At 40.6% G+C, this 115,357-nt stretch overlaps 7 protein-coding genes across 10 annotated transcripts; 6 read left to right on the plus strand and 1 right to left on the minus strand.

Annotated features, from left to right (window-relative positions):
• The first annotated feature begins 4,288 nt into the window (after nucleotides 1-4,288).
• On the plus strand, nucleotides 4,289-5,461 carry LOC139339256 (apolipoprotein D-like). Its single transcript, XM_070974790.1, has 4 exons — nucleotides 4,289-4,411; nucleotides 4,604-4,725; nucleotides 5,006-5,094; nucleotides 5,220-5,461. The coding sequence occupies exons 1-4, from the start codon at nucleotides 4,292-4,294 to the stop codon at nucleotides 5,459-5,461; spliced, it is 573 nt and encodes a 190-aa protein (XP_070830891.1). The 5' UTR covers nucleotides 4,289-4,291.
• Nucleotides 5,462-7,210: 1,749 nt separating this feature from the next.
• apoda.2 (apolipoprotein Da, duplicate 2) lies at nucleotides 7,211-8,452 on the minus strand. The gene is made up of 4 exons (XM_070974803.1): nucleotides 8,333-8,452; nucleotides 8,057-8,178; nucleotides 7,560-7,645; nucleotides 7,211-7,452 (listed from the first exon to the last, which is right to left on the minus strand). The coding sequence occupies exons 1-4, from the start codon at nucleotides 8,450-8,452 to the stop codon at nucleotides 7,211-7,213; spliced, it is 570 nt and encodes a 189-aa protein (XP_070830904.1).
• A 6,811-nt stretch (nucleotides 8,453-15,263) lies between these two features.
• On the plus strand, nucleotides 15,264-17,214 carry apoda.1 (apolipoprotein Da, duplicate 1). 2 transcript variants are annotated; one of them, XM_070974699.1, is made up of 5 exons: nucleotides 15,264-15,304; nucleotides 15,526-15,664; nucleotides 16,174-16,295; nucleotides 16,407-16,492; nucleotides 16,677-17,214. In XM_070974699.1, exons 2-5 carry the CDS (start codon nucleotides 15,548-15,550, stop codon nucleotides 16,910-16,912), a joined length of 561 nt encoding a protein of 186 aa, XP_070830800.1. In that variant the 5' UTR covers nucleotides 15,264-15,304; nucleotides 15,526-15,547; the 3' UTR covers nucleotides 16,913-17,214. The 2 variants fall into 2 exon arrangements, with proteins under 2 accessions (XP_070830800.1, XP_070830801.1); XM_070974700.1 differs by having other exon boundaries at nucleotides 15,273-15,320.
• Nucleotides 17,215-17,836: 622 nt separating this feature from the next.
• LOC139338990 (COP9 signalosome complex subunit 9) lies at nucleotides 17,837-23,799 on the plus strand. The gene is made up of 3 exons (XM_070974387.1): nucleotides 17,837-18,044; nucleotides 19,575-19,647; nucleotides 23,113-23,799. The coding sequence occupies exons 1-3, from the start codon at nucleotides 17,949-17,951 to the stop codon at nucleotides 23,148-23,150; spliced, it is 207 nt and encodes a 68-aa protein (XP_070830488.1). The 5' UTR covers nucleotides 17,837-17,948; the 3' UTR covers nucleotides 23,151-23,799.
• Nucleotides 23,800-28,424: 4,625 nt separating this feature from the next.
• and2 (actinodin2) lies at nucleotides 28,425-35,133 on the plus strand. The gene is made up of 6 exons (XM_070974692.1): nucleotides 28,425-29,168; nucleotides 29,737-29,828; nucleotides 31,174-31,215; nucleotides 32,649-32,812; nucleotides 33,264-34,160; nucleotides 34,355-35,133. The coding sequence occupies exons 2-6, from the start codon at nucleotides 29,756-29,758 to the stop codon at nucleotides 34,754-34,756; spliced, it is 1,578 nt and encodes a 525-aa protein (XP_070830793.1). The 5' UTR covers nucleotides 28,425-29,168; nucleotides 29,737-29,755; the 3' UTR covers nucleotides 34,757-35,133.
• Nucleotides 35,134-56,396: 21,263 nt separating this feature from the next.
• LOC139339437 (RNA-binding Raly-like protein) lies at nucleotides 56,397-96,713 on the plus strand. 3 transcript variants are annotated; one of them, XM_070975056.1, is made up of 10 exons: nucleotides 56,614-56,707; nucleotides 57,057-57,146; nucleotides 69,125-69,402; nucleotides 88,643-88,718; nucleotides 89,530-89,577; nucleotides 90,356-90,546; nucleotides 92,329-92,442; nucleotides 92,688-92,845; nucleotides 95,139-95,176; nucleotides 95,932-96,713. In XM_070975056.1, the coding sequence occupies exons 3-9, from the start codon at nucleotides 69,147-69,149 to the stop codon at nucleotides 95,169-95,171; spliced, it is 876 nt and encodes a 291-aa protein (XP_070831157.1). In that variant the 5' UTR covers nucleotides 56,614-56,707; nucleotides 57,057-57,146; nucleotides 69,125-69,146; the 3' UTR covers nucleotides 95,172-95,176; nucleotides 95,932-96,713. The 3 variants fall into 3 exon arrangements, with proteins under 3 accessions (XP_070831155.1, XP_070831156.1, XP_070831157.1); XM_070975054.1 differs by lacking the exon at nucleotides 57,057-57,146 and having other exon boundaries at nucleotides 56,397-56,707; nucleotides 69,128-69,402; XM_070975055.1 differs by lacking the exon at nucleotides 57,057-57,146 and having other exon boundaries at nucleotides 56,441-56,707.
• Nucleotides 96,714-100,618: 3,905 nt separating this feature from the next.
• lrrcc1 (leucine rich repeat and coiled-coil centrosomal protein 1) lies at nucleotides 100,619-114,959 on the plus strand. Its single transcript, XM_070974258.1, has 19 exons — nucleotides 100,619-101,044; nucleotides 101,191-101,396; nucleotides 101,564-101,629; nucleotides 101,720-101,887; nucleotides 104,015-104,181; nucleotides 104,969-105,184; nucleotides 105,678-105,877; nucleotides 106,682-106,856; nucleotides 107,568-107,716; nucleotides 109,099-109,303; nucleotides 109,573-109,712; nucleotides 110,797-110,998; nucleotides 111,605-111,790; nucleotides 112,085-112,259; nucleotides 112,749-112,912; nucleotides 113,129-113,337; nucleotides 113,569-113,706; nucleotides 114,050-114,185; nucleotides 114,688-114,959. The coding sequence occupies exons 1-19, from the start codon at nucleotides 101,001-101,003 to the stop codon at nucleotides 114,796-114,798; spliced, it is 3,057 nt and encodes a 1,018-aa protein (XP_070830359.1). The 5' UTR covers nucleotides 100,619-101,000; the 3' UTR covers nucleotides 114,799-114,959.
• The last annotated feature ends 398 nt before the right edge of the window (nucleotides 114,960-115,357 follow it).

The following is a 115,357-nucleotide window of genomic DNA, read 5'->3' on the forward strand; positions in this document are numbered from 1 at the left end:
TAGGTACAGTTGGGAAGTACTGCATAAGCCCTGCTTTACCGCCATAACAGCCAGAATTAAGTGAAGGTCATGAGTCTCAGTTCCCGCAACGCAGCAGCTCCCTCTTATTATCTTATTTTAAACGTTCATATATTCAGCCTGTTTATCCAGTTAACAGTTACATCAAGGTTGCACTTATTGTGAGATGAATGTAAGCCCCAAACAGTTTGCTAAACCCCCCAAATTCCTTAAAGAAACACAGAGGATATGACCTCAGTATCCCAAGAATAACTGGCAGGCATATGGATGATTCATCTGTCTATCGCTGGTTATCACAGACTAACTTCAACCAATCAGATCAATGAACCACATGACGCAGTAAGACTGTTGCCGAAGCCAATCGGGAGAAGACAGAAAACATCTTTTTCCAGGAGATTCTTTGTTCTTCTTTCAAGGGAGAAATACTCTCTGGTTCTGATGGAACTGTTGCTAAAACAGCTGCTACATCATTCACCTTGTCAGGAGCCGCCATTGTTCTTTTCAAGCGAACAGTTGCTTTGCTCGCAGTTGGCTCACCTAAACCCCGCCCATGGCTGCCGGCAGTTCCTCATTGGATGCTGATTGGTGTGAACCACTGTCAACTAAATGTGCATAACTTGAAGCCTGGCAAAGTGGTTTCTTAGTTTGCGTGAACTCATGTGATCTCGCGATCCAGCTGCCTTGCAATGTATCTAAATGGTAGCTACCCCCCCCTATTGAACTTCTTTAATTCAGGTAACATTATTGTGTGTATGTATTTATATGTGTATGTAATCCAGTACATACACAGTATATTCACACATATATGACCTGGTTAACTTATTTTCAGAGTTTTTTTGCAAAGCAATTTTCAATATCTGTTTTTGGTAAGTGCTAATGTGTGTCCTAATGTATGTTTAAATGCGCAAAGTATGCATTATCTAATGAAATATGTTCTTAAGCGTGGAAATGCCATGAAGAGAAATCTGAACATTCAATAAAGCCACGTAAAAATATCTGTAAAACTAATTCCTATCAGTTTTTCCTAGGAAATGTTAGAATGCTAACAGGCTAAACTAAGATGGTAAACATTATACCAGCTTAGCATCAACATCTTATTGTAGTTATTATGGGCATTTTCGCATGCTGATATTAGCATTTCGCTTAAGGAACCACTGGGCTTAATTATGGCCTCACAGTGCAGCTAGCATGGCTATAAATTGTTTTGTTGTGTGTGCCAATGTGTGTTTTTACATCAGCTGGGTAGACTTTTGCAATATTTTGGTTAATTTTGAGCTGAATTGCTAGTTTCACCTCATACTAAAAGGTGCCATGTTGCATCGAGGTCCGGAGGCTGTGCAGGCCACTGAAGGAAACTTAAGTCACTGCCCTGTTCCCACAAATTATTATCTGATGATGAGTATGCAACTCATTATCCTGCAACTATCTCTTTGACAAAATTGCAGACATGAAGTGGTGCATCTGGTCATCAACAAAGCTTGGGTACACTATGACATTGAGGGGTCTAATGTGTGCCAGGAAATCACTAACCACACCATTACAGTACATTACTTTACACATTACACCAATATGCCTTTTAATGTGGGACAAGATGGATCCATCACACCACGTTCAGGCTTTATCCTGGACATAATGCAGCATGAATACACAGAAACAAAAATGTGCTGGTGTGGTTGAAGGAGGTTTTTCCACTCTTCAGTCATCCAGATGTGCTGATCAGGTGCTTCATCCTCCTGTTCTGAGCAGCAGCATGACTTCTATTGAAATACTAGTTCTGAACCTCCAAAACTTTTCTGTCTGTTTAATTCATATACTGAGTTATAGTCACATCATGATTTGGGAATATATTTAGCATTTCTATACTACATTTTCTTACTTACCAGCTGACATATTTGCACAGCCATACATTAATATATTATTATATGTTATTAATATCGCTGAGATTGATGTTAGTGGTTGTAGAAGCTCTATAGTCATGGTGAGAGTAATAGTAACAGGGACAGAGATGGAAGCTGTAGTAGGATGTAGTGGTAACAGTGATTCTAACCACAGTGGCAGAAAGAGTACACAGCTGTAAAAATCTAAGAAATACAAACAGTATAATTACAATATTGGATGTAATAGGCGTATCAGCTCACTTTAAGTTTTATTAGCCTATAAAACATTAACAGGGGAGACATTTTGTCAGATGACAGCTGTGTGTTTGTTTTTCCGGAGACAAAGTAGGTTGATCATTTTTACTGAAAAGAGACTAATAAAGGACTTAGGAATTAAGAGGACAGAGCATTAGGACATCTAAACCACTAATTTAAGAGTCTCCTAGGTGTAAGCTTTTTATAAGGGATTTCTGTCCATCTTGTTTGCACTCAGCATTATAGAGTCACAGTGAGGCGAAGGGATCAGAGCAGGTTTAACCTCAAGAAACAGGCCCGGCTATAAATTCACTGAGACGGTAACAGACACCATCCATCTAACTAGAAACACTAACAATCTGTTGTCCGTATCAACGCCATTTCTGGGATTTTCTCCGCTGAATGACAACTGTACCAAAGCTGTAATCCCTCAGAGGTGGAAGCATTATACTTTTACGCTTGGTGGAAATCTTGTTTAGGTCTTGATTACTGTGAGATCCCAGGTAGTAGGATTCTTCAGGATCAAGAACCCCTGAAATAACTAGAAAATCCTTAGATCCTAGTTGTGTTACATTCAGGAAATACCCACACACACGGTAAATGGATTTGCTCAATACACTGTAAAAATGTCCAGCTTTTCACAACTGCTAAATGCATAGAAGGCATCATTCTGCTTCTGATTGAAGGTAAGGGATCATAAAAACAATTCCAGGTTTACATTAGTTTTCTTATCAAAAGAATAAACCTTATTTTGGTGAGATACTTGAGCTATAGTGTCTCCAGGCAGGCAATCTTTTCTTCACTCTGCTGAAGTAGCACTTGACATGTCTGCATCAATAAAAGAAGAAAACCTTGTGCTGCTGACGGTCTCAGTCTCAATTGAGCTGATCAAACGCATGATTTGAGGCAAAGAGAATCCCTGATGCAAAATGTATTACGAAGTGCTTTAAAGAAAATGACAAAAGAAAGCTGAAATGTGAAATGATTAGCAGGGTGTTTGGTACAATACCTGTGGCTGTTAAATATAAATCACTGGAGATGGTGTCACCTGTATCATTGGATTAAATTCATATTTGGACTGAAATGGTACCTTAATTAATGAGACAGAGTCTACCGCCTCGCTAGTGCATGGCTCTGAGAGGCTGTAGCCTACATAAGCACAACAGTGCCTTCAGCTAAATGCTAATGTCAGCTAACATGCTCACATGCGTAGCAGGTTATGTTTTCCATGTCCACCACCTTAGTTTAGCATGTTAGTATGCTGACATACTCACATAGAAAATGTAAAAATGCTGACATTAAGCAGGTATTGGCCTAATGTTTACCATGTTCACCACCTTCGTTTAGCATGTTAGCACGCTAACATTAGCTAATTAACGCTGAACTCAAAGTATAGCTGAGGCTTGTGGAAAGCTTGTTATTTTTGCAAATATTTGGTCATAAACTAAAGAACTGGACAAAAAAAAGTAAAGAAAATCAATCACTACAGGCTACATTTCATCCTGAAGGGAACATGAATGTCTGCACCGAATATTATGACAATCCATGCAATAGATGATTAGATTTATCACTCAAAAACACAACTGTCCTCATAGTACTGTAAGCGGAAATGTCATCAAATCAGCAGGGTCATTAGGATTCATCCTCTGGGCAACATTAAATGTTTTTATTTATTTATCTATCTGATAGTTAAGATATTTTAATCTGGACCAAAATGGTGTACTGAACAAAAATTACACAAGAAAATATCATAACATGAACGAATGTTACTCCCCTAAATATTTGCTTGAATTCTAGGAACAGCAGCCAAGTTCAAGGTCGGCAGTGATCCAAGTTTTACACTAACCTGTCAATCATCTCTTTTTCTGTCAGAGGCCTCTGTAAACACAAAATATCAACGTTGAACAGGTGCCAATTCTCACATAATTTTCTCAAAATAGTGTCACATGCAAACAGCAAGGAGGGGCTGCAGAGCGCACGACCCTGGTCTATAAAAACACCATCAAGACTCAGAGCTTCACTGCTACCCGGTAACACAGGTAAGCAGGTGGCAGGTGTGATTCGTGTTTAAATTAATTGACTTAAAATCTGAATAAGTGAATCAGTGTTTTTTTTTCTTCTGTACAGGTTGTGGAGAGAAGATGAATGCCATCCAGGTGATTTCCCTCACTCTGCTGTCCGTTCTGGCAGCCAACGCTCAGGTCATCATGCCAGGAAGATGCCCGAAACCTGCTGTTCAGGAGAACTTTGATGCTGCCAGGGTGAACACCAAACTTTCTCTTTACTTTAATATACGGTGCTTTTCTTGATTTTAACTACTGGAAGAAAACAAATGAGGCCTACCAGAGAGACCATTTGTCCCAAAAAATAACAACCACATAACGCCTGACAATTCTGTATCTTCTGCTCAACAATAACTGATTTCATGGTGTTATTGTATGCTTCCTCTGCAGTATCTTGGTACCTGGTATGACATACAGAAACTGCCACATGCCTTCCAGAAGGGTGAGTGCAGCACTGCCACCTACAGCCTGAAGAGCCCTGGAGTTGTTGGTGTCCTCAACAGGGAGCTGCTGTGAGTACTCCACCTACGTCTCTCATGGATTTAAGAGTATCTTTGTCACCTGGTCATCAAAATGTATGTTTTATGAAGAGTTTGACCACTTAAAGTAATGTTCAGTCTGTTTAAGCTGTTAAGAAGTCTAATTCAGTAATAAATTCCTTCCAGTAAATGACTGTAAATTTACTGTCTCAGCTCTTTAAAAACCTAAGCTTGAATGAGATCAAGTGGTTTATTTTCTGCTGTTTCTGTCACTGTTTCTAACTGTGTCTTTTGATGTCTCTGTTTCTTTTAGTGCCGATGGGACCATTAACTCCATCAGCGGCTCTGCCATGGCTAAGGACCCTTCTGAGCCCGCCAAGCTGGTGGTTTCCTTCTTTGAGAGTAAGGACCCCTAATTTATTACAAACCCTGTCTGGGACACTGATTCTATGACAGCACTTTAATTTGCAGCACTGTCTTAAACAGAAATTAGTTTACTTGACTGTCCTGTCCCTTCACACCTCCAGACTCTCCTCCTGCCCCTTACTGGGTGCTGTCCACCGACTACGACAGCTACTCCCTGGTCTACAGCTGCACTGACCTCGGTGTGCTGCATGTCGATTTTGCCTGGATCATGAGCAGGAAGCCCACCATGCCTGAGGAGACCATTGAGGAGCTGCACAGCACCCTGGCCTCCATCGGAGTCAGAGTGGACAAGCTGCTCCCCACTGAACAGGATGCAGCTTACTGCAGCGCCATGAATCGGTAAACAGACCGAGGTAGCCCTGATTCAACCTTCAGACCAACAGACTGCATTGTGGTGCTTGTGTACTCTCACGGGTTTAAATCTCATTGTATGCCTCATGCAAAGTTAATACAATAAACTTATTTAAACAGCAGCACAGGTTTTGGTGTGTTTTCTGTGGCCTTCGTGGTGGTCTGATGGAGTTCAATATTGATAATCGATTAGCTATTCATTACAGTGCCTTTACTGTTATGTTTTCCTTACTGAAATCTCCCTTTTGTTAATGGGTTTTGGCTCTGATAGGCAGAATGTTTTACACCCATAGTTTCACACTACATTTCACACCATCATTACTAACTTGTCTAAAAATTAACAGCCAATCTGACATGCAATTAAAGGTGCAACACTGTCTGTTTCCTCTTAGCTGGAAAAGCTGGATCATCATCAAAGAAATCTGTGCCTATATGCAGCCTCATATTCTTATTAACATGCTCTTGCTGATGCTCTTTGATTCTAAGCGGTTTACAAGTAGTATACAAACTTTAGATTTCTCGTTTCTAACAGATTATAACACGTAGTTAAGTGAGCAGATATCAATTTCAATTTATGCATTTGTCAACAATTATAACTGATATACAAGCAGGTCAAGTAGTAAAACGCAATCATGATAATATAAAATATGTCCACCGCAGCTGCTGAAAAATAGTGTACATTAATTAACAATTCAAATGTCCTTATATATTACGTTTACAACCACACTACAATACAATTTATTTATAATATATAACACCTGTTGCTCTGCTTCAGTGCATTTGCTTCCTATAAGGACATAAAACATCAGTGTGGAACTTCTTTTTAACGTTTGGGCTCACTTTGGCACGATAATTAATCTTACCATCATCTGCGTACTTATACTGTACTAAGTTAGTACCTTTGAAAACAAATCTTACAAAGAGCTACTAACACCTAATTTGACTGCAATTTTCCAAATGTGAGATGAAAATCTACATTTTCATTGTATTATATTGTAACACATATGGGTATTTATTACTTGTCATTTCAGTTTGTCGGGTTGCTGCCTTTCATTGACTCACAGCACTGTTTAAATATGTATTACACTGCATGAGAAACTACTCCTCTTTACATGATGGAGAGCAAACTGGAGCTCAAAGCTTTGTACTTTTCAAAGTGTTGTGATTCCTCTGGAGTGGTGCAAGAAATACTCGGAGACCACAGTGTATAAATACTCTTAATAAGCAACAAAATATGCATAAAGTACAAAAAGTAAAAGCCCTCATTGTGAAGAATGATCTATTTCAGAACAATATATCAGATTAAATTATAATTATTGATGCACGAATATGTATGTGAAATCTTATCTTTGTCCATAATGTTATAATTTGGTGATTACATTTTGTTTTAGTAACTGGTAACTCAAGGTATCAAAAATAAATGTAGTGGAGTAAAATATACAATATTTTCTTCTGAATCCTTGTAAAGTAAAAGTATGCACTTATTGTACTGAAGTACAGTGCTTGAGCAAATTAACTTTGGTATTGAAATTGCAGTACATATTAGTGTTTGTAGTTCAGAATCAGCCCTATAGGTCTCAAGACAAAACACCCCACATCATGCATTTCTTTCCACAGGTTTATTGCACTGACTTTCAACGACAGGATGAGACAGAGAAGAGAACACACTGCACGCAGTCGTGTATCAAATCCAAGTCGGCCTGTGTCACAGTCCTATGGGCTGAAACAGGAGTATCTCTGTTTACTCGTTCATGGGGCTGCAGTAAGTCTCATCCTGGTTGGTGAGGACCATCTTGTTCACATTGACTCCAGCAGAGGTCAGGATGCTGTGCAGCTGCTCTAGGGTCTCCTCATTCAGAGTGGGCTCTCTGCTCAGGATCCAGGACAGCTCCATGTGGAACAGGCCGAAGTCGGTGCAGCCGTAGACCAGAGAGTGACCCTCATAGTCGGTGGAAAGCACCCAGTAGGGACCAGGGGGAGATGCTGCAGGAGATACCAGTATGAGAGTCAAAGCTTCAGAACACAAGTAACTACTTATAAAGACTGAAATGAATGTTAGAATATATTTGTAATGAATTAGACTTCTTTACAGTCAAAGGAGACCTCAAGCTTGGCAGGCTCAGAGGGGTTCTTGGTCTTGGCAGAGCCGACAATAAAGTTAATGGTTCCATCATCACTAAAAAAGAGAGTTAAAACATGAAACACTGGTAATAAAAATGTAAGTTTAGTTAGTTGTGTGTTTCTGTTCAGTCTAAGTTTGAAGTTGCACTGTATCACATATTCTCCCTTTTTCATGAAATGCTTTCCTTTCATAAATTTGAAATGTGTTTTAAGGGACATTCAATGCTCCAGGTGCATTAAGGTAAAAAATGTGCACAATGTGGCTTTAAAATCAATAGACGGTCCTGCGTGGAAACATTTCCATCACTAGGCTGTTTTTTTTGGTGTAACTAATTTAAAAGATAAAGTACTTTTCATTTGCTCCTGACCTAAAACATAATGAGTTTAAGCATTCATTTTTTAAAGAACAGGAGTATATTAAAAACCTCAAATCGAAAATGTAGACATTTAGGTGGTGTGAACTCACAGCAGCTCCCTGTTGAGGACACCGAGAACTCCGGGGCTCTTCAGGCTGTAGGTGGCAGTGCCGCACTCGCCTCTCTGGAAGGCTGTTGGCAGCTTCTTGATCTCATACCACTTACCAATGTACTGCAGAGGAAAGAGGATTTCACACAGTTAGAAAACTGGAGTGGCACTGAACATGAAATTGTTGCACAAGAGGCAAAACTGGTTGAAGTTTAACAGTATTGTACACCTCATGTTATACTATTAATTAGCAGCAAAGCAAAAGTTTAGGATTCACCCTGGTAGGATCAAAGTTGGCCTGAACAGCGGGTTTGGGACATTTGCCAAACTTCAAAACCTGAGCGCTGGCTGCGAGAACAGACAGCAGAGTCAAGAAAATCACTTGTGTGGTCTTCATCTTGTTCCACAATCTGCAGGAAACAAAAACAGACAGCACAAATATTAGAACATTCAGCTTTATGGCCTTAACTCAGTGAACAAAATGCCAATTTTGAGGGTCAACTACAGAATGAAAGAGCAGGAGACGTGCACGGAAATGAAGAGGAAACATCATGGTTGCCGTCCACTCACCTGTATGTAACCGGTGGTCCAACCTGTGTGCAGGACATTCAGTTTTGAGGGCCTTTTATAGATCTAAGGAGCCGTAGTTTCATCACTGATCACATTCTTTCGCCTCGCCTCCTCTGTGTTTACATGTAAAGGTGTGTGATGACGAGGTGGAGTGAGTGTGAGAGTTGGCACCTGTTCAAACGACAACACTGTTCAAACAGGCCTCACGCCTTCTTATCTTTGCAGAAGTAAATCTATCTCATTCATTCTTCTCTGTCCATTCATCTCAAAGATACTAACTTCTTTATTAGCATCACCATTTTCTAAAGGAATCTTGGCCAAAACTGGCAAAACACATCAATGAAAAAAACAAAGAAGATCCAAAAATCAAATAAAAGTTCAGAAATATCTAAATTTATTGGAGTCCTCCAATGGACAGTAAACAGGTGTAAAAGCAGCCAGGTCATTCGGCCATGCTGATATTCTGTGAACTAAAGGAATATATTTTTTTGTGGACTGAAGAGGTCACATTTCCTCTCTGAGGAGTTTAAAACCAGCAGCTGCTTATTTGCATAGCTTAAATATTTAAAATTGTCTCCTCCAAAAAAACAATTTATATGCCTTTCTGGTACATGCTGATATTAGTTAGAGAGAGCAAGCTGTATGGTCTCCCAAACTTTTAACCTCTATTTCATTATCAAAGAAAAAGTTATGTGCTTATTCACGTACAGTATTTCTTACAGTTAATGTTAGATGTGAAGATCAGTGCCACTGGGCAAAGCAGTTCTTTTCAGTGTACTGAATCATCAGAATGAGTTCATTAAAAAGATTCGTTCACCGGATCGTTCGGTGTTTGATCAGAGCTCTTTCTGCGTCGTTCCACTCACTGAACTGAAACAGGGCCCAACGTTCAGTTCAGTGAATTCAGGACAAGCCAGTGAGCTGAGAATTTAGCTGGATAAAGATATTGTTTGCAAACTCAGGAACAAAGTCCTATGCTGTTATGTATAGCACGTGCATTTTCAATATCTAAGAAATCAAATGTTTGATACTTTATCTGACTTCAAGAGTTCAAGATGAGAGGGAGGGAGATGAAGAGGGGTGGGCTTCAATGACTCATTAGCTTATGCACATTTAGAAATATCGCATTCAAATAGCTTGATGGAAACAGCAAAATTAAAAAAAAAAAAATCCTCATTTTCGCAAAAAAAGTTTTTTAAAAGTAGGTGCATCTGCCTTTTCTTTAATGTGCTAAAAGGGAGATGGAAACATCTCCGTCAAACAAGTTCTGACCCAACGTAACTCATATGACTAATCAGCTGTTTCTGCTATAAAACCCTGAGTGGAAGAAGAAGAAGCTGTCTTCATCTTCATAATCCTCATCTCTGGACAACAGGAAACATGGTCAATAGTGGCTAACATGAAAGATCAATTACAACTTGCCAAAAAGAGCAAATTCCAGCAGAAATCAAACATGTTTGTTCAAAAAATGTACAAAAAATTAGCAGACACTCCAGGAAGCTGCTAACGTTAACTGCTAAGAAGCATAACATACAACCACAAACCGATATTTTGGGTATTGTATGAATTAAGCAAACCAGATGTCAAGTGCTAATTCTGTCAACTAGCAACTCTAAAACTTGCTGGTTGACAGAATTTGTTGCATTTGGACCAAGTTAAGCTAGAAGTTTCCTCCCGCTCCCAGTTTTCAAGGTAAGCTAAGCTAACTGCTTGCTAACTGTAGCTTCATATTTAGCAGACAAACATGAGAAGTCTCAACAAGAAAGTGAGTAAGATTATTTCCCAGCTGCTTTCAATAGAATATCTTTCATCTTCCTATTTTTCTGGGTATTTGTGGGACATAACAGCCATACTTAAAAGGTAAATGGATCAGCTGTGAGGACGAGCTGCTAATTTCAAAAAGCAGAGTCTTGATTGCAGTGGAGTTTTTTCTTCCTTTAACAGAGGAGAAAAGGAGGCAATCTGGTTCTTATCAACAACAACAACAACAAACAACATACAAATTCCATTCCAGTGTTACCAGTATCAGTCTTTCAATCTTCAAACATAAGTGCAGTCTCAGGTGAACATTTACTGCATCCTCCTGCTTTTACAGACCTCAGGTTTCCCTCTCAGAGTTTTCTAAAGCACACACAGGTGTAAAGAAAGATTAATTGGGCACAGGTGCATCTGGTTTTCTTGATGCAGCGCTCCCACAGCAGCTCTCTCTGCCTTTGGATTCACTTTTAATCCCTGCCTTGCTATTACAGCCTTGGAAACCACTTGCACTGGAAACAGGTTGGAGCCGAAGCGGTCTTCGGTGGTTTAGAAGAGATGGAGAGAACAAAATCAGACAAAAGAACTGCAGCACTCAAAATGCTCATGAAAAACATTCAACATTTAGATACAGCAGGAAATGTGTAGTTGAAATTACAGCCAGAACTGCAGTATATTGTGATGAACAACTGCTGCAGGTGTTGAATTTTAATCTGTTAATTATTAGGCCCGCACTCAGTGCATTGGCCAATACATCCTCACTTTTGTAAGGCTCAGTCTGGTAATGTATTAGAGAATAAAACTGTTCTCCCATATTAATCTAAGTTGGTTTTCATAAAGTTTTCACAGCAAAAATTATGTTCACCTCCTTAGAGGGAAAGTCCAAAACATTCACAGGCAGATGTGTCCTGTGATTCAGTCAGTGTTTTCAGACATAGAAAGATCAATCAAGTAAAAAAAAAAGTCTTTCAGTGGTCGAATCGATCCTCAGTGGATCATGTTGTACTCATGACAAAGTAAGTTTGTACCTGAGAAATGACCTCTGAACCTCCAATGTGACACATTCTCAGGCATGTTTGACCAAAACCATGAAAATAAAGGCAATGGGACTCTTATCTTTGTTGAAGGATAACCACCTACAGTATCAGCTTAACCAAACATTCACCTACTGTCAAAAGCTAATGGACAATGAACAACTTATTATTTAACTTAAATAAATGTAACATGGTGCTCCCCTACTCTGATCTTCCTTTAGAATCTTATATATTCTAAGGAGCATGGTATGCTTAAAGCAGCACTATAAACTTCTAGAAAAACATTTTTAATATGCTTACAACTTGCTGATTTTTTTACATAATGTACCAAGTTTGTTATTTTATGAGTCATAATTAGCCTCCTCGGGAAGTGGCTGCTCTTCAGTATTCAGTATTTCAATCTAATATATATGTGTGTGTATGTTCCAAATAGTTGAGTTTGAGAAATCTGCAGTCTGCTTAATGTCAAAAAGACTGAAAAAAAAGCATCTATTTGACCTCGCTCTGCTGTTTTTGTACATTTTCATGAACAAGAAAATCCTTAGAAGAGAGTTTTTGTCCCTTCTTTTGGACATTACGCAGATTGCTTGGTTGTTTCTGTGGATCTTTTTCTTGCCGCCATTGTTTCTCACCCCCCTTCCATATTAAACTCTAACCCTACTCCAAGCTTTAAGGAAGGCAGATGTTTTAATTTGAATGTCATCATAGTGTCCATTAAAGCCACAGTACTGTCTGAAAAAACAACATATTTTAACTATTTTTTAAAGTGGTTTCAGACCTGCTTTAATTTCTTTGCACCGTAACTTGTGTTACACTTTACTAAATTACCTTTTGTATGGTATAAAACAATCCTTTTGACTAACACTGACCAGTTCTGTGAAAAGCTGTCAGTTTCCATTCAGGTGAAAGGTCACAGGTGGTGTTGTGAATGCTGCTCGCCCTCAGCAACAGGAATTATTCGCAAACTTTGTGTGTGTTATGTCATGTGCTGCGGCAGGGCGGGTACATCTTTCGAAGCCCCCCCTCCGATCACCTGAGAAGCTTATTATGCATAATTCGGGGCATGCAGGGGGCTCACTGGAGGGGTCAACAATAATAACAGGGTGGCCTTAGCCTCCTGCCCCCCTTTGGTGGCGGCCTTGGCAATGCTGAGTTAGTGAACACATATATCACACTAACCTCTGTGTTGAGTGGAACTACTTCTCCTCAGTGAGGCGTCTGATGTCAGATTGCAGTGATGATGATGATGATGATGATGATGATGATGATGATGATGCTACTTACACCATGGAAACATGGAGGTGTTTTCTCAAAGATGGGAAGGTGTGTCCACAGAAAAAGTTTTGTGAGCAGGCTTTCCCACCAAAGTGGTTGTTGCTGGCTGGATAAATTTAAGAACAGGCCACATGAGTAGTGACTGCAATCATGGCTGAAAAGGCAGAGAAAAGAGCGCCATCTACAGACACATCACAGTACTGGGCACACTGCTGACTGAACTCCAGAAGTGAAGTGCAAAAATGACACTGCAATGCCTGAAAGAGACAAAAACAAAAGCTTGGTTGATGACCACTGAATCTGCCCTCCATGTGATGAAAAACTAAATTTCAAGCATGTGATCAAAACAAGTGTGAGCCTTTTTTTTCACTGCTCCAGGCAAACTGTCTGCATTTTCATCTGCTTCTTTAATATTCTTTCCCCTTCTGATATTTTTTTCTTCATCTGCGAGCACGTATCCCAGCGTGGTTGGTTCTGTCCTTGATCATCTACTGACCAGTCAGGCTCGTTGCCTCTATCCAGGGAAAAACCTGGCGCTTCTGCTTTAACCAGGCTTTGATGTTTCCGGGTGCCGCTAACAAGTCATTCCTCTCAGAAGTGTATTAGCTGGAAATTGAGCCTTTTGATCTTTCTCTTCTTTAATTTAACCTTGTTTGTAGCCGTGGGGTTTTGTCTGAAAGCAGTCAGCATTTAATGGTATTTCCATTTAATTGACAGGTTTTGCATGTATTTTGCTGCATAACCATGCATGACCACGTTTCTTCTACTATTCATAAATACAGAAGCTCTGCGAAATTTTCACATTTTGAATGAATTGATTAGGCTGGCACATGTCGAGCTCTCACTGATTGTGTACCAACTTATAGTCTTTGACTATATGAGCATGTAAGCAATGATTTTAACAAAAATCATGACAAAAACAAGATCAATAACAACAGCAAGGGGCAGAGGCGTTATAGTTTCAAACCTATTCTTTATGAATTGGTTCTTCTTTTTCTGAGCATCTGCCTCCTGTTCAGACTATTCTCATCAAACCTGTGTGGTAACATTTGACGCATAAAGATTACACACTTTACACACTTATCCTGCAACATTATGCCAGTAAACACAAATCAAAGCTAATTCAAAACTTTAGCGTGTTTCATTTCAATGGGTAAAAAAACCCAGCATCCTCTCCAGAAACACGACACTAACAAATCAACACTTCTGTGAAAACCATGCTCCTCGACGAGGTTTCGCAATGTGCTCCAAGTGGACCCGGCCCCAGTCTTCTGTTTCCAGCAGATTTTCCAGCATGATGGCTGACAGGATGAGAGTCACCAGTCAGACTGGCTGAAAACCAACACAGAGCAACAGAGAGGAGGGATTGTGCTCACAGAACACTGAGAAGAAATGTCAGAAAAGGGGTGAAATATGTGGAAATAGGAGACCGTTGTGTGTTATTATGAAACAGTAAACAATGCAGATAGATGAACCTTTACTAGTCAAATTGATTTGTTTAACCTTTATTGTTTTAGGTAGTTTCACTGAGCCCTGGCCACTCTCACACTCTTACACATTCACATTCTGAAGCTGTCCAGTGCAAACACAGTCTCATCTGGTGACCGCTGAGCAACTCCCATGTTTTGTACTCTGCCCAAGTGATGGTGATAACGGAGGGGAAGGGCTGCTTTTTCACTTTCCCCTGCCAGATTAATCCTGTGTGGATCGAACTGGCAACCTTCTGGTGAATGAATTTTCCTAGAGGGATAAATAAAGTATACCTTCTTCTTCTGATCCATCCAATAGCTGTTGAGACATTTCACTCTGAACCAGAGACTTCAGATGGTCACAGAAGCTTCAACATTTCATCCTCTGGGGAACATGAATGTCTGTACCACATTTCATGGGTACAGACTGTTGACAGATTTCGCTTCAAACCACAAATGTGAAACATGTCACAAATGGTGGCATGAGAAGCAGGGATCACATCAACTCAAAGATTCATTGCCTGTTTAGGGCAATCTATTTAATAGCGGATGAGATATTTCAGCCTGGACCAAAGTGGTGGACCAACAAGCTGGCATTCCATCTTTAGAGCCAAGTTACAAAGGTTAAAGTCCTTAGTTATCAAATGTATAAGTAAGCTACTGTGATATGAACGTGACAAACAATATTGAATTAGGTCAGATGTAATTCATTTTGTGAATCGCTTTGTGTAACCAGGACTAAGTGGTTTCCTTTCTTAGGTTTGAGAATAATGAACTATTTGCAGCTGTGTGTGTAAAGACATTGTGTATCTCTGCAAACTGAGGTCAGGAAAACACACGCACACACACATGCACACACACACACACACACACACACACACACACACACACACACACACACACACACTCCTGCCCATCTAAGGCAAGAGAACATCTAGATTGTGTTAGAAAATTTCTACTGGTATGTCCCCCATGACTCCACTTAGCTAATAGTTTACTTCATGTCTGAAATAAAGATGGCTCTACACAAAGACAGCTATTGATGACACAGAGACTGCAAAATCTCGCAGAGAGCAACGTCTCTAATTCAAATACCAGAATTTGTCTTAGGGAGAGAGCACATATCTGCACCACCAGGCAACAGCGGTAAGAAATATATTTGGTACTGTATATAGATCATGATAAACAGTTCACTTACTGATTACTTTTAAGACTTTTTGTGAGAAAAAATGTTATTCAGCATCTTAAATTAATTTCGGATTCTTATTTTTTTAATGATTTCTTTTACTTGTATCCTTCTCTGCACATAATTCAAATTTAGTTTGTCAGTGACTCATTTGTATGTTTTGGTTGAAAAACATTTGCAGGTAACAAAGGACGGTCGAGACAATGAAGTTATCTTTAGTTCTGGTTTTTGCATTCATCCTGCCGCTCATCAGGGCTCAGGTGCCCCACTGGGGACCATGTCCAGAACCAGCCGTTCAACCAGCCTTCAACCTCAGACAGGTAAGAGCTTCTTTGTCCAGAATATGATAAATTAAACTGGCAGACCAATGCTCAGTGCTAGTGATGATGATGGTGAGGGGGTGACGTGATGTGTTGGAACCAAAACAGCTCTTCTTTTCCTCTTGTGGCATTTAAAAAGGAAAAAAAAGAAGAAAAGATTACATACTGTAGATTAATAATCATGTAAAAAGCCCTTATATCTGCTTACTTCGTGAGGGTTAAAGTAAACTGGCATAAGTAGTATTTTACTGTTGTAGCTGCCAAGGTGGAGCTAATTTTAAAAAAAACTTTTAAACTGGAATCTAAGATGGAAATACGTACTCAAATAAAGTCAAAATTGTACTTGAGTAAGCGTGCTTAGTTACTTTGCCCCACTGGTAGAGACAAGGTTTGATCGGACACCTGCTGTACATTTTAATGAATCTACTAAAGTATGTAGATTTATTCATACTCTCTACTGACGGTGCTCTGAATTGTCTTTGAACTCGTGTGTGTTTTTGCCCTCACAGTTCATGGGGAGATGGTTTGAAATTGCCAAACTGCCGGCCCAGTTTGAGAAGGGACGGTGCATCGAAACCAATTTCACTTTTAGGACAGACAACTCCATTCGAGTGGTCAGCTCTGAAATACTGTGAGTCCTATCTGCAATTTCACTGTGCAAATGTGGAGTCAGGAGGTAATATTTGCATGGTTTGTATTTCCCTTAATCCAACATGAAATTTAACTGTCTGTTATAAAACAGAAAAGGAGAGCTGAGGAAAATTGAAGGGACTGGAGTCATAGAGGATATGAAGAATCCCGCCAAGCTGGGAATAAGTTATTCCTATGGTGAGCGAGATGTCTGATACATCTTTGGGAATAACTGCTATGTGTTGTTTTGTCAGTAAAGTTGGTGAGCCTCCACTTTTATCAACCTCATATGAGACAGTTTACTTTCTCTTCCTGTCAGATCAATAGAAAATATTGGTGGTGGTCTGGTTTTGATCTTCTTTTGTGCTCCCTTACGCCACAGTCCTGCCATACTCCCCTTACTGGATCCTGTCCACTGACTACGTGAACTCGGCCCTGGTGTATTCCTGCACAGACATACTGAGGCTCTTCCATGTTGACTTCGCCTGGATCCTGAGCCGAACACGAACCCTGCCGGACTCCACCGTCGAGAAAGCCAGGGAGATCTTTGCCAACAACAACATCGATGTGAGCAGGATGATTCCCAGCAGGCAGCAAGGCTGTGACAAATCCCTCTGAGCATCAGAAGAAATGCAACACAAGATGGTGCTGTTGTTGACGGGAGGGAGAACGTGATTCATCATGTGAAAAAATATTTGACTAATATTTTATGCTGATTGTTACCAGGAGGTTATATTCAACTCAGTCACTGTTTATTTGTGGAATAGTTTCCCTGCCTTTTAAAGCCAATAAAAATGTTTACAGCACAAATTAACTGCATGCCTGTATTGATAGTAAGTGGTTGGATGTAAGTATAGCAGTGTAAGTGAATGCTAAATCATAGTTTAAACCTGATGTTTATAACATGAAATGGAGACATAAAGTACCTAGAGTCAATAAACGTCAATGAAACTTACTGTTATGTGATCTTCTTTGATTCTGTAGCTGCATCCTTTTAATGAAACTAACTGTATGAACATCAGTGCACAGTTCAGACCTTGGATGGACACACGCATAGAGTCAGAAACAAAAACTGATTTGAAAAGATCTACATGAAAGGTGTTTTAATTCATCCGAAAAATAATTTAAACTACAGACTACTAATTAATGTACTCAAAGGCTTTACACTGCAAGGCATGTTGTAGTGGTATAATGTTGTATGAAACACGTATGGGAGTGGTCACTTTTATGAAGAAAGAAACAAACTTCGTATTAAAGGTGTAAAGTATATAAATTGTAAGGGATATAGATAATAAACAATGCGTAGACCTGTTATGTTTTTTCTTATGGCAGCATTTTCCAACAGGTCAAATCAAAAGCAAATAATGAAAATACTTACTATTAATGTTGACTGCCTCTCGACTTGATTAATATTAATACGTTTAATGTAATAATATTCATGTAATGGGTGTCATATGACTGAGGGCACAATTTCATGCGTGACTGCTTTCCTCATAACGAACTCGCTGCGGAACCTTTGTCTCTTGCCTTTGCCTTGACGTCGGATTTATTTTGTCGTAGCACAACAATAGCCTCGCTGTGTAGTTTACTGTGTAGCATCTCTAGCTAAAAAATTGACGATAATCTGGTTTTGTCTTCGTGGTTTTGTCCACCCATGCCACTGAAGGATCAGTCAAACTCGACCGTCATGAAACCAGCAGTGGATGAGATGTTTCCGGAGGGCGCGGGACCATACGTTGATCTGGATGAGGTTTGTTAGCTAACTAACAAGTTAGCCGGCTAACGCATTAGCTTAGTTACGTACATAAACAGTCATCAAACTTTAGCTAGACGTTACTTAATATCCTTATTTATTACCCTGTTTACAGTCTAATACCGTCATAGTTAAGTTTAACGTTAACTGGCAAAAGTAACAAATATAATTAAACTATATTTTCATTCACATGCTAATGTTAATGTAACTGTTTGAGCAGGTAGCTTCGATTTCGCTAGCTTACTGCGTTACGTTATTATCGCTTGTTTACTTGTTAGTGACCCAGATAAGGTACTGCCTGTAAGACGTATCCATTGGTGGGAGAAATATGTAGATCATTAACTTCGAAGAGAAAAAATAGTACTACCACACTGAGAAAATACTGCAAGTAGTAGTCTTGCGTCCAAAACTTTACTTCAGTAACGCTAAAACTACGTATTATCAGTAGAACTGGCCATTAGCAGAAGTACCCATTATGCAGGAAATGCTCCCTGTCAGTGCTGTGCTCGTAAAGATGATTTTTTTGTGGGGGATTATACTTCTAGTGTATAACACAGAAATGTGTACTTTGGATTTTAGTGCTGTAGTTACTTAAAGTTGAGCTAATTTAAACTACCTCATATATACTTGGGCAGTTAAATCTGCAGCATTGCATCATAATCTGTACGATCATCGTGTTTGTGAGAAGCGTGTCGTTATCTCTCTTTTCATGAGCCCTGTTTCAGCTTTTTATGATGCATTTTCCAGCTAATCCAAGAGGATCTAAAATAGTTAATTATTTTATGAATATTTAATCTTTGTCAGAATAATTCACCTAATTTAGAGATATGTAGTTTTGACTGGACAGGAAAGGTATGAAAAACTGCAGCCTGAAAAGTAACTTGTAATTAAAACTATCACTTAAATGACAAATGTAGCACAGTAAAGAATACAATATTTACCCCTGAGATGTAGTCGAGTTTAAGTATGAAGTTGCATAAAATGGAAATACTTTAGTAAAGTACAGGTACCTTGAAATAGCACGTATAGCAAGTACAGTACTTGAGTACCCACCATAGGATGTATCCCAATCTCTCTCTATATATATATATGTGTGTGTGTGTGTGTGTGTATATATGTTAAATGGATTGTGATATCTACATGATGTATTTCATTTTACAAAGTAGCAAAATAACTCAAATATTCACGTGAGGCCTAATAAAATTGATAATACACTAAAAAAAGTTCAATTAAAGATGCCTTTTGGGTTGACAAACTGTCTGCTGGTGGGGATGAAAAGAGGAAGCAGAAAAATGAAAAACTAATGATTCAAAAATAGGGGTGTAGCATTTTCTAGTTTGTAGATCATCACATAAGAGTACAAAATATACCGTCTTTGTAGACCAACTAAAATTAACATGACAAATTTATCTAAACAGAGTGTTAGTAACAGGCTAGTTTTCTGCGTGGTTGTCCTGCAGGCAGGCAGCTGGCGGTCTCTCTTGGGTTAAATTTGTGCCTCTGAGCTGCATGTTTGTTCTCTGGCAGGCTGGGGGAAGCACAGGACTGCTGATGGACCTGGCTGCCAATGAAAAGGCAGTTCACTCGGACTTCTTCAATGGTAAAGATTTCGTCATGTATTGTACACACAGCTTGCCATGACTCACTTTTCCATCTGAGAAGCTAAGATTGTCAGCAACAGATTTACTGTGTGTCAGATACTTCAACACACACACATATACATTATGTGTATAGATGCTCCATTATTCAATTGAAAAAGATACATAGTGATAAAAATCTGATACACAACAGTTCAAAGCTAATTTGAGTTATTGAGTATTTAAAGTATTGCGAGCCAAATGCCTAAAATCTACTGCCACACCACTAATACTAAATGATGAGTGCCTATACACAGGGAAACATGTGGGGCAGCCCCTAAAGATACATTTTTCACTGAAATGCTGTTGACTGGGTGTGTGTCCAGCATTTCAATCATGGTTCATGTGCCTGAAGATGAAACAGCTTATTACTGCAGTTATTGTCTTCATCTGGAAGGAGTTAAGGGCCAGTCACAGCTCATGTTAAAGCTGTTGTTTGCTTGCCTTGTTTTAACTAGTACTTGCAGTCAGATTTACTGTTAGTGCTCTAGTCTTGTCAAATAAGCATTAAGATTCATCATGACACTGATTGTTTCATAGCACCATTGAATGTTCTAGATCCTAGAATTTCTCTGTCGAGTGGTCCTTTTTCGTCCACAATATTGACCACACAAACCTCCATATATAAACAAAAGACCACAGAGACTAGTTAGTTAGATGGCTGTTTGTCTGACCTTTGTATTGACTTGCCAATTAATCTTTCCACCTCTAGACGGAGCCTTACACCTGCTTTTGGCTGTAATGATCCTCTTAGAGGATTTTACAAATAGATGTATCAAGGCAAAGTAATTTAGCCTCTCAGGTAATCTGAATTGAACTGAGGAGGAGTCACTCATCTTCAAATAGGAAAATTGTCAGTGAGGCCAGATTGAATCTATTAGCACATGATGTTATTTCACCTCTGGGCGTCAAAGCGCTGTTTCTTCCACAGCAGGAACTGTCTTTACTGGACCCCAAAACATTCCTTTTGCCCCTGCCCCCCTTTTACAAACTGTGTTTTATAATGTAGTGTGATCTCTGTCCCGAGGCGCAGCTACATCAAACAGCCACAACGTCTCGCCATATGCGACACAGATTCCACGCAGGCTTCTCAGCAGGAGCTCTGTGGATGTGCTTTGTATGGGGCTCATTTGGGGCGGCAGGCTTTATTCCCTTCCGATAGAGATACGTACCACTTAACTGTCTCTAGGCTTATTGAAAGCAGCTCCCAATCCCCTGGCCTACATTTTTAAAGGGATTTTAAATGTTCATTCCTGTGAACAATCAGTGACATTCGGCTCAATTCTTTCACAGTCACAAAAGTGAAACTGCTGTGTTAATTTGTGTCATTTCACACTGCACACTAATATTCAGGTTGCAGCAGACCTGTGGAAACATAACTTCAGTGGATTGTACTTGTTTGGATCTATTTCTAATGTTTTTTAAGTTATATCACAAAGTTTTTGCGAAATCGGCCGACATGCAACTCCAGTATGCATCTCATTGGAGATGTTTGTGTATTGTCAGTTGTAGGTGTATTTAAAATACAGTATGACCTCTGCAGGCTCACACTCTCACCACCGTCAACTTGTCCACATGGTGTATTCCATAGTTATGTACGTTAATGTATTTTTGCATTGACGCTTGTGTTTATTCATCAGTCCTGTTCAGTTAACCGAGCAAGTTGGACAAATCTAAAGTATTAATGTGGGTTCACAGTGTGCAAAAAAACCCAGACTGGACATTTAGTGTTATATATTCTCATGCTATGGTCCCCTACTTCCAATTAAGGGACATCTAAATACTCTAATGCACACAGTGACATTTTAGACAAGAGGATGCTTCCAACTTTGTGGAAAGAGTTTGAGAAAGACCTTTTCCTGTGCAGTGTGACAACATGCACAAACCATTCATAAGGCCTGAGCTCAACCCCCTCCGTATAGTGACACCGTATAGTGTGTTGGCAGGAAGTTCACTTTTCCACTGTAAAATGTCCCTCTCAGTACACGTGTCATGGTCACAATTCTTCTTCTTCTTCAAAAAAAAAAAATTTAAGGGATCTTTGTTGAACATGATTGATTATGACATTTGTTGTTGTTTATAAAACACTGGCCAACATATGAAATTCTTAGATATTGATACTGTTATCCACCTGAGAAATCCAGCATCAGCCAGGCTAAAGCTGTTATAGCAGCATATTAATGCCAAGGGTGTTGGAATGAGATGCTCAGCAATCACGTCCACATATTTCTGGCCATATGGCCAGCAGTTACAACATGACAGGAGGAATTTTGTCACCTGGGCGTACCTGTCTTTCATTGTGGGCAATGTGTCTTTTTTTGTGTGAAGGCTTTAATTACGACCAAAATGTTGTTTTTCTGTCATGTGCTGTCTGATTTCTATGCTCTGCGCCTTTGATGACACCTTTTAAAACAGCAGTCTGTGCACAAGGACGACTTGTGGATAACAAACAAAAATGTGTAAATTCTTGTCTACTGTCTGCACACAGCACGCTGTATGTGGACTTGTAGTGAGCAAACTTTATTTCATGCACACACACCTGGCTGGTAGCACTCCAGGTAGCCATTCCTTCCTTTCCTTTCTTTTTTTGTATTGGTATTTATTTTTGATAAATGATTTTTAGCCTAAATCACTTTTAAAGCAGAAATTTCAAAAGAGAAAAGATTTGCTGCTTTTTTTGTCTTATCTGATCATAAAGTATATGTATTTGATATTTTGGACTGCTGATCATGAGACGTGTCGATATCACCTTGGGCTTCAGGAGTTTTTAATGATTATTTTTTCATTTTTAAACAATCAGTTTGAAAAAGATCAATTAATACCGGAAGTAATCAGGAGTTGCAGACCTAGCGTTTATTGTACCAGGATGACCCTCTGCTGCAAGTAATGATCATTTTCATTAACGATTAATGTGCTGATTAGTTCCTCAATCAGTTGATTCATTATTGTGCCTGGAAAATGTCAGAAAATAATGTCACAGCCCAAGACAACAGCTCAAATGATAAATCGAATGTAAAAAGAGTCGTAGTTGCAGCAAACATACAGCACAAACATACAGTATCCCCTCATATAGCACATGTCAGGGAATGGCTGTAGAGGTGATGCAATACTGACTGAATGGTTAAACATACACTAAAAAATGCATGCAGAAACCGAGGATGTGGCACATATTCCCATGCATGTTCCTACGGTTCTCCTGCTGACCTCTGACCTCACAAACTGTCAGACCCACAGGAAAGGCACTCAGCAGACTTCTCAGATCCTTTTACTTTTTTATCACCCCGCACCCCTCTAACCCTCCAACCTATAACGCTGCTTTATGAGAAAATGTCTGGCTGGCAGAAGCATTTGAAATACAACCACTGCTTCATTGTCCTGCTGTTATGTAACTGTAGCGTAATAATTATGTTTTTGTTTTCCTTCCACAGATTTTGAGGATCTGTTTGATGATGATGACATCCAGTGACAGAGACTAATGTGTCCTCAGAGCATTGATGGATGACATTCACACCACTCTGCGCATTTTCCTCAACTTTTTTTTTTTTTTTTTTTGTGGAAAGCAAACCAACCATTTACCGTCTAATGACATACAATTTCCTTTCATAGTTGTCCTAGTTTCAGGCTTTTTAAAACATCCTTAAAAAGTCGTCACTGGCTCCAGATGTTGTGAAATTCTTAAGATCCCAAGGATTCCTTCATATACGGTCGGTCAAAATTATGAGCTTGTATTGTGCTCATGTCTCCGACCGCTTCTAAACTGGATTGCAGGTTTCAGTGTGCCGGAGAACACCTGTTAGGAGCGTAATTATACATATGATGGGCAGAGCCTCCATATGCTGTCACTCTTAAACATACTGCAGATGGCATTTGATAAATGATGCTCTGCTGAAATGGCTCACATTATTTGTATGACAGTGTGTGATAGTCATATACATTATGTGTGCTTTATATCTGCAGTCTGTCATGTTACGTCATAAATTTGTACATATGTGTACAGAAGTTATGTATCCACAGTTGTATTTTTTGTGATGGATTGTACATGTGACACCGGTGACACTGAAAGCAAATTGTACAAAGTTAAAGCTGAGTGATAAATAGTATCTTCCATCAGTTAACGAGTGTGTTTTCATGTGCCTTAGTATCTGAATTGTGATTGTGTTTTTGTGCATGTAAACATCTTATCCTGTTTCAGAAGCCTGGATGTGCCACCTGGAGTATTCTGATAAAATCAGGAAACTGTGGCTTGCAAACACCTTATCCTGGTTTCTGATCATTCTTTACTGGTGCAGAACAAGGTGTTGAATCAAGTTAGAATCGTGTATACACGTACACATGTAAATGCACTCCATGAGACATGAACAAAATTAGTGATTAAATGAGTTCTTGAGAAAACAGTCTCACAAGTTTGTATTGTACATGTACAATTTTAAACTTTCTGGTCCATCTATAAATGGATCTAATAGTTGTTAACAATTGCTGGTTGGTCGATACTTTGAAAGAAAATTAATAATTATTTTGATACCTGATTAATCATTTTTATTCCATTAATTATCAGATAACATTACTTTAGTCCAGTTTCTCTAATCTGAAGGTCCTCTGCTTATCTCTGATCTATGAGACCGGAAACAAATATCTTCTGGGTTGTTCACTGTTGGTCAAAAGAAGGACAGTTTCTAAAACTGGAAGGGACAGTTCTCCCTCTGTTGACATTGTATAGACCAAACAATAAACTGATTAATCAAAATTAAGGAAATAATCTGCAGTTGAATTGATAATAAAAAAAATAATTGCCACTTGAGGCCCTTGTTAAAAGCAACAAGAAAATGATGTTTAAACCTTAGATTTAATGTGATTTAGTCCACTTGCCATATCATCATATGGTAAAATCCTTTATATTGTGATACTTATTTCAGCCACACTGCCCAGCCCTTTATCAAGGTGATAATAAGATTCGTTATAAGATTATTGTCCCATCATTGCCAAATCCTAAAACTACGGGATGTATTGCAGTTTATTCCAGGAGTAAGTGCAGAATGTAGAGGCTAGATAGGATAAGCCAGCACTCAGAGCGAGCGTGATCAACTCCAATACTGCAGCCAATAAGCAAAATAAGATAGAGCAACTTTTGGAAAAGAGCCTCATAAACAGAAACCAATACTTACCTCGAATATGAAAGAGTCAGGACAGTTTTTGTAATATAATGTTATGAGTGCAGTTGGCATCTGCAGCTATGAGCCTAAAGGTAAACAGCACACAGACTGCTGTCAAAAGAAACCCGCTTCAAAATCTTGCCTATAGAACATGTGAGAGACCCGTGTGGTATTTGCATGGCAACATATAGTGTTTTTCAGTCTCTGCTTGTCAATAAGCGATGTAGGTTTTATCATTTCTGAAGTATCAACTGTGCTGATATTGAGATTCCCTCAATAGCAGCACCAATAAGAATGCTGATCTGAAGGTCAATAATATTTCCCGGTTTGGGAAACAGTACATTGGGTTTTATTACTATTCAGCACAAGTTGCAGACTGATAAGAGGCTTCTGAAGAGCACGAAATGCAAACTGCAGGTTTTTAACAGCTCACAGTACAGAATCAGCAAAACAGAGAATTGTACCGTCAGCACAGACATACACAGTTGTGTACAAGACAATGGCATTAATTACACTCAAAAACCAGCAGTACACACAAAGTACTATCTGATTGGGATTTACAAAATGAACCACTGGCTGCAGGATCAAGGGCAATTAACAAAAGTGTCTGTAATAGTAGGAAATTATCAACTTTATTAAAAGGGTTTTAGAGAGTCAAGCCCGTCCAGACATGGTAAAATATAACCTTCAGTTTGTAAAGGAACAGAATTAATATCCTCTGCAGAATTAAATACCAATTGTGAAAAAGACGATTATTTGTTAGGAATCCCAAATTCTGGGTGTGCAGGACAATGCAGACATTTGACAAGATTTAACAAAACTAGGAGCCTACAGCTATGCTAGAGGCTCTGTGAGGCTGCATGTAGGCACAGATGCTTCCAGCTAAATGTTAACTTTGCGTGCTAACACGCACACAATGACAATGCTGACATGGTATCATGTTTACCATGTTCACCATGCTAGTTTAGTGTCTTAGCATGCTAACGACTGCTAATTGGTGCTAAATGCAAAAATGTCAACCTCATGGTAGCAATAGAGGAAAAGTCACAGAAACACCAAAGTCATGAGGATTCATCATTTGTTTGTACAAAATTTCAATCCATTCCATAGTTCTTGAGATATTTCAGAACCAACCAACACTGGCATCCAGACAGCCGTGCTGCTAGCACAGCTACAATGTCCCCAACAAAGACACATTATCTGTTACTTGGGCAGTCTCAATAAACATTCAGTCAAAGCGACAAAACCATAGAAGTCTTCAGTCTGTGATTTCATTCAACCCTGTTTTTGTTGACAATGAATGGAAAACCTGAAATGCTTTGGAACTATGTACGTGAGCTTCGTTTGATGTCAGCACTGATAGATTGGAGCCAGAAAATGATGCCGAGTATCTTGGCTACTGTCACAACAGTTTGGCTTTTTTCTTGCCCTGGAATGCCAATTAAAGGAAGTTTTCTTGTTAGATTTTTTTTTTTTACTTGTCTAATTTAACAACATAACTTTTAATTATTCATAATCACAGACTGATCTGTTGCAGATTTATTTGCTGAACCACTTGAACCACAGCTAAAGTGTTTACATAAAAGCATTTGCCTGGCATGGTCATTTCTACAAGGGTCTGTGTTTTTAATGAGCGTTTCTTTCACAAGTAGCATGAAACATTCTTAGCACAATTTCTTGTTAAATTGCCGTAAATTTTCCATGCACAGGAGAGACAGGCACCTCTCTTGATGGCTGTTCTGCTTTAAGCTGAAGAAGACAACCATTTGTCTCCTTTTGTGACAACCGTGGTTATTCTGAAATGTGTAAATTGCAGGGATCATAGTCAAGGCTGAGACACCATCAGTCATGCAACGGTACATTGTCCAAGGGGACTGACTGAAAAAAAAGCACCAAAAGCAGCATTTAGGAACTGAATGGAAGATGATGCTAAAGCAGAATAATCTGATTTGGTTTTGTTTTGATTAATAGCAATCAAAATATGTTGTTATCTAACTGGCTGACGCTGCTCTGCCATTCATACATTTTAATGTATGACACTAGTGATTTTGGGGTACTTCTGCCCCAGAGGGTACTCCTGCACTTACCAGGAGGTATTGTCAAAGACTGTAATGTACCTGAAAAAAATGTATTATTTCATTAAAAACACATATATCCATGTATAAAATCAGCTGTAGCACCGAATCACGAGTTACGATTGAGAGTGTGAAAACTAGCAAGAGAGCACTAAGCTACAGTTAGCTAAAATGGTTGAAATAGCTGAAAACAATGAATAAATAGTTCAAATGGTAGCTGAAAGTATCTGATAAGGGGCTGAAATAGTTAAAAGTAATGAATATATAGTTGAAATAGTTAGTTGCATATTATCGCTAGATTTTTGAAATAGATAAGTATGGTTGAAATAGCGAGTGCCTAACGGATAAATGGTTGAAACAGCTAACGTTAGCTAAAAGTTACTAATAAATGCTTGAAAAAGTTGATGTTCATTAAAAGTTCCTGATAAATAGTTGAAAATGGTAGCTAAAAATTTAAAATAAATAGTTGAAATAGTTAACGCTAGCTTATGGTTGAAATAACTAAAACTTACGGATAATGGTTGAAATATTCAGCTAAAGGTTATGTATAAATAGGTTAATGTCAGCGACAGGTTCCTGATAAGTGGTTGAAATACTCAGCCAAAATTTATGGATAAATGGTTGAAACCTAGAGCTGCGAAACTAACCAATTGCATGAAAAATTATTGTAACAGTATCCACTTTTATATAGTTAGTAGTGTTAAGTAACATCCAATTTAAGATAATTAAAAACAACACATTTGGAACATGGCGGTGTTAGTGGACAGCTGAGTTCATCTGACCTGGCTTTGGGTTTACACCTGAAAAAAAAAAAAGGTTGTGAACCCTACAAAGATGTATACTTTACTACACTGAATGTATATTTCTATCTATATGTTTGTGTCGGAAATATACCTTCAGAGATTACTTGTTGTGTTGTTTGATGTTTTTTCCAGCTAATGTTTTGTTGTTTTCATGGCTCCCTGTACACAGTATACATAGATATTCCGGGAGGCTGCACAGGCTACGTGGCACAATTCAGGCATCAGGAATCTGTACTAAACACACAGCAGTGCTGGCATGCTGATCCTAATGACTCTGCACTCTTACAGCAGCAGCAGCTTCATTAGTGGCCCACCGTGTGAGGCCTACCTCCAGCTTCCAGATTCCAGCTACCTCCATGTTATTAAATAAAGACATTGAATAAAAAACATGCAAGCTTTTTTAAGGTGGGCAAAAGTATATTTATTTTCTCACTGACACTTTTCTTTAATTGTTAAGTTCTCTTTTTTCTGTTAAAGTTTACTGGTGTGCTTATTCAGAATGAAAAACCTCTAATCAGACTTACAAACAACAACACCTGTAATAATGTTTCCTCTTCAACTCCTATACAAAACATCTGAGTAGCCGAACTGCATTCAAAGAAAATGAAAATGGCTGCAGACTTCTGACATTAAAGGCAGACAGCATGTTCAGAAACCTTTTGAAAAAGGCTGCTGCATCTGTTTCAGTCCATTTCTACAGAGAGACTGTAGTGCTTCATCTCATGGAGGCGGAATAAAACCAGCAGTTCCTGACTGATTTCTTTAGTTTCCTCTCAGTCGTAGAGACGGTTATTGTTATTTTACTGTTGGTTATTTACAACTAGATTCTGTTTTATCTAACGTTTTTCTTGCGCATCATCAGGAGCGAAACATGAGCATCAGGACTACCTCTTGCTCTACGGTTTCCTCTGAAAATTATGAGCCACCTCTGCGATGGCCAGAGGCACTTCTTTATAAATCTGCTCTCCTGTAACAGAGGCCTCAAGCTGTGTGGATTTAACAGCTTACAGTTTTCAAGTTCACACCCACTGAGCTGTTTAAATTTCAAATCTCAAAATCAACTAGTGGCTCAGATACGATGTCACCTTGCACGTTGACCCTGAATTCCAAACCTGTGTGGAAAGAAACCCCACGTTAAGTGGCACCTTGTTAATGTTTCTTCACTCAGAGCAGCCGTGCTGCTCACCTCTTCTAATTACAGGATTCTTATTGGTCAGACGGATGGCAGTGCAGGAGCCAATCCCGGAGCGCCTACCAGCACGCCGGAGCTGTATGACATGCCTTTTTGTTTTTAATGATCAAGCGAGCTCCTTAAAAATGTTTGCCTGCCTGTCCATCCCATACAGGGGAGCAGAGAGGCAGAGGGTTCAGACATCCACAGTTCACCCCCATCAAGAAGCTCGATCCAGAGAGCCGCTCCTGATCACAGGAGGCCAGAACATCAGCACCTTTGCAGGTAAGGACTGATGTGAGTGCTGCATGTACTAGTCTTCAGTTCACAGAGCCACTGCAACTGCTTGAAACTCCAACGTCATTCTCTTTGCATGAAAATTGAGAAAATGCTCAGATTTATTCATAAATGTAAAACTGTAGAAACCAAACTCTCATTCTGAGCACAGCAGCTGTAATTCAACAGCCACCGTGCAGGAACGGAGAGGAACAATTCAAGCTTTTGGCTGTGTGATTGTTCAGTTCAGTTGCTTTATTTGATATTCTGATATTCATAACTGAAGTCTTATTTTTCTCAGTAATCCAGGCTCTATTACAGCATGTCCCCAATCCTCTCCATTGTCTTGGCTTCAGCCAGTTAAATTAAAGCTCTGTCTTTGTTCTGAGTGCATTGTCTTCTCGTTTCCATATCTAACAGTTTGCTAAAACATTCTCCACAAAAAACAAGACACAGTCATCAATCCAAGTCTAGCTGCATTGTAATACAGTATAATGCCAGAGGTTCAGACTGTGTTAACAATCTTCAAATATGGTTCTGTTACGTCAGTGAATATCGCTTCTGTCTTTTACCTCAGGAAACACGTAAAACAGAAAATGGCACGTGTTGGACGACCATCACTTTCCCTGATCCACACAGGACTCCTGTTAGCTATTGTTTTATTACCAGGTGAGACTTGATTTACATATTTCTGATTTAACCTTTATCTATGACTTTATGTCATCTTTGGCACTACCATTTATTTGGCAGACACGTGGAAACCAACTCTAATGTAGAGGTAGCTGTTTGTGTTGGTTCATAAGACATTCTACTGAAGAAAATGTCATCTTTATGAGAGTTTGGGGGATTTAATGACCTGAGGACGAGTTCACGCTCTACAGTTACACACAGGTGATACAGAAGTATCTCTAAAATGAACTGTTTCAGGGTCAAATCAAATAAGATGGCAATAAATTTGTTGACAATTTTGAAATGCTGTTTAGAACACAAGTCAGTGTCTACTTCGTCACAGGTTCGTCACAGGTTATGTCTTTCATTTCATAGTCTAAAGTGAGATGTTTCCTTCTAACGTCATTCCATCAAAAGGAATTTTAGAGTCTTGAGGAGATAAAAGTAGCCAGTATTTCACAAAAAACATGAAAAAATAGAAAAATTAAGATAATTTTAATTTTATTTTCTTTGTTGTCCATTTAATCATCTCTGTTTTTGGCAGTGGTGGAATGTATCTAAGTACATTTACTCAAGTATTATACTAAAACACTTTACTTCAGTGCTTCCACATTCTGTCACTTTCTACTTCCACTCCAATTCAGAAGAAAATGTGCTTTTTCCTCCACTGCGTTCCTCTGATATAGTTAGTAGTTACTCTGCTGATTTAGCTTTTGTCTATGGCACATTATTATGGAGACAAAATCACCTTTTTATCACTATCACTAAAAAACCTTGACATGTTAAAGTGCAGGGCAACCTGTAAGTACTTCAAAGCTTCAGAGTCCTTAGAAGATACCTATGAAGGCTCCTCTGGAAGATTTTCCACATTAATGAATGAGATGGACCCCAAGTTTCTGCTATAATCAGCTGACCTGGCTGTTTTCTCCTGGTTGTAAACTTCTGAAGAAAACCCCTGGTGGAGCAGAAGACACTCCACAGACATGTCCCCTCCCAACCACCTTCCACTTTTACAGTGTATTGGTAATTGGTTTGTGTGAGCCCACTCTTTGTAGTTTTACAGGTTAAGGAGGCCCCCAGTAGTTGCACAAACTCCACCGGTCTGGTTCAAAGCCTGACTGAGCGTGCTTGGGGCTGGGTGGGGGTCTGGGGGAGGAGGGAGGGGTATTTAATCGGCAGGATGCTGTCTTTGCCGGGCGCCAGAGCCCCAGCACCTGCCGGGTTTCACCCAGGAGCTTATTAGCAGTTCAGCGTTTTCCCTGATGTTCAGGGAAAGCTCAACATCTGGTCCTCGTCAGCTAACGACCCTGCTGTTGCTAATGTGGCTGCTGCTTGTGTTTTACAGAGTTTCTGGGGGCTGTTCCAGTGGAGCAGCACAAGGAGGAAGGTGAGGACCTGAGACGTGGTGGTGCTGGCTTTTCAGTCACCAAGGTCAAAAATAAATCGGAGAATGGACTTTAAAAACTGAAATAAAGACGTTTACAAGGGAGCATTCAACTATTCTTCCTTTCTGCTATTCAGCCTTATCAGGAATTTCATTCTCACAGCTGGTGGCCACAAAAACACATTCTTACAATCTGGTAAAATCCAATCTAGGCCTGAAATGAAATGAAAATTAATTTGCCACAATTGGCATGATGGATTCATTGTTTAGGTTTTTTTTTTTTCTGGGAAAATGGCCCAAATTTGTTTGTCTTATATGATACTAAACCTCTTGGTTAGGAACTGTGGTTCGTACAAAACAAGCATTTTAAATTAGTCATCTTTGGCATCTGGGAACCTGTGTTGTGCATTTTTACTATTTACTGTATACTGAAATTTAATAATCCAAGTCTAATCAAAAGCATTCAGCTGATAAACTGATCATGAGAATAATTGCTAGTTGCAGCCCTAATCCGAATCCAAATGGCTGCTAGAAGCACCTTGTGAGAGTTTTGATTTTTGTTGGCAGTGTCTCAGAGAGGAGTTGATTGAACTCAAGCGAAGTTCTTCCTAGGGAGATAAAAGAGGAGGAGCACCAAACAATATGATGCAAACCATTCATTTAAATCAAATATCACAGAACATCTTGCACACCAACAACTTTTCTAAACACAAACAAGCTCAGCTCATTTATTTTCTACATCTGAAAGGAGTAATTAGATGTTTTGGGTAAGAAAAATATTTGTTTTCTTGTCAAGAGTTAGATGAAAGATCGATACCACTCATGTCTGTGTGCTGCAGCCAAGTAGCTTAGCATTAAGACTGCAACAAGCTATAACAGCATCACCTCCCATAAAACAGTTAATTTATGTTACATGTTTGCTAACCTTAGCTTTTTGTTACCTTTGGATAGAGCCCGGCTAGCTGTTTCCCCCTGTTTACTGTCTTTGTGCTGAGCTAAGCTAACCAGCTGCTGATTCCAGCTACATATTGAGGGTGCAGAGTTGAGAGTGGTATCGATCTTCTTGTCTAACTGCAGGCAGGAATGCAAACAAGCATTTTTCTTAAAAATTTGAGAAACTTGTTTAATAACTTGATAAATATTTACTATTTGTAGGATGTTGCAACTTATTTCCTATATATTTTCAGTTCATTTTCACAGTGAGCGAGTTATTTCATCGACTTAAATGTAACAGTATTAACACACAAAGAAATAAAATTACCAACAACATCGTCATATTTCAATATTTTTAGGCAGGTATGCAACATAACTAAGACGCTCTTGTCTGTGCCTCATTGTTGTGAGGACATAAAAATACACATCTTCCATACTCTTTTGTACATTCTGGCACCAGCACACTTAATTTAGTTCACTTTCTCCCTCTGTGCTCCCCTCAGTGCCTGCAGTGTCTGATGATGTGAAAGCCGAAGCTATGGAGAGCTTGACGAAGCTGGTTCGCAACAGAAGGAACGTCCCCGTCTTGGCTGTGCCCCAGTTCAAACGCCTGCCGGACTTCTGGGGATGGTACAAGCACTTCATGGACAGCCACAACCAGGAGGGAGTGAGTGGAGTTTCACATTAATAATTCAGTTTCTCCTTGTCAAGATTATGAAACAGTGCTTGTTTTACTTTTAAAAATTAGTTTTTGAATGGATTTGAGTTTTTCCTCATGTTTTTATGTAGTTTATCCTTAACAGCAATAAATTCTTTATTGCTCAGGCCATGGGTACATAAAAGTATTAATATGCAATTGCCCTCTTAATATGCTAAGCTACTTTTTAATGCAAGTCATGTTCCAGCATGTAAGAGCTTGGTGTTTTAAGAGTCAGGCTGTATGGTTTGAGTAACAAGACAGTGAGCTGATAAAAGTACATGCATTCCTCTCAGAGGATTTGAGCGAAACTGCTCATCCATCAAAGGCTTCGTTTAAATTCTTTAAGTTTGCCTGTGGCATCTAAATCATGTGGGATCAGATTATGTTAATTTTATTTCCTTTCCACTTGATATCTTAGGTTGAGGATCTGGATCGTCTGTACATGGCCTACCTGCAGAACAAGCACAGGTCAGAGGAGGGCCCAACCTTCAACCACTACCTCAAGCACCTCAGTGAAATCTATAAGAGCTGTGCTGATTCTGATGATCCAGAGTGCATCGCAGAGTCCACCAGCAAGCCAAAGGCTGCAGTGGTGATGCCCACCGCAATCAAGTCTGCTGCCGTCAGGCTGTGCAACCCTTACCTCGACCCCTACTGCATCTTCCCCCTTGCCCCCAAGGTTGCTGCCCCAGAGCCAGCTCCAGCTCCTGTCAAGGTGCCGGCCCCTATCCTCACCCCCATGCTGCCCATGCCCCTGAAGAGCCCCACTGGCTTCTACTACTACGCCCCTGTACTGGAGCCCTTCCTGACTGCTGAACAGAGGAGTGAGCTGCTGAGGATCTGCAACCCTGAAGATGTGGATTGTCTGCAGTATCACCTGAGGGCAGCTTATGGCTACCGCCCGGCCCCTGGCCCTGCTCCATCCTACGCCGCCCTGAAGTGTGACCCCAAGGACCCCTACTGCATGCCCCCCCTGGTCCACAAAGCCCCCACTGGCTTCTACCACCTGCTCTACCCTAGCTGTGACCCAGCAATCGATCCTCTGTGTGTGACCAGTGTCGCTGCTCCTGCTCCCGTCTCTGCAGAGGAGGCCCCTAAAGAGCAACACTGCAACCCTCTGTTTGACGCCGGCTGCAACCCCCTGACTGCCACCAAGCTGTCCGGCCTCACCAAGCCTGTGCTGGAGTACGCCCCCAAGGACGAGCCTGCGCCTCCTGCTGCTCCTCTGACCTGCGACCCTCGCTATGACCCATTCTGCATACTGGCAGCCGCTGCTGCCCTGCGCAAGCCCGCTCCCCAGATGCCCGAGCACCAGGTCTGAATTTGAAGTCCTGCTACTAGGATTGAATAGTTCAATGTTTTGACTAATCTAGTGTAGTCTTGCTTGTTGAATGGTTCTATTAATCTTTTATTCCCTTTCATTTGGTTTATTAAATGATGTGGCTGAAATGGGTGTTGCATAATGCTTTCACTTGCTATCCTCGAAACACAAATCAATCAATCAACCAGGTCCGCTACAAGCTCGGTGTCCGCGGCAAGACCAAGGAGGGCTACGACTGTTATGTGCACTATGACAAAGACTGCACCCCAGTGAAGTCTGGCCCAGAGGCCAAGGCCGACCTCAAGGCTCCAGCCAAGCCCTTCTGCCATCCATTCGACCCCAACTGCGGCAAGTTTGCTTCACCCCCCGGCGCTGAGGCCCTGAAGCCCGGCAAGGATGGCATAATCCTGCCCGACCCCAACTGCGACCCTGAATACGACTACAACTGCCGCCTGCGTCGCGCTGAGCCCGCCCCTGTTGCTGATGAGCCCGTCGCTGCTGAGGAGGAATCTGCTGATGAGCCCCCCAAGGAGGCCGCCGTCCCTCGCTTTGAAGACTTCCTCAGAAGCGTTGTGAGTCAGTATAAGTAGATTTCAGAAATAAGAATCAACACCAGATAGATAATCTACCTGGCAGACATGGAGCTCACTCTGCAGTCTAATCTTTATGGACTTCATGGACACAACCTTCCACAATTTCATCAAGTCCATACAAAAACTATAAAATCAATCAGCTTTTAAATAGTCAATCGGATTTTCCCAGATAATCTGAAGGTCTGATTTTAAAAAGGGTAAACAATTCGAGAGGGCCAAGCAACATAGAACAGTATGTGAAACTTGTGGATTAAACACTTCATGTGTGTATGTTTGTAGAAAAGAGTCGTATGTATAGATGTGTGATAGATTAGGAGTAGTTTGAATTTGCGTCAGCAGGCAATAATTTCTCTCTGTTGTACATTCTCTGTTTCCATTTGTTACCCTGAGTGTATTTAATGTTGTTTTTCACATTTTTCTGTAACTCTGAACCTTGCAATGCTTAATCTGTTTAGTTTTTATGAAGTTCTAAATAAAAAAGATTTGAAAAGAAGAAGAACAAGAAATCCCTTTATTAGTCACATTTTACACACAACATGCGAAGTTAGGGGGGGGAAACTGCACACGCCATGCATATGTGAAATTTATTCTCCGCCTTTAACACATCCTTGGATCGTCCTTCCTCCGCGGCGAGCCGACTGGCGCCCGGGAACCAGTTCCTATTGTCACCATTGGTCAGGTGGTGATCTTCTTGCATGTTTTTAGTTGGGGTACATTTTATGGAGGATACCCCAGGTGAACACAGGGAGAACATGCAAACTCCACACAGATAGGCTCCCTTTTTCCTCGAGCAGCAGGCACCGAAGGCATGGTGGAGGACACGTCACCAGTGCCCACAGCGGGATTCGAACCGGGACCTTCTAGCTGTGAGGCGACAGTGTTACCACCTGTCCCACCGTGCCACCATGAAACTCCTTCTTTCACTAGAGGTTAAACCATCACAGTCACATGTGCTTGACAGCTAAAGACAGAAGCATAAAACCCCATGATGATAGCAACAAAACATCACTATTTAAGCTTTCAGTATCCAGAAACATTTTCAGTGTTTTTAATGATGCTAGAGGGAGCCTACTCTGTAAACGCACACAGCTTCTCAGCACATCAGTCCCCAGCTGTTGCAGCTAACGTGCAGCACGTACTTGATCCTCAGTGTGGCAGCTGGCATGCTTCGTGCACCAGTTCATCCTCCACCATTATGAAAATAGCTTATTATTGCTACATCTGCATATTTTATATTCACACATAATCACTCAAAGTATGTGTTTTGCATGATAGTACATTGCACTGCAAGACCCCTAATGAATGAGACACGGATTACTATAGGAGGCAAAAACCAATATTCAATATTTTTGCTTTTATTTGAAGGATTGGTGGTGGTAGTAGTAGAGATACAGACAGGAAACACAGGGAGAGACAGCAGATTGACACTCAACAAGGGTCTCCAGCATCAAGGCATGAAGCCACAGGCACTGCAGTTATATGTCTTAACCACTTGGCTACCAGTTGCATCCAGTGGTCTTCTACTCAATAGTTTATCAAGGATTAACGGCAATTTTAAGGGTAAACACATCCAAATCACAGAACCCTACTGCCATGCAGACAGTGTCAGAAAACAGGATTTCACCTCTTTGATGCCAATACATAAATAAATGGTGGTGGATGGAACTGTGGTGCTTCTAAAAATCTAAGGCACACATGTGTTCGTGCTAACGTTTGGATTCTAATATGTTCATAATGGCAATGCTAACTTGCAGCTGTTTGGGCAGCACAGTGTTAACAGCATTCACCATCTTATTTCAGTGTGTTAGCATGCTAACATTTGCTAATTAGTGCTTAATGGGAATGTCATTAGTCCTGCAGGCATTTGATCATAAACCTGGAAAAATGACTGATTGACCAATCAACATTGCTATCCCTAGAGTCACATTGCTGGCACGTCCACATTTGTCTTAGTTACTACCAATAAGAAGAGGGATTCTGGACACACTCAGGCTGCACCTCACCTCCCATCCTGACCCATTCCATTGCATACACACATAATCACGCACACTTGAAGCTGGAGGATGTTGTATTGACTCACATCGACCTTGAATAACAACCAAGTGTTATCCCTGAAATAAACTGTGATCCAGATTTGTTCCTACAATGTTACTGTGTGAACAGGTATTCGTCTCCAAGATACAGTTTCAAACACACTAATGCACAAAACTAGAGAAGTTGATGGTTTGTGTGGTCATGTATCAGCAGGATCATTAATATTTGCATGTCACACATCAGTGTAACAACAGATACAGCTTGGGCACATGGAGCATATGTCCCTGTTAGCAAATTCATTCGATGAATAAAGGTATTCTCACAATCTGAACCACCTGTATTCAAGAAATACTGAACGATGAACTGTGGTGTATTCTCTCCCAAAGCTGAAACATTATATTTTAGAAATGAACTGCAGCTGTGGGCTACAAGTACTGCAGTCTGCTTTTCAACAACCAACTCTTCAGCAGCTCCGGCGCACAGCAGTCGCCTCAAGGAGATGAACACTGCTGCTGCCGCTGACAGTTTTAAAGGCAGATAACACGCAGCCGGGCCCGGTAATGACTACCTGAACACAACATGCACTCAAGAAAGCCTCATGGAAGTATGCTCCTAATTGTAGCTGTTGTCCTGTAAAGTTTGGACTTGTGCTGAGTTCTCCTGTCATACTGGAATTAAAATTGTCTGAAGCAAGACAAACTAAGACTTTCATTCTGGCTCAGTCAGTATGGTCAGCTGTGTTCTGTGCTCTGTGTTCCTCCTTTAGCAGAGCAGTTTAAAGGAGTCTTGAAAACAAACTGATTGGTCTATCATGCCATCAATCACCATATAAGTAGCCCTGGTCCCGATGAACAAAATTATCACACTTGGTTGAAACGCTTCTTTTGCGTGTGATTCAAGCGACATTTGAGCGTCTCTCTTGGTTGTGTTCCATTCTTCCTAATGGGAATCGATGCTGTAAAGAGTTTGCTAAACAGCTGCATGTGTTATACATTGATGCTTGATGTATTCACATCCTAGGTGCTGACCCTTGACCCCTAGGAAGTCAGAATGATTAGTGACATGATTTGATTTGAGTACAATGTGAGCAAAAGGTTACTAATAAAATTTTGGCCAGTTTTAATTATTTGGTTATGAGGCTGTTGTGAGTTAGTGTCAGTTTCTCCAAAAACCTCACTAGTTGCACTGGTTAGTTGTATAATAATCACATCAAATATATATATTTGGCGCATACCTGGAAGTAACTGTTTTTGTTTTGGAGCTGAGACCAAAAGCATTAATTTCCTTTAGGGTCTTAAATCCTTTTTATCTCGAAGCAAATGAAATAACACCTGCCATTTGAAAGGGACAATTTCAAAATATATTCCATGTTTAAAGGAAACTTTCCTCGCAAGTCTCATATTTTTAATTTGCTTCACTCAGCCTTCATCCAATGAATGTTCCTCTTGAGAATGCCTTTAACCAAATAAAAATCCACTGGAAATAATATGAAGTCCATCATTTCAGAGGTGTCTTCACTTTATTTTGGAGCGTGAGCCTTCATGTTTACACGTAGTGTCACCAGGTGGCGCTGATCTCCCAGCGCTAGGCTGTCAGTGCTCAAGTTGGTGCAGGTCTGCCATCTGTGCTGTCACAACTGTCTCTGTAAATGAATCTCTGTCTCCATCAGCATCTGATATCTGTTTTAATAAATGACAGAGAGTTAATAGAAGAGTCGTTCGAAGACAAAACAGTTTAGCAAGTAAAACCCACAAAATATTCATTAATTAATCTTAATTACGCCATCGATCCAGCCTTGATTGTGTCAGTTGGGCTACCTCCTCTCTGATACAAGTACAAACATTTTTTAATCCAAACTGTACAGAACAATTTATCTAACATGAAAGCCGAATATTTTTAGGTGAGATATGTAAAAGCCACATAAAGTGTCGTTGTTCAAAATTGAATTTCATCAAAGGTCGTCTCGGGGGAGCAGAGATCAAACAGTGTGAGGACGAGAAAAAGAAAATGTTTGGAATCAATTTCACGCCTCTGTGAAGAATAATTGCTGTGGATTTTAAACATTATGATATTAAGATAAGCACTTTTTCAGCTTGTCACAGCGGAACGCATTTAGTCTACTGGTTTATCACGGATGCCTTTTTTGTGTTAATTACTAAATAACTGATGAACTTATGTGCTGTGAAAAACCTTTTTTCCCCCCTGCTCCTCTCTGTGACTGCTACATAGATAGATAGATAGATAGATAGATAGATAGATAGATAGATAGATAGATAGATAGATAGATAGATAGATAGATAGATAGATAGATAGATAGATAGATAGACAGGGTTTTAGCTTCACATCTTACTTTACTAGCTCTACCAAATGCATGTATTCCCCTGACCTTTTTCCCTAAATTATTCACATCAGGACATTCATATCTGTGTGCGACAGACCTACATGTATACATTATGCATGGAGAGCCATAGTCAGCTTCTGCTTTTTGGGACATCGGTTTAATAAAAAAAAAAAAACTCCAGCAGAGGTTTTTCTTGTCATAAACAAGCACTGAGCTCGTCCGGAGTCCCAGCCATTTATATCCTGACTCCATCCTTTATATAGAGGCAGGCTGAAGAAACTAATGGGCGCAACATGTATTAATAACGCACTGGGAAATACACTTTTCACTTGACCAGAATTGAGGTGGTGCAGGAATGGATCCCGGAGCCGACGCTGACGTGGTTTAAGCTGCCAGCTGGTTCAGGTTGGTGGCCTTTAGAGTCGAGTTAAAACTTGTCACTCTCCACTAGTGGACTGACTGAGTCTAAAGGAGCAATATAATAATATTTCATTTTCTTGTCCTCGGTATTACTTTTTATAAGAGTGAGGCAATACCGTGAAAAGGTACACTAAAGCCATAAATTGGCAGGGGCTTGTATATCTGACAGCCTGTAGGGACCCCCTGCACTTGTGCTACAGATGATAATTATGTTTTGTGGGCCAGTCTCTGCTCTCCATATTATTTTGCTGTTTCAAAGAGATGATGGAAAATGCAAATGATTAGCAGAGTGGGAGACTACAAGTTGTGTGAGAAAGTGAGTGTGACAGGCAGACAGAGTGAGTCATTTGAAAGGTCAGCTCTGTATGAGCTCTCAGTGTGTTTTTGAATTAAGTAATCTAATGAACATTTGCATATACATGTGTTTCCAGCTCAGCCAGAGGTGGCTTGAGGGTTCTTCAGTTTCTGCTGCTTTTGGTTTGTATGAGAAAATTGCTCTAACTCTTAAGAATGGCCTAGTTTCCTTAAATTATGAGATTTGCAATTTATTATGGTTAAATTACGCAGTTTATGCTTTTAATTGATCATTTTAGGTGGCAGATATGGTGGTCTTAAGCTGCAGTGCTGTTAATGAATAACGAAGCAATAGCTGCTGAACCTCTGTTATCACCTTGTTGTCCTATCAACATTCATTGTGTTTCAAGTCAGCGGTAGGTCACAGCATGACCTCAAACATGGAGAGAAACCCCACAGAGATTCTCAGCTGTTGAACAGAGCTGCTTCTGTTCCTAAAATCTATTTTCCTGCATAAACATCCCCCCTAATAAATCTAGCCTTCTATATTTTTAACCAGAAAAATAAGCCTGCAGCTTTGTAGGGGAGTAATTGCACCAAGACATTTTAAGAGCTTCTTTCCCTGCCAAGGCTGTGTGAGCCTGTTTTATTTTCTAAATTATAAAAGGGAGGTAATTTGGTTGTTTCATCAGATTAATTTAAGTTTATTACTCTTTATGGGGTTGCTGCTTTGGTTTGCCATGAGGTACCAGAGGGAGATGTTCAGAGAGGTAAACAAAAGAGACAGTTTTCAGCTGCTGTACCATGTTTTGACAGATTTATGATCAACTACCTACATCTGAAATTTAATTGGCCAAAGTCTACAGCACACTTTGGCCTATTGATGTGAGACTATATATGTAACTTACGAAAGAAGAAAATCTCCTGCTTACAAATGAAATGTTGAACTCATTGGCAATAAAATGCATTGTTGCTCCATTCAGCACACACACAGTGGGTTTACTGCTACAGCCTTACTTGCCAAGCATTCTGATGCTGTTGTATTTTCATTCAATATATGACCCAATTATTAGATTTTATTCTTATTCTTTTTTAATGACACATTTCCCATTAAGGCTCACTGTTTCCTCTTTAAAATTCCATGCAGGGCTAGCTGGCAACTGCTAACATTCTAATGCTAGCTAGCCACAATAGCTCGCTAAGCTAGCTAGCTGGCTATTTGTCACTGACAGGTCAATCAAAAACCTCTGACCTTATGTTTGTTGGATGATAAAAGGCAACACTGTGTGACTGTGATTGTGAAAGCTCAATTTCGCATACAAATAAGTCCAAAAGATGGAAAGATTTCAGTTGTTTCTGTTGTTTTTACTTTCACTTCTTACTACCTCAGTCGCCACTGGCTAATTAAACCTCTTTAAATCTCTGTTTATATCAGTAATAAACGATTATCTTGACTTTATACCAAAGTGTAAACAGCAATAGTTAGCTGATAGCTTGACAAATTCTCAATATAGAGTTAAGGAAGAAGTTGAGGTAGAAAGATTAAGAAACAAGCTTAGCTTAGTAGCTTTTTATTTGTCAAGGTCTTCAATGAACCCTCAAGTTCTATGTTTCTTGGCTGTGGTGCTGATTGCCATTAAATAAATAAACAGGGAGCCAGAGCAGCAGAATTGCAGATTGGGCACTGGTTACATCTCTCAACAATCACTCTTTCCTCCCATAAACCTCCATAAAAAAGGAACATATTGATGGCTGTCAGCTGATCTGATCAATGTTGGCTGGCCACTTTTTTAATTCATTAACTGCATGGCGCATGGTCTTTCAGATGCAATCTAGCCTTGAATAACAGTGAGTGGCCCTGACAGGCTTTGTCATCGATCTGTCGCAGCTTGGCGGCTCTGCCAGCAGAGATCAGACCCACGGGTAAACCTGGAGATGCCTGCCATTCATCAGTGTTGACTCACACCAAGATGAACGAGGATGCAGGCGGAGGGCGATGGAGACGGAGTGGGAATGGCGGAGAGCTGTGGTTTATGCTGGATATTTGCAGGGAGATACAGTGGGCAGAGAGAGTGGAGACCAGAGAAGGAGAAACAGAGACAGATAAACACACATGGACAGATGGAGACTTAGAGAGAGACTGACAGGGCGAGTGAAAGAGAAAATGAGGGAAGGAAATTGACAGATGTACAGACAAACAAACTGTGGGAGTTGGGGGTGATGGAGTCAGAGACAGCCCTGGGGTGTTGGTGGAAAGCAGTGATCAAAAAAACACCAGACTCCATTATTGTTATTCAGCTGGCATTCCTCCGGGTCTTGTGGACAACGATTTTAGCTGACTTGCTACAAAGGCAGCTCCTTGCTAAGTCTTGGCCTCGGAGGCTGCGAGGGAGACCCGTGCACTGTGGGAGTTTTCTCCGCTGCTTGAGTCAGCACGGGTGAGGTTTGTGCTGACTGGCTCAGCGAGGCCCCTGCACCCTGCACCTCCAGAGAGCTGGAGAATATCATTACCTCCAATCAAACCTACAGTCTATGAATGGCAATGAGGGAAGAAAAACCGAGCCGGTGAATAAGCTAACTGAAATTAGCTCCTCCGTACAGTCATTACACCCTGGTCGCAGCAGTGCCACAGCGTTGCACTGCCTGAATCTATACGGCACATTCTGGATTCAGCACACGGAGGGTGTCTGCGGTCTGTTCATCAAAAGTTTAAAATGAAAAGCTTCAGTGAGAACGCAGCCGTTTCAAAGTAAAGTTTTCAAATACTCAGTGTCTGAGCGAAACTTAGAGAACTGGCTACGTTTTACACTGTTTATATGAGGATCCCAAAAGATAAAATCAGCAAATATGAAGTAAAGACATTCACCGAAGACAGCAAACACAGTCTTTGCATTGTATTACTGTTGCATTTGATGTGCTGCTCGAGAGCCACAGTCAACAACAGAGAGCTTGTTTGCTGGCAGACTTGTAGTGGAAAAGTAGATGTACTGGAGCTTGTAAATTCACAAAGTTGCTCTTATCGCATGCAACTAAATTCACGTAATTTAGAGTGCAACAAGGAGCTCGGCGAGTCAGAAATGTTTCTAGCCTCGGGAGGGATGTTGTCAAGAATTTTCTTGGGTTGTCCTTTTGGAAATATTCCCTCAGCAGCACAAAGACATCAAACCGGGCCTTCAAAATGTAAAACAAAGTAAAGAGAAATATCAGATGGCATCTTTAAAATATTTAATGAAAATATGGCACACTTCTTTCAAGTGTGCAGACCTTTTTTTTTTCCTCCCATCCTTTGGATACAAATGTTTTTTGTGTTCAAAGGCAGTGATGTAGTCAAAGTGCTTCTCTGCCTCAGGGTTTATTCATAATTTACAATTTTCCTACTTTTTTGTCAAAGAATGGGACTGGGCCTCACCGCAACCATTTCAGTGCTACTTTCTCTCTCTTTTTTTAAATTCACAGGCCCAAAAACTCATAGAGGGTATTAGCTTTCAATAAAAACATCATTTGACGTGGACTGCAGGAAATAATCTGCAAATTTTCAAATGTATCTCACTCATGCACTGACCGGGATGGTGAAAGTGAGCATCGAGATTTTGGGAGCACAGCAGAGAAAGCTATCTGACCTGTTTAACTGACAGGTAGGGAGGAAGGCTAAAAGCCATCATTTCTGACAGCACTCATCCCCTCTGCTCTGAATTTCAGATTTTGCCTTCTGGCTCTTGATTCAGATTCCCCGATGTTAAGAGTAACAGGTACAAGCACTCCTCTACCCCACAGCCATTCCTCCTCTGAATGTAGGCCCGGTGAAGAGTGAGTGAGGCCGGAAGGCTGCTCGCTTGGCTGAGTGTGTGTTGTGCTTGCAATGATATGATGATGTGGTCGTGGTGATGACGATGAGGATTATGATGCCATTAATGATGATGATTGGTGTTATGATGGCAGAGATCCTGATTGTGTAATCATATCTGATCATATGTAATCATTACGCACTTTACCCTTGTTGTGTGTTCATATGGTCATATTCTGATGCTGCTTATCAAAGACCCCCTCCAAAGCTCCACCGAAACCAAGTTTTAACTTTGCTATCATCCCCATATGGTGTTTTTTATATGAGAATATAAAATGCCATGCATGAGTGTTTCCACCTTGGATCTGAAGTGGGCCAATGGCAGTGTCACAAGCATGGGTTCAGACAGCCAGAGCCAATCCTGTCAAGTTATGGGGTGGGGCTACGGTGAAAGGAGGGGTAAACCAGGTGTAGCTACTTAGCAATATTTTGCTGAAATATTTTGCTGAGTATTTTAATTGTTTTCAACTGAGAAGCTGCAAAAGGAGAAATGGTGAGCCTTGTATTACCAAAGGAAAATCCAAGAGCCAAACTGTAGCCATTTTCCAGAGCACTGTTTTTTAAAAAAATTACACAACAACAACAGAAGGATTCTGCCTCAAAGCTGAGATCAAAGCCAGACGCTGATCCATCCATTTATCCTGGGGACAGAGCGAGTACAAACCGACATGTTGGTGAGTTTATTTTTCTTGAGTTTTATCTGCTGACTGTGTCCAAACATACGTGGAGTGTGTTGGAAAATGTTAGCCAACGTTAGCCTGACAAGTTACATGATGATTCATGTCAGATGCTGACAGGATGTTTTATATGGCTCAGGGCTGTGAATAGAGAAAGTTACCCCAAATGTTACTGAAAACAGTTTGTTAGATGATGGATATATTCATTACAATAATTCTGACAGAAAACTTCTATACTCCTATATCACCTCTTGCCGTTGTGTAGCTTACAGCAGCTTGCAACACAAAAAACAAGCAGAGGTTTGTGTGTTTGGTGAGTGGGTGCGCTCCAGCTGCAGGGGGGGGGGGGCAGAGGCGGGAACTATTTTAAACCATGCATGCTAACTGAAGGCAAAGGTGTAGAGTTACATCCATGCCATTTTAAAGCATGAAGGGATTTTTTTTTCCATGGGACAAACGTCTAAATATGAAAGCTTTATGAACAGAGATGAGTTTTTAGGGGTTTAATCGATGCCTGGAGAGGAGCTTTCATTTAAGTAGTAGTTTTTAGATCTTGCTGTGGCTTGTATATGTGAAGCTTGGATGCCAGTGACTACTACTGGACTTCTTGATCACTGTATTCAGGGCACCTTCCCTCCCCCTTCCTGTACTGCATGCCTGCCTTCTTTTATGTATTGTACTGCGCCTTGCTGTAAAAGCACCTGCCCTGTGGGGACAGAAATAGAGTTGAAAGTTGAAGTTGAAAGTCAGATTTGGGGGTGAATGTGAGTTTTTTTGAGCTTTTTAAAGCTTGTTTTAAGGCGACTTCCTCCATTTCCTTTTTGTGCGTGAAGCATTTTTAAAAGCATGCGAGGATCCCTCTGAGCCCCGTGGAGTTCAGTGGTATTGACCACATTATGGATGGAAAAGTACTCTCTCACACACACGCGCGCACACACACACACGCTGAGCCTTTTCTTTGAAGCATCTGCTGCACAGAATATTCCTCTCAGTATGAATTTCTCATAGTTGCTACATCTTTAACTCTTGTGCTCTTGATGTTGGATGGAAGCAGACTTCACAGGTCAGACAGTCGACAACTCTTTGACCCAAATACTCCCAGATTGCTGTCAAACATGCCACACATTTATGCTGAACACAGACTTGTGTCGTGAAACCATCTTCCGGTGCTTTCAACTGGAATCAGCAAACCTCTCATAATCCCCGGCATACCTGACTGCTGCTGTATGTGCAGAGAGAAAGACAGACATTGGTAGCGTTTGCTTTGGGTATTGCTTTTGTATAAGAAAATCAGAAAACAGAACGAGAAGTCAGGAGGGAAATAATGTTTCCACTGCAGGATAAAGGCCAGGACAAGCAGAAAGTACATGACTTACATTCTATAGTCCTATGTTCCTCTCTTTTGTCTTTTGAAGTTCACAACACATTTACTGAAGGTCAACAGTTTGCTGCAGCGGAGAGACGAGAAAGGAGCGCAGAGGCAGGAGGACACATCCTTTGTCTGTGAAAGCAACACACCATCGTCTTTGTGAGACAAGGATAACTGGCAAAGCCATCTTGTTTTGCCATCTTCTCTGACAACCTTGTAAGAATAGATTCCCAGTGGGTTTTTTCTGTGGTTCACTCACAGCTGGATGACTTATTCAATGTGCCCAAGGTACCTCCTTATCATGTATCTTGCTTTTTATTCTTCAGTAATGAATGGTTCCACTATAACACCAATACAGCCTTCAATAATATATACTGTTCACAAATGCAGGATTAGCTTTTTCCCCTTGTGAGACTTATATATTTCAGGCGTGAGGAAGAAGATAAAACTACAAACAGTTTTTAGTTCACGGTGAGTGTGTTTGGGCCTTAAAGGGATAGTTCAACATCGTGGGAGATACGAATATTTGCTCTCTTGACGAGATTTGAATAAGAAGGTTGATCATTTTCTTATACTTGTCAGTTAAATATGAGACGATAGCCAGCAGCCGGTTAGCTTAGCATACCATTAAAATGTGTATAGATGGCTGTGTCAGGCACAAATGGATGTTTTTACACTTTTTGTACCAATACAAGTACCATATAATATTACTAATTGTTTGTTAATAGGCTTTGTTTTTAGAAGCTTTGCTGCAGTTGTATTTTGTCACCTTTGGACAGAGCCAGGCTAGCTGTTTCCCCCTGTTTCCTGTCTTTATGCTAAGCTAACAGGCTATTGGCTGGAGGTTTATGATGAACAAATAGGTAACAGGTAACTAATATTTAACAAGCCAATGAGAGTATTTCCCAAAATGTCAAAGTACTGCTTTGATAATCCTGAATCAGCACAGAAGATGACATGAATATTAACCCTTTACTTTTACTCGCCATCACTCTCTCTCACAGAGAAACACTCTGACAGCCTTCCTAATCTACTCTGTGCTGCCAGTTACACGCTTTCTTCTCTCTCACACTCACTTTTATCAATTTCTTGGTTGCTTTATTATGTACTTTTAAAAAAATCGATGCACTGCGGCGTCTTGGGGTACACAGCAATGTGAAAAACCTTGGAAAATCACAGAGCTGATCATTATCACGGAAGTTGGGCTTTTTATCTTTGAGTTTATGTGCTTTTAATTTGGTCTGTCTCTGAAGCGCAGAGCTGACCGGTCTGCAGCTCGGAGGTGGGTGTAACGAAACAGATGCTTGGCAGATGTCAAGGTTAAAATGTGCTTGGAGGAATTCACTTTCTGTTTAACAGGCTGTTGAGAACATGCCTTTTAGCTGTAGCCTATGGAAATGGAAAACTGGTGTGTGTTAGGCATCTATGGTATGTGTGTTTTTGGGGTAGCTTTCGAGAGTGCACACCTACGAAGGCGCATGACACTGTAACCTTTCTATGTATGTGTTCGCAATCAAAGCTCTGCGTTTTTTCTTTGGGTTTTGAGGCTGGATAAAAAGAGAAACACCAAGATCTCAAGGGAACGATGATAAAATACAGAGTCATAAAATGAGATGACACTCGTGGGTTTTTCGCGTTTAGACTGAAGGTAGCTGCCAGCCAAGACGATCATTTTCAAGATTCAACTTAAGATGGAGCCCTGCTCCCCTTTGAAACTTATAAAGGACCAGCATTTCGCGTGTGGGAGAAAAGCGCCAAGTGGGAATGAAGAAAAGGCAGATTTTGTGTCTGAAACTGTCAGAGCTTCATGAAAACCACGCAGGTTTATCTCAGGGAAGTTGAACTCCTCCTGCTGCTCCAAAATCTTGACACACCTTGAACATCTTCACATACATTACTGATTTTTGAGAGAGGTACAGTAAAAGGCCAGTGAGCAATATTCTGTGTAATCGCATGGAAACAATCTCATCTCTTTGGAGGATGCTGTGAGTGACATTTTGAGATTTGCGGGGCAGTAGAGACAGAGGGGCGGCTTCAGCCACTGTTTAATCTTTGACAGTAACAACTTCTCAGCGGAGCAGCCCTCCCATTAGCTCAAGGGCTACCATCACCTCTCAGCCATCCTTTACGTGCACAAACTGGTCTTGGGAGCTCATTTAGAGGAGAGTGAGCGCTGTGGACTCGCATTTCTGTTCCCAGCTCGTGTCTTTATGTGCCTTTATTTATTTTTTGCTTCTTTTGTTATTGTCTCGCTTAACACTGATACGTGCATAAATACAAACCAAGTTTGTGAAAATTAACAAGGCTGCGTCTTTGTTATGGAAAGGCAGGAGTGGGCATGATACTGCGAAATTACCCACCTGATGCTCGCAGTACACGCCGCACACACAGGGCATTGCTTTGCTCTTATTTGATAATCAGCTGCAGGAACAATCAGAATGGGAAATGAGCACCCATAGAAATGTGTGCCCCTTGAGCACACAATGCATGCAATAAATACACCTGCAAATCACTTTCAGTTCTTATCCTCGCCTAACCCTGCTCTGCTACTGGTTGCAACTGATGACTTATTAATATGTTAATACCGTCCAATCACGCACTGTATCGTATGACCCGCAGGGAGAAAGATTCAGTCACACTCTGTCCACCTCTCATACTGTTCCACTGCTCCAGGTCACCATCAGGTTAGTCCAACAGAATCTGTTCAATAATTCAAGCACTGGACTGGAGCGCTGGGACCCACATGTCACACACAATGAGGAAGCGCACGACACTAAAGTCCAGCCAGGCACTCACTGCTCATCATCAGCCGCCGACGGGTAATGAACCTAAATGACCTGACATGAGCAGAGAGAGATAAATTAAGTGCGGCAGAACTGGAGAGCATGCACAGAGGACATCTAGGTTTAAGATGGGACGCTTATTTAATGTTTATATAATGTTCCATGATTACAAGGAAAAGTTTGACATTTGGGAAATAAGCTTATTTGCTTTCTTTCTGAGAGTTAGATGAGGAGATTGATGCCACTGTCGTGTCTTTGCAGTAAATGTGACACGACAACAAACATCTAGTTAGCTTAGCTTAGCATAAACACTGGAAACAGGAGGAAACAGCTAGCCTGATTCTGTCTGTAGGTAACAGAATCTGCAAAACTTGCACCTCAAAAGCTGCTAATTAACTCATAGCATTGTTTGCTTAATTAGTACAGAGTACACAAACAAGTCACTCTTTTATGGGGGGTTATATGCCAGACAGGACTAGTATTATCCTCCACTGGTTGCATGGCATTGATCCCAGTAAAGAAATTGTCTGGCACATAACCCCAGTAAAATGGCTAATTGCTTCAGTGATGCTGGAGGTGAATTTTGTTATCTTTGGATCGAGTCAGGCTAGCTGTTTCCCCATGTTTCAGTCTCTGTGCTCAGCTACAATAATCTGGCATCAGCTTTATATTTACTGTTCAGACCTGAGAGTGGCATCGATCTTCTCATTTATCTCCTGGACAAATATAAATAAGAACTTTTTCCTATTCCTTTCACTCAGCTGCTGTTTGCTGTTGTTGTATTTCCAGAAACTGTGCCTATGCGTCATGGCAAGCACCCTTAAATTAGTGCTGAGGAAATTCACTAAACACATGAAGTCAGAACACTTCGCGGCAGCGGTTTCTACAAGCGAGCACAAGGATGCAATGAAACGTTTTGACTGAAAATCTTAAATCCCCACATGCAGGAAGCTTAACAATCACCCCTTGAGCTTAAACTGAGAGGGGAGGGAAATGAGCGAGAGCATCAAACTTCTCCATCGGCTGAATTAATCAGGAGCCTGAGAGTACTCGTCAGAGCGCTGGCTAGCATCACGTCTAATGACTCCAAGTCGGAGTACAGCGCGTCCCTAATTGAACTTTAAACACTTGAGATAGACAAGGACCGAGGGGACAGAAATAACAGTGTGTACCCATTACACTTTACATAGCAGAGTGAAAGTTCAGCCTGAATTTTTGACGGGATACAAAAATACGAGTTCCCTTTGGGGTTGAAGGTGCAAATACAGATTTCTACTGGAATCACAATGAATCCTCAGGGTCTGCAGATCATGTCTCAGTTTTCAGAGCAGATGCAACGTTTTGAGTCTTCCTGGATGGGCATTCGGAGGGAACAGGTACTCATCGGGCAGTAGGACCTTGCTTTGTGCGATAGGCACACATTCCCAAGTGTGCTATAATACATCATGGTGTTTGCATAGCAGGCAAGTCAGTAGTTTCACATTTGCAATTCATAGCACCCCCCCACACACACGTCTGCTCACTCTCTGGAGTAACAGACTCCTGCCATTGATGAGTCCCCAGGGTGTACAGAGTGAATCCTTTCTCACGTCTCTATCGATTGGCCTGAGATTCCTACCTGATTTACATTGACAAGAGCGTTGGGCTCCAAATGAGAGTAAGCATGTTTTCCAAATTGGAAACACGGGGGACACGTTGCTCCGCAAACAGACAGCTGGGAAGGTAAACGCTGATGTTTGGATTGAGCGCTGGGGGAGACGGCTGACTTGGCTAGTTCTCTGGCTCATTCCTTGGGAGGCAGTGGTCACTTTAAACAAACTGTGCTCTCATGCTTTCAGGACGATTTAAGGTTTGTTCTATTTAGATAAAGGGCTTCAGATACAGATGCTTTGTCGTGCCTGCGGCATCTCATACAGTCTCACAAGGTACCTTCTAGTTAGTGTCTGTATGAGACTCAAATAAACTGTAAACCCATTGGCAAAATTAGATGCTCAGGGCAAGGTGACATAGTACAAAGAGCACAAAAGCCGAGAAAAGGAGTACAGTGGGGTGGACTGATGGATCAAACACACATCTTCAAACCAGGAGACCGCGGTTCATTTCCTAAATGTGAACAATATTTTCCTAAGCTCACCAAGCAGTTTTGATGCCTAAACTTACCGAAAGTGTGACTGTTTCACTTCATTAAGCACATGTTTGAAGGGCTTTCTGTCAGGAAGGTTTTGTCCATCAGTTGGATGAGAATGGATTGGACATCTGGAGGAGCTGGTCCAGACGTCTAATATTGCAGCAGATTGGAATATATTAGAGTTAGTTGTAAGCCTGATGCGTCTCATACAGACACTAAAGGATACCATCTGTCTGTATGACATGCCGAGGGGCGTGACAAAGCAGTGGTATTTACAGTCACCTTATGAAGTCTTTACGGCTAACAGCAAACATTAGCAAACATTTGCCTCTTTACATGTCCTGCAGATCTTGAGCAAAAGTAGCATTCATTTGAAGTCATGTTGTTTCTGGAATATAAGTCCAATATTTATTTACCTTTTAGCCTTGTTTTGGTCTCCAACACCTCTTTAGCTGCTGACCGCGTCACTATGTTCAGCAGCCACTTGCTGCTTCTGGGCAGGAGATTAATGAGAGTGAACCAGAACAGTAAAGTTGTGGGCCGGACAACCAAAACAAAGAGCTGAAAGATGCTATAACGCTGCATTGAGCACTCAGTGGCTTTATTGCTTGAAGCTGCACCATTTGAGTTCATGTAGTGATTTGATCCAGTGTCAGTACAAAAAATATTGATCAGTGCTAAATCTATCAATCTAAAATTTAAGTAGTATAACAATATCAGCAGTAGAAATTGATCGTGTGTCAGAATTTGAGTTCCATTTTTTTGCATAAGCAGCTAAAGCTTCACTTTTGGTTGTGTGTTCACTGAATTGTAATATTATGAGGTGGATCTCTGAGTTTGCCAGGTTAATTCACAGTATGATAGGGAGACCCACAACATATGGGTGGCCATACTGAGAAGCCAAATGAACAGATGGGCTAAAACCTGCATCGTCATTAGTTGTCAGGGCTCATTTAAGAGTCAGTTTCATAGGCTGCATGTGTGATTTTTAAAAAGTCAGAACTGCTTTTTAATTTCAGCGAGACGCAGTCAGTGAAGTTTGACGGACACGGAGAGAGAGTGAATCATCAGGTTTGTTTAGACAGATTTTCCTTGGGATATACACATACAGTAGCTACAAAGCATTATGAAATCTATAGGGCTTTATGAGTAGCTTGACTGACGATGACCAGGATATCAAATATTCCACCCACGTGGAAGCAGCAAGATCACGAGATGTCCAAATCACATCACGCACAGTCAGCGGGTAGAACACTTTGTTTTAAGGCAAAAACATTAACTTGAGTTCATATTTGACAGGGGGCAGATGAGGCAGTGAAGCTGATGTAATTATGTTGTTGATGCCGGCTTTGCATGATATGAGAGCTGACAGGGCCAGCAACTGAGGGAAATGTGAGCCTAAAGAATGTCAAGGGTTTTAGTTGCACAGAGAAACACAACAGATCTTGGGAAATGTCAACGTGTAAACACATTAAAAGGTTACGCTTCATCTGTGGCGTGCATGCTGGCAGATGCAGACAAACATATGATCTGCACAGGCAAAGACTGTCACTCTAAAAAAAAAAAGCACAGAAAGACATAAATCCAGCAGTCCACCCACAGAAACACACGCACGCACGCACGCACCGACTCCATCCGTAAATGACCTTTTGTCTAATCATTATTTTTGAGTAAGCAGCACAAATGGTGTTTTTATGAATCTCGCAGACACTCAAATTACTTTTCTTTGCATAATTTCTGTGAGAAATGGCAGAGCATGCAAAGAAATGCCTCAAAAATGGGGCAGAGCAGAACAGAACTAAAAAAAAGAGCAACAGAGGGGGAAAAAAGGCAGGAGAGGACAAGCGCTCAGAATTTCCTCAGAGCTGTAACTTATACACCATTAAATTCTGCTTTTTCTCCCAGAGGACCTTGAATACTGGCAGCATTACACCAGGACAAAGCTTATTTGGTTTGCATTCACACACCACTCAGACACTCATTTTCACTTCCCTTTCTACATATCCTAAATTGTATTTAATAGCTCCAATCAGTGCGGGGATAGTGATTCCCTGCTGCTAATGCACTATTCGTGTTTGAAAAGGGGACATTGTGCTCGAAGCATCAGTCCCCTTGCCATTAACGTTACATTACATGTCCTTTTCCCCACCATAATTACAGCTCTTGCTCTGCCAGAGTGCAGACTCATGACTCGACCTGAAGCGCAGAATAAATCCAGACTATCAGGTGTTATGAGGAAGAGCCTGCAAAGCACACAAACACACCAACGCGCACACACGCACCTTGTCTGCGATCGCCTCTTTCGCCTGCAGACACAAGGCTCAGAGACGGGAGTGTCAGCCGGAGTATCAGCTGAGATGAGCTGCGAGCCAGATACTGTTGGACTATCCACACAGAGCTTAGGTTACCGGCCAGAGAATCAGCATGTGTACTGGGGTGGAGGAAGGTGGATAGAGATGAATAGATGCAGAAATCCTTGGTCACACTTTGCTAGAATGGCATCTGCTGAGAGACTTGTGTGTGACACTGAGCAGACAGGAGTGGTGTGATTCCTGCCCTGTTTTTTTTTTTTTTTAGGTTTTAGCTGAGGTGAAGTGTCAGACTCTTCTGATGTGCTGCTGTAAGAATAGCAGTCAGCGTAAATTCAGAGCTGATGATGCCACCATGCAATGCTGAAACCAGCGTCTGCATCAGTTTTCTGGCTTGTTTTTGGGACTTTGGATTGAGTTGCTCCGGCTTTTCATCCTTCACTTTCTAAGTTTTTAAGAACTGTTCTCAAACCAGTGATTTACTTAAAGTGGCTGCACAATTAAAGTGACTATAATCAATATTTGTATATTAAGAATCGCATGACTTGCATGTGACAGTTGCAGCTCATAGTTAGAAACACAGAGAATTATCACCTGACTCTGCAGTCCCTTCATCTCTATGGAGCATTTTAATGTCTTTTAGCTTATTCTGGTTTTTCTAGCCTTGGTTTACAGTCTTGGTTCACTCTTGTTCCTCTTCATGTGTCCGTTTTGGCCACAGCAGGCTTGTTTTCAGCAAAAAAAAAAAAGCTCTGATAAACCCACTGAACACTACCTGCTCAGCATCAAACAGCAGACAAATTGGATTCATGCATATCTGAGTGCAGTGGAATTGGAAACTGGGTCTGTATATATTGCATGTGAGTGCGTTTCTGTAGATATCACATCTTTTATAAGATTTTTTTCATGCACAAACAAATATTTTCCAGTCATTCTAAACTGTTTGAATACGCAAATTTCTCCATGTCAAGCATAAATAAAAAAAAAAAAAAAGTAATTCCTACATTTACAAAAGTTTTGTGGTTTAAAATATATTCATTTTGCAGACATTTTTTGAACATTACATGTTGTTACTGTATTCTATAACTTTATAGTTAATTGCTTTTGATTGGAGGGCACAACAGATGATTTCTCGTAATTAAAGCCTTTACTGGCTTTAATGGTGCAACTGTGTTTAGTCAAATACTAGTTTGAAACTAACTGGTGGCTACTAAGAACTTACACACAGACCATATACTGTCGCTGGCTGAATAAATCTCCACTTAGCAAACACTTACATTCACACTTGGCAAAGTTTGAACAAGTGCAACTAGCTCTTGGTGACTCATTTGTCTGTAGCAACAACAAACAACAGCGTTTCAACACCATCTCAAATCATCTCTCTTCTCACGCAGAAGAGCACAAGAACTTGTCTGATAGATGCCGCTCCTGTGATGTTTGCCAAAATCTATCAAGGAATTCATCCTTGTAAAAAGAAAACAAAGAGGCACGGCAGGAAGCGTGCCGCCCTTGCATCTGTCTGTCTGAGCCTATCAGCCCCTTGAGAAGTCATTGATCCATACAGACCCTTTGCTCATATGCCCGGCAGACGCTGAGGCAACAGCAAAGACTTCTGTTCCTCCCTGACAGCATGACCACTCGTGTTTCCGTCAAGAATGGGTAGGAACCCCGGAGCTGTCAACCTTACAGAGCTGGATCAAATAAAAACACAATGACGGGCCAGGCCGGACTCTTTAAGTTTTCCAGACTTGATATCCGCTGCACCTTTTATGTCCTGGAGTTATCTTAACGTTTTGGAAGATGCTCAGTCAATATTGCTTCGTCACCTGTGGGCTGTATGTGCGCTCATTGCCCGATAGTAGCTGAGCTTTAAACTCAGTTAAGAACTGCCCTGAGTGTTGACATCCTCACTGATGATCAATATTCTTATATGGCTCAATAGAAACTCAGATGATTAATCCTTTAAGTAGTTTTTAATGAGAGAGCACCAGGAGGTTGGAGTTGTGAAAGTGATGATATATGGAAACCTTTTTCAATCATTCAGTGGATGATAACAGCCTTCAGCAACGATGATAATTAGCAAAGGGGACCAAATTTATGTAAATAGCATAATGAACTACAAGGAGCAGTAAAATGAAAAATGCTGGTGGACTTAATTGGGACAAGATATTCTCTTTTATATTGTAAATGTCGTAGTGGAGCAGGAGATAATTCTGGTTTATTAACCGGCTAATTTTTGTAGTTTTCATTTCTGTTACTTGTGATGCCATTGTGCTCGCCAAGTTAATTGCTTAGATATGAGAGTGCGACGAATAAAAAAAATGTCGGGGGGAAAGAAAACTAAGGCAACGGGTAAATTTACTTGGCAGTTTACAGCATCTAAACTGTCTGTCTGGTTCAACTTTGACCTACTGTACGTTTCCTGTGCAATAAAGGATTATTTCCAACATTTCCAGTGGTGGAAACTAAAGCCTCTTTTCCACTGTGGTCTCCATGGTACGGCTTTACTCAACTAAACTCCTCTCACTTTTAGTATTTTACTTTTAGTTTAGTAAAGCCAAGTCAAGCTGTACCACATTTAAGTACAATTCTGAGGTACTTTCCAAGCTTTACTTGAGTATTTCCATTCTGTGCTACAATATATTCCACTCCACTACATCTCAGAGGCAGATGTTGTACTTTTTACACTCCTGCATTTATTTACACTTATTATAATCCACTGCAACCCACTGTCATCCTCACTTCTCTGCTATATTGCCGTCTATATACTCTGTACAGGTGTGTCAGCTTCATGATCAGAATGACAAGTAGGAGCATGGAGACACAGAAGAGCCAGAGGATCATAGAGACACACCGCTTCCTGTAATATCTCACTGATTATTTCATAGCATCTATGCCGCTGAAAATACACCCCAAACCACACCACCTCTGGAACAAGAGAGGAGACATGACTACAGATGCAGTTTTTACTACAGGGTTTGGTTAATACTAACTATGTCGTTGATGTGAGGGGCTCCGAAAAGCAACATGTTGTGTTGTATAAACTGGGAAACCAAAAAAAGCGACATTTTCCTCTTGAATTTTTAATCACAGTATACAGATGTTAGAGGCAACATTTGAATAATTTACCAAAATGAAATGGAAAGTCCAACATCATTTAGTGTGCCACAAAATGTTTTTTTTTAAACTTATCAGTTATCTCTCTGGCCAGCCTGGACCAATTCAAATTTACTAAGTGACTGACCAAATAGAGCACGAGTTAGTCTAATGAGCTTTTCAATATCAAGGACCTGCAAATAAATGAATATTTAATCATAGATCCACTCTCATCAGAGTATGAGTATATATGTCATGTATTACGTCAAAAAAGCTGTACGATTGTTTATAGCTGTATACATATATGACCCGGGAAACATCGCAAAAATAAGCCTAATCCACAGTTGCCCCTGTAGGGACCCTCCTGCGACAGTACCCGGACCCTCGAATAGCGCCGGGCAGAAGAATGAATGACATTAGGTGAGGAGCTGCTATCCATTACCGCACTGAATGCCTCCGTGTGTAGCTACAAGACGAAAGCTTGGACTGATTCAAAAACTCTGGCCAATCCCGAGTCACATGACTCAACCACCGGCAGCGATCGAGAGCGCAAAAGGGACGCAGAGCCTCGGTTCATACCAGCCTGCACACCACCAATCCACCACCGCTATACGCCCAATTTCTTTTTAATTGAAACCTTTTACTCCCGCTCGGTGAGTACATTTCGCACAGCATATTTTTATCCTCTTTTTCTTCCTTTCTTGTCTTGGTGTTGCGACATGGGGAACATGTTTTCTCGTTTTCTGCATGCAATGATTTAAATCTTGGATATGAGTGTTGTCGCTCCGGCGACATCCACTGAGAAATATCCCTACGTGCTTGCGGACGCTCTTGATATTTTTTTTCTCCTCCTCTCCCTCTTCCTCTTCTCTTACCGAAGCAGCTTCTTTACGAGCTCACTTGTTATTATCCCCACCTTTTGCTTATTTTCAGGCTTTTTCCCCTTTCTCATGGCTTGTTTTGGTGTGGTTTTGCTTTTGGTGCTTTCCTCTGATCTTGCAGTGTTTCTCTGGTGTTGGAGGCAGCACGTCTCCGAGGGCGCAAAAATAACAGTTTTGATTTTCACCTTTGAGGATTTTGCTTTTCTAATAGGTGAGGAATTGAACTTTGCTGGAGTTGTTTTGGCATTTTCTTTGTACATCTTTGTGCAGCCTTAACGAGCAAATGGGAACTTTTTGTTTTTCAAACCGACTGTCTCGGACAGAGCTGGATTTGTATTGAATTGTCACATAGTTTGAGATCTTTTAAAATATTAGATCTGTCTTCAGAACTCAGCAGAAGCACATGTCAATCAGCATACCTCAATTAAAGACATTTTTCATCTTAAATGCATATTCTTGTTTCTTTGGAGGAAGAGAAAAGTGAAAAAAAAAATCACAGGAAGCAGGATTTTTTTTTGCCCTTCAAAGTTGCCTCTCGGTGACAACCATTTGGAAAATTTCAAACAAGTCTGATGAATGCAAATCACTGCTGTGCAAAACAAAGCAGGAGCAATAACACATTCCTGCCAGTTGAACCAGACACAGCTGTGCTCCTCCGCCCTGTTTCGCTTGCCACACACACAAACCTTGTTGCGTTTGGGAGTGATAACTGGCGGACACAGTCAGACATCACACACAGAGGAGCTTGGAAACTCAAACTGTCTGAATGAGTCAACGGAGAGGGAGGGGAAGGAGAGGTTTGAAGGGGGTCTTTAAGGACCAGGCAAATTTTGCAGCAGTTCATTATGCAAATCAGGCTGATAGATTTGATTAATAGTTTGACCTTGACATGCAGCCAGAACTCACCCAGAAAACCTGCAGGCGACACACATTAAAAAACACACAAAACCTCCTGCAATTGAAAGACATGGAAAAGGTGACATTACCCTTTAAAATGACCGCTGGCATCAGCTGTTTAAAATCCTTGACCAAACTTTGTTTTTGTGCTCTCTTAAAGGAATGCTTTGAAAACTGCTCAAGACAAAACCTCCTTTCAATCATCCTCGAAAGATATGGGTGAATGCATTTGACAGCTATTCCAGCCTTCAGACTTTGCAGGTCAGGGAACAGGTGGGGGAAGCCAAGCATGAAATGTGCTGCTACGCAAACAATACTTATCTCTCACTAGGGATGAAGTGGGAGGCTGGCTCTGGAATAGCCAGCCTATATACGCATGCACTGAATCACTATGAGCCCAGAGAGGAGGAAGGAAGAAATAAAGTTTAGCCAGGCATTTCTGGACCGGTCAGTAATCTGTCTCTGGTCAGTCGCGGCCCGTCTTTACGTTTCTGCACCTGTGGGCCAAGATGATCATTGACCCTTAGCAGGTGTACGATGTGGGCTGTCTCAAAAGCCACGCACCACAGAGTCCATCTTCTGCGAGATACGGATGAAAAACATTTTAGAGTCGCTCCAGCTTTCGGGCTATAGGTCAAAGAACAGATTAGGGAGCTGCTTCTCTCTGTCTCTTTTTATATCCCTGCATGTGAAAGATAACCACAGAGAAAAACAGATGAGTGAGTCAGACAAACAAAAAGAAAGATGACGGCATGCCCGTGTGAAGAGTGTGTTTATGTGGCAGAAAGTGTATCAAAACTCACACACACGTACGCATCTGATACCCACTTCTATGTTATATTGTGCATGTGGCAAAACCTACTTCTCCCTTTTAGATCTCCTGTTCTTGGATCTGTACGCTGTGTTCCACGCCTGCATTAGTCATATTCAAAACATCCTTCAGTACCGCTGTCTCAGCCATTGGAAAGCAGCATTTTGGAAAAACAACAGCCACAGTATATGCATGCACCTGATGCTCAGTTCTGTTGTGCGACGTGCCATTAGCCTAGCAGCATCAGTATCTCAGCACCACGGCCAGCTCCTTTTATTCTCCATTCAAAGAGATAGCGGTTGATTTCAGCACCATGGACAGCTGCCAACACTTTATTACTCTGGCAGCTGGAGCGAGCTGATTCTTGCCCGAAGTCTGGAGTGTCTCTTCTCACTAACCCCTGCCCTCCTCACAGCACCTGTCTAATTCTGAGCTGTTTCAAGCTCTGTACCCCACGTTCAAAAGGCTAAAAATGCAGTTGCACCCCAGATAAGAAACGAAATGATAATGTGCCGTCAGAAGGAGTTCCGGCATATTTTAAACCAGCCAATTCAAGCCAAAACTGGGATACGCCTTATATTGTAGGGCTGGATATATAGGTGTACAACAGGTATTTGTGTCAAAATAACAGGGACAAACTATGTGCAGTAGCCAAATGCACCTTATACTTGAATGAACACATCTCTGCCGCATCTCCCCCTCTGTGTTATTACATGAATGTTGGATTGTTTGGTGTTATATTGTCAGGTTTACCAGTTTTGAATCCAATGGGCCAAAAAAGACATTTAGAGGTATATTTTGCTTACTGACATCAAATTCCACAAAGAAAAAAAGTACTATAAGTATTGTCTTACCTCAGTACCACAACCAGGGGCCGTATACTCCAGGGGATTCTCCAGCAGTTGCTGGAGTACATGGAAATATTCTGAAGTAATTCAGCCAAAAAAAAAAAAAGTGATTTGAGAAACAAAATCCACATATTTGTGTTTACAGAATAAACAAACGCACAAATAGGATTACACAACATGTTGGTGTGTGGATGATCTTTAGGGTATTTGCTCTCAATAATAAATAAAGCAGCAGCAATGATGGGCCAGCATACATTTCTCACCAGCCTGAGCCTGTTGTAGCTCTTGAACACCACCCGCTGTGACTGAGATCATAAAAACTAGTTAACAAGCGAGCAGAGAAGTAAAAAAGACGCCAGGCCTGAGAATGAACAATTCCAGGATCATTCTTTCTTGTATGAAAAAAAAAATAACAATGTCCACTTTTATATAATTGATCATGTGGAATAATGTACAATTTAAAAGAAAACGTTTGGAAAATGAAGAGTGGTGTTTATGAAGGGGTGCGTAAGATCACCTGATGGGGCTGAGCTGGTACATCAGAGTGAAAACATTGGAAACAACTGCCATAGACTTCCATTGTAGTCCAAAAACAGTTAAAAACTCATCACTAAGCCGCTCTGTTGCTCTGGGTAACACGTGCCCTCATGAGTCAGTCCTGCATTTACTTTGATCAGATGTACAGTGCTAACAAAAGTGCCAATTATGTATTAATCCACAGCAGGAAGTAGTTCCCAACAAATGCACCATTTCCTCCTGTTTGAGTAACATTTTTTAAACCTACAGCTGGTTTTTGGAACTCACTGAGCCTTTATGAAAAGGAAACTATATATTCAGGAGCCGTTTATGAAGCCTTACGTCTTTAGAGGGAACCAATGGGCGTGTGGCTGAGCGCCACAGACAGGCTGAGGGAGATGGACTTGCACATTGTTGGTTTTAGTCTTTTTGGTCATAGAATTTATTGATAACAGCAGAAATATTGAATTTTGGCAGCCTTGGCTTTCAATTGAATCTTTCAAAAAATCAAAATGGAAATAAGCCTTGAAAATAGCCACTGTGAGCTTCACAAATGTAGCATTTATCGCGCGAATGTTGTACTGGACCGCAGTGAATTGTCAGGTGTACCTGTTGTAAAATGCTCGTGAACAAATATAGAAACTAGGCAGCAAATGTGTCATCAAGACAGAAAAATGATGCCTTCCCTCATGTTTTTTTTTTTCTCTTCTGTATCTTTCCTGGTGCAATTACAGCGGATGTTTATTTGCATTCAAATTAGCATTATGTTTGGTGTTTACCAGTTTTGATGTAGTATGTATTCTCCCTTCTGTCACTGTGTCTACCAAATCTGTTTCCTATCCTCTATACGCTAAACTGAAAACACTGCCAGCTTGTAATGTTTAATGCCGGAGCCCATTTTTTCCCATTTAAATTGCAAATTGTTCCTGAAATGAAATCAGTTCTTAGTTATGTTTTTTTTAGTATTCACGTGGAGGAAACTCCACGTCATGCACATCCAGCTCGGCTTCACGCATTTCATTCATCTCATCAAGCCTGCAGATGCTATTATATGATATGAATGCTCCTCCCCATGTGTGCAGCCTCTTGCTCATTTTCACCTTTGACCTCTCACCCTCACTGGTAGTCAAATCATTAGCTCGGTCTACAGCCTTCTGGTGCCATAAAGCTGAAATCAGCTAATTACTCACAGCTCTAGTGACCCAGTTACTTTAGCCTTGTGGAGCGAATGCTATATTTGGCAGTCACACAAGAGGAGAATTAAGGAAATGGAGAAATATGTCCCTGCCAAGAGATATGGGAATCCGTGGCATATGTTCGCATGCCCTCGAGCAGAGCTGTGGCCTCCCCTGCTACAACAGCAGGTGGAGTCTTTTTCTCCCTCTTTCCTTCAAATACACATATTGATGCAGGAGTAATCCTTTGTGTTTTCTACAGTGTGGGAATGGGAAAGTCTCCAAATAAAATAAAGAATAAACTTTTAAGAACAGGCAGCAGCGTGATACACGGTGATGCAACAGAGAATTTCTGAAGCGAAATAGTTGGCAGAGGCTGCCGGTGAAGAGAAAAACAGAGTTAAAAACGTTCCCTCACAACAATAAAAGTCCCTGTGGAATCAACGAAGCAAAATCTAAGGAGCTGTTTGCCATCAAAGTCACCCAGTAAGTTGCTCTGTGTATCACTTCTGCAAGTGTTTACAAAAGCTAACAGCGCAAACAGCTTTAAGTTGTCCAGGTGATACATGCTGACCTCAAAGATCAGGTTTGTGATGTGTAATAAAAGCTGTACAAATGCCCTGATTACAGAGACAATCGGCCCTGCTGTTGTAAGATGCATGATGAGAAAGTCCAGAGATACGGCTTCATCCCATCTCAGCGCACAGGTCACATTGTGCTTTTATCTCCCTGCTGTCATCGCTGGCCGAGGCTATAGGTTGCTCAAATCAGATTATGGTACAACTCATTTTAGGTGCGTGATCATATGCCCTTAGTCGCCACGCTCCAGAGAGCCTCCATAATTTCGCATGGGGGGAGGGGGGGGAGATAAAGCTGATGGAAATTGGAATGCATTTTCTATACAGGAGCTCTGTGTAAGCGAATACCTGTGGGCTCTCACACGGTGAAGCAGGGCCCTACAGTACAAAAAGTCAGTTCAGTAAAGGTATGGAAGTATATAAATGATAAAAGGATGATAGGATGTTAGTATAAAAGGATAGTCGTAGTAATAATTCATAAGCTAACGCTACATACCTACCGCATGGTGTATGCCTGCATTTTCCATCTTTGATATTCTGGTCCGAGGCCCAGTTCTAAGCTCCTTGAAGATGATTGGCATTGCAAATGTCTCTTTACCCCCTTTTTTGAAGTTCCCTCATTCCCTCACCCTCTTTTATTCTCTCTCTGCCTCTCTATCTCTCCCCTTTTGTTGCCCCCCCCCCCCCCCCCCCCCCCCCCCCCCCGTCTTCAATTCAAACTCAAGACAGATATTATGCAGGAGGTAATGGGGTGTAGGAACGGAGGAAAAAAATAAGAATAGTGCTTGACAGCCATCCTTGTTAAGCTCCAGAGCAAAACGGTTTCAAAGAAAATCCAGGTACATATACAGTACTGTAGTAAACAGGCCTCAAACTGCAAGTTGCTCATTATATGTGGGCAGTAACAAGCTATTCTCTACCCTCTCTGCACTGTTAGCCAGTATTTACTGTACAAGTCCTGCAGGAGAGATTAGATTCCACTGGGCTCCTCTGGGTTGGGAGCAGAATGGCCCAGAAAGGACCTCTATTCATTAAGCTCTTAATTGCTAATTGAGGTCTTTGAATGATTCAGCAATAGCTGCTGCTGTTGGGGCATTAGCTGAGTAATTTATGGCTGCGAGGGAGCAGGGGAAAAAAATGAACAAGGGCGAGAAAGTGTTATTAAAAAGGACACTGGTGCCCGTACAGTGTTGTTATTACACAATAACCTCTTGTTAACTCACAGAAATCTGTACAATGCTTTTTTTTAATGGCTGATTTTCACCATTTGTCCCAGTTAAAGTCAGTATGTTCCGTGATTAAGCGCCATTTAGCCATAATGCATTTTGACTCTCCACTCCTCATGCAGTTTTGACTTAATGTTTTTTGATTAAGCACATTATTTTGTCTGTAAAAGTCCTACATTTGTAATAATGATGTTTCTTAGCAGTCAGGTCAGCCATTATTCTTGCTATAAAATCTCCCAGTGGCTCTGTCGTTGAGTGATTTTAGGCACTATTCTCAGCTTTTGTATTATTCACAGCAGCATTTTGATAAATCCTCACATTTTATGCTGCATATGCTCTCACAAAGCAGCAGACAGAGAGAAAACAACCCATACCTGTTCTGCAGAGTAATTCAGAACTGACTGTATAAAAATGTAATTATATTTCAGTCCACATTTATTCCCTCGTAATGTGTTTGGTCATTCAAAAGAATGAGGCAAAAAGGAAGAAACTAGCTTATTATAGGCCCATGTTTCATTCCCTCATGCAGACATATTTTTTCCAGGGAGACACTAAAAGTTGAGACTTAGCTTGAGGGATGTCTGTCTCCTGAGCCTGATAAGGCAGAAGGTGATGTGTCGATGTCGCAGGCTATGAAGACGTCCACAAATTAAACCCAGCCTTATTTTCCTCTGTTGACGACAGCTGAGGTTAGATGCTTTCGGTTGTACGCCGTCAACTCACCAAAGATAAAATGCTGCAATGCAACATTCAAGGAGCAGAGAGTGAGTGTGGCCTGAATGCATTCTTCACATCCCATATGTATTTGTCATATTGGATGAAGAGTTTTCATCTTTTCTCCTTAGATGGGAGCGCGAGTCAGTGAGGAGAGATCAGAGAGAGAGGAAGTGCTAAAATGATTACTTTCACCAGTTCCTCGCTTCTTTATCTCCAGAGAATTCAGACTCTGAAGCCCCTGACAGTCGGTGTGAAAGGACCAAAGAGGATCCATGAAATACTTACACTTGGAATCTCTGCAACACGGGAGGGTGCTGTAGAAAAAACCATCACTGTCAAGCACTCCCTTCCCTGCTAAAAGAAAGACTTTCATGAGACAAACAAAACGTCTTTGCGTGGAAAAACATGCGAGTGATGAGTTAGAGTGCGTTCACAGCTTCACTGACGCATGACGATGTTATTTAGCATTAATTTCTAGAGCATTGAATGCGCCAGGATGAATCCAAACCCCTCTCTCTCCTCCCGTCTTGCCTATCAGGCTGCTTTGAATTCAGTGTGAGTGTGTTTTTTGGCCTGGGACGTTTCCACCAGCATTTGCCAGCAGTTATGCCACATGTTCTTCTTAAAAGGCTTTGAGGATCTTAGAGACTCATGAATAAAAGAATCATCTTTGAAGTGTCTTTTTTCCATTTTGAACAAGCTAGAGGAATAATGTAAAACACTTTTTCTTGTGACCATTTTCATTAAAAACATGTAATTGAGGGCAATTGACAAAGTAATTCTTGAGCACCTCTGGGGTGTTAATCTGAAGTGATGCACGTGACAAGAGAGACTGAAAGCTTATGAATGTCTTTAGGCTTAAGGCCACGGATTGCCTGTGGTATTTCTGTACCAGCTGCAGCCTGTGGTTATTTAAAGCATGAATTCAGTGGTTGCTCAGTGACCATCTCATGCTGTCAGCTGCTAATAGAAGTTTGACAAGTGTACAGACTTTGTAGAAAACTACAAACCATTAGTCGAGCTAATGTCTTGTGTCCATAAGCAGGTTTGCATCAGCCTTGAAATTCAAGACAGACACAAACACTTTAAAAGCAGTTTCTTTCTGCTCCATAGATGCTTTTGCTTGTTATGATACCATGCCTCAGGCCTCGGAGAAGGTTGTTTGAATGCAAAAAGTTTTTTTTTTAGTGACCAGTACGGATGTGAGTTTATCAAACAGCTAAAAGTGAAGTTTTTTATGTTTTTTTAAAGTGTGCTTCTTTGCTTTCTTGTCAAGAGTCAGAGGAGATCAATGTGGGTGTGCAAGTGTGAGACTGCTGCCAGGAGATGATTATCTTAGCTTAGCAATGGACTGGAAACAATGGGAAACAGCTAGTCTGGTCTAAAGATAACAAAATTCACCTACTGGCACCACTAAAGCTCACTAATTATCACACTTCATAGTGTAAAAACTTGCCATTTTATTTAGGTTATGTGCCGAACTATTTCTTTACTGGGACCAGTGCCATGCAACCAGTGGAAACTGGAACTGGTCTCAGATTCTCTGAATTGATAAGTAGTTTTGCAGATTTTGTTACCTACAGACAGATTCGGGCTAGCTCTTTCCCCACATTTCCATTTCCAGTGCGCTAAGCTAACTAGCTGTTTGTGGTAGTTTCACCTTTATCAGCATCGATCTCCTCATGTAACTCTCAGAAAGAAAGCAGATTAGCTGAGTCTTAACACTTTAAATAAATACAGATGTTTATTTAGTGTTTATATCTGACAGAAATGCTTAAGATTTGAACTTTTCAGGGGGTTTTAGGAGAAATTCATGGGTGGTAATGTGCTATAAGGTGAGAAAACAGTGACTCTACTGCACACATGGGCCACATTTTTCCTTTTTCAACTTTGCAACTACGCATGAATATACATGTAAAATAACTTGTAACTTTTCTAATGTTTCTCACGAGCTCCCGGAGTCTTTTTAATGTGACACTGTTCATTCAAACATTTCAACTATATTATGAGCAAAGCCCAATCACTGCTTTCATGTGGCACTATATCCCAGCTCAGCATGGTCTTAGATGACAGAATTCACATTTTCCTCCATTAAGCCTGCTTTAAAATGTGCTCTTGCTTGCTTAATCAACCACCTAATGGTCTCACCTCTGTGCATTCGCCTTGAAGAAGCCATTCAATGCGCTTCACATCCATCAGTCACTTAGTTGGTAGAGTTAGGCGCCGGAGCTGTGAGGCTGTTCAAAGGTAGAGATGGAGTGAATGAGATTTGATTTGATTGGATTGACTGGTGGGCTTTTTAGTCCCCCGCTCTGTTCATAATTAAGTTAATCAACTCCTGGAAACTCAATGACGGCATTTCCACATTATGTGACTTGCAGCAGTGTTAAATTAACTTCCATTCTGTGAGGTGCGAACGCAGATTTTTGAAGAACAGCAGAGCAGATTTAGAGTAGATTATGTGTGGGTAGAAGCAAAAGATGGAAGTGAGGAACAGGTAGGATGGGGAAAATTGTGAAGGGAAGCGTGGCCATGAGGAGATTGACTGCAGAGAGCATCGGCGATTGTGTGTGTGTGTTTGTAAGAATGTGTGAAACATCTTTTTAGAAAATACCTGTACATATTATTATATCTTTCCATGCTTTCCCTGTACTTACTCATTTCTATTCAGGCTGGAGCCATAAAACATTCACATATTAAAATGCATTCACAAGTAGAGTCTCCTGATCACCTGAGCTGCACTGGACCAAAGGAGAATACAACAAGACATCCAGATGGTTTTCTCAGTTAAACAATTTGTCGAAATATTGATTTTCAATTTATCGTTCCAGTCATCTTTCAAGCGAACAAACTATGTTTGGGTATTGGACAGGTGGTTAGCCATTGCAATGAGTGAGAGTAAGATGCAGCTTGGGCTCCAGACAAAACAACTAATTGAATTAATTGAGAAAATAACCAGCAGATAAACTGGTGATGAAAATAATCATTAGCTGCAGCCCTGATCTAGAACTCGATCTAGAAGTGAAACCTTTGAGGATATGGAGAGAAACCACTATGAAAGTCAATGAAATGTCATTCCAAAACCCAAACATAAACGGTTTACAGCCAAAAAGCATCAAAAAATAATTGAGAACCAGGAATCAGAGAAAGTACACCTTTTTCATTAATCCATTCATTATAAAATAGATTAATATAAACATGTAGCATATCAATGTTAATTTGATTAACTGTTTCAGCTCTAACGTAAACCACAATCTTCTTTCTGTGAGGTGACAGTGCTGACCACCGAGACTCACTCCTGCCCAGCATTTTTACCGCTTTCTGCTCCTCCAGCCTCGTTAGAGCTTCTCCTGTGATAATAATGTGTGTACGCTTTGTCAAATCTGGGCTAATGAGCCTCGTCTTGCAAAGGTACACAAACACATGAACGAAAATCATCACCAACAGTGAATTCCAGGAAGCAACAACCTGAGAGGTACCTCCTTCATCTGTGAGTGGATGTGTTGCCATGGTGACACTTCCTGATCCCCCCAGAGGACTGTACTGTAGCATGATGGGAACAAACAGCAGGCTGCAGCAGGGGGTGGTAATTGATTTGAAGTGTCCAGCTAAATAGTTTCTTGTTTCTGTTGACCTGTTGACAGTGATGAAGCTGTCAGTGGTGCGTGCACAGTCTGCTGTTAATACCAGTGATGGGGGACAATACAAGAGTGTACAAGTACTCCATTACAAGTACATATCCTGCATTCAAAACCCTAAAAGTACTCGTTCTGCAGTTAAATGGACTCTGTACCTGGTATGTTACTGTATATGACATTATTAGACCATCAAAACTGATGCATGATTAGCTTTTTAATGATTTAGCTGCTTCATCTGGAGCTAGTTTTAACTAGATGCTTTAGCCCAGTGGTTCCCAATCCAAGGGTCAGGGCCCCTCCCAAAGGTAGCCGGAAAAATCTGAGGGGTTGTGACATGATTAACACGAGAGAAAAGAAGAACAAAGTTCTGCTACACAAATTTGTAGTTGCAGTTTGGACTTTTCTCTAATCTTCACTTGTCTTTATTTCACTTGTGAAATATCTGAACATTTTAGAGGGATAATGTCCCAGAGATTCAAACATGACAAGGTACTAAAACCTCACACCGCTGGTTGGCTTAATTTTTAGTCATGCATTGTACTTCATATGCATACTATATGTTTTTGTGTGTAAAATCTTAATATGTAAATTAACAAGTAGCTTTAAATAAATGAGTGAAAAGCACAATATTTACCTCTGAATGTAGTTGACATACAAAGGTGCATAAAATGGAAAGACTCAAGTACCTCAAAGTTGTGCTTAAGTACAGTACGGTCCAGCGCTGGTTGGTACTTGGAATAACTGTAAGATGTTTGACACAATGAGGGAAAACAGAAGAAACCGTGAGCCTGAGTCCTGTGACTTCAGTGTGATGTGCTATTTTCAAACATGGGAACACAGTTTTCATACATAGCGAGGTTCACCCGTCTGAATCACAGCTGCCATGTCAGAGCTCTTCTCACCTCCTGCAGACAACAATCTGTCTGAGCCACCGTCTTCCTTAAAGCTCAGAATACAGAGTACAGGTGGAGAGGAGACGAATGGATAGCCACACCTGCACAAGTGTGTAACAGTTCTAGAGCTTAAACTTCAAATTCATTGACAAAGTCAAGCAGAAAAATCCAAAATTCACATGTTCTGGCTTCTCATTGGTTGGACAACATGAGAAAGTTGAGGTACAGCTGCAAAGATTAGTCAAAAAACTGTTTCTTGGATGTATGTATGTATTATCTGCTTTTCTCTGTTTCATATCATAGTAAACTGAATATCGAGCATGACAGGATGATTAATCGATTAATCAAGAAAATCAACAAATGAATCAATGAATAAATCGATCTTTAGTTGCAGCTCTAACTTGAAGATGTCAGGCTGTGCTTTGGGAAATTGAGATTGAATCTTTTCACTATTTTCTGGCTTTCTATGAGCCAAAAGATTAATCTAAAAAAAAAAAAAAATCAATGACATGAAATAAAATGTAATTGTATTGTCTCCCTAAATGACTGACTAAAATGTAGCTTTCTAGTTTTTAAGTTTTCAGATCTTTTACAATCAAATAAGAAGTTATGATCCCATAAATCAAGCCTTTGCTGTGTTTAGTACATCGAATCTGTTGAGTAAAAGTCTTCAGAGCATAAGAAAGCATTTTTCTTTATTTTGACCATCCAGTGGGGTTTACGGACTTATAAAAAACATATAATTTTCCCTCTCAGTTATCTACAGCACATGCTTTCAGCTCTCGGGCGTGTTTTCGTCCCACTGGTGCTCACTGTTTGGCTTTCTGTGTGTAACCTCAACAGTCTAACCTTCCTGGCTTTCTGAGCAGTGTGCAAACTGTGTCTCCCAGCAGGCAGTGCTGCAGGACAAGGATGACTGGGAAGACCCAGACCAGCAACGTGACCAACAAAAATGACCCGCGCTCCCTCAACTCCCGCGTCTTCATCGGCAACCTCAACACGGCCGTGGTGACCAAGGCAGACATCGAGGCCATTTTCGCCAAATATGGCAAGATCGTGGGCTGCTCGGTGCACAAGGGCTACGCCTTCGTTCAGTACGCCAGCGAGAGGAACGCCAGGGCAGCCGTGGCCGGAGAGAACACCAGGGTCATCGCCGGACAATCACTAGGTAATGTTCAGATTACAGCCTGCAAATTACAGCACAAACATTTTGCACATAAGAGGGACCAAACTGGACACTACACTGTACATTTTCATGCAGGGTCGCATTCAATTAAAGGACCAATGTGTAACATTAAGGGGGATCTATGGGAAGAATATGGCCTGAAATAGATTGTAATATTCAGAATTATGTCTTCATTAATATAATCACCTGAAAAAAGTAATTGTGTTTTTGTTACCTTAGAATGAGCTCTTTGCATTGACAGAGGGAGCAGGTCCTCTTCCACAGAAACCACCATGTTGCACCGACATGTTTCTACAGTAGCCCAGAAGGGACAAACCAAGCACTGGCTCTAAGGAGCACACGTTTTGTGGCCACTACAGGTTCTCCTATACACTTGTTAAGGGAGGGGTGAGATAAGGAGTATTCAGTTGGTTGCTGTCTGCAACTTCACTGCTAGATGCCACCCACGCTGGTCCTTCAATTTAGCTGTTGAGCCAGATGATAAAAGCATAGGGCAGACAAGACATACTGTTACAAATGCTGGAACAATGATAGATTATAACTTCAATTTTAAGTCCACAACAGGTTCTACATGGTCACCCTGGCATATTTCCTGGCAAAACTGAAGTGTTCAAGTGAGGTACCGCCACAGAACTGGCAGCTTGTATGACCTCGACTCTTATGCAGCTACTAGTTACACCCTCTCATCCCCCAGTAACAATGATAATGCGCATTATTAATAATGAAAAGTAATGCAGATGTTGTCGATACATCATCATTTTAAAATAAATGATATTACACCTAATTTCATCGCAGTATCAACTGTGTAACTTGCTTTCTCTATTGCCCCGTCTTGTTATCCAGTAACAATATTCCTCTACCCTAATCCTCAAATACAGTAAGTACTCAGCAGGTTTTTTTTACAGTGTAATTTAAGTGCACCTTAAATACAAAGTTTTTACCCCTTTACTCTGTAAACATTTGTCTTATTCCCTTGTACTTAAATAGTGGTCACGGTATAAGTACCCAGTGTTGGATAACAGGTAACCAGAAGGGTGACCTGTGCATTAGTTATTTCAATGGAAGAAAAATGAATCATGTTTCATTCCAACCAAAGCACAGTAAATAAGACATACAATTTACAGCAAAAGCAATAAAACCTGAACAAAAAGTAGATATAAAAGCAAGGCAAGAGTCACAGCAGAGGGGTCAATATCAATTATAAAACAGAATGTCATAAAAGAGGGTCCGTATAAAGTTTAAGGTTGGTAAAATGTGGTACAGATTTAGTCAGTGTGAGGCCTTCAAGCATGTTACTTCACACTAAAAATGATCAAATCTCATTTTTGATCAATATCGCCTGAAGACCTCAAGCTGCCATCTGGTTCACAGAGTAAAAAAGTGCCTTGATGAGTCTTGATCTTCTAATACGATCAGTAGTATGGAGACGTATACTATAGCCATGTGAAGATACTAAGAGACATAATCCATTTCTAAGAGTTAAATGCCACCAGGACACAAGGCGAGCGTGAACATAAAGACAAGGCGGACAGACAGACAGACAGACAGACAGACAGACAGACAGACAGACAGGAACAAGGAGGAAACATTTAGAGCTCAGTCCTCGGGGGCATTCAGTGGATCCCTGTAAATCTTTTTATATTACGTATTGATTGGCTCACAGCCTCCTCCATGGAAAATAAAAGTCCTCCCCAAGTCCTGCTCTCTCATTAAATATGAATAAGAGCGCTGCAGGGTCACATCTGTAATTCCACCCTGTGTTTGCCCAGTTTCATGCATTTTTGGTGTGTGAAATTACACATGGGAGTGGTGAAACTGAAAGGCTGAGTTGTGATTTCTGTATAATTATGTGACTCAAGAACTATTATTGCAGAACTTAAAGGCTGATACTCGCTCACCTTTGGTGAAACTCACTGAAGTGACTGGCACGAGTCAACTCCGGTGTTGACTGCTAATAATTACCTGTACCTGGGCCTGGCTACCTGGCAACATTGGTGAAAATAGGACACATATTATACAAACTCCAATCCAAACCAGACTAATTTACAGGGAAAATGAAGCCCAACAGTAGAATTATGACCCAGAATTATGGCTGTGGCAAACATCCATCAAAGCATTCATCACAGCTCCTGGTTCAAGGGTTTTGCTCACACAATTTTCCCGTTCAATGAGGGATTATTACTCACATTTCTGGCACAGTTACTTCAGGCTTTTCCTCCAAATAAAGTGGTTTGGATAATCTGACTGAACCGTTGGCTTGTTTAAAACCTTATGAGGAGGAAGAGGAGCCAAATCTGTCTCAAAATGAGTCTGGAATAACCCTCCTGAATAAAACTCAAAAGCACATAGAGAATGTTTTAGTTCTGCCATTTTTCACGTCTCATAGAAAATATAGTTTTTTAATATTTCTCCAAAAATGTCAGCGTGAGACGACACATGAGGACTTTTGTTTACAGTCAGCCTTGTTAGATCTTGTTCTAATTGGTGCCATATCCTATCTACTTTGTTTTCATAGCTGATAGGAATAATGGCTAAAACTAGAAAAATGAGATCCAAATTATGATAAAGTGGAATTATCCTTTAAAGGAATAATTCAACATTTTTTACTTTCTGGCCCAGAGATAGATGAGAAAATCGAAAGTATGGAGCTAGTGCCAGGAAGCCATTAGCTTAGCTTGGCATTAATACCGGAGGCAGGGGGAAACACCTAGCATGTCCAAAAAATGGAGTTAAAAATGTTGTTTCCAGCACCTCTAAAGTCTGTTAACTAAATGTTGTGTCGAGTTATGTGCTGTAAATTTTTCTTGACAAACAGCAAAGCCTCCAAGAAATAACTACGGCACAAAATTACCCACAAGCCCACGATGTTTTTAAACTTTGGCCAGAGCCAGGCCAGTTGTTTCCCTCTGTCTCCAGTCTTTAGGCTAAGCTACACTAACTGCCTTCTGCCTTCAACGCAACATTTAGACATAAGAGTGGTATCAGTTTTCTCATCTGTTCCTTCAAGTGTCGCAGGGTAGTGTGTGGAATCCTGGAAACCTCATTGACTCCTTTATTTCACTTCGCCCAGTTCACACTTCATCATTCTTTTAAGGTGGCATTTCAAGGTTTTCACAGCAGCGTCAATAAAGTTAGAAAAGATAGCCAGAAATCTTGGTTTCAGTGGGAACATTGCTTCATTCATAGGACCTGATCACTGACAAGAAAAATGAAAAAAACACGGTGTTTTATGTTGCCACACCAGAGAAATATTCACACTGCTGTCAACACAAATTCACGTCCCGACTGTCTTGTCCTGTCTGCATCATTGCATCCACTTAAAGAGGCTCCTCTCATTGCTATGCGCGCTGATAAACCACAGCAGTTATATTATCTGAGAAACACAGCGGCCGCACAGTTCCCCGAGAGAAAGGAAAGGATGTCTCAGGTGAACATGCGTCTCCTGAACAAAGGCAGCCAGAGCTAAAGTCACACAGAAAATGGCTTCATACAGCAATCAAACTGAAGTATTCCTTTGCATAATGTGGCAAACTGCATCTTCACAGGCTGCACCTCATAGTGTCCCTGTAAACTCTCTCTCACATACACACACACACACACACAGTGAAGTCAGTGTATTAGCAATGCACCATAAGTGTCAGAGGTATATCCAGTAATGTTTCCCTCTGCTTTGGAAATCAGATATTCCTCCTTTATTCTGCTGTCCCTGCGAAATTTAACCCTCACGCCTTATCTTTTAAACATGAACTTTATATTTGATTAAGCTCTGGAACTATATTGCCAGAGGTGGGCGCAGTCTGCACGACGTATGAATTTTTGATTTTTTCCTGAAAGCACTCCTCTTTTATTATATTACACGCAGTGACGAGGGACAGGTGTGGAAAGGTATGACATGTGACAGGAAGGTCAGAGTCAAACCTGGAGTACCCAGCATGCAGCTGGGCCCGCTGAATGACCACGACATCCCACGCTTGAGCAGATGTAATAGCCGTGAGATACTGAAGCTCCAGAGATTGCTTTACTCGATTTAAATCCTCTGGACATGACTGGATTGCCGACACAATGGCTTTAAGTAGTTTGAGCAAATAAAAGTGACATTCAGTCACAGCGGTGGTTTGCCTCAGACAGCTGCTACTTAGATCCTGATGAAGATGTCGGCTGGTGATGAAGAGCACGTGGGGGGGTGGTTCATTCTCATTTCGCCAACTCAGCATTTCTGCTTTTATGGATAAAATCTGATGTATTGATATTTTAAGGTTGTTCATAATCTGAGCTTGGTGCGATCATATCTGCTTCGGTTCAGCGTGTGTGAGAGCGTTCATGCGTGGCTGCTGTCTGGCAGTCTTTGAGCGTCTCTCTGTGGCTGAAAAACTTACTGCACAACACCATAATAAAATCCAAGGTATTTTAAGGTCTTCATTCATGATATTCAGATATTCAGCACTATAGCGCACATAAAGCTCTTCAGTGACTAATTCTTATGAAATTGGTGGTAAAGCTTGAGAATTAAAAAAAAAAAAAAAGTTGTTGGGAAAAGTGTCTGTATTTCACGTAATGGTGAAGCATCTGTGTGTCGATCTAAAAATCAGAAAAAACAGACAGCTTGATTGATTTGTTTTTGTTAAATTGTGTAAAATAAGGCAACACAGTAAGATTAAAACAAGAAGTTCTGATATACATAACAATAAGGGCTTAAAATCAATATGGAAGTTAAGCACAATTAAATGACGGCTCCTGTTCACATCACATGTTAATCCTTAGAGATAACTACGGGTTTGTTCTCTGTCCAGCAGGTAGTTTTTTCTGCATTCATGAATTTTCCATCAGCATGAACACTAGATGGTGCTGAGAGAATAGCAGTGAGAGCAACGCCACCAAAACTGGGACATCTTTTATTGTCCCACAGCATGTATGATTCATTTGTATCCTCAGTTGTCAACCTCATGCAGGGAAAGGCTGCATCCTGTGCAGAATATTCAATCACATTTTTCTGTTTTTGAGTCATTTTATGCCACAAGAAGTAGCATTTTTAATGGCTGTCTTTGTTGTTTCCACAGTGGTGTTAAGCAGCTTGGAAGCTGTTGACACGGGGACTATTTTGTGTTAAGATATGACAGTGATTATGATGCTGCTGTCAGTGGTGGTGGTGGGTAAGATGAGGAACCGTCTTGAATAAAACCCCAAGAGAAGAAGAATCACGAAAAGCATGGTTTAGTTTTCAGTCGCCACATCGCATAATCAGAGATGTCTTTTGAATATTCCTCCAAAGACGTCAAAGTGAGACAATAGTTGAGGACACTGGCGTTTGGTTCCAGTGACTCGAACTGAAACAATGCATCCGTCACACTTAGCCTCCGTCTTTCAGGAAGCTTTTAGTTTCTTGTCGTTTCTTATCAAGGACAAAGACGCTGGGGGACTATTAAGATGTCAGGCTGTGCGTGAGACAGCTGCAAACCCCGTGTCAGTGTAATTAGATATTACAATTACAAGGCTCCGTCTACAACAGAGCCCAAATGCTTCAACAGCTGGGGAATCAGTGGGCAGCTTCCCCCCTGGGCGCTCTGCCTTTTCAATTTGTCTCTTAAGTCCACAGCCCATCTACTTAAAATTAAACAAAAAAAACTTGGAGACAAATGGGAGACAGCGGCAATAGGAGGAAGCTGACTTGCCATCCAGCGGAGGAGAGCATGCGTGCCATTCACTTTTTCAATTAATTAGGTTTTTTTTGGGTTAATTTGCAACAAATGTGTGCTGAATTGTGGTGGAATTGCATGTGTGAGTCTGTGTTTAAGGGAGAGAATCATGAAGCATGACATGCTTTCCTGTGGGACATTTCCTTTCTTGATTTTTAATTATTTAATACACAGAATTTCCATTTTCTTTCCATTTCCATTCTGACCATTTGTCACTTTGTTATCAGTAAGTGCTTATTTTATCCCATGTACCATAAAGTATTTATTTACTCACTTTACTCTGTTTGTTTATGTATTTTGTGATGAAAACAACATGCCAATAAAGCTTTGTTGAACTGAGAGAGGCATCTTTCCATATAAGGAAAAGAGTTGCTCGTGGAATAGTCTAACTGGGACAATACAGATAAACATGGTATATAGAAAACAATAGATTTAATGTTTACACTGGTTTAACAACTGAATAAACAAATGGATAAAACTGATGTAGGATAAAAACATACAGATAAACAAAACAGACTCTGTGTGTGTGTGTGTGTGTGTGTGTGTGTGTGTGTGTGTGTGTGTGTGTGTGTGTGTGTGTGTGTGTGTGTGTGTGTATCATATATGATTAGACATTCATTGAAATATACGTAGGTGCAGCTCCATTAAACTCGATTGAAGCTGCACTAAACAATATTAACAGAGGGTCAGATGACTGTAGGTCGCTCTTAGTGACAAACCCAGAGATTCATCTCTCGACTGCTGTTCTCTTTAGCATATTAGCTATATGGAGCTTTTTAGTGTCTTTCAGCTCATTGTTTTGGTTTTATGACCCACAGCTCTATGTTTTAGTTCACCCTCACTGCTCTCGTGATGTCGTTCTCACAACGAAAAGCTGTGATAAACCCATTTTACACGTCCTGCCCAGCACCCAGTTAGTGACTAGCGGGTGAACATAGTGAAGCTTTTAGCAACTAAAGAGCTGAATATCAGGAGACCAAACACAGAACCATGAGGATCCCGATTACAAAAAACGTTGGGATGCTGTGTGAAATAAATAAATAAAAGCAGAATGCGATCGTGAGCCCTTGTAGTGATATCCTTTATCCAGTCATGTGTTCACAAAGTGGAGAACCTCGCTCCATCCTTGCTTGTGCGACTGAGCCTTTCCAGGATGCTCCTTTCATACCTGTGGAATGATCCAAACAGGTGTTTTTGGAGCGTTCCACATCTCTCCCAGTCTTTAGTTGCTCCTGTCCAAACAATCAAATTCAGAATTAGCACATATTTACAGAAATCAATGAAGCTGATGAGCTCAAACTTTAAATATATTGTACTGTTTTCATTGGCGTATATGTCAGAAATGATTAGCAAATGATCGCATTGTGTTTTATTTATGTTTCAAACAATGTCCCAACTTGTTTGGAGTCGGGGTTGTAAGATAAAGTTGTTTAATGTTGTGTTTTAGTTGTGCTTCCCCTCAGTGGTCAAAAAAAATCAGTATATTAATAAGTATGTTAGCCATTGTTACTGTAAATTAGTCTGTACAGTTTTATGACGAGATATGCACGAGTGTTAACACAAAGAACTTAAAATTACATGTAAATGTATTGTATAGGTGTAATGTATTAAGGTAATAATACAACTTTTAGGCATTTTCTAACATTAAACATCCAATATATACAACCAGGGACTGTTTGGTTTGATAAAACAAGACATTTGACGATTGAGCTCTGATAACTTGTGATTTTTCACTTCTTACTGATATTTTATAGACCAAACAGTTAATTGATAAAATAATCTCTAGATTAATTGATAATGAGTTGTAGCCATACACACGATGGGCTGATTCCAGTACATTAAGACTCTCTGTGTTTGAATTTGACTACTTTTAGGTCAGAAAAGTAATGATTAAAAGATTCTGGATTTCTTCACCACAAGAACTGAACAAATTAAATATGAAAAAAAAGAAAGAAGAAGTTAATTAAACCAAATCCAGGACCTTCTTATTTGAATATTTTTTGAGGGGTGGAGGGACTAAATCCTGGTTATGGTTTTGTAGAACACTTTCATGATCTCTGCTTGTTTTAACATCCATCCTAAGTTTGTTTGCTTCTGATACTTCACTTCAAACCTTCATCTCATAACCGTTTCTCTCTGATGGCCAAGATCTAAGGGGAGAACTATCATCTCTAAAGGATCATTAAACTCCTTGTGTCTCACCGCTTAATCTGCGGAGAGCCACAGAGGCAGAGAGGGATGTTTTTTAAGTGCAGCTTGTGTTCGTGCATCCGGAGCAGAGCGCAGCGTTAGAGGCGAGGATTCCCCCTGGAATAGTCTGACAAATGGTACAGTCTGAAGCCGCTGGGCTCAGGCTCCGGAGCTGGAAGTGCGCCGGCAGTCTGTCTATTTTTGGGCAGAGAGGACAGGAGGCAAAGTCGGCTCGACCGCGGCAGACTTCTCACCGTGCTCTCCTCATCGTCATGACCATGTACAAAGGCAGGCGTCGCAACCAGAGATGTGAGTATGTCTGTCAGGCACCGATGTCAAAGGAGCTCAGGTCGCTGAAGTTAACGCTGGACAGAAAGTGGATGAATTCAGGTGTTTCCAGAGGACACTTTCACTTACCTCGCGCTGAAATCGCTCTTCTTCAGAGATCTCCCTTTGAGTGATCATTTCTTGAGAAAGTTGCTGCACGCGGGCTACTTTGCAGTGGTTTTCTGTTGTGAAATCTGTGTCCTCTGCACTTCTGCTGCTGCTCAGTGTGTGTCAGCATTTGCATGCAAATTTGAAATTGCAAGGGGAGAAAAGTAAATCGTCATTTGATCTAAAAATGCTCTGTGAGATGTAGCTTTTCTCTTGGTTTGAAAGGAAATTACAGGCAGTGATGCAAATCATGCCGGCTTATCGTTTGTTTGTGCCCGGGCTGAAATGATTGTAATTTACCAAATCGGACGACATAAATTCATTTCCATCCAGCTTTTTGTGCTCTTCGCTGGGATGATGTGACTCATTTTTCCTGTGTGACTTGATCACGGTCATGAAATTGCTGCCTAAAGGGCATAACGCTTATTTCAGTACACTTGGCGACTGCAGTCTTAAGAACCATAGTGGTGTTCTTCTGATGTTCAGACTGCACTGCAGAAGTGCCCTTGAGCTAAGCACTTCTCTGCTGATCGCTCCAGGTGTGGTGCGCACCTGTGCACATAAGAGACGACGAGCTGATGGAGATATTTTTGCATTCCCAGCAGATATATGGGTAAATTAATAATTCATTGTATTAATCAATCTCCTATATTATCATCTGTACTCATTCATGATCAAAACACATTATTTATACAGCTGGTGTGTTTTGCATTTGAAATCTCATTAATATTTATTTAGAGACATACAGTGACTTGTCACTGCAACTGACTATTATTTTCATTATCAATAGGTCTTGCTCACAGCGGACAGTTTGACTTGTCACAGAAGGGAAAACACAAAACTAATAACATTATCAATGGTTTTGTTGTATTCAGTGTCCCAGCAGGCTGTGATAGTGTGGCAGTGAGCCAACATGCACAAGACCAGGACCCTCAAACTGAGGCAGCTCAGTGCAATTAATTTTATTACCTACACCTGTGCTATGTCTGTTTCCTACTGCCAAAATGTCTTCCATGAACAAAGCCTATGCATTTGATGATTATTTCCTCAATTCATTTGTGAATCAATCAGTAAATAAATTGGAAAAAACAGAAAAGGCGTCCCTTTTAATTTGCCGGTGCCGAAGGTGCCTGTCTTATCTGACCAACTTTGCAAAATCCAATTAAAAAATACAAATATAATATAGCTGAAATCAATTGTTTGACATATTTCCTTAAAAATAGGATGATTTGTAAGAATTTTAGTTTAAAACATTCAAAATAACTAAAATGATCACAGACTGTGAAGAAATAACAGTTTTGATGTTGTGTTAAAGACGATATCTACTGTTAGCATTGCTAACAGCTAACCTGTCCTGTCTCATGACACCACTCTGTACCTCAAAAGACCATAGCGACTCACCGTAGCCTCCAGTCTGCCTCAGTTCAAAAACACTGAGGTGGTTTTATTGTCAGGTTTGTCTCCTGGTCTCCTGGCAGTCCAGGTCTGATCCTGCTGTAACCTTTGCTCAGGGCTCCAGAGGTGGGCGCTGACTGATGCTGGGCCTCCCTCTTGCTTCATGCCCCTCCTGTCCCCATCTGACCCCGCCGTGTCTTCTTCATCCCCAGAATCAGAGTCCTGGTCAGAGCCGATGTAAATCACCATCACTATGTTTGACACTGTTGTGGTTGTCTCTTGTGGTTCTGGTGCTCATTCCCTACTGAGTCCCCTTGGCCTGGGCCTGAAAACCTCGTCCTGCCGGTGGTCCAAAGCAGCTGTGCTGGCAGTGAAAACACCAAAGCCCCCTGGTGCTCTGAGCCACAGAGTGTACCCTCTACGGCTAACTGAGCTAAATTAGCTGAAGGCAGCTACAGTTAGCAGCAGCTAGCGGTTATGAGTATGAATTTGACGGCTGGCAGGTTCTTGCATGTTGTGTCCAGACCAGACTGATGCGACCTGTGTAAACCAAAGATTTTATTTCATTTGGATAATTTTTAAAAGGCCTGACACTTACCCAGTAATGACAAGAAAAAAGGAAAATGAACATAATTTTGGGTAGCAGGAACATTTTTTGGTCTTTTATTATCCTGTTAATCCTCTGGTGAGAACTCAGATTTGATTTACATCCCTTTGTAGGGGACACGACCCACAGGTTGGCAACCGCTGGCTTAAATTATTAATTAGATATCTCAATTGTGCTCATTTTCTGTTGATCAACTAAATGATTAATCACTTATTCATTTCAGCTCTATAGAAAGTAGCCTGACAGTCTTGCATTATTCAGGGCAGATGTGCTTTGGCTTCCAGTTGTAACTCCATGCCATCATCTCATGAGTGACGGGGCCAAGTTTCAGAGCAGATGTACGAGCAGCCGCTGGTTTGTTTTCCAGCTACTTGCACAGATTCAGGAGCATGTAGTTAGGTTGAGGTGATGGACTGGCTTGAGGGGGTTAAAATGTTTCAAAGCGTTGCACTTAAGAGCCACATAGTTACATCATAAGAAAAAGTGCCAAAATGGAAAAGGAGGAAAAGTGCATTAACAGCTCAGGAGAGATGAAAGACTAAATTATCTTTACCTCGGGCTACAGCAATATGCTCATTATGGTTTAATGCAAAAATCAACACGTGCCAGTGTTGAGGTGCACCACAGCTGCATGAAAACTTTACCTTCTGTGCTGCTGGTCTGTCTCTGAACAGAGGAACATTCACCTACTAATTGTTTTCCCAGTGCGATATGTGGAACACAGTCAACCCGAAAATTCAGCAACCCCACATCATGTTCGCCTTAATGGACCATCGCTCAGCAGGTCTAATGAAAATAATTTTATTAGATACTCAGGAGCTTGGGGACCGGCTGCCAAACTTAGTGCTGCCAAGTAACCATTTTCCTTGAGAGGGCGAAAGAGCAAAGTACAAGGAATTCATTAAGGAAGGACAGGCTGTTGAGCAATTAATCCACATGTCCCCCTCCAACCATAACAAAAACTGTTAAAGCCTGGAGGTTTTCATCCTGATTGGAATCAGTCAGGACGTAAAACACTCCAGCTCAGAGCGTGCAGCTCACAGAGGGCTGACTCTGTGTGTGTGGTTTAAACATACAGTATGTGAGACTGACATGAGTCACATTAAAGATATCTGCAGTTTATTTCAGAGTTGTCAAAACCTTATCTTGAAATATCTCTAATTACATTATGAGTAGTCAAATTTCACATTTAGTTGTTTGGAGAATCTCATAAACGACGTGTGCAGTTGTTGATTATCTGATCTGTGAATTCCAGATATCTTCATTAGGGCTGCCACTATTAAATCAATTAAGTGTTTGGATTCTAAAATGTCAGAAAATAGTAAGAATTCATTACGATACCCCAAAGTAGATGTCTTCATATGACTTTTTTTTTGGGGGGGGGGGGGGGGGGGGTCTGGCCAACAGTCCAAAACCCAAAGATATCCAGTTTACCATGTACACACTAAGACAAAGAAAAAGTGAAAATGTCCTAATCTAATCTAATCTAATCTAATCTAATCTAATCTAAAATAAAATGCTTATTTGAGAAGCATATTTGGCATTTACTCCTGAAAAATGAAATGATTATCAAGATTGTTGACTCTTAACATTCTATTGATTAATGAATCAAAAATTATTTTCAACAATTGACAAAATAATGTCAACACAAGGTCCCTTTGCTCTTTAAAGTGGAGAAATCTCAGTTCTCTGAGATATTTACAGATGCATTAGGGATGTCCTAAAAAGATTATTTTGAGACGCCTTCTGCTCTCTTTGTGATTGTGGGTGTAGTGAACTAAACACACTTCCTACAAGTTGAAGACAGCTGTCGACACTTGAGATTTTTACTGGAGGCAATTGTGAAACTGAAAACAGCACAGGGCTGCAAATTCAATGATAGATAAGAAACTGTGAACATTGGTTTAACAAAACTGGACTGTAGCGTAGCCCAGGCTTAATTTAGGCTCAGGCTAGTCAGATGCAAGTTAGACTCAAAATAAAAGACAGACTCATTTAAAGGCTAAAAAGTTAGCCACCCAGGCTAACTCTGAATTAAGAGCACCAGTGGCACCAAATGACAAAAAAATGGAAAACATGGCTCCTACATTGTGGTTTGTTAACAGTGTTGTGGAGCAAGAAATGAGGAGGGAAAGAGTTTTTAGAGAGCACAGTGACCTTTTGGAAAATTACGGCTGTGAGGACGTCCTCAGTTGACGTGTCCAAGCCTGACTTAGTCCTGAGCCACAGCATACAGGTCTGAAGGTCTGAGATTTATATTTGTGTTGAATTTTATGCTAACTAATATGTAGCATTTATTGATGATGTTAATGCCATTTTTTTTAGTTTGAGCACAGAAAAGAAGTCTTAATTTACTCAGAATTTATGGCAAATTAGTTCTACTTCAGATAGTCAAGAATTAGAGAGCATGTCTCTGAAGTCTGACTGTTAGTGAGACTAATGAAAATGTATCCGTAATTGCAATCAATATATCTACGACTACTATAATTCAGTCTGCTGTTGCATTCTCAGCAGTAGGAACAATATGTCAAGATAATGTGAACAGAAGGTCATCATGTCCACACACGCACTAATGCGTACACGTGTGCGTATACCCACACACACATTCCCAGCGTCTACTTTCTGAACCTGTCATCCATCCTGCCCAGCTTGAGGAAACACACTCTCAGGTGTAATAAAAAGCCGAAGCTCCCTGTGCCCCTGAGCCCAGATCGGAGATTATTCAAGTCCCCCCTGTCAGATTTACAGAGTGCGAGAACATGGCGTAGATTGAATCTGCGACAGCTGTCACGCAGGATGTCTCTTAGTTGCACATTTGTATTCACACAGGTGCCTGGATGATCTCTTAATCAAATACCGCTCACCTGCTCTCAGGATGCGTGTTACAGCAGTGATGGAGTTTGTTCTTGTGCCAGGAGTGATCCTCTGCCTGCCAAAGAGTGCGTTTAGGCATTAGTTCAGGGAGGAAATGCATTCTCACATTTCTTTTCACCGCCTATATTAGCATGTCATTTACCTCTTGTGTCGTATTTGACAGAGAGCTACTTTAACATGAATCACTTATTTGCCAACTATTCCCACTCATTTCCTAAGAGCCATGAAGAAAGAAAGGCCCTTAAAAGGCCCAATTGCTTTGTAAAGTCTCTTCAAATGCATTGTTACCCATGAGAATAATCCCAGTCAAGAGGAACATTGCTCCAACACTACAATTCAGCCTGTTTGGCTAAATGGAAGCAGCACAAAGGCTATTCAGTTATTTAGCTGCCTTTTCCTTTTTAAACCAAGCTCTTCCCAGTGGGCTAATTCAAATTTGTGTGTATGTGTGTGCGTGTGTATGTGCATGCGCTGTGACTCATTGTCTGCACCCTGTCCAGCTGTAATGACACGTCCACACCTCCAAAGACAAAGAGCTCAAGGGCACGCTGAAGGGAGGAGAGGAGGAGTCCATCCTGTATCTAACGAAAATAGACACACACTCACACACACACACACACACACGCATGCAGTAGCACAGCAACACACTCGCAGGTAATTTAGCTTCATTAATATGAATGAACCCAAACTGTGTCAGAGGCTCCTGAGGTGGTGATGGTTGTATTCTTGAAGGATCCAGTGTGGATGGATGAGCTGTTACTGAACTCAGCCGGATCCTTGCCGTAGGAGACGCTCAGTTAAAATGAAGTCTTGTAAAGCCTGAGATTGATGCTTTCATCTTGTACACAGATGAGGAGAGACAGTGTGAAAACACCCCTTTGACCTCAGAGTGTGTGACTTAGACTGAATAAAACTGTGCCTCTGAATGCGTTTAGACAAGGTTTTGCCGTGCATATAAAGTCCTGCTCATGGCTGGATGACATGGCTGAAATTAATATCGCAATATTAATAGAAATTATCTTTCCCATGAGGATTAGTAACATGATATAGTCAGTAGAATCTCTGGAAATCTAATCTCAAGACCTCTTTATCCTCAGTGGACTGACTTTGATTTAAATATTTATTGGCATGCTTTTCATCATCTTTTTTGTTACGGTGAAGCAACTGACACGTCCTGCATAAATGAAATTTTACTCACTTGAATGGAAAACCTTCAACCTAACCGTAAAATTCAAATCCTTATCATCCTCAAAGCTGCACTAATCAGTGTTTTCATATTAACTATTCAAATGTCTAAGTGTAATGTGAAAGAGGTAGTGATGAATCAGTAGAAAATGATCACCTCCCCCTTCAGCTCATTGTTTTGGTTTTCAAACTCTGCTCAACATCATTTCTAAGCCTAAAAAACCCACTGTTTGCTATCTGCTCAGTACCAAAGTTAGCAACTAGCTGGTAAAAGTGGAATTGTGAAGCATTTTAGCAGCTAAAGAGCCATATAGTTGGTGGAGATCAAAACAGAGCTAAATGATGAATACTGGGCTTATATCTATCAGGTAGACAAAAGCATGATTCTGAATGAATGCTAATGTTGGTCCATGCGTGCTGGATGTGCAAATAAGCAACTGTTTGCTAACAACTTAAAAATCTGATAAGTCATTTTTGTGTTTCCAGTTTGTTGTGCTGCCCTCAAGTGGCCAAAAAGATCATGTAACGCAGCCTTAAGATTAGCATTATACTGTATGAAATAAATCAATCCATCAATCATTTATCTTATTTATGTTTACTATATTTGCTTTCTGTAATCACCTCTTCAGTGCAAAACTGAAATTGTGTAGCATGTTAGCATGCTAAGACAATAGCTAGTAAGCTGTATTCTTTATTAACTCTGTGTCAACTGAAAACAGATTCAAGAGATTGAGCTTCAAGAGCTGCTCTTGCATTAAATGTGTTTTAGAATGCTCTGGATGGTCAGGTGTTAAGTGCAGTACATTCAACATTTTACCAATGAAGAAGAAGAGCGTCGCCTCTCATGAGTCGAGAGGGTGGCCAGTGGCTTCACAGCATCAGTGTCTGACTTTGTTTTCAGTCTGTGAATTTATCTGTGTGTTATTTTGCTGCGGCCAACTCGCCAATAACCACTATAGCATAAAGTAACTTTTTATATTCCCCCTCAATGTGATGCTGCATACAGTTTACAGTATCAATCAAGTCCTAACTGGCTATTGCTTAGCAACACAGTCTCCATCTCCTCTATCTCCAGCCTCAACCTTTTTATGGCTACATGTGCAAACAAGTCAGTGACACACACAAACACACATTTGCTCCATTTTTTTTGTATATGATTAGTATAATGACTGTAATTAATCAGAGGCTCAGTGTGTGTCTGTCGGGGGTGTGGAGGGTGGAGGTGCTGTGAGGTGGCGGCATTCGTTTTAGAGTGCTTTTTAGTGCCTTGCTCTCTCTTTAATGACCACAGCGGGGGACCAGAGGAGAGCACGCTTCACAATGTGAACCATTCCTCACATCTTCCTTGAGCCTAATGATAATGATACAGCTGCCCCTGTGCACCTGAGAGCTACCGATACACCCCCAATCCATTAGTCCATTAGGGAGAGCAAGGAGGGAAATGAGGAGAAAGAGAGAGCGACGGACTCCAGCACAGCACCATGGTTAATCTGCCCACAATGTGAAGATCCAGGCACAGGTGCAGCTGCTGGAGTGTGTGTGTGTGTGTGTGTGTGTGTGTGTGTGTGTGTGTGTGTGTGTGTGTGTGTGTGTGTGTGTGTGTGTGTGTGTGTGTGTGTGTGTGTGTGTGTGTGTGTGTGTGAATATATGAGAGAAAAGATGTGCCAGAGGAAAACAGAAAGAAAGCAGAGATCTTGTATACTGTCGTCTGAGATATCTTGCATTCTTTAATTCATAAGCTCAGCGCATTAACATTGCAGCCTGGGATTTCATTACCATCTCTGCCAGTAGGGGGAAGAAAGACAAAGACTGCAGCGCTTTCAGCAAAATGACTTTACCTCAGCTCCTGTCATGACATTTGCTGCTGCATGATCCCCAAGGCAGTTGATGCAAAACTGATGTTTTATCTGTGCAACTTGTTGAAGCTGTCAAGAGTGACTCACTCAGACAGGGATCTCTCCTGTGTGTGTGTGTATGTGGGAAGGGTGTGTTTGATATTTGTGTTTTTGTGTATGACCTTGAGCAGCACTCAAGGCTGATTGAGCTGAGTTTGAGCAGAAGCAGCGACAACAAGCAGTCAGACTAAAGGCAGTGATACCAGCCTGGTTTAGTGCAGAAGGGCTCTTGGCAGGTAGAATTGGCTGTCAGTCATGACAAGTGTCATGTGGTGTGTACAGATGAGTCACAGTAGTCAGCTAATGCATTTTTTTTTCTCATCTTTTTACTAAATGAACAAAGAAGAACACTGTCCAAACATTGATTTGTTACCCTTTTTTGCACAATCAATGTCTCAGTTGTCTCAAAGCCCTTAAAACCATTAAAAAGTTTTCAGCCTCTCTCCTCGTCTTTATCTACGTCTCTTTGAGTGAAATCACTAAATTAATCAGTGCTTTCTACCTTAATTCGCCTGGTTAGTCTCATCGCACAGAACCCTGAACTGTAGGTGCTTGGACAACACAAACTTCTTTTAGGCTCCAATGAACAAATAGTTTCAGTAAGAAATCATCTGCAGACTTTCCATCAGTAGATTAATCAGTTCCTGCCCAGTCCAAGTTACCAGAATCTAAAATAATGTTCTCCTTGAGTCAAAAACAATAGTAAATAAAGGAGCTTCTTACATTTGAGGTTTTTTTTTTTCCACTTTACAACTTGATAATATAACCAAAAAAATATATTAATTTATTAAAGTAAACCTTGTTCAAGTGTATGTTGCAGCAGGGGTTTTTAAAGTCTGTCACTGTGGGGCAGACTCTCAGACACCCTCTCAGTTATGCCAAATTAGCCATTGGCAGTTCGTTTTTGCTGTACACCCATGGATGTACAGATGGCTGTCAATGGATAACTTGGACACTGAAGAAAACCTAAAAATGTTACGATTCCCAGGCAAGATCTGCAGCTATGAGTGTCTTTTTTTCTATGATTCCGCAATGGACATCAAACTTAATGATATCCTTGGGAAGTGTAAGTCACACTGTATTTGAAAATATGTGTACCATGCATGTGTTTTCAGAAGAGACTGACATATGACTCAGACAAGGAGCAGCCTAAGTGCCTTAACAGCCTCCATGAGATGTGTCTGTGAGCTGCAGCTGGAGCAGCAGCTGTGCAGATAAGCAGGTTAGACCAGCAGGACGAGCTCCCTGTTGTTTTTAGAGTATAAACTTGATGCCGTATCTTTGCCTCATGATGCCGTAACACAAACCTCTGTGTGTTACAGCTTTGTCGCTTTTGTTCATCTTCAGTGACAGTGAACTTCATTACAGCTCTAATAACAAAATAGATAACGATTTTCTGTCTGGCATAAAAAAGGTCCAGTGTTAAGTAAGACCGCGACAGAACAGATTGTACAGACTCTAATCACTGAATATGTATATTTCTATAATCTGCTTCATAGATTGACTTTGTGTCTTTTGTGCATCGTGATGAATGCCATGGAATTCATGGTTTTTAAAGGAGAGTAATGTTAAATGGCTTTAATATTGCACTGAAAAGCTGCTACATAAATTGTAATTCATGAAAAGCTTAGGGTTGAAAGCAATTTCCTCAGTGCTGTTTGGATAATTGAAATCACCAATGTCAACCTGTTTTTATGAGATCTGTTTGGTGCCATGATTCGATTGATATTGACCATGTTTTGTTTTTTTTTTAACTGCATAACTTCTAAACAGTGTTGATGCAGTCAGAGAAACTGCTGGTATGATGCATATTATGCCTTTGTGTGTTACGTACAGTAGTACTGTAAATGTTAGAATTGATGCCTCTTGTTGCGTTGTTTATAAGGCAGCTTCTTAAAACGTCGACTCAGAATCCCTGCAAAGATTCAGCCTTGTGTGATCGAAGTTGGTAAACTTTCCCACATGAAATCCATGTCTATAAAATAGAAGAAAAAAAATCTGCGAGGTTACCCAGGAGGTGAAATTTAGGAGACAGACAGAATGAAGTCTGTCTGATGTGTCCGTGTCTGAGAAGTGATTTAGAGGAATCAGCCCTCGAGCATTTGTCAGCAGCGCCCTTCCTCTAATCTCACCTTGCACTCTTTCTCTCCTCAAAAGAAAATCCTCTAATTAGCGGTGTCAGTCGTCTCCCAAAGTTAGGATACCAAAAGTTACTCTGTGTTATTTTTCATGTGACTTTTGTCTGAAAAGCATGTAACTCCAGTGATAGTGAGTTTATTTCCTGTTCCTGTTTATTCAATCTGCTGAAAAATGGGTGGTGGTCAAGTCCAGATGGTCTGACCAATAGTCCAAAACCATAAGATATTCAATTTTGAATCCTATAAGATGCAGAAATCCAGCAAACAGCATCCTGACACGCTGGGGCGCTTGAACCAGAGAATGTGTGTTGTGAATATTTTGCAAGATAAATGACTTCCGAGTCAAAATCATCATTGCAGCTCTACAGTAACAATAAAAACAATGATGTTCAGCAGCAAAAACATTCGACTGTCATAGCAGGATTCATTTGAATATAGATGCACTCTTTGAGTAGCACTTTGCAAGTATTTCTTATTGTTATGCTTGCATTCTTATATTCAAACAAATCCTGATACCTATCCAAACTTTATTTCTTCCAGTTACAAATACTGTAGCATGTCTGTAATTTCTGCTCTTGTGATCAAATTTAAACTACAGTTGTAATTTAGTCACAACTAAACATCTTTGAAGCTTTAAAAGCTTCCAGTTATAAGTTTTTTCAGGTGTAAAAACACTATTTTTCTCACATTTTACACCAAATTTTATTGCAGCTGCAGCCTCTCATATTAAAATATATTCAGAATGTTTTCTGTGTATTATAAGCTGCCACTGTATTGTATAATGGCATTTTATTTTTATTCTGTTTGCAGATATCAACATGGCAGGAGAGCCAAAACCATACAGGCCAAAGATGGGCTCCAAGAGGCCTCTGTCATCCCTCTACAGGTCTGTGTGAGACGTGTGTCTTATTTTGCTGTATCAGTCGGATAGTGCTTCACTGACCTACATTTCCCGCTGTTCTTACATTCATCTGCCTGTAAATTATATGTTCATGAACCTCGCTGTCAGGCCGGTACTTCTGGAGGAGCCGTTAATTCCCTACCTGTGCTATCAGTGCCCCATTTTTGTCTGGTGCTCTTACACACAAGCAAAGAAAAACTATAGAAAATAGCTGTTTATTAGAACTAAATAGAATAATTTAACATTTTTGGAAATTTGCTCAGTTGCTTTCTTGGTTAGATGAAATAATCAATACTAGTCTTATATTTGTGCACCAAATATGAAGCTTGAGCCTGGAGGTGGTCAGCTTAGCATAAAGACTAAAAACAGGGAAACAGAAAACCTGGCTGTGTAGCAAAATCCACCTCTGAAGCACTAATGAACATGTTACAATATATTGTATTCTGACAGAATTAGATGAGAGGACTGATACCAATCTCATGTCTGTACGGCAAATATGAAGCTGCAGTCAGCAGTTGTTTAGCGAACTGATTGCTAGTCGTATATATTTATGTTACAGACATTGACATTGTTCTTGTCCTCTAACTCTTGAAATTGAATAAGTGTTTTTCCTAAACTGTTGAAATTTTGTCTTCATGAAAGCACTGAACAAATTATTCTGTTTGGAGAACATGTAGGCTGCATGTCATGTTTCATTTCCGCTAAATCTTGCCTGTTAGCATCTTGTGTCAGGATTTTGCTTCTTCCCACACATTTAACACAGAAACATTTTAAAAAATCTCTTTTATCTTCACAGTGGCTACGAGTTTGACTATGACTACTACAGAGACGATTTCTACAGCAGGTATGTTAAAAAGACAATCCAGTGGCCTAGTCTGGCTGTGCTATGTCTGTCCTTTTTTAACTTTCTGTTTTTTAAGTCCCTTTTCTCCTGATATTTTGCCCCTCATGGTACACCCTCCTTTCTCCCCATTTCCAAGTCAACTACTTAGATAAAGATGAGTTCTGAGCAGAATAGCCCCATTTCCATCTTAGGCAAAGTAACTACATTATCATAGGCATAATGAATGTCATATTGGGGAGGTTTTTATTCCTCTCCGTTGGGCTTACTAATGATGCTTTTATCCGCAAAGACGAGTACAGAATGTCAGATAGTCCCCCGGCTGGTCATTTGCGCTGGCAAGGCAGAGAATGTATCTTCCCTCTGACATTTTCATTGGTTTGTTTACTTCCTCTACTTTGCAATATCCCTGAGAGTTGAATCCTTCAGCTTTGAGTCATTATTGCTATTTTGGCAATTTGGTATGTCATAGGCAATGGGGGACAGGATTTGATTGAATGGCTGTGGTGTTGTTCAATATGTACCACTATCTTTCAAAACTCTTTTGCAGTATGTGTATTAGGTGCTTTGTAAAGGCTTTTTGTTGCCCGAATAACAACATCCAGGGGCTGCAGGAGTCACTCTTGGGGGGAGAAAAAAAACACTTTAGTGTTCAATACCAATAATAAATCCAGAAATGCCTCTTCCTGCTGTTTAAAATATGTTTTTTCTGCACTGTAATACCTCTGTACATTTCTATTTCTGCAAGATTGCTGCAACTTTATTTTTCATGTGTCTTCAGACTCTTTGAGTATCACGGTCGCGTCGTGCCCCCGACTCGGGCCGTGATCCCCATCAAGCGATCGCGGCTAGTTGTCCCGTCCACACGCAGAGCCAAATCCTCCTTTCCAGTCAGGGCGTGTTCTTCCTCCTCCTCCTCCTCTTCCTCTTCCCGAGCGCTCAATGTCAGCTCTTCCATCGCAGCCCCTAAACGTATGTCCCTTTTTGTTCCTGTAAGTCACTTTCATTTGGAGGAAAATTTATTACAACGTGGGTCTTGTTTTTGTAGATGTCGGTTTTTATAAAATTGTAAATGCTGGAAATATCGCTGCAATACCAAGGCAAGAAAACGCAAGTGGTTACACATCACAATGATTTATCTGCTGATTACGTTCTCGGTAAACTGATTAATCATTTGGTCTGTCAAAATAGTGAAAAACACCCATCACAGGTCCACTGAGCAGGAGGTAACAGTGTGTTTTGGCATTCCCCCAAATTTGGTTACAGTCATGCAAGTCAAAGAAAAGTATTAAATCTTCACATTTAAGAATCTGGAGCAAGTTAATTCTGACATTTTTTTTCTCTTGAAACATGTCTCAGGTGATGCTGATTACTTTTCTATTGATCAATTAATTAACTAATTGTTTTAGCTTAGACAGGTTGTAAACATCTTTCCCATCTGCATTGTAACAAAATCAGCTGCCAGCTGCCTGCAAACATCTGTAAATATCTAAATGGCTTTATTTGGAGGTAAAACAGTAAGTGTGTTATCTGAAATGGTGGTAATAATCCCTTATTGCACAGGAGAATTTGAAAGTCTGCAAACTGGATGGATGTTCACTGCAGAGAATTTGGGTAATAATTTTTCTGTCTGCCTTTTTATTATCCTCCAAATAAGTTTGCCTTATTTGTTAAAACCAGTCTGTTCTGACTGCGTATGTTTGGCTTGTTTTTAGTGTTCCCACAGCTCAGCAATTAAAGCCACACTCATCAATATTTTTATGTGAACAATGGATCAACTGACTGTGTAATGTAAAAGGTGCTGCTCGTAGTGATGAGCCCACAGATGATTATCACCTTTCCCTCAGCTCTCTGCTCTTGATCTGGTTTCATGGCCTGCAACTTTACTGTTGTGGCTCACTCTTACTGCTCTCATATAACATTGTTTGCAGCTTCTTTCAGCAAAAAAGCTCTAACAATCAGCTGTACACTGCTTACTCAGCATCGACTGGCAGACAGACAACGTGACGGCAGTAACTACCTGGTGAACACAGTGAAGCATTTTAGCAGTTAAAGAAACAGATATTTTTCTTAGGAGGATTTCAAGTGAATTCTAATGTTACTCTGTACCTGCTGGATGTGTAAATAAGTAACTATGCGCTAATACATTTGCCATTTGTTCAGTTTGGTGTTTACACCTTCTTGTTCTGCCCAAAGTGGCCCAAAAATGAATCAATGCAGGTTTAAAGGACATTTAGGGAAATATGCTTATTCACTTTCTTGCCAAGAGTTAGATGAGATGATTGATATAATTATCAAGTGTCTGTTAAATATATGGCTGCAGCCAGCAGCTGTTTAGCTTAGCCTAGCACTAAGACTGGAAACAGGGGAAAACAGCTAGCCTGCGTCTAGCTGCAGGTCACAAAATATACCTTCAGGATCTCACTCTCACCCAGAAAGTGAATATGTACATTTCAAAAAACTCCTCCTTCAAGTTGGTGAATCTATGATTTCCAAAACTACAAAAATAAGACACAGGTTGTACGAAACTGGAATTTTCTTGTCATTGTTAAACAGTAAATTTTGCACTGCTTGTACTCTGCAGTACAGTGAAATATCAGAAATTTTGCCTCCCGTTCCTATGCCCTTTCACTAATTGTGCCTCAGCTGCTGTACCAAGATGTGTCGGAGCAGCGGCTGTTGTAACTGTGTCTGTCTCCTTGTCAGACATCACATTAACTATGCTTTTTACTTTACTTTAATATATGCTCACAGTGAAGACAGACCAGCTCCTAACAATCAAAAAGGAGCTGTCACAGATCAAGACCAAGATCGACTCACTGCTGGGAAGGCTGGACAAGATAGAGAGGCAACATCGCTCTGATGCCGGTAAGATTTGACAGAGGGGAGGAAAGGACCTGTCTGCATGCATATATACAGGAGGCGAGACAGAGTGTGCTCGCGAGGTACTGAAGTGAAAGACACACACGGGGCGGAGTGATAAAGAAAATATTAAAGCTTTATGGAGCGGCTTGTCTGAATGAAAGATTGTTCTATTAGTAGAATAAGATATAAATTCAATAAATCTATTATGCTGTGATGTTAACTGCCAGTCTCTTCTTGTCCTTTGCCAGATATGCAGAGGAAACAAGACGAGGTGTGCGACTGTCTCCATGGGGATGCGGCCGACCACTCCGGTGGAGAGGAAGCGGAGGGGACTGCCGAGGTAGAGGCGGGGGAGATGACGGACGGCGCCGAAGACGACTTTGAAGATGAAGGCACCAGCGATATGGTGAGCAAGTAGCCATTCATAGTCTCAACAAGCAGCGAGCGTGCTAACTGACCTCTGCTGTCTGTATGAGTCTACAATACACCTACCTTAGTGTGAAGGGTGTGTGCTCAGTTGCTTTGGTGTGTGTTTGGTTACATTAGCTGCACATCCACTGCACGTGTAACATTTACAAGATGCTACGCTTATTCGCTTTTTAGCAGAGTTACATGAGAATATTGATACCACTCACATGTCTGTACGGTAAATAAGATGCTACCGCTAAGATCAAGTTAGCTTAGCTTAGCTCAGAGACTGGAAACAGAGAGCCTGACCCTGTCCAAATGTAACAAAATCTGCCCACCAGCACTTCTCAAGCCCACTAATTAAGACGTTATATCTTGTTTGTTTCATCTGTTCAGAAACAGAAGGATTAAGTGCTGGACTAATTCTTGTCTCTGAGCAGTTGCCAGGCAACCAGTTGAGACTCCAGTAAGTTGCTGGTCCCAGCCAAGAAATAGTCTGGTATTAAACCACCTTTTAAAACAGCTAATTGTTGTTTTTTTAGACTTCATTCTTTGCAAGGATTAAGCAAATAAGATATCTTTGCACATTGCTTTTAGAACACAGCAGAGCACTGAAACTGCTCTAAGTAATGTAATTAATGACCTCAGGCTTAATTCTGATTAAAATAAGGCTCTAAGGTTCTTGTCCTGTTAGACCAGAGTGCAGTGTGTGATGTGATTACCCATGATCTGTTAAGCGTCTGAACAGTTGGTTGGTCTTTCAGAGTTAAACTGGTTTAAAACATACATCAAAGAGAGTCACATGTCTGAGAAACATGACCTCTGTTTTGGGGTATCAAGCGGGTTTATTCTTCATCTTACTTTCCGTAAATTTTCCATTCCTATTTTTATCTTCATTCTGTGTCTTCTCTTTATGTGAAGCTCTTTGAGCTGCATTTCTTGTATGAAAGGAGCTATACAATAAAGATTATTATTATTATTATTATTTACATTTGCACAGAGCCAGGCTGCTTGTCCCTGTTCCCAGTCTTTATGCTAACATAAGCTAACCAGCTGCTTCATATATACAGTATGCTACAGATCTGAGAGTGGTATCAATCTTCTCATCTAACTCCTAACAACAAAGCAAGTAAGTGTATTACCAAAAAATTTCAAACTCCTACTTTAAAGTATACGTTGTGGCCCAGCGTGAACTACATTTCTCACTTCAATAGACTAAATACACGATCAACAGCTATGTCAGTTCTATTAGTAGGGCCAGCAAATGAAATGCCTCCAGGGGTAACACTTTTTTATAGTCTGTAATTTCAAAATAATTTCCTAGAATGTTTGCCGGAAAGAACTGTGTAATGAGGTTCTCATTATAGAGGAAACAAAGTGTTCGGTTGGTACATTTCCAATTAATTAATTCCAAAGTTTTTTCATCTGGGTGCACCAGGTCATCTGAACATTAAAAAATGTGAAATTTGTGTGCAAGCAGGCAATTCAACATGTATGAAGAGTAAAATTTTCAATGATGAACGAATAATAAATGAATATTGTATGCACATGGGTTTACATGCAACAGTCATTTCAATGAGATTTTTAATGACAAAGTTCTTTCCAGGAAATCTCTTCTCAGAAATTAGCAGGAAATTACAAACTCGTAAAATAAAACGCCATCCCTTCTGGTACAGATAACGAAACAATATTTTTTTCCCCTGAAACCTTAGTTTGGTGTATAAAAACACATTTGAACCTTTTTTCCCGTGGAACAAAACATTGTTCAGTACATCGGTGTTAAATAAACTGCCTCGCTTTAAAAGATGAAGCTGGTGATGTTCTGTATTTTTCCTACAGTGAGCAGATCCAGTGAACAGTCCATCTATCAATACTTTCCAACTTTCCTGTCTGAGACTCTCAGTCACAAGCTCACTTATTCATACTCAATGCTATGAACAGCTTTTGCTTCAATAACCAGCCCTCTCTTTACATTTTCTAATCGTCTGTTGGATCGAGATGCGAGATGTTTCTGTCTTTGAGTGTTTCTATATGTCTGCATTGACTTTTGTGTCCTTTGTTGGGGAAAAATATGAAAACCAGTTTCTTGTGCCATTAAAAGCAGTTCTTTTATTCATGAAAAAGCCATCAATGTGACATTTTAAACAACCTACAAGTTGATAAAAACACAAATTCATAGTTTCATTTAAAAAGATTAGGACTTGAAAAGGAGCTCAATCTTGCTGGGCAGTTATCTCATTCATATTGATGTCATGGCTGTGATTTATTATTTTTTTCCCTCTTAATTACAGATAGAAAACCACATATCGGACATTGACAACTGAGTAAGGTCAGTATTTAATCTCTGCTTGAAAGGGCATAAGTCTTTATGATACGAGCACAGAACAACCACTGTACAATTTACTGTCTGACATTTCATTTTGTGAATAGAAGTTGAACATAGACCCAGGCAGCATATGCACAGGATCCCTTTTCAGTGTCCAACAGCTTGTATTCAGCGGCAACAGTGACTCAAAATATCTCAGGCTTGTTTTTCTACTTTTAAGCAGAGAGAGAGAGAGAGAGTAACACTGCTCTTCTAAATGGTCTGTCATTCTCTCCGTCTGGGAGTGGAGGCAAGGAAAGGGAAGGCAGCTTCTCTGCAGTTATCACTGATGACTGTCTGAACAGCCGCAGAGATAGGACTCCGTCTCATCCGCACTTTCCATCAAACGGCATTTAAATCCCCTGATTTTCTTTGTATGGACAAATAGCTGTGAGATTTAATTTGCCTCTTGGCTGACATTTCCTCCCCGCTGTCCTCAAGTGCCCGATAACGGAAATCTTTTTCAGCCGCCCTGAACATGATAGATCGTTAAGATGATGGCCTAATGAACTGTTTGGTGGATATCTCAGTGGTTGCAGGTAATATCAGGAACGTTAGTCACAGCCCCGATGCCTCCTCTGTTTGTCCACCCTCCTCACAGGACAGTAGATAAAGCGCCTAAAAATGTAGCCACATTTTCTCCATAAGTTTACTGTCTGTCTGACAGTCTGGCAATAATAATCAATTTTCACTGCAGTCTGTCTGTTGTTTTTTTCAAGTTGGGGGAAAAGGAGGCCTACAGTACCAGAAGATGGGAGAACAGATACTGTACCAGCAAAACCCTGTTGATCAAGAAGGTGCATTTGAAAATAAAGGAAAGCAATGACGTGTCTGACAGCAGAGGGAGAGTTTTTTCAGCCCTGTTTGTTGCTTGTTTGCCTCATTAGAACATGACTCTCCTGATCTGTACCTCATCAAAATGCTGGTTATGAATATTCTCCAGACTACTGCAAGATCAACTGCAAAGAGCAATCAATAATTTCCCTTCAAACTGATTGCCTCTCTGAAAAATATGGACAATATATCGTGTGCTTAATATATTATGATCTGTATTGTGCATAAAGATACAGTTACGTGATCAATCAGACGAACCATGAAACGCCCTCCTTTTGTTGTACCGCAGATGTGTTTGTTCTGTTTCTGTGCGTTGAAGCCAGGACGTTGGCAGAGAGCTAAATATGAATGTACGAGGAACACGTTTTCTTTGACACTTGATTATTATGTGATTTGCTTTATTGGTACATTGGGCTGAAATGTACAGTATGTAATATGTTGACAAAGGCTCCACACAGTATTGTAAGCATACCATGTTTGTCATTTGTTGTACATGATGAGATGCATTTTGAATTTTGTTTACATTCTGTTCACTGGAAACAAAAGATGACTATTTTTTACTATCAGCATGTTAAAACTGTGGTTATTATGGATTATTTGTATTCATTGCATCTGTTGTACAGCTATGGATGATATCAGTTTTTGAAATAAACCTGTTCCTCCCACAAAAAGTGTTTTGTCTTTCATTTAAACAAACAACTGAAAAAACAATGCTCATCGTGTTCCTGTGGGGGCCTCCTACTTCGTACAAAAACTTTATTTTCAGTTTAGTCTTGCAGCACAACTTCAACTATTTTTTTAATTAACCTTGTATGACATGAGAGGCAGCCGTGGAAACTTGATACCAAATTAAACTTAAAGTTAACTTTCTCTTCCAGCCTCGAAGCATTTTAGCACCAGGCTCCAGGGGTGGAAACGTCGGTCTGACACCTCTGTGGTCCAGACTGTTCATACATTCATGGATTGATCCTAGAGGATTCTCCGACTCATTTTGTGCCACCATGAGGTTCACATTGGTAGTTTTGAGAGAAATGTCTCAAACGTGATTGGAGGGACTGCCATGAAGTACTTTTGCTAAATACTGTACTTAAGTACAAGTTTAAGATTAAGTATTTTACAGGAGTATAATCTTGCCATGGCACTTCATATATATATCTGGCAAGATATACATGCGCCATATGTCAAGATGGCTCCGCACGACTGGCAGCTAGTTACAGCAGCTCTGCACATTTGTACTTAATTTCCCCAGTGTGGGATCAATAAAGTCTCATCTAATCTTATCTTTCCTGCTTTTCCTGTGTAATTATTGTCATGATTTTATCAGACAAGCAGTGTGAAGGTCACTTTGGGCTCTGTGTAATTGTGATATCATTTCTCACTATTTCCTGGAGTTTTACAAACCAAGTAAATTATCAATTTAACAGTGCAAATAATCAACAGATTAATCCATAATGAATTTATCATTAGTTGCAACCAAAAGTATAATGCTGCTTACATGTTACTGCATGAGTAATGGTAATTTAATGGTATTTGTTAGTGTAACATTATTCAGCATTGCACACTTACATGATGACAAAGGGTGATAATCTCTTTTTATTCTGCACCATCATCAGGTCAACATTTGTCTAATTGGCTGCTTTGGTTTATGACCAAGTATCTGCAAAACTAAATACATATCCACCAACCTCAGCTCTACTATGCATTTTGTTCTAGCAGATGTTGCATGCTAACAAGCTAAACTACCATGCTAAACACGGTAAACATGTGTTAACATGCTGATATTCGTCTTTAGCCCAAAGCCCTTCTATGCCGAAGAACAACATCATAATGCAACTTTATCTTGCTAACTTCGTATAACTTCAGAAATAACATTACAAAATTCGATGCCGAACTCAAACTAAAGTGTACTTCTGTGTAACGTTTCCCTCCACCCTCAAAACATTCTTCAAAAGAACTGGGAGCAGCAATGTGAAAATAAAGGCACAGAATGATGCTAAATGTACACATTCTCTACTCCAGTCTAATAATAGCATTGCTATACATTAGTCCTGTTCTCTAATTGGCTTTGAGAATATTCATCTATTTTTTTTTTTTTAAACACAATGCCCTTGAAATCTACAGCCTATGAGAGATAAGTGGTGGTGAGGCAGATGGCATTTCTAATTCACTCACTTCATTAGCACCAGATCATCATTTTCACAGGTTAAGGAGGGCCATTGGCTGGGTTGCAGATATAATTGGTTCTATCTTCACTGGCCAGCCGCCAGTGACTACAATGATCAGTCATGGAGCTCCTCTAATATGGACAATGTTCAGTGTGTGATGAACTAAATCAATCACTGGCCCGTAGCTGCTGGAGGAATTATGAGTATAATAGGGGTCAGGATCTTTCTAATACATCTGTGATTAGCCATAGTTGAGCAAGGATGCACAACTAGCAGTAAGCATTGTTTCACAGGCCTATAAGTCAAAGGCAGAGCTAATTTAGGAAGTTGTATGAATTATATCTTCGGGAAAGCGAGCATAAAAGGGAACCGTTTATATTTAATGTATTGCCCTATGAATAATTCCCAAATTGCAAAGTCTTCAGTCATCAGCTTTATGTTCTTCTAACTCTTTGTTCTCCAGGAACTGGTACATTTTACTTTGACTCTAATGATACCCCAAATTTTGTTTTATTTTTCCATTCACAGACAAGATACAGTTTGTCACACATTAACTCATGTGCATAATGCTTTAAAACACTTAAAAATTTGTTAGGTAAAGGAAAGGTGAGGTATCTCCTGCGGTTCATATCTGCGTGCAGCAGTTTTTATAATGCCAATGTTCATTCTGTTAATGCTCTTTTAGCACTATCTTTAGAAATTTAATTCTGGTTCGGAGATGGCTTTTAAAACTGGATCTATTAAACATGCTGTATGCCTGCCCTTAAAGAGGACTGTGTGTGTGTCTGAAGTATCTCATAGAGATACACATGTAGTAATATTCAGTTGTTTGTGTAATTATTTGATGAGGTTAGACGGATTGAGTGGACAGTTTTTCTTGGTCTTAATGAGCAGATGAAAGCAGTTGAAAACATTGTGCTGAGGTTTTGTTCTTGAACAAAGGGCCATTTAATTTGAAGACAATAATTCTGTGGTTGCTTTGCAACAGACGCTTCAGTCTTATCATACGCCAAAACTTCTTTATTTTGGCAGGCATAAAATATTGGGTTTTTCATGCAACATGTTTGTTTGTGTCTTTTGTTGTTCTTCAGCAGAAAACTTCTGTAATTACCACATTTGTGACTGAGTTTGCTGTAGGTTCTGTGGGAAGCAGCTGGTACTTAAAAAGCATGAAGATGTGAAAAACTGGAAGCTAACCAACGCATGCTTTAGTTTTAACTAGATATTTTCCCCCATTTTGGCTAAGCTTCAAGAGAGGTAAACACGATGATGTCAGTTTAACACAGGGAGAGGTAATAGCAGACCAGGCTGAACGATAGCATAAAAATCCTACTGCAATTATTTTGACAGATGTTTCGGTTGTGATATGAGTCACAATTTTAGTGGGAATGGTAATTTTTGCCTTTCGGTGTCGCTGTAAAAACATAAAAATGACAATGATGTGACTTGTGCTGGGATGTGTGCCAAACAGGCATGTTGACTTACATCTGGAGAATATGATTTGTAGGCCGGGGCATCTCTTTAGCAGCACCATTATCAAAAAAATTGCACCTCCTGCGATTTGGACTTGGCCAGGTTGCAATTTCAATAATATTCCAATTAACTGTTCATCCCTAAAACAACGTGTGAGTGATTACCACAAAGAGGCTGGAGAGATAAGCAAATCTAAAAGATTAATAAATGCTGTAAAACTGTATTCATACAGTTTGCATATGGACAATCAATGTTTCTATATTTTGTTTTACATGAATTTAGTCGGTGTGCTATGTGTTTTGGTTTATAACAACTTAAATGAGCTTCAAAATTCACTTGACCTTGAAAACTGCGTTTGAAAAAAACAAGCTCATCTCGAGGTCCATTTAGTAGCTTCTTCTGCTTATGAAAATGATGTGATACGATTGAGTAAGTCCAGAACAGACACTAAGTGGACATTGAGCTGACTTTCTTTTGTCAAGTGCTGTTTCCTAAAACAAGGTCGTACTTTGTGCAGTTGAGTTTGAAAGAGGTGGAAATTTACAAGGCAGTGAAGGTCTGAAGGGAAATTATACTGGGAAAATGTAGGATCCAGCAATGTTGGAGTGCCCATACTAGGAACTAAAAATCAGAATATCTCAGCCACTGATGCTTTGTTTTTTGACCATTCCACTTCAATCTGTCTCCAGCAACCTCCCCAATATTTTGAAAGTGCAAATCTGAATCGCAGGGCCACCCTTTAATCAAAGTAGTCCAGCTCCCTGTTTCAGTACACATACAATTATTCAAGCACTATCAGTCCACTGTCTAAGATATATTAGCTATATATTATATATGTATCTGTAATACGAGATTTAACACTTAAATAGTCTGTGTTTACCTGGAAAGCTCGGTTGGGAGAATTTAAAGTTTCCCGGATGTTGCCGTTAGTGACGTCATATAAACAGGAAGTCCGACGCCAAAAGCGGCTAGTTCAACTCGACAGAGGAGACGCTAAAAACAAAAACAAATGGTTTAATTAACTCTAGCTTTGGCTGTTAGAAAGTACAATATTACACTTTTGTCTGTTCTAGGTTTTAAAACTGTGCTTCGTGAACGGTTCCGAACGAGTTTGCCTCCTGAGACCGATCGCTACTAAACTTTTGCTAGAATGCTAGGTGGCTAATTCCGACCAAGTTTTGTGCACGTTTAGCCAGACTGCTGCTGTAGATTTGTTTGCTTTTTTAGCTTGCAGACTTTATGCTTGAACGTTACACAGTGTAAAGTTACGGTACAAACGGCTAAGTAAGGGTTAATGCTAGCTGCATGTCGTCGTTATGGGAGATAAGGACCTGAGTCTTATTGACAAGAATATAACAAGGTAATGTTAACTAACCACAGCTCTTTCTTTTTATCAGCAAAGTGGAGCCTTTATTTCCTGCAGAGCAAAATGTTCTGAGCATAAAATGGTCAAGGTTTTTACTTTCATGGTGAATCTGTTGTTTCCCTTTGTTGCTTTCTGTGCAGTTTGCTCGATGTCCCCCTGAGTCCCACTGTAACATCACTCAGTCTTCACTGCAATCACATCCCAAGGATCGAGGGCCTGACCTCAGCTTGCCACCTGCTGCACTTAGATCTTTCCTCCAATTGCATTTCAAAGATTGAGGGTCTAAATTCCCTCACTTCCCTGAGGACTTTAAATTTATCCAGTAACTTAATTACCAAGGTTGAAGGTGAGTCTATAGTCACCACTTTACTGTGACGATAAATATTTTAGCTTTGTGGGTGTTCTTCAGGTAATAATTCATCATTACAGTCTTGTGTTTACTCTGATGTTGCTGTCACTGCTTTATGAGCTGTAAAATCACTTAGTTGTTAATGTCCCCTCCCTTTTTCTCAGGACTGAATGGCCTCGTGAACCTAACGAGATTAAACTTGTCCTACAATCAGATAAACAACCTCACTGGTGAGTTGAATACCAACTGAACTGAGTTTTTGTTTCTACACTCAAATAAAAGCACTAACAAGTGACAAACATGTTGATGCTTTTGATTAGGCTTGCTGTATCTTCATGGCATCGAATACAAGCTGAAGCACATCAGTCTCCATGGCAACCACCTGGACAGCATCAATCACCTCCTGCAGTGCCTGCTGGGATTGCAAGGTTTAAGAGAGGTCACTTTGAGTCAAGATGGCAGAGACAACCCTCTGTGCAGGTCACCAGGTAGGGCATGAAAGGTTGTTTTGGAAATTATTGGCCTGTCACAGATGTACTGTATCAGCACAAGTTAGCTGATATGCAAAAACAAAAACAAACTCACTAAGGTTCAGTCAGAAGTGGTTAAAGTAATTTAATATTTTTGATGCAGAGAGAATGTCAGGCTCTTCTACCCTGTTTCCAAGACTTGACCTTGTCACAAAGGTTTCGAGGATTCTTGGTGAAAATGTGTTTGTTTACATATACACTCAGACTTACACACTCAGTTGCCAGTTTAACGGCTACACTAAGCTGCAATCCTGATTTCAAATCAGTGAGGACTCTGTATAAAACACAAACAAAAACAGAAAGCAGTTATTTTCAAGGAAACTGTGTTTACCGACAACAGTTTTACAGTGTTCCCAAACTCATGTAGTAATATCCTTTATCCAGGCATGTGTTCACAAAGTAGTGAACCTCCCTCCATCCTTGCTTGTGAACGACTGAGCTTTTTGAGGATGCTCCTTTCATAATCAATCATGATACCATCACCTGTTACCAATGAATCTGTTTACCTGTGGGATGATCCAAACAGGTGTTTTTGGAGCATTCCACATCTTTCTCAGTCTTATGTTGCTCCTGTCCCTTCTTTTCTGAAATTTCACCTTTTCAGACTTTCATGCAAGGGCTTATTCACACAAAAATGGCTCTATATACTTGTAGCACTGAACAGACTTGCAGTTTGTTTGGGAGAGATGTTTTTCTGAACACACTTATTATGAGCTCCTTTGGACAACGTCATGTGCCAAAGGAATGTAATAAAATGTTATACAAGTGCCCTGGACAAAACCTTTCATTTATGAAGGTAATAATGTTCAGTTTGTGCTGATTCAACTTTATGACCCTTTTGGAGGCTTAATCTTTTGATAGTGTATCCACCACATTTATATAAATGAGGGTAGACTAAATATTAAAAAACCTTTCAGTGTAACATAATAAATGGACTGCATTTATATAGCACTTTTCTAGTCTTACCAACCACTCAAAGTGCTTTACAACACAAGTCAGCATTCACCTACACACCTACACATGTTCATACAGTGATAGCAGAGGCTACCATGCAAGGTGCCACCTGCTCATCAGGTGGCTATTCACACACCAATGGCACAGCATCACAAAGCACAACCTCGTATCAACACTCTCTAAAACAACTTGAACACCATACTGGTTATGGTGAAAGCAGGATTATTTGTAGGTGTGTTGTAGACTGCAGTAGTTTAAGGTGTGCTGAATAAACTGTCAGCTAAGTGTATACTTGCTAGACATTTAAAAAGCATAATAATGGACCTCATTAGTATGTGCTATAAACAGCCGATTTCTTTCTTCTCTCGTTGAGGGACCAAGTGATAGTGTAATGATTGGGTATGAAAGGGGCGTCATTGAAAGGCTCAGTCATTCACAAGCAAGGATGGAGCGAGGTTCACCACTTTGTGAGCACATGATTGTATAAAGGATATTACTACAGCAGCTGTTGTCTGTAAACACAGTTTGTTTGAAAGTGAAATGATGATCGCATTCTGTTTTTATTTATGTTTCACGGCATCCCAGCTTTTTTGGTACTGGGCTTGTAGTCCAAGTGATAGCTACTTATAGTGATGACTGTGGTCTATTTATCTTTCCGTTCATTTTATGTCTGTATGTTTTAACTTTATTAACAGCAGTGGTATGAAGGTAAACCTCTTCCCCCTGTTTTCCTTTAAGTTATGCTGTGCACCATTTATCTATGTCTTCCCGTTCCTGATTAATTCACAGCATAAGTTGTTAAAAGCATGGCTTCAAATCCATGAGGCATACTTAAAGCATCCCCACAACCCCTGCTGTCAATATGCGTAGATGCACATATATTAGCAGTGCTCAGACCTCATTAAGTGAGCCACATCAGTTGTGCATATGCGGATAGCACACACAGAAGAGGTTACTCATTTATAGATTCATTGATTTTATGCAACATAACAGACCATAACACCTGCTGTTTCATCCAGGCCATAAACCACTGATGTGACAATACTGAATAATGGCGTTCATGGGCAGTCACGCAGCTCTAGCCTAGTCAAGTTTTTTTTTTAATATATGTGTGTGACTGTCTTGCTGCAGGTTACTGGGAGATTGTTATGCAGTCCTTGCCACAGATCTCTATTCTGGATAGCCTGGACCGGCTGGGAAATCCATCACATCTAGGTCTCGTGAGTCCCCGTGATATCCCTGGTCTTGAGGACTATATGGACCTCCTGCTCTCCTCAGACACTAGTCACAATGAAGCGGTAATTTTCATGCCTTATACCACTATCTTTAATTATAATGACCATATTCAATTTGTTTTCTTAATGCAGCATTTATTTAACCAGGAAGTCTCCTGAGATAAATTGTCTTTCTTTTTGCAAGAGATAATGGCCAACATGGCAGCATGGAAGTATTAACACATGGTCAAAGAAGAAGACACACATGCTGTTTGCAGCGTTCATATATAGCACAATAGACAGGCATGAGAGAGAGTCACTTTATTTTAAAACAGTCACCATTCCACATAAAATGGCCTTGTATGTGGGTTTTGAAGACCTCATATGAAGGCAGCATTTCTAAATGAAGTTATCCAAAATGCTTTACTCCCAAATCCAACTTTGAAGGTCTTCTTTCCTGGAAAATTCATACACACATGCGGGGAGGAAAGTGTGTTTTTCCACTGCACCACCTGTCCTCTCACTTTCCGAAAGTGCTAACAGAAAAAGGGCAGTGTTATATTACTGAACACGTTTCGAAGACTTAATTACTTAGGACCATCTTGCTGTGAAGTGACAATGCTGATCATTGAACCATGGTGTTACCCTGCAGTGTTATGTATTTCAGTGGATTTATACCAGGATAGTGAAAGTTGATGAAACTGCTCTCTTTACAGTACCAATAAGTTACTTTGCACATTGATTGCTCCAGATGGTAATAATGTTCAGTTTTTCTCATTAGCAAAATCAGGTACAGTGAAGTATGACACACCCTGATATAAGAACGTGTTCCCAGTGAAATGAAAAAAACTCATTTAAGTTTCCATTGCAGGTTAGAGGGGATGTTCCCCTCACCACACCCCGCATCGATGAGGTGCTGACCCAGTTTCGTCAGCGGATTGCCTCTGAAGCAATCACAGATTCGGTCCCACAGCCTGACGGCCAGAGCCTCCAGCCGGTTCGTTCCGCTGTGGCTGATCCTGCAGACCCTGTTAATGAAGAACGCATCAGGAAACTGGAGCACCAGGTGTCCCAGCTCATCCAGAAGGTGCCTATTTAACACTCCTGACAGCCATTAACTCATTTATGAAGAAATATTTGTTGCTTGGTGTGCAGTGAGTGAGATGAACATGTTAGTAGGTTATTTCTCAGTAGGAATCAATTGTATTTGGCCTGCAAACATAGCTAAAAGTCCTCTTTTAAAAATGTGTTATAGATACATTCAAAAGAACGTTTGTCTCAAAGATGAGCATTAAGCCTGCTTACTTTTCTATGTCTAGAATTGTCAGTTGTGGTATCTAGGCTATATGGTAGCTTGTATGACACATATATTTGTTTACCTTTGTTGTGATGTCCTTATATTTGAATCCATTCACAAGCTGTATTCTAAGTGTTCCAGTTCGTGTTTATTCTATGCCTATCAAATATACCCCATGTTTTATTAATTTGTTATTTAGTTTGGAATGATTTAAACATGTAGCCTGTTGAATATTCATTTTATCCCATCAAGTATTATCAGCATTTCTGCTATATTCTCTCAGGCCCCTGCAGGTGACAAATCCAGTAGCTCTACTCTTTTTGCGGTGGCGGTACGGAAAGCCAAGAGGGACACAGATCGCACGTCGGAGAGTGAGTGTGACAGCGGGAAGGAAAACAGGAGGCGCAGCAGGATCCCCAAACACAGTAACAGCATAACATCAAGGACGACGCCGAAGGAGATCAGGGGCCGGACGTCAGACAGGTGATTCTGTGCCTGCATTAAAAAGATGTTTCAGATGTCAAGTTAACCAATCTGTAGTGAAAGTAGTTTGTTTCGCCATCTTGTTTACATGTGTACTCCCAGTTAACTGCCACCCCCACACCACAAAGGCCCGCATTTCTCAGAGCTCACTGTTAATGTTTTGAAATTCAACTGTACGAAGATATTTAAGCCCTGTTGGACACTGTAACAAAATCAGGGAGTGTACCTTTGAGTAATGATAAACACATTCATGCACTTGCCAAAATCTGACTCAGAAGTATTTGTGATACAGTAATTGACAAAGTCTGCATTCATAATAATCAAACACAATATGCAGAAGTGGATATTTCCATTTTGTTCGGTATGCATCAACCTAACATCATCAGGTCTCTTGATGACAGAGGAAATCCTTTTTCCTCTTAGCTGAAAGGGGGTGGTGCATTTTCTTCTCTGAGTGATGAGGTAAACTTTCCTCCTCTCTGTTAGAAATTACAGCTGTCATCTCACTCCTGTGATTAACGACCATGCTGCTATGGTCTACCCCCTCATCTTACTTCATCAGCCACTGATGACATGTGCTTAGGATTCAGTAATTTAACTTAAGTAAGCCCCCAACTGTCCTCATCAAAAGCAAGGTGATTTTAAAATATTAGCTCCAAAATCCATTCAAAGTTGTTCAAACTTCACCTGCCTATAAGAGTGAGCAAGTCATCTGCTTTGACCTTTATAGAGCCAGACATCTAGAGGGCTGTTTATAATCAATTTTGCTGCTGGTTCAATACCTGTGATTTGTTTTATGTGCAGCGATCAAGAGAATCATAAACAGAGGAGTTCAAAGTCTGCTGCGGGGCCCCGGAGGAAGGCTGGCGGCACAGGGGGTGTAGAAGCAACGGGGCCAACAAGGAGGGCACCTTTGAGAGCCGCGAAGGCCTCAGGCGTCATGAAAACCCAATCCACCGAGGAGAAGGAAACCTACAGGGTACGGCATGGATAGGCCACCCGCTGCCTGAATGGCAGCTTCTATTTTTATTGAAGGAGTGTATTATGGAAAAGATTATGTCCCCATAAAAGAGAGGAGTAGACATCCTCTGTGTGTTTGCACCCATATCTCTGTGAAAGCATATTTTTGTTGTTTTGTATTTCTTTTTATTTTACACAAAGCTATTATATAAATGAAACAGGAACAGAATAATAGATACCACTTGTAAAAATAACTGCAAAACAAAGACGACAACAAAATAACATTTTTCATTCAACTTTTTGCCCTTTATGACATAATTCTAGCCAGTAACCTAAAAAAACCCCTGATAGCTATGTGCCAATATTTCCAAAGATGCTTCCATGATAAATTATTTTATATGTAGTCATAAAATATTATTATACTTAGGAGTCCACCATCTGTTTGGTTATTAAAAGCAAAAATAAATCCGTGGATGTCATCACTTGAGGCCATTCATCAAACTTTGTGCAACTCCCTGCAGAGCCACAAAAGGCTTTATGCAAGTTTTTTAACATATGCAGTAGCACTCCCCAAGAACTTAAAGCTGTTTGATGTCTAAGTTCCCATGAGTTCCCCTTTATTCTTTCAATATTCTTTACAGGGACTACAAAAAATGTATATACGTATATCAAGTACTCAATGTTGTTTAGTAATACTTAGTATTTGTTGTTTTTGCGTATGTGCACTCAGACTATTGTGGAAGAGCGTGACCAGGAAAGAGAGAGGCGTTGGAAGGCTGAGCAGGCTGTGAGGAAACTAACAGAGGATCTGAAGTGCCTGCAGACCAAAGTCAGCGAGGAAAAAGACCTTCAGAGCATGGCCCTGCACACCACTGACCGGTAAGAGGAAAACTGGCCGGACTCACAGACGCACACGTTTACGCTATGCACACAAACTGCCACATGAATTGGTACAACAGCTCTAAAACGGATATCATGATGAAAAGGGATAATTGAACTTGTCTCTGTGGATTTTAGTTGTCAACTGCATAATGGATTCTCATCCATTTCTGCCCCCTTCATCTTCTGTATTGGCTCTCCTGAGACCAGGACCTGCAGCCTGTCTCATCCTTGAACAATGAGTATCCATCCCACCATTAAAATTCTTCACGATTATTGTCCCATAGCCTCTCATGAAATGAAGCACACACTTTGGCTCCATTACCACAAAACTTTAAAGTATGCCTGCAGTTGTCTGCGATAATAAAGCTATTTAGTATAAAGATCACTACCCCACACAGCCATCCTTCTTATGTGCCTTATATTTCAATTCCAGAGGCTATAATTATCTATAATTAAATATTCCTATCTCTGTCCCTACACACGTGAGACCATTTGGCTGTGAGCTTCCTTCCTTCTGCACTGCACAAATAGAGCCAGGTGTAGCTGTTTTGTGCACTTGCTCTTGCTTGTATCACTGCTTAGATAAATCTACATTATGGGTGTAATTAGAAGCCCAGTGACAAGCATATGTCAGCGGTATTACATGAATCAATCTCAGCCGTCACTTTCTAATGACATTGAACACGGCTGCTATTCTTGCTCATCAGGAGACAGATTACGGGGAAATGAGTCATCATAGCAAATTTAAAGAGAGAACTACTGTAGGTGGTTGAACAGAGCCGTAGTTATATGTGTGTCATGGTTTCTCTGGGCTTGTTTTTTCAGTTGTTTTTTTTCTTTATATCAAGGCATACATATTTACCATTGACTAGTTGCTTATTAGCATGCATGTAAGTAGCATATTGGCATATTAGTCATTGTAAAGCATGTGTTCATGTGTTCATGTGTGCAAGAATTCATGTGTAAAAATGTCCTTATTTACTATAAATAAGCAGTAATTAGGAGGTTATTGGGGGAAAAGCATTGGTTAATGGCCTCATAGTTGTAAATTATGTGTACCGTAATATAAAGTGTTACCATTTTTTTTATTTTCATCAGACTGCCCTTTTATATAGTGTTTTTCTCCCCTATTTCCATTTTCACTGTATTTCCATTTTCTCTCCCTTGAGATAAGATTTCCACTATTATAATGTCAGATTTCTTCAATTTCACAGGCCATCACATTTATAACAGTGGGAGATAAAACACAGAGGACAATCAAGGTTATCACATAATTGTTAGTTGTTGCATAAACCAGTTTCCATACACGGTAAAATAGACATTCAGGGTATCATTCCTGCTGCTACTGCACACTGTTGTTATGCTTTCTCCCCATCCAGACTGAAAGATCTGTTGCTAAAGGAGAGATCGGGACGTTCTGAACTGCAGACTCGTGTTGAGGAGCTGGAGGGGAGGTGTCAGTCCCTAACGCAGCAGCTGGAGCAGGCCCGCAGCAGTGAAGAACAACACAAGACTGCACTGCATAGACTGGAGGAAAGCATCTCCCATGGAGAGGCACTCCGGGCTCGCCAGCAGGCTGAGGAGGTACAGCTGTTGGTTTAGTATACCCTAGAACCCTCGTATCACCATTTGGATACAGGAAGTGTTAGCTGGTCCCTACAAATTGTCCACATAGAAAGCAGAGCAAAGTTTATTTAGAGACACACAAATCTAAAAATACCATTCATTATTATACCATATACTCTCCTGCAGAGTCAATACATGCAAACCGATGAAACGATTTAGCAGACAGGGTCATTCAGCTCTGACAGTATATGACAGGCGGGTATAAAACATGTGCTGACCTTCCTCAGATGAAGCGACAGCAGGAGCTGGAGAACAAGGCAGCAGCTCTGAAGAGAGAGTTGGACATCCAGAGAGCCTCAGTGCATCAGCATAAAGACAAAGTGCAGCAGCTGCATGAACTGCTCGCATCCAGGGAGCAAGAGCACAGGTACAGCTGAACCTGAACTTCTTCCTCTGAGTGATGGCTCCTACAGAGATGCAAAAAAAAGTAGAATAGTTTTGATTATTTCACGTCAGAGCTTTCTTTGCCTGTTTTGTTTTCGTTGTTCTGAATGACAAGTGTCTATCCGGTGAAGAGTATTCAGCAATATTTGAATGGATGGACTGTTACTTATGTGGTCGTGAGAAATTAGAGAGAGAAATACTTAAAGCAGTGATGGGGAAACTTTTTCCTATCATGGGCCATGATTTTTTTTTTTTTTAACATCCTTTAGGGGTTATTCTAAATTATTGAACACATATATCCCCTGACAAGAATGTTTTTGTTCGTCTGAGCTACTTTCTTTGTATTAATGAATTGCCTCTCGGGCCTGACCCAACGGTCTTGCGGGCTGTATACGACCCAGAGGCCAGATGGATAGGTTCATGATTTTTCAAACAGTAGTCAGGTGCTCATATGAACACTGAAACAGGTTTCTCTTGCTGTAATCATTTCTCTTGTTCATGCTGATAATTACAATATCCCTTCCTAGTATGCTTTCATTAAGCGTGAATCTTACTTTTGGAAATGATCTTCTCACGATCAGTACGAGCACAAGGAGTGAGTACAACAAGCCCAACCCATTTCAAGGATCATTTGGTCACCTGCTTATTGCCTTATTGCCCTGAAAAATTGTGAACGGATCTTAAATCAAGTTTTCTGAGGCTTTTAATATTTAAATGCACCAACTGCTTTTCAACAGTTGCAACTTTCCTTCAGAAATCTGCTACATTCAAATTAAAGATTCAAATAACTGCCTTTTAATATTTAGTCGTTGGTATTAGTTTCATGCCAAGTGTGTTCAGCATATGTCAGACATTCATCATTTAAACTCTTTATTGGAACACTTTACTGTTTATTCAACCCTCAGCTTACTGTGTTTATTGAATATTCTTACATTTATTTTAAATAACAGCTGGAATTTCATGTTATAATCCACAAATTAATAAGTGCAACCTGTCCTGTTTGTGGTAACGCAGCAGTAGCTGTTTAAACAGGTCAATGCACCATCCCTGTTTGCACTGTTTTACAGAAAACAGCTGGATTTGCGGTTGCAGCCCGACGGGGTGGATTTCCGCGAGGCAGTGGCAAAAGAAGTTGCATCAGTGGAGCAGAGGCACACCCACAGGGAGGAGGAGCTGCAGGAGAAACTGGCAGAGGGCAGGAAACAGTACGCTGCGCTGGAGGATGAGTTCCGCATGGCACTAACCATCGAAGCTGCTCGCTTCTCTGAGGTCTGCTAGAACATGGACACCTGCCATACAGATGGCCTTTCATCACTGTGGTGTTGTCCTAAATTTCACTCTACATTCTCTGTACAGTGCAGCTGATAAATTATTACTGTGTCCAGTAAAAAGTGGAGTGATTGAACTGGAGTTGAACCCAGTCGAGATAGACTTTTTTTTCCAGCCTGATTGTGAAAGCTGAGGTTGAATTAGGATCATCACTCTGGACAAGTATGTGTGATTGCCACAGGAGGAAAGCTATACAAAAAGATTGGATTTGAATCAATCTGTACTTTCTCATTATGGCTACGATTTCATTCACCCTCTGCACAAAATGTAATCTAGTCTTGACTGCCACCAATTTTCTACTTTAAGTCTCCAACCTTTGACTGTTGGAAAAGTGTGAGTAAGATACACATTTCCAGCCAAACCCTCATTCATGGAGACCTTTAAAAGATTGCTGTTCTTTAAATAAACTCTGAAAACTTTTCTGTCAGACATCAAATGTGACGTTGATTGACGAACATATCAAGTTTGTTAATGCTTGGACCAAAAGTCCTTCACTCTGTTCAACTCCAAGGCGCCTTGTTCACGTCCCACATTGTGTCTCTGCAGGTGAAGGAGGCTTGTGATCAGATGACTGCAGAGCTGTTGGAGCTCAAGGCGACCCTCGTCCAGTCGCAGCAGAGGGAGAAGAAATCAGGCTCTCTGGTGCAGGAGCTCACGGCCATGGTCAAAGAACAGAAGAACCGCATCTCCGAGCTCATGAAAGCCAAGAGAGACGCTGTCACTGATCTAAAGGTACAGCACTTTAGTTAAAGTGAGCTCTGGATGATTTTTTTTCTGCAGCACTTAAAGGAAATTAAGAATAAATTGCCTGATAGGGTTTGAAAAATCACATTATATATGAGATATAATGGAGAGGAACAGAGGAGGGATCAATCATTGCCTTTCAGAAATAGCTCAGCATGAACCTGTAGGAGACATCTTTGAGACATCATGAATACTGAATGGGTTCAGCTGCCTTTCCATCTGTCAGCCATGACACATGGCCGTTGATCATTAATACTGTGTCTCTGTCTGTTCCTCTGCCAGAGCCGTCTGCATTCCATGGAAGCAGAGGTGGAGCAGGACCGACGTCTCAGCCTGCAGCTCGAGTTGCTCAAGAAAGATAAGGCGCGACTGTTGTCTCAGCTCACAGCTCAGGAGTCGGTGATAGACGGCCTCAGGGCAGAGAGGAGGATCTGGGGCCAGGAGCTCGCTCAGCAAGGTGGGAGAGTGTTATAGTGCATGACTCACATTGACAACCAGTTTTAGTTTATCACAAACACTAGTGCGGGTCTTCCCTTTAGTCCAGCTCTATAATGCATTGGTCCTTTAGATGTGCCATAAAGGCCACAGCCAAAGGGAGTCACTCTTAACATTTTGGAGATTGTATTGTAGAGTCTGCGTGACGGAGACATTTGCTGTTTGGTTGATGTTTTACTTTATCTGTATCATAGAAAGTCTGCCATCTAGTGCTTATTTGCAAGAAACACACTCTTACAGGCTATGTAAGTTAATTGTATATAGAACATTTTCAAAATGCTTTGATCAGGCATTAAAGTGCAGAAAAACAACATTTTAAAGGCACTGACAAGCAAAATAAAGGAATAAGCAATACAATGAATAAAAAGATACTAATGTAGAAAGTTTAACATTGAATGCTGTCATGAGAGACTTAATAAAATTTACATTTTAATGTATTTGTCTTCACTAGGAGTTTCCTTGGCTCAGGATCGTGGACGCCTGGAGGCCAGGATTGAGGTGCTGGGTGCTGAGCTGGAGACTCAGAAGAAACAGAATGAGAGGGACAATGATGCCCTAAAAATCAAAGCCAAGATCATGGATGACCAAACAGAGACCATCCGCAAACTCAAAGAGGTAGTAGGATACTTTGATTATTATAATCAGTGTGTTTTCTAAAAGCAATACAACATCTTACCAGAACTTGCCACTACTTCAGTGTTCAATGCACATTTGTATATTAGAATGAGCATTGTATGTGAGTTGGTGTATGTATTTATATATATGTCTTGTTTTTGTCTGAAGACTCACTGAAACAGTTTCTCTGTCTCTTCTGCCTTCCTGCTGTCTAAGGCTTTGCAGGAGCGCGATGATCAGATCCGCAGGCTGCGTGAGGAGACGGTCCAGGCCAAGAAGAGGCTCCAGCAGCAGCAGGAGGAGGAAACAGCTCGGCAGGCTGAGCTGAGCGAGCGGCTGGAGCATCTGAGCCTGCGCAAGGAGGAGCTGAAACAGCAGCTGGAGGACAAGGAGGCAGAGCTGGAGGAGGTCAAAAGAGTTTACAGGCAAGCGTCCCAGCACAAATACAGAGCCACACGGTGTATCATTGTAAATTATAAAAGTAATTTGCAAGTATTGGTTAAGAAGACTAACTAATGTTGTCATATTGTTTATCTTATATTATAGTAGTAATACTCAGTATGTATTTATAAGTGGGTCTGCTTCATCAATTCACTTTCTTCACCATCATCATGTTCTGTTTTTTTCTATTTCTCTCTATCTATTCTTTGTATCAGTGATTCCAGGCAGAAGTGGCAGGAGAAGGCAGACCTGCTCACTCGGCTGGAGAGCCAGGTGAAACGCATGAAGGACAACTTCGACTCCAAGGAACGTTTGCTGCTGGAAGAAAGAGATAAAGCAACAGATGCTCACAGGTATGGCACAATATGGCAGGCACTGTAGAAATGTCTCTTTAAAAGTCCTTTTGCTACAAAATCAAGCATCATGCTAACGTAACCAAAATACATATGATGATGTACAAAAGGAAAAGCCAGCTACGTATGTTTCACTCTAAAATGTTTCTCTCTGCCAAACCCCAAAACTGGAGAACTCTGAAGATAATTTTGATATCATATGGATCATATTACCTGTTACATTATAACATTATCATTTCTGCCGTCCACCTGAAGAAAATGAACCAATTCTACCCAAGAGACAAGACACCATCCTCAAAGGTAAGGCACTTACCTTGTGTAACATTATGTTGTTGTCCTGCAGAGCTGCAGTAGACAAGCTACACTGTGTGGATGATGCATTTCGTCGACAGCTCGAGTCTGCCCAGGCCACACATCAAGCTGAGCTGTTTCGACTGGCGAATGAGAAGCAGAAACAGATTGAACAAGCCAATCAGAAGGTAAAATTTAGACACTTTTTACAAGAATGCCTGGTTTTGCTACAAGTTAGAAGGCGGAACAGAGGTGCTTTGTGCCAGTGTGTCTATATACGCCAAATATGAACACAGGCCAAAGTGGTACATTTTTGACACAGCAGATCTTTGTCTTTCGAGCATACTAACATACTAGTCATACTAAGTATGATGTCCAAATGAGCATTCCAACTACAAGGATTTTGTATAGGTGAGAAATGCCCACATGTATATTAGATTAAGAAGAATTTCTACATATGCAGACATGTGATACAAAGAAGATGCATTGCTTGAGTACACTTCACTGTGAACTGTCTGCTTGTAATGGCTAACTTAATTGTTCATGTAATAGCGAGTATGCAGTTAGTGCTGATTGAGTATGCAGGAGGCAGGACATTAGTATGTGATTTCGAACACAGCGACAAGACATTTTGAAAGTCATGAATTTGTATGTGTTTTGCATCTGAGGCTGTCTGTGTGTCTTCTTCAGGTGTTTGAGGTGGAGGAGGAGATGCGTCAACTCCTGGAGGAGACAGAAACTAACAAGAGAATCATGGAAGAAAAAATGAAACGTCTCACAAGTGTACTAAAAGACTTTTAACACATGAAACATGACTGATATGCGGCTATGGCAATGTCTGTATTTAAACACTAGAGATTATAAAAGTTGCACATAGTTTTTTTTTAATAAATCAGTTTATTTCCATTTGTTAAGTTATTGTTGTATTTAGTTATGATTTATCCAATAAATTCTCACTTGAGAATATTTATGTCTTCATTTTTAATTGTGTTCGCACAAATTTGACATGAGAATGCAACGTTTGGTGTGAAATAATAGAACTTTATTTATATGGCACATTTCTGACAAAAACAACTTGCCAGAAAGGATCATTCTTTTCATAAAGGAAGTGACTCTGATTCCGTTTAGACTGCCAACAAATACCACACTGAGATCATTATTTTTTTCATTTTCATATGAAAAAACAGATTCAAGAAGTTGGACTTTTTAAAGGCAAATCAATGAGAGATGTGCAAAGAATAAAGCAGAGAGAATGGACAGATTTACCTCAGTATACATGTTTTTTGTTACAGAAATGCATACAGTGACTAAAAGAGTCAAATGAGCATGGAAGAAACAGCTGTCATTGGTTTTATACACC

This window comes from Chaetodon trifascialis, chromosome 11, assembly GCF_039877785.1.
Source record: "Chaetodon trifascialis isolate fChaTrf1 chromosome 11, fChaTrf1.hap1, whole genome shotgun sequence".
Lineage (NCBI taxonomy): Eukaryota > Metazoa > Chordata > Actinopteri > Chaetodontiformes > Chaetodontidae > Chaetodon > Chaetodon trifascialis.

Coding starts and splice junctions, on each gene's coding strand:
- LOC139339437 (XM_070975054.1), top strand. CDS start 69,147: ATGACTGGGAAGACCCAGACCAGCAACGTGACCAACAAAAATGACCCG. Junction 89,578..90,355: donor AGAGACGATTTCTACAGCAG/GTATGTTAAAAA, acceptor ATGTGTCTTCAG/ACTCTTTGAGTATCACGGTC. Junction 92,846..95,138: donor ATGAAGGCACCAGCGATATG/GTGAGCAAGTAG, acceptor TCTTAATTACAG/ATAGAAAACCACATATCGGA.
- apoda.2 (XM_070974803.1), bottom strand. CDS start 8,452: ATGAAGACCACACAAGTGATTTTCTTGACTCTGCTGTCTGTTCTCGCA. Junction 8,179..8,332: donor CCAACTTTGATCCTACCAGG/GTGAATCCTAAA, acceptor TTTCCTCTGCAG/TACATTGGTAAGTGGTATGA. Junction 7,646..8,056: donor GTCCTCAACAGGGAGCTGCT/GTGAGTTCACAC, acceptor TCTCTTTTTTAG/TGATGATGGAACCATTAACT.
- lrrcc1 (XM_070974258.1), top strand. CDS start 101,001: ATGGGAGATAAGGACCTGAGTCTTATTGACAAGAATATAACAAG. Junction 101,045..101,190: donor ATTGACAAGAATATAACAAG/GTAATGTTAACT, acceptor CTTTCTGTGCAG/TTTGCTCGATGTCCCCCTGA. Junction 106,857..107,567: donor AGGAGAAGGAAACCTACAGG/GTACGGCATGGA, acceptor ATGTGCACTCAG/ACTATTGTGGAAGAGCGTGA.
- LOC139339256 (XM_070974790.1), top strand. CDS start 4,292: ATGAATGCCATCCAGGTGATTTCCCTCACTCTGCTGTCCGTTCTGGCA. Junction 4,412..4,603: donor AGAACTTTGATGCTGCCAGG/GTGAACACCAAA, acceptor CTTCCTCTGCAG/TATCTTGGTACCTGGTATGA. Junction 4,726..5,005: donor GTCCTCAACAGGGAGCTGCT/GTGAGTACTCCA, acceptor TGTTTCTTTTAG/TGCCGATGGGACCATTAACT.
- LOC139338990 (XM_070974387.1), top strand. CDS start 17,949: ATGCCACTGAAGGATCAGTCAAACTCGACCGTCATGAAACCAGCAGTG. Junction 18,045..19,574: donor CATACGTTGATCTGGATGAG/GTTTGTTAGCTA, acceptor GTTCTCTGGCAG/GCTGGGGGAAGCACAGGACT. Junction 19,648..23,112: donor TCACTCGGACTTCTTCAATG/GTAAAGATTTCG, acceptor TTCCTTCCACAG/ATTTTGAGGATCTGTTTGAT.
- apoda.1 (XM_070974699.1), top strand. CDS start 15,548: ATGAAGTTATCTTTAGTTCTGGTTTTTGCATTCATCCTGCCGCTCATC. Junction 15,665..16,173: donor CAGCCTTCAACCTCAGACAG/GTAAGAGCTTCT, acceptor TTGCCCTCACAG/TTCATGGGGAGATGGTTTGA. Junction 16,296..16,406: donor GTGGTCAGCTCTGAAATACT/GTGAGTCCTATC, acceptor GTTATAAAACAG/AAAAGGAGAGCTGAGGAAAA.
- and2 (XM_070974692.1), top strand. CDS start 29,756: ATGGCACGTGTTGGACGACCATCACTTTCCCTGATCCACACAGGACTC. Junction 29,829..31,173: donor AGCTATTGTTTTATTACCAG/GTGAGACTTGAT, acceptor TGTGTTTTACAG/AGTTTCTGGGGGCTGTTCCA. Junction 34,161..34,354: donor CCCAGATGCCCGAGCACCAG/GTCTGAATTTGA, acceptor TCAATCAACCAG/GTCCGCTACAAGCTCGGTGT.